At 38.6% G+C, this 119170-nt stretch overlaps 4 protein-coding genes across 8 annotated transcripts; 2 read left to right on the top strand and 2 right to left on the bottom strand.

Annotated features, from left to right (window-relative positions):
- Window positions 1-33528: 33528 nt before the first annotated feature.
- LOC131241170 (uncharacterized) lies at window positions 33529-46575 on the bottom strand. Of its 4 annotated transcripts, none has more exons than XM_058239877.1 (16): window positions 46175-46575; window positions 44949-45177; window positions 41892-41966; window positions 41676-41729; window positions 41342-41416; window positions 40909-41006; window positions 39731-39959; window positions 39293-39363; window positions 38956-39064; window positions 37677-37774; window positions 36870-37005; window positions 36471-36587; window positions 35912-36275; window positions 34693-35009; window positions 34479-34537; window positions 33529-33873 (listed from the first exon to the last, which is right to left on the bottom strand). In XM_058239877.1, the coding sequence occupies exons 1-16, from the start codon at window positions 46277-46279 to the stop codon at window positions 33676-33678; spliced, it is 2334 nt and encodes a 777-aa protein (XP_058095860.1). In that variant the 5' UTR covers window positions 46280-46575; the 3' UTR covers window positions 33529-33675. The 4 variants fall into 4 exon arrangements, with proteins under 4 accessions (XP_058095860.1, XP_058095861.1, XP_058095862.1 ...); XM_058239878.1 differs by having other exon boundaries at window positions 38956-39007; window positions 46175-46573; XM_058239879.1 differs by lacking the exon at window positions 41892-41966 and having other exon boundaries at window positions 46175-46574.
- A 4316-nt stretch (window positions 46576-50891) lies between these two features.
- LOC131241173 (uncharacterized) lies at window positions 50892-61315 on the top strand. Its single transcript, XM_058239886.1, has 5 exons — window positions 50892-51068; window positions 51174-51219; window positions 51320-51426; window positions 59791-59825; window positions 61005-61315. Exons 2-5 carry the CDS (start codon window positions 51217-51219, stop codon window positions 61070-61072), a joined length of 213 nt encoding a protein of 70 aa, XP_058095869.1. The 5' UTR covers window positions 50892-51068; window positions 51174-51216; the 3' UTR covers window positions 61073-61315.
- A 5060-nt stretch (window positions 61316-66375) lies between these two features.
- On the top strand, window positions 66376-86972 carry LOC131241169 (protein NLP3-like). Of its 2 annotated transcripts, XR_009168970.1 has the most exons (6): window positions 66376-66732; window positions 67593-68164; window positions 82585-82632; window positions 82921-83899; window positions 85686-86165; window positions 86307-86972. XR_009168970.1 is itself a non-coding variant. In XM_058239876.1 (5 exons), exons 1-5 carry the CDS (start codon window positions 66453-66455, stop codon window positions 85970-85972), a joined length of 2166 nt encoding a protein of 721 aa, XP_058095859.1. In that variant the 5' UTR covers window positions 66376-66452; the 3' UTR covers window positions 85973-86972. The 2 variants fall into 2 exon arrangements, 1 of the variants encoding a protein (XP_058095859.1); XM_058239876.1 differs by having other exon boundaries at window positions 85686-86972.
- Window positions 86973-103741: 16769 nt separating this feature from the next.
- LOC131238755 (LOB domain-containing protein 1-like) lies at window positions 103742-105181 on the bottom strand. The gene is made up of 2 exons (XM_058236363.1): window positions 104890-105181; window positions 103742-104301 (listed from the first exon to the last, which is right to left on the bottom strand). The coding sequence occupies exons 1-2, from the start codon at window positions 105103-105105 to the stop codon at window positions 103963-103965; spliced, it is 555 nt and encodes a 184-aa protein (XP_058092346.1). The 5' UTR covers window positions 105106-105181; the 3' UTR covers window positions 103742-103962.
- Between the last annotated feature and the right edge of the window lie 13989 nt (window positions 105182-119170).

Genomic DNA, 119170 nt, shown 5'->3' with positions numbered 1-119170 from the left:
ATGTGAGGCCCACATTGGTGTATTTTACTTACATCCAATCCGTCCATCCGTTTTGAAAGATTTTTTTAAAGTTATGGTACTAAAACTGAAACAGATAAAAATCTCAAGTGTACCGCATCACAGAAAACAATAGTGATTGAATACCCACCATTAAAAACTTACTGGTACCAACGGAATGTTTATTTGCCATCCAACCTGTTGAGTGTTGACAATGTTCAAAAAAACATGGATGTACGAACCACATAAATATCCGCTTGATTTAAAACTTTTGTGGTCCACGAAAGGTTTTTAATGGCCATTCTTCCCGTGCTTTAGTCCACCTGAAATTTGGATCTTCTTCTTTTTAGGATCATGACATAAAATGGGCTATAAAACAGATGGATGGCGTGGATGTAAGGCACATAAATCACGGTGGGCCCTACGTTCAGGGATCTATGCACCTCCGGATCCACCGAAGACGCGCCGTATAGACTCGACTCTGCACGCTACATGATGTATCAATCGCTGCCGTCCGTCCAGTGATGCCAGTAAAGTATGGGTTTTATTTATTTTTTTCCTTTTAATCAAACCTTTTAGGCAATCCTATCCTTCAATTTTCTTCACGTTCCCACAATGAATGACGACCGTTTAAACAATTCTTGTTTTCTATTGTGAGTTTGAATGATATGATCAGTCCGATGGCTAGGATCATCCGATCGATGTGTGCTTTAAATATTTTCTATCCGGAGTAGGACGACGGTATGGACGTTCGATATGACAAGTCAGCCTGCCACGTATACTGTGACTATAGTGTTCCGGTACAACCTACTGTTTCATCCCCCGAGTCCCGACTGCCATTTCTGACATCGTTCCATTGATTTAGATTTACGTGGGCCACATGGCCAGCCGTAGGACATGTATGCGCGGCTGAACAACCATTGTAACAGGTACTTTTTTTCTTTTTTCTTTTTTATTTCCGTTTGCTAGTGTGTGTGGCTAACTTGAGTTTTGAATTAGCCTCATTTTTTACCTTATATTCTCTCGTAGTCAAGCTCAAAAGATAAATGAAGTAAATTTATATCATCATTAGTTGAACCCATCGTATTTAAATAAAAATTAAAATAAAATAAAATAAAAATTTTTATCTTCCACACGTCACCACCGCCTAACCCACCTTCTCAATTATTCTTTCCTTTTCGTACGGTAATGGACGCTGAACTCTCCCACGAAATGAAATTACCTACATTCCTCACTCTTCTTGTTCGTTCCTCATATCCATTAAAAATGAAAGAAAGATATAAACAAAGATTCAATCATATCGAAAAGGAAGAAAGGAAGAGAGAGAGGGAGAGAGGGAGCTCTGTACATTAAGAAAGAGAAATTAGAGCGGTGCCGGATTATAAGACTTTTAAAATAGGTGATCTTATCTTGAAGTTTATCATTTTATGTTAATTATTATGAAATTTATTTCTAAAATTTTAATAGGAATATTATTTCAGGTGATTATTAGGTGGGTAGTCATACTCATTTATGAATTTTCTATTTTTATATATTTCTGAGATTTAATATTGAAATAATTTTCTTATAAATAGTATTATCAAATTCATTTATACATGATGTTATATTTTTTAAATTTTAATATTAATTAAATTTTATTGATTTATAAAGTTCAATTTTATTCTAACATCAATTCTGAAATATAGTTTTTGGTATATTGAATTAAATTCACTAAATTTAAATTTTAATTCTTAGTTAGACTATCCGATTTAAATTTTGTTTAATTAGAGTAAATATTAATTATTTTATTTCTGTCTTGAGAGAGAGAGATAATATATATATATATATATATATATATATATATATATATATATATATATATATATATATATATATATATATATATATATATATATATATATATATAAAAATAAATAATTTATCTAAGTTTATATTTTAATTTAGAAATTCTATATATAAAAATATTTGTTAATATAAAAATTAAAATGAGTTATTATTAAATTTTAAAATTTATTTATATAAAGGTAAATTATTAAAAATATAATTTATTCAAATTTAATTTATAAATTATTTAAGTCGGTGTAATATAGTATATGTTATTTATTTATTTTATATCGTAATTGTTTGCCTTACACTCCATATTTTTTAGTTAAAAAATATAATTAATAACTTAAATTAACTTGTAAATTTTAAGCCTTGTTTAATATATGTATTTAATTTCATAAGTAATAATTAATTTAATTAAATTAATCTAAATCGAGTGAAATTTTAAATATTAAAATAATTGATTAATTTAATTTAAAGTAAAGTGGTTACAATTAAATTGTTAACAAGCGGTTAAATTAAAATTTTAATTTTTAGAGTTTGAAAATTAATATTAATTATACTAATTGGGAATTAAAATTTATTTTTTTTTGTTGTAAGAATTAAATTGATGTAAATTTAAATTTAAGGTAACTTTGAAGGCTTTAAAAATAATTAATTATAATTCAAAATTTTAGTTATTTGGTAAGTATTATGAACTCTGACTTGTATAATTTCTTAAATTAATTAAGTCAAAATTTAATATGATATTAATTCAAACTTCTAATTATTATTCTAATTTAACTTTAGTTTAAGTTATAAAATTAAAATAATAATAATAATAATTAAAATATAAGGTACAACTAAACTTTTATAAATTAATAAATAGGAATTTAAATTTTGAATAAAATAAATTATTTACATTGTAAATAAGTAAATTTTAAGAAAAATTGGTATTCCAACATTTTCTGGAGTTTCTTGTAAATTTTCCAGCACTATTATAGAAAACAATTTAATATTTTAACAAATTTCAGAAACTAAATTTTAATAACATCGAATCTATGCACCTCGTATAAAACCTGCATTATAGTGTAGAAATTTTATTTATTAAATTATTATTTATTTATTTTTGTTGCTTTTAGAATTGTTCATGTTATTCATGCTTCTCTATTGATTATTTAATTATGAGAAATATATATATATATATATATTATATACATATATATACTTGTATCAACAAGTAGGACGATCGTATCCCTTTGGTGAAAGGCCCTAAAGCTAGAAAGTAGGACAATTGTGTCCCTTAGGTGAGAGACCCTGAAGCCAGCAAGTAGGCAATCATGTCCCTTGGGTGAAAGACTCTACAACCCGTTGGATCCTTTGAAGTCTCATTTGTATATGGTGTATGAGTACAATTGTGTACGCGTTAGAGGTACAACTCGAGCATTAGTCTGACCAGCTAAAATATAAATGAGTCCATCACCATGAGGTACCAGTGTGTGGGCGTTAATGCAACATAACCATCCACTTGGGTACGGTGTTGTAAGAAATGATATAATTGTTATAAAAATTCATGGAAAACATCACATGCATCGCATTTTCACATTTCTGTTACTTAAATTCATTGTCTGTATTCTATTTTCCTCCATTGTTATAAAAAATTAATATTATCTGAACATGTTAAATTTTGGGTAAGAAATGACCATACTGGGCTGTTGTGCTTATCCTACTAAAAAAATGCACAGATGCAGAGTTAGAATACTACGAGCAAGCGGGCCTCTATTATTAATTTTATTTTTCTAGAAAATTAGATTTAGTTGAAATTCAATTTAGTTTTTGTTATTTAGGTTTAATTTATATTCCCAATTTCGATGTAGAAGAAAAATATATTAAGAGAGTTGAATTTAATAAACATTTTAGCAGTATTTTCTTTTAGATAACGTTGAATATTTATTGAATTTGATTGATTCACATGAATTGTAATAAATATCATTATGTTATAACTCACGAACCTTAGGATTTGGGTCCCGAATACCTTATTCGGGTACCCGAATTTAGGGGCGTGACAACCATAGGATATGTATGTGTCGCTGAAGTAGGGAGGACAGGATGAGGTCCAATCAAAGTCTTCCTCTAATAATAAGTGCCTTAAATCGACGATAGCTTTCTCGAATTCAAGAAAATTTTTAAAGAATTGATTTATTTAGCGGTTTTTTTTTTTTTGTAAAAATAAGTTTAACTCCTTCAAACAATTCTAAATAAATTTTAAAAATATAATCAAATAGTTCTAATCAAACTAAGAAACAAATTCAAAACATTATGCAAATTTTTTTATGTCTGCCGATTTGTCATCAACCGGTTAAGTTGACATGTCGAAACAATCAAAAAGTGTCCAAAGATTTAAACTGGGAACTTTGTAATTTTCAACCTATCGACCTGATCTATTGACCCGTCGAATTGGATTTCGACTTGTCGACAAATCTATTGACCTGTCCAAACTAATAAAAATCAGCCAGCAAGTAATATGGAATTTCAAGCAAAATTTCGATTTGTGGATCGATCAAACTATGTTAAGTGCGTTCGATCCTTCTTGACTTCTTTTCTTCAATACATCTTAGCCAAGAACAAGTCTGTGGCCCGTTCTACATCAAGGGCCCGCCTGATAAGCATCCTAGCCTCATTTTCATATATGAAAATCTATATGTGGTGAATCGCTCTGTCTGGCACACGTCTACCACGATTGACACGTGTGGCATGAAGAAAGGGAATGGATTAGGTGTGCCCCGGCCACTATGGGGCCACCTTGATGTATGTGTAGTTTATCCATGCTCTGATCCATTTCAATATCATTTTTAGGCATGAGACCAAAAATGAAAGAGATCCAAATCTTGGGGGAACATATATTGAAGGAGACTGGTGATTGGCTATTAAAAACTTCCTGAAAGCTAATCTTTGTTTTTCATTTATTTTTAAATGGAAAATAATCATCACAATAAGTCCTATAAAAATTTTAATGGTGCCGTTATTACTCTTATAGTATGGTCCACATGAGATTATTATATATTTATTTTTTAGCTCGGGTCCTAAATTAATTTAGAGAAATAGATGAACAGCAGAGGTATATGCAAATGCATCAAGGTGGGCTCAACCATCGGGGTTGCATCTAGTTGGTTGAGGCTGGTCCATGCAGTCATGATGGGCTACTGGGAAGAAGATTGTGTTTTGAAGAAATTTTTCGGCTTAATTCTTTAGAAATTAAAATTTTACTAAATATGCTTGGAAGTGCTTTTTAAATAGTAGAATTACCACGACCCCCTATACACTTTTTTTCTATAGAAAATGGTAGGGTTTATAATTATGAGGCCCACTTGATATTTGTATGATACCTAACCTCCATCCCATCCAATAAATGTAATCTGCCATGATACTCCAACTTCTAACCTGTTCAATAAATGCAATTCCCACTCTGTTTCAAATAATTAAAAAGTTGGTTCATTAAAAATAAAATAAAATAAAATTTACTACAAAATTCATGTGAACTTAAGATTTTATCAAATAAGACTTTTAATAATTAAGGGTGATAAAATTATCATAATGCTTATTCTATACTCTTTTATTTTAAAAGTAATGAAGTGAAAATTTATAAAAGTCACGTTATATTTTTATGATATCCAACTCATTTAATAGATATGATCCCTTGTGATCTCAAAACAACGAAAGAAATTTGTTAATCTAAATATAAGGCAAGGTAAACCATAAAGAATAATATAAACCACTTAAAAACATTAAGATGCACATGCGACTTACTTAGTGATTCAACGAGAAAAAAAAAATGTCAATGTGATTAGTATACTTGCATGCATGTGTTTGACCAATTGGATACCATACACATAGCTGCGCTTTAGAATTTTATGACTCTATTTACTTTGGGCGGAAAGCAAAATGTGAAGATACTTTGACAACCTCACTTCTTGGTTTAGCTATTGACTTGCTGGTAGCCAAGTGTGATGTGGGCTCAATTATTATGTATGTCGTTTTTTGAAATTATTTTAGGGCTTGATTTAAAAAATGAGGTAGATATAAATATTATGTGCACCACCTCATGGGAAAACAACAATGATTGAATATCCACCATTAAAAACATTCTAAAGGCTATTGTAATGTTCATTTGACATCCAACTTGTTGATTAGGTAGGAAAAATAAATATCAGTTTGATATAAAACTTTTGCGGTCCTACGAAGTTTTTTAACGGCGAGTGTTCAATCAACATGGTTTCCTATAATGTGGTTCACATGAGATTTGGATCCACTTCATTTTTTGGACTCATACCATAAAATGATTTGAAATTATGGATGAACGACATGGATGAAACACATACATCACGGTGGCCCCATAGAGCACCGACCATTAGCCAGCTGCATCTCCTAGTAAAATAGTACCTTGGAATTTTGATGGTTGGGGGACTTTTGGTAATGTGAGAATCACGAGGAATTTTTTCATAAAAATATATTTAATATAGATCACCAAAAAGCATTCAAATAAATGCACATTCCATCATGGTTGAGTGCATGTTTGACCGGTTGGATATCATATACATACCATGTGGGCCTTAAAAAATAAAATCCAACTCTATTACTTTTGAAAGAATTACAACATGAAAGTACTTTGGTAACTTCCTCAAAAAGCACTGCCCACGGATTTTGATTGGCGGTGGACACTTTTGGTAAAACTGGAATTTAGTGAAAGAGAACATTCCTACTTTCAAAACTAGCGCATGGTCCGCTAGGATCTCATCTCATGCTCGATGAGAAAGTATCCAGTACTTGCAGGGTAATTTTAAGTTATAGTGCACTGAGTTACATCAGAACACTTAAACTGTCCAATCCGACAATCTAGACCGTCCATTAGGTTTGGCAGACCAATCAAGGACATAGCACAAAAATCACACTGAAAGGATGGTCCTATCTTCTTTTTGATAGTCATGAATGGGATGCTTTTGATTTTCAAGCAAACACAATTGTTTAAAATCATAAGAAATCCATGATCAGGCACAACAAACGGATGGCTCGACTTTTTGCTCAAGCCTGTTTTTCATAAATAATATTAACCTTCTATTTTATAGGATATTGATCGGGTTTTTTAATCTTTAAATTTATGCAAGTTTTACTTGGTGGGCCTTTAAATGTATGCTTTTTTCTTTTTTTCTTTTACACACGCACACACGCACGGCGTGGGATTTCACCATGGTTGGTACTCGATCCCTTGACCTGGTGTTGAAACTCCAGAGAGTCTACCTTTAAACGCATGCTTGACTTAATGAACAACTTGGATTGATCCGTTAGGGTCCGAGTGTCTTGATGTAATTATGAGATCTCTAACCATGTTGTGGAAATACTTGATTATTTCTATGTATTCTTGATGTAATTAGTAGATCTCTAACTTATCATGTTGTGGAAATACTTGATTATTTCTATATATTCAGAACGAGGACAAAGTATGTTACGTTTGTATTGTGGAATCGATGGATCATATATGTATTAATAATGGAGATTTAATACAGTAATCTTATGGCGTATTTTGTTGGGGAGAAATTCCCAATGTCTTAATGTCGTTAATAGATGCTGGGCCTTCCATGCCTCACACTTCTAACAAAACCTCTCAATGTGACTAGGGTTTTATTTTATTTTTATTTTTTGTCTTATTTGAGTTAGGGTACTAAGACATTTATTTATAGAAAAACCAGGTTAGAAAAACTTACCCATCATACTTCTTTCATATAAATTTCTACAAATTAGGTTTCAATATCAGACTTAATAATTGTGTATAGAAATTATGTTTCAAGCGTCTCACCCCAAACCTATTCACAATTATCACAGTGCTAATGAGGCCTACTAAATTGCTCGATCTAAATAATCCAACGATCAAATCTAAATAATAATCAAGTATGGCCCACTTGATGAGAATACTACATCCCAAAACCAATTTGACTGGAACCTCTAGAGATGGCCTCTCATGCAACCCATGGTTGAAAGTTGCTTGGTCAAATATGTAGTTAACCATGGGCCATTTTTGATAATGACACATGGGTCGATCAAATTGCACTACGTCAATGAACCACCCAGGGGTGGCTTAACATTTTTGGAGGCCTTAGGCAAGTCATAAAAATGAAGCTTTTCATGACTTGCTAATTATTTGAGAAGTTGTTTTGCAGATATTGTTTAGCAAAAAAGTAAGAAATACTTTGAGATTGAGAAGCTGCTTTGTTTAGCAAAAAAGTCAATTGCGTTGTACGATTGTTTTGCTGTTTAGCAAAAAGAACAATCCACTACTGATAATTTAATTAGACATTGGTATGTCACTGTATCATTAGAAAAATGAAGTTAGAATTTAATTTAGAAAAATGACATTAGAATTTAATTTTTTGAGAACTTAATGAACAATAAAGTAGGTAATTGTGATCCTAGGTTTTAGGAAAAGAATTTATTAAAAATAATGCTATTATTTTGAAAAGATAGAATAGAGTTAAACTATTATTATTGATAGTGTTAGTTTCTAGGATTTATTTTTTATTTTTAATTTTAAATTTGTAAACTAATTTTTAGATATTCCTATTTTACAGGTCTTCCATTAAATTTTATTTCAAAAATTTTAAGCTTTTTTTCTTCTCTTCTTCTTAATTTTAAATTTGCTATAATATAAGACCTTCATAATTAAAATTTTTTTATTTTGTCATAATATAGAGCCTTCATAATTACGGTGCCTTCAAAACGATTGCCTAACCTGCCTACCCATTAGAGCCGCCCCTGGAACCACCCACAGGATTCATCAAATCTGCGTTCGAGATTGATGCATTCTTAAAGTAAGAAAACGACAGTGGTCCACCTACCTCTATTGGAAACAACGACTCCGAACGAATCACTTCGGACTCCGAACTAACACAACTGTGGGTGGGCCATAGACTAAGAATCTTACCTATCAAATAATCCTGACTCATCTATAGTTTCCACAATCACTTTTGCATTGATTGGATGGTAAAGAAAATTCGGTTGATGAAATTTCACGCCATGGCCCATTCGAGTGGCCAAAAGATATCAGCTAACAAAATGATCCTAACCGTCTAAATAAAATCTAGGGCTCCAACGATTAGTTACATCAATTGGCGTGGATTTTAGGCTATAGCCCATCACTAGGATGGTCTGGATCAAAGTAGGCTCGTCCACCAACCACTTAAGGATACTCCGGTCTTTAAAACAAAATCCATGGGCATGGAAAAGTAAAACATTGGTGTGATTTAGGCTTTTGGGATATTTGGTCCGGGACTTTGACAGCTTATAAAACGACGGGCGCGAGGCCGGGAATGGTACGTTAGAGCCTGAAGGAGAGGAATGTGGTGGTGCCATCCATCTGCAGCATAGGTGTCTGGGTGATGGATAAATCTATACCGTCCATCTATTTTATCCTACTCTGGATGAGAAATTTATTTAAAATAGATACCCATAAGATGATCACAGTGATCTAAAATGTGCCTTCTATAAGGACGGTTGTAAACAAAAATAGTTAACGGTCAATGGTCACTGTAGGATAGCTAATAAAGTGGAGGGTAGGATTGTCTAATTAGTATGATTTTGTAATTATAGGCCATCTATTATAGTTCTCACTAATTGAACGGCTCCAATCAATGCATCATTTTGCTGGGTGTAAGAAGGAGAGATGGTGCTACGATGCCCCGGTTCTCCTGTTTTACCTTATCATCTTTGGCGCGGAGAATGGGACGACGTGGTTCAGGGGCGGCTATAAGGAGTAGGCAGGTGGGGGCAATCGCCTAAGGCTCTCATATTACAGCAAAATTAAAATTAAGAAGAAATAAAAAAGTTTAAATTTTATGAAATAAGACTTATTAAAAGGCCTACAGGATAGAATATGAATATTTAAAAATTAGTTTACAAATTTAAAATTAAAAATAAAAGATAAATCTTAAAAACTGGGACTATCAATAATAACAGCCTAACTCTATCGTCTCTTTTTTAAATAGTAACATTATTTCCAATAAATTCTTCTCTTGAAACCTAAGACCACAATTACCCACTTAATTTTGAATTTATTATTTTTTAAAACTAAAAAGTCTCCTTTTTATGACATGCATATGTCCCCCGAAAATGTTGATTCGCCCCTGTGTGGGTTATGGATAGGTATTGGGGCCACATGTCACGTGTTGATGGATTGAGAAGCCAACGATGCCAAGATGGCTCAGAGCTAGACGGCAGCCTACTTTCAACGTGAGAAAAACATTTGTACTCTGGCAGAAGGTGAATATCCATACACATGAGCGAAGACACTGCAGGTGTAGCATATATTCACTTTAATCGAGCGGTAGTAATGGAGGGCCCACATGACATGGGTCATAAGAAAGATCGTTCTAAAGTATGACCATAACCGTCCGTTGGTGGCAATCAAGACAGAGTCATGGAGACCATTTGGCGGTTAAAATCCAACGAACGAACGTCCGTTGTTAAGAGATTAGAAATCCCAGATCAATCTCGTTTCATGTATTTTCCATGTCAGCTTTTTTTTATTATACATAATTTGGAAAATCCCAACGGCCAATATTAGAACATCACTTTGAAGGTGGGCCATTGTGACATCTTCTCAACTGTCCATGTTTAGGCCACAAATTGAAAGTTTAGGTATCTTTGTTTCACCAAGACAAGACCTGAATTTAAGAATTTTACCGCTGATTCTTGTGTTTGGTGTATCAGAATGCAACCATAACAATGACATTTTTATATTATTATGTTAAATTATCAACAAACTATATTAATATTATTGCTTGAATTTAAATTTTTTATGATAATAATATGATAAGTGAAATTATTATAAATACTTTTATTTGTCTTCTGAACGCATTTGTATTCGTATTTTATCAACTATTTCCTTAGTTTAGGGGGTGATAAAATTACAATGATGATAAATTTCTTTTAAATTAATGAATTAATTGAGGAAATAAATAAGACCTTAAAGTCTGTATGGAAACATGGAATTGAAATCCCAATTTTATAATTTTAAATTTGAAATCTTGAATTTAACATTTTAGCGTATTTTAGGGTATGTTTGATTTTTCATGTTAATTGTAATTATATTGTAAATAGGTAATTATTATTATTATTAGTCAGTTTGATAATCCAGGTGTATTTTCGATTTGAAAATCTTAATGTATGTGACATATCCGTATCATCAAAATTTCAGGCCATGACCTGAATAAAAGGCAGATCCAATGCTTAGGTAGCCCACAGCAAAGTAAATAAAGTCCTTAACAAGAACAGTTGAAAAATGTTTCCTTTATTGGGCCTATATTGATGTTTATTTGTCATCTAACCTATTCACAAGGTCGCACAAACCTACGAGGAGAAAACACAAATATCAGCTTGATCTAAATCTTCCGGTGGGCTAAGAAGTATTCAGCGATATATGTTCAATTTATCATAGTTTTATGTGGTGTGATCGGCTTGAGCTTTGGATCTACCTCATTTTTAGGCTCATGCCCTAAATTCAGCTGGCATAATGGATGAACGATGTTGATGAGTCACATACATTATAGTGTACTCCACATTAATTTCACATCCATCCTCAACTTTAGCTTTTAAAAGTTAGGCTATCAACTTTGCATTACAAGCAATGTGATATTTATTATCTATTTATAAATTATTTACATGTGACATGAAAAACTAAATAGGCCCTTAGTTACAATCAGTAGTATAGATTTTCAAAATGCTAAATTTAAAATAATTCTGATAATTATTTTGAGATATATTTGTACAATCATAAACCCTTCAAATATTTTAAATATGAATGTATGATATCATAAATGCTCTCAAATATTCTAAATATGAATGTATGATATTTAATATAATTATTGCACTGAGCCCATCATTAGACAGCTTTTGCCTAAAAATAACACAATTTCAAACTTTCAATGGCCTATAACAATGAGTCCATTATTTTCTTAATTGAAATAAAATATTTTATTTTATTTTAAGGTGTTTGTTAATTTTTTTATATTTATAATGTAGCCTATTTTATAATTGATCAACCTTAACTTTTGATAATATCCTATCATTGTGATGTTAATGTAACTAAAATAAAAAAATCCAATGGTGAAATAAATGTGAATACCTTAATGAGACGAAATATTGGTTATCCAAAAATCTAAATTTCAGAATTTCACAAATTAGGTAAATCCCTTTAAATTGAAAAGAGGATTTTGAATCAATCTGGAATTGATATATGAGTTTTTTAGGAGTGCCAAATGATTCTATTTTTACAAATTATGAATATTAAATCCCAACGGCTCAAAATTCAAGATTCTGTGGGAGGCTACCAAACAACCCCTGAGATTATCCCTTAAAGGAGTCATCATAGTCATCAATAATGGGATGAAATAGACTAATGGTCTAGATCACTCTGAAATATGGCTTATTGGTCATTTTTAAAAGACCAATGTATACTATGTAAAGATGGGGCTACATGTCACGTAAGTCCTCTTTTCGGATGCACCTGTCATCAAAAGTAGCTGCCTAGGCTCCATACCGGGGGCATGTTCCCAGTGGACCCCAAATAAAAGAAAGGGTTAGGTCAGGCCCAGCAGCCAACCTTTACATATGTATTCGGCATCCATAAAGTCCATCTTAAATATAATTTTGGAGCATGAACCAAAAAAATGAAACCTATTTAATTCTTAGGTGGACTGTACTACAGGAAACAATAGTGATTGAATGACATGCCATTATAAACTTTATAAGGCTTATAATAATATTTATGTAACGTTTAATTTTTATCCAGACATGTAAATAAGGTGACATAAATTTGGATGAAGAGAAAAAACAAATATCTGTTGGGTTTTGGACCGCGGAACCACACAGAGATAGATCCAGGATAGCAATCAAAGAGCACCAAGTAAACACGAGAATGCAAAAATTTAATGCGGAAAACCCTTTCAGGAAAAAACCACGGCACAAAGTGACAGATCTTCACTATAAAAGCAGAAATTACAAAGAGGAAGAACTTACCAGACTTGAACAATCCTCAAATCTCTCTTTTGCGTCACCCTTTTAGAAAGCCTTAGAATCCCTCAAAATTCCTCCCAATCCCATTTACACCCATATTTATAGTTTTAGAAAGAATATCAAACAAAATCAGAAAGAATCATAAACGAAATCGGAAACAAATCCCACACTTTCGCAATTACGAGAAAAATCTGTGCAAAATCTGATTAGATTTAAGACATCAAATACAACAATCTCCACAATGTCTTCAATATTCAAACGTGTAGCTACTTATTCTCTTCTTTATTCTATCTCGCATCATAGCTTCATTAATATTTCTCGTGTACACTCCGTCTTCCTTTTACATCATTGCCAAGCCTATAAAAGTTGTACAGAATTTGAACTTCTCTGTAGGAATAACCTTGGTCAGCATAGCCGCTGGATTGACGCTGGTGTGAATCTTCTCCAGAGTCATGCCTCTTTCAAGCATCAATCGGATAAAATGGTGACGAACATCAATGCGTTTAGTACGAGAGTAATAAATAAAATTTTTAGCCAAATTAATAACACTCTCACTATCACAATTAACCGGCACGGCCTCCTGCTGAAGCCTCAACTGATTTATCATGCCTCTTAACCAGACACATTCTTTAAATGCTTCTGTCACTACCATATATTCTGCTTCGGTCATGGAAAGAGCCACCATGGACTGAAGCTTTGACATCCAACTAATTGTTTCACCCACTAGTATAAACGAGTAACCTGAAGTTGACTTTCTGGAATCCACACTACTCGCGTGGTCTGAATCCATATACCCTACCAACTTTGCTCTTGTCTTCTCAAAAGTTAAGACGTAATCTTATGTACCTCGAATGTATCGAAGTAGCCATTTCACTACTTCTCAATGTTGTTTGTTAGGGTTTGACACATATATACTCACAACACTGACTGCCTGTGAAATATCTGGTCTTATACAGAACATAATATACATTAAATTGCTAATCACATTCGAATAAGGCACATGAGACATAACTTACTTTTCCTCATTTGATTTAGGACATTGTTCTGAGGAAAACTTAAAATGAGTCGCGTGGGGAACGCTCACCGGCTTTGCCTGGTCTATCTCATACTTGATCAGTACTTTTTTAAGGTATTCTGCCTATGATAACCAAAGCCTGCTCTACTTCCCGTCTCTATGAATATCTATGCCGATGACCTTCTTTGCAGCCACTTAGATCTTTCATCTCGAATGTACCTGATAATTGAGTCTTTAGTACGTTGATTTCAGACATATCATGACCGGCAATCAACATACCATCAACATACGATATTAGGATGATGAATTTTTCATCACTCAATGTCTTGTAATAGACACAGTGATCGTATTCAATCTGAGTAAATTTCTGACTCAACATGAAAGAATCAAATTTTTTATACCACAGCTTAAGTGACTGTTTCAGGCCATAAACGACCTCATTAACCTGCAAACATTTTTTTCTTGCCCCTTTAACTTCGTAGCCCTCTGGTTGCTTCATGAAGATATGTTCTTCCAACTCTCCGTGCAAGAATGCTGTCTTGACATCCATCTGTTCCAACTCGAGATTGTATTGGGCAACCAGTGCCAACATGAATCTGATGGATACTTGCTTAACCACCGGTGCAAATATCTCTGTGAAGTCAATTCCTTCTCTCTGAGTATACCTCTTCGTTACCAACCTCGTTTTGTATTTGTCTTATTTCCTTTTGAATAATTACTTGCATCCAATCACTTTTCGACCCACTGGAAGCTCCACCAGCTTCCATGTATTGTTTTTGTACAACGAGTTCATCTCATCGTTCATAAAGTGCCTTCCACTTTTCTCTATCAGGCTCATCAAGAGCCTCCTGAATAGTTGACGGGTCTCCCTCATCTTTAATGAGGGCATATGCGATATTATAGTCTTTCCTGTATCATGCCGGTAACCTGTGATCACGTGGTAGGTTTTTTCTCACAAGTGACTTCTTTACCTTCTCCTGTACCTCTATCTGCGCATCTGTCTTTGCCTGAGTATCATTTGTATCAATCTGGACGTCTACGATCAATCTTTCTGGTTCCTCTTACTCCTTTTGATCATTCTTGTGAAATAGGGAGCTTTCATCAAATCTGATGTCATAGTTAGTAATAACCTTACGTGTGACCTTGTGGAATAATCTGTAACATTTCACATCAACACCATAGCCAACAAAGATGTACCTTTTGGTTCTATGATATAGCTTATCTCTCTCAACTGATAGTACATGAGAGTAAGCCTCACAACCAAATATGCGTAAATTTGAGTAGTTCATCTTATGACCACTCCATACTTCATCTGAGATTTTACATTCAATTGTCATAAAAGAAGACCGGTTCACCAAATAGCAAGCCGTATTAACGGCCTCTTTCCATAGGTCCTTGTCGAACGAAGCATTACTTAACATACATCGAGCCCTCTCCAAGAGAGTTCAATCCATCCGCTCAACTACATTGTTTTGTTCGGGTGTGTGACATACCATGTTGTGCCTAATGATCCATTCATCCTTGTAATATTCATTAAACTCAGTTAAAGTAAATTCTCCACCATTGTCAATCCTTAAAACCTTTATTTTTCACTTTGACTGTTTTTCTACCATTGTCTTCCATTATTTGAATATGGTGAAAACTTCGGATTTACGTTTCATGAAGTAAACCCGAACTTTCCGAGAGTAGTGGTCAATGAATGAAACAAACCATGACGACCCCCCAACGGAAACTGGCGATGACCCCCATACGTCAAAGTGCACATAATTAAGCACTCTTTTACATACATGTTTTCCAGATTTAAAGATAATTCAGTTTGTTTACCATATATATATATATATATATATATATATATATATATCGGAATTCTTAAAAGTTGGAATCAAACAACGATCAGATAGTACCTTCATGCCCCGCTCACTTATGTGGTCCAGACGAGCATGCCACATATGTACAGACATGGAATCTGTAATAGCTGTTGCTGCTCCACCTGCTGAAGTGTTCCCGATCAACCTGTAAAGTTTTTCGTGTCTTTACACTCTCATAACCACGAGTGCCCTTTTTCAAAGTTTAAGGACACCATCGATACCAGTGAACTTGCACCCTATAGCCTTGAGTGCACCGAGAGAAATCAGACTTTTATTCATATCAGGAACGTGCTTGACATCAGTCACGATGCGCTGCATCCCATCAAATATCTTGATGCTCACCGTACCAATAACCACAACATTACATGCATTATCATTGCCCATAAAGACCTGTCCACCATCGCGTTCTTTATAACTGACAAACCAATTCCGATGATGAGTCATGTGATATGATACTCATGTGTCAAAGATCCATTCATCTTTATGATTGTCGTGCAAGTGACCAATCATGGACACAGATAGAATTTACCACCACTTGTCTCTTCATCAGATGTGACAACATTGGCCTCATTGGAAGAAGACTTTCAGTTTTCTTTATTCGTTTTTGAATTGGTACAATCATTTTTTATGTGTTCAGACATCCCACAGTTCCAACACTTTAATTTTCTTTTGCCCTTGCCCTTGAATTTGAATTTAGGTCTTGAGAATCTTGTACCTCGATCAGTATTCCTGCCCCTCGTAATCAGTGCATCGGAAGATGTCCTCATGCTACCGTTTAGCTTTCTCATGGCCTTCCCTTGAAGGGCTGAGATAACGGTGTCGACACTAAGGGTTTTATTTGCGGTGTACATTGTATCCCTGAATGACTCCTACGATGCCGGAAGAGAATTCAATAACATATATGCTTGTTCCTCATCTTTGATCACTTCCTCCATATTCAACAGTTTACAAACTAATTTATTAAAGTTGCTGATGTAGGCCTCCAGATCTCCACCCTCTATCATCTTGAAGGTGTACCACTGTAACTTCGAGTGTAGGCGATTTTCAGATGATTTTTTCACAGATATTCTTTAACTTCGCCCATAAACTATCCGCGGTTTTCTTCCTCAAAACATTGTAGAGAACCTCATTCATGAGACATAAACGGATGGAACCTAAAGCATTTATGTCAAGAGTGTTCTAGTCTTCGTCATTCATATTCGATTTTCGCTCCTCAAGAGCCTTAACTTCGCCTTGCTTAGTTAATAAATTAATCATTTTGATTTTCAATAACTCAAAATTATTTTTGCTTGAGTACTTCTCAATATCAAATTTGGTGTTTTCCATTGATACTAATCTTGCAAATACAGATCTGTGCCTCAATGATTACTTTGATACCACTTGTTGGGTTTTGGACTACTGAATCACATAGTGATGGATCTAGGATAGTAATCCAAGAGCACTAAGCAAACATAAGAAAACACAATGAAAGCAAAAATTACAAAGAGGAAGGACTTATTAGACTTAAACAATCTTCAAATCTCTCCCTTACTCCACCATTTTAGAAACCCTATAACCCTTTTAGAGAGGTTTAGAATCCCTTAAAATTCCTCCCAATCTCGTTTACACCCATATATACAATTTTAGAAAGAATCCCAAACAAAATCAGAAAGAATCATAAACGAAATCGAAAACAAATCTCACACTTTTGTAGTTGCGTAAAAAATTTGCGCAGAATCTGATTAGCTTCAAGACATCAAATACAACATATCATCTCCAAAATTTTGTGGCCCATTAATGAATAATCATTACTATTTCCTATAATATGGTCCACTTGAGAATTGAAATTGCTTCATTTTTTAAGCTCATGCTAAAAAATTATCTAAAAACCACATAATAGATAGAGTTGTACAAGTTGAACCGAGTCGAGCCACTCGACTCAGCTCGGCCATTAGTTGACCCAGCTCAAACTTAGCTTTACTCAGTGATCGAGCCTGACTGGCCAGCTTAGCACAGTTCGATTAGCAGCTTGGGGCAGTTTGAGCCAAGTTCGAGCCAGTGCGGCATTTTCTCAAATGCATGGAGTGCACCTTCAGTTTCTCACGGTATGCAAAACAACAAAAGCAGTGTACACATATTTCATCAAACACTTAGTAGTTAGCATCAAAATCAGGATCCAAAGGTAATTTTATCAGGTAATGTTTTTCTTTTGGCAGTGATTTGTTTCATATCCATACCTCCCTCGCCGCTAGCCGATCCCACGGAAAATATATGCACCCGAAACAACACTTCGTTGAGTCATTTCATCAAACATTTGGTGAGCAACATCAATATCAAAATAACTGAGTCACCAAACTAGTCCGATTCTAGTTGATTAGAGCTCGGCCAAGCTTGAACTTAGGCTCAAAATTTGTTCGAGTTCAAGCCGAGTCAAGCTTTTTTGAGTCGAGTCAAGCGAGTTAACAGAGCAAACTCAGTTCGTGTACAGCTCTAATAATAGACAATGTAGATGTAAACTACATACATAAGGGTTGGCCAGTAAGGGCGGCACCTAATCCATTCCTCTCCCCCAAATAAATGGTCCGTGCAACAAAAGGTCCTGGGGCCCACCATGAAAGGCATGCCACACCCAGGATGGACAGACCGTATGTCATACACATCACTGTGGGCCCCACATGGCCTTTTTTCCACCATTTCCCCACCAACTTGCGTAGAAAATTTGCTTCCCAGTTTTGCAATGGCACCAATCGCAAGTGATAACGTTAGTGTAGAAAATTGGAGTCTGAGCTGCATGATGCATCCAATTCTCTCTCTATCAAGACAAGTAATCTGAAGTTCTTGAATATTCTGACAGTTTGTATGCTTCCACACGGAAATTGTGCACGTGTCATGAACGATATTTCGAATTAAACTACCACCCAAATGATTTTACCCACACCGTATAGGGAGAATCGGCCCAACATCGGAATGATCAGATGGCCCTGTCATCTTTCTTTTTTTTCTTTTCTTTTTTTGGGTTAGGTTGTTAGTACACACCCATGTCAGTACACACACTCCATCTGCACTGCCGATTTGTCCATCGAATTTGGACCGTTGAATGTTTCCATTCTAACAACAGCCCAGTAAATTTCATCATTCATAAGCTACGGGCCATCGATTGTGGGGCCAGGATGGACGGTCATGCTTGGTACACGTGTGCCGATAGTACAATTACACGGAAGCGGATTGCGTACTGAGTTACTCGGTACCCTTAACGTACTGAGGAAACTCTGTGTGGTCCACCGTTGTTTATTTATTTTATCCACTCCGTTCATCCATTTTAAAAGATAATTTTAGGTCTTGATTACAAAACGTAAGTATATCCAAAGGTAAAGTGGACCACACCACAGGAAACATTGTGATTGAACTTATACCATTGAAAAGTTCTTGGAGGCCACAGAAGTTTTGGATAAATCTAATGTTTTTTCTTTCTCTTCATCCCTGTCTTTGTGATATTATGAACAGGTTGGATGACAAATAAACATCACTGTGGGCCCTAAGAAGGTTTCAACGGTGGAAATCATTATTCCACATTGTTTCCTGTGGTATGGCCCACTTGAGCTTTGGATATACTTCAATTTTGGGATCAACCCATAAAATTAATAGGAAAAATGGATGGACGGTGTGGATAAATCACTTACGTTCACAGTGGGCCCAACTGAGTTTACTAAGCACGATAAATGCGTCCTGAGTAACTCGGTACGCAATCCGCTTTCCAATGGCACAGCGTAGTACTGCTAGACGATCGAAGTTCTTCTGGACGGGAATTGCATCTGCACCCCCGCCACACAGGAAGGAAATTCCTTTGGTCGGAAGCTATATAGGGCCCAAATAGATGCCAGTGAGAAATCCACTCTATCCATCAGTTTGCAAAGTTCAAAATAGATTATAAAACCAAAAATAAAATAGATCTAAAATTCAGGTGGACCACGCCACACGGAACAGCCGATATGAAACGTCCACATTTGGAAACGTTTTAGCGAACACAGAAGTTTTGAATCAGAATAATATTTGTGCTTACAGTTTATACCAGCGGTAATTAACTTATGAACGGTCTGGATGTCATATAAGAATCATATTCGGCTTCAGAAAGGTTTCAACGGTGGAGGTCTCCATTCTCACTGTTTCCTGTCGTTTATGCCACCTAAGTTTCTGATCTACCTAATTTTTCCATTCCTGTACTTTTTTGAGTTGAAAAACTGATGGACGGAGTAGATTTCTCACTGATATCTATGTGGGCTCCACATAACTTCCTACGACAGGAACTTTCTGTGGGAGGGGGGGGCACACAGGCAATTCGCGTCCCCAGTTCTTATCATGTTAAAAAATCAGATCCATGTTCCGAAGCTCTTTCATCATTTCCCGACGAAAAAAGATGTGGGCCCGGACCTTGCTGTCGACTTTGGAGAAAAGACTCTAATGCCCCTCCATGCTTAGGTGGCAATTGGCAACTGCCGACTATCTTATTTGGTAGACTTTGTAATCGCATGTATTTTGTATGTGTCGCGACTCGCGATTCAAGAAGGGGACTGAACACGTCACACTAAGACATCAAAGGCAGACTGCCACGTGGTAGAGATTTCAGCCGTTCATCAGGGACAGCCGACAACAAACACACAATAACTGTGGGGTCCACCTTGTTGTATCCGTAAAAAATCCACTCCGTGCATCAGGTGAGAACGAATATTTTGACGGTACATGTATATGATAAGCTCAGTTAAAAACTGACGTGGGCCACACCAATGTAAAATTACTCTCGAAACCAGTATGTTCACAGGGTTTGAACCCTTTTTGGCTGATTTTTGTATCTTCTCTTCATCTAGGTGAGCCACACCTGACTCACGGGTTTGACGAAAGATACACATCACGTTGGCCCTACACGAACCTAATCTTCGCATCTCAAGCCCTTTATACCATGAGATGTGGCCCATCTAAGTCGTGGGTCTAGCTAATTTTTACTTTTTGGGCGTAACATGGAGAATATAACTTAATAGATGGAGTGGATTGTACAGATACAACATTGTGGACCCCATAAACTTATTATGATTTGTTTATGGTTAAACTCAAACTTGCATAAGAGAAGTGGACGGTTAAAAAGATAGAAAAAATAAATCCAACCGTCCAAATTTCAACATCAAGGAGTGTAACTGGCACATGACACGTTCAGGGTGCAAATGAATGGCTCAAATCTGGGACATGCATTTGGACCCTTCACATCAGAGCCCCTGTCGAGTCTCCTGCATCCCGTGTGGTGTCTTTTCCTTTTGGCTTCTTGTCGTGCGTATGAAAAGAAAAGGGACGTGAGTTGGGGCTGATTAGGAGCCCACACAGCATGTAATCTGGGCTCTTAAAAAAGGACTTGATATCATTAAAATACACTTTGATATCATCACTTAGCTAATGCAACAAACTGATATTAGGGTATCATTGGTTAAAGAAAGGACCATCATGTTTTTAAGATTCTTCTTGCATAGTCATGAATTTGTTGTTGCGGCTTGTTTTATATGGGGCGGACGTTTTAGAATCACTATAACAACTGGATCTAAATTGATCAACTTTGATCCTAAGCACCAAAATAAGCATATATATCTAATATGAATGTATATAACTATGTTATAAGAAGATCAATCACTTAGTCACTTGCAGAAGTTTATAAAGATTAGGCGACAATCAAAGGGTGAAATTCTTCCGAAAAGAAGTTACTTTGTGCATTCCACAATAAAAGACTTTCAGAATATCAATGAAATTCAAACAAAAAGAGAATTTTATAATCCGTCACTAAGAGCAATTACAAGAATGCATTTATTGAAAGAATTGCTTGATATTTTATAAATAAAAAATTTAACATATGAGCATAAACTTAGATTACAATAAAGATTATTATTAAGAATTACTGTTACTCTTATGATAAGCTGGGATAAAAGATAAATTAATAGATTTGATGGATTGATATTGATTGGTTGTATTTTTTAGATTGGTTGGTTTTTGTCGGTTGGATTCCTTTGTTATTTATAGAGTTCTACTGTAACTTATTTTTCTACATGCTTCTTTCATTACTGCAACTATTATGGTAGTCGAATAGTATTTCTAGATCTTTCTCTTATTTAGATTTTCCTTTTGTTATGTTTCTTTTCACAATGGTTTCTCTTCTAAGGGCCAAGGCTTGTTTCTCTCGATCATTACTCACTATTCGACCACACATCGGTCACATTTATTTTGTTGGTTGCTCACTTGCGCTCCACTCAACCATTCTCTAAATCTTTTCATTTCGACCGCTTAACCGAATTTCTTAGCCGCATTCTGTTTTCTAATTTTTTCGACTCACTCGGTTTGCTTTTGGACACTTCTCAGCCGCACCTCCTGAATGCCCCTCGACTTAATTTGCCTTTGAATATCTCTCAATTGCTCAATATCTTATCATTCTATTTATTTATTTTATAAAAAGCATTCCAAATATTTTTGAAGATACTTAGTATGTTATGTCTTTTCCTTGTTATAACTACGGTTGTACATGAGCAGAGTTAGCTTGCTCTACTCGACTTAAAAAACTCGATTCGACTCAGTTCTAAACTGAGTTCGAGCTAATCGAACTGATTTTTTTAGCTCAAAAAAATTTCGTACTGAGTTCGAGCTTGACTCGACTCGAATCGAACCCAATTCGAATCGAACCAGTTCGTGACTTGGTTACTTTAATATTGTTGTTGCTTACCAAGTGTTTAATGAAATGACTCGATGAAGTGTGGCTGGTGGCAAGAAAGGTACATATATGAAAAAATACCCTTTTTAAAAAAAAAAAAATTTACGTTGCTTACTAGGTATTTGATAAAATACATGTAAAACCACTGTTGCTATTTTACATATAATGAGGTTTTGAAGGTACAGGCTAGGTGTTTGTGAAAATGCTGCACCGACGAACTCGGCTCAAACTAGCCCGAGCTGCTGACCGAACCGAGCTGAGTTGTCCAGTCAGGGTTGAGGACCGAGCTGAGCCGAGTTCAAGCTCGGGTTAGCAAGTGGCCGTGTACACCTCTAGTTATAACACGTGTCTTTTTCAATCGAATTTCTCAAAAATAATTATGTGCTTTCCAATTAGGTTTCCTAATAACAATAAAAAAAATAGAGGATAACAAAATCATGATTAGGAATAACCAGCATTTGGTTCCCCGTTGGGCCCACATGCTAAGATGGTCCCACAATCATACTTCATGGATGATCTTGACATTTGATCTTGGACTCGAATGTGATCCACCGAACAATTTCTTTTCCATGTCTTAATTATTCCACGCATATCAGGCCACCTTAGAATCAAGAAGATGGACAACTCTGATCATCTGACCATATCAACATGTGGGCCCGAGTAGAGCGACACATACTAGCATCCCGGCTCGCGACAGAGGCAAAATGAATTCAAGTGCTAGTTAGCCAGCCGTTGGATCTTGTCTTCATATCTTGTCTTCATCTCATCCACTCATCAAATTGGTTGGCCGCACTATGAAGATGACTTGCCATCGACTCAAAACTGGGCCACACCATAAAAGGAGAAAAAACATTTGATAACCGTCTGGTCTTGCCTGCCTGATGAATGGATTAACCTGATTCTTGCTTAACATGAATGGTGGGTGCAGTTTATTAGCCTCTTGATCAGGGTCCTTTAAAATAATCTACGGTCATTTTCAATGACCAAACGGTTTATATGATGCGCCCCAACATGAATGGGGTTGGCATTAAAGAACTCTCAGATTCAAATTATAATTCTTTGATTGCTCAAAGGCCAAGGAAAGCATTCATATCCACGGCAAAAGAGTCAAATTATGAAGGTATTTTAATACTTTGGTATAAGAATCCCTATTACGTGTTTTATACCATATTCGAGGGAAGGCCCACTCAACAAGGGCTCTCTGATAGCGCGGAAGATCCGGGCCATTCATCTGGAAGTACGAACTCTGAACATGCCGTTTATAAAACTTCACAGTAGTGCACTTATCAAGTAGGCCACGCATATATACATTTTAACACACCGGCTGCTAGACTATTATTTTAGTCCATGACATACGTTCATAGCACAACCTACCTGATGAATTGCCTTGGATCTCTGACTCTTGTGACATCTCATGTGAGTCATGTTATTAGATGTTTTTAATTTGTCCCTAATCGAGTCTGTTAATGACATTGATAGATCACTTAAATTCGTAGAGCAATTGGTGATCCAATCAACAACCCACTTGATCTCATCATGAAAATCTCAATTTTTGGACTTTATTTGAAGGACATTTTTTGAGCCCAAATTGATTTGGTTGAAGTTGGCTTTGATACCATTAAGGGGTCTTGGATGGCACTTGATATGACCAAGGCTCCCATCGATCGATTTGTGTAGTTTTACAAAATTATGAGTTTTGTTTATTAATTTAATTTTAATCATTTTATAGATTTTGTAATAAGAAATTAGGTTATTAAAAATGTAATTAGAATTTTTGGTAAGCAAATGGAGATCAAAGTTATAATTTTTTATTTTTTATATTTTTATTTTTTAATTATGATTTTCGAAGTGTATCAAATCAATAGGCTTATTCATCTATTGTAATACTGATTATTATAATAGATTTGTTGGGATCCTTACTCTTGCTCGGGTGGTAGACTCTCAGGAGTTTCAACACTCAGTTCGAGTATCATAGGTGGGGAAATTCCTCTAGCTTGAGTGTGCAGGGTGTGTGAAAAAAAGAAAAACGAATAATATAAAAAAGAGATTTGTTGGTCAATTTATGATATGATTCTCTCCCGTGAGAATTTTTTCACGTAAAATTTTATGCTTTCTGTCGGCTTAGTTTATTTAATTTTGTATTATTTGATTCTAACCTGAAATTATTTATGCACATCTTCCAAACAAGCCCTGAAGTGGAACCATGACCCTGCGCGTGTCCCATTGAAAAGGTAAATAATCAGGTCCAGCTGCAACTAACATGACCAGCTTGCAAATTTTCACATTTAGAGTGAATCTGAACCGTTCAAATGGTCAGACCCATCGTGGAGATCATCTATAGTCAAAATCAGACACATTGACTCATTACATGGACTACATCGTCAAAATCCATGGAAGTCCGTACAGTTTTTTCCCCAGCTTACGATTGACTCACATGTTTAGTGGATCGGCCTGATTTTCACTCCACATGATCTTCATCAATGTTCCAACCTTTTGCACGGTTAAGATTTCCTATACGTTTGACGCCTACATTATCAACGTTACGAGGGGTATGTTTCAACCACAAAGATCACATGGTACTGGCACACGTACCTGATAATTCTGAAAAGAAAATGAAAAGAAAATATCAAACTCATAAGGTGTATGTTTCAAGGGAGGGGTATGTTTCACCCTGATGATGCGTTGTGTATCCTAAAAATTAAGAAGATCCAAATCTCAGGTGGCCCACACCGCAGGAAACAGTGGTGTTTGAGTGCGTCACCATTAAAAATTCCAAAGGGCTCATCATAAGGCTTTCGTAATGTTGTTTGCCATCCAACCTTTCGCTAATGTTAAGAAGACCTGGATGAAGGGAAAATAGAAATATCAGCTTAATCCAAAACTTTCGTGGCCCACAAAAAGTTTTGATGGCCATTAGTCACTGTTTCTAGTGGCGTGTTCTACCTGAGATTTGGATCTTCTTAAAGTTTTGGTATCACATACTAAAATAAGATGTAAAAACAAATGGACGGCATGGATATGAAACATATATATCAAGGTAGGCCTCATATGATTAGGGTAACACTGCCCAGTAACGGCTAATCCGCTCCCTGCGCAGAGCGTATGACTGTTAGCTGTACCTGTAATTTCTGAACAGAAAAGAAAATAGAGAAATGCTCCAGTGCTCTAGGAGCACTGTAAGTTAGAATGCTACTGGTTGCATTGGTCCACTTGAACAGTCTAATTCAATGATCTATATTGTTCATTATGTCCAAGCCATCTTTCATGGGCTTCCACGAAAACACTGCACCAATCTAACAAATATCAACCATTGATCATTAGTCTTTTAATATGGATGATCAAGATTGTTTACACAAAAACAGGTCCAATTAACATCTGATTCATCTATTTGTAAGGGCATGTCATGGATTGATTATTATTCTACCTATGAAAAGGCTTAATAGATGGTTCAGATTGATTGATTGGAGTATTCAAATGGACTGATCATACAAGGAGCAGTGGAGTATTTTTACAGAAAATAAAGGATTGTTTGGATGGGAATAAATGACATGAATTAGAGTAAACGGTGTGTTTGGATGGAAGTAAATGTCAATAAATAAATCAAACTGAAATAAATAAGGTTGATTTAAATCACCGTGAATAGAAAATATTTGAGTGTAATTCTTTGAAATGGCTGTTTTTTTGGCTCCCTTAGTTGCATGAGTGAACAAAAGTATCATTGTGCTCTTAATTTGGTCATACACATGACACAGTAATGATATTCCAAAACAATTCAATTGTACCTGCACCACTAACCACTCGAATGTTGGCCATCTAAATGATAAAAGAACATTAGTATGTTGCTCGTTTATAATTCTTATGCTTGGTGTCTACTCAAGGTTTAGAATTTCTTTACTTTTGGCTAAAAAAATATTTCTATGTACTTATTACAATTACTCTATTAAATATCACATGCATAGACTAATTTAGAATGTTAAAGTTGATTGAGAATATTACATATGTTTCTATGAATATATTGTAGAATTCTAATACATTCAAATTCTTTCCATTTACTCTTTCAAATAAAATATTTAGATTGGATTTTACTTACAAGCCAACAAATACAACTAAGGATTCTGTTTACATAATTTACATAATCGAATATAATTGTAAAATAGATTTCGCCTTCCTCATTTTACAAGCTCTCACATAATACCTAAAAGAAAACTAAAATGAAAGGGTAGCTAAGCTAAGCTTAGAAAAACTTTGTTACTCTTGGTCATCTATATGCAGGCAAGCAGGTCAAGGGTTCGAGTACCAGTAGGTGGTGAAATCCCACTAAGGCGTGAGTGGGTGGGGGTGTGTGTGCCCTAAAATACATCCACACATGTTACAGTAGGACACTTGGATCAGAGTCCTTTCCTCAAACCGTTAATATGATGCGCCTCACTGTGAATGGGTGATACCCAATTTCCTCAAACCGTTAATATGATGCGCCTCACTGTGAATTGGTGATACCCAAAATAAATTTCAGAATAAAATATTTCAACCACCTGACCAATCTGAAGTTAAAGAGACCATCAATATTCAAATGAAAAGAATCAACTGATGAAAGAGTTGAAATATTCCAACATAATAATGTTATTATTATTATTTTTTGGATATCTCCCATCCAAGATGACGACCCACATCACCCTATAGTAATACATGGAGATGTATTGTAGCAAACCTCTAGGATACGTTGCTGCGCATTACTACAGCGTATGGTGGGAATTTGCCCTTTAATATATATTATATTTAGACAATCCAAACCATATATATGAAGGCCTTGGCTTTGGTATGACCGTACAATAAAAGCTCATAGATTGGAATATTCAAACTCATTTATCATCCCACTCAATTTTCCTTTGAATATGAGTGGCGTCCTTAACTTTTAAATAATCAGCGGTCGAAACATTTTAATTTGAGATTTATTTTGGTATATTCTCTTATCTACGGTGAACCTTATTATACAAACGGTTTGGGTCATTGAAAAACCCCATTATATTCTTTGATCCTGTTACACCATGTATTCTAGCAATTCGTATGCTTCTCTTGATTTCAAGGAAATGGAAGCGGATTGCATCCTGCCCTGCCTGGCCCCAAATCAATCCAGGGAGGGCTTCTGTGGGGTCCACCATGTTATTTAGGCTTTATCCATACCGTTCATCCATTTTTCCAGATCATCTTAGTATATCAGACCAAAAATGAGATACATCCAATGCTCAAATGAATCACACCACAGCAGCAATGATGATGATGATGCCTACCGTTGAAACTTATGTATAGCTCACCATGACGTGTATTTATCATCCAACCTGTTCATGAGGTCACATAGACATGGATGAAGGCGAAAAATACAATTATTAACTTGATCCAAAACTTCTACGGCTCCCAATAAGTTTTTAACGGCGGGCGTTCAATCCCCACTCGATGGTCCACTTGAGCCTACCTCATTTTGGAGTTCATACTCTAATATGATCTTTCAAAATGGATGGATGGATGGATGGCATGAGTAGCACCGATAAATCACGGTGGGCCTTGCCTGAAAGGATCACCGTGCAAGCGAGCGCACTACGCACTCTGCTTCCCTTATTACCGGCATATTACTTGTATGGTAGTTCCAAGTAGAGCTGTACATGAGCAGAGTAGGCTCGAATACTCGCTCGACTTAGCTTGACTCGGCATGAGTTTGAGCCGAACACGAGCATGAATTTGATACTTGTTTTGACTACGAGTAGAGTACGAGTTGGGTAATACTCGACTTGGTACTTGACTCATGTGCTCGACTCGTACTCGAGGGTATTATTATTATTTTTTGTATAAATTGTTAATATAAAAAAAAAATTAATATTATATATTGCTAATATATGTCAGAAATTGTTAATAAATGTTAATATAGCTAATATATGTTAAAATCATTAAAATATGTTAATATAGCTAATATATGTTAAAATGTTAATATATGTTAATATAGAAATTGTTAATATGTTAATATAGAAATTGGGCTCAAATTTGGACTCGAACTCGAACTTGACTCAAAAACTCGGATTCGACTTGGTTCAATTTTGCTCGTACTCGGACGAGTAGAGCACGAGCAAAGAATCCATGTTCGATGCCTGAGTAAAGCCAAGTACAAGTCCTACTCGGGCAGTGCGAGCCGAGCATGAGCTGGGCAATACTCGGCTCGGCTCGGCTCGGCGCATGTACAGCTCTAGTTCCAAGCCATGGAAAGGTGGGCCTCAGCATGAAAATCACGTTGGGTGAAAGTACGGCTGGTTAACTGATAGGGTGGGCCACATTGTTGAAATCAATGGACAATGACGGGCTGACTCATGTACAGCTACGCACGTCTAAAGATAATCTGCATGGATTCGGTAGTAACACCTCCATCGGTGCCGGTGAGTGCTGGAAAAGCTATGTGGGATCCACCATGATGGATGCGTTTTATCCACACTGTCCATCAATTTTTAGAGCTCATTTTAAGGTATTAGCCCAAAATTGAAGCAGATTCAAATCTCAGGTGGACCATACCACAGGAAACAGTGGTGATTGAACTTCCACCATTAAAAAGTTCCTAGGGCCAACTGCATTGTTTATTTGCCATCCAACCCGTTATCAGGTCACAATAGACCTGGATGAAGGGACAAGATAAATATCAGCTTGATCCAAAACTTGCAAGTCCCAATAAGTTTTTAATGGTAGGTGTTTAATGACCACTGTTTCCTGTGATGTGGTCCACCTGAGATTTGGATCTGTCTCATTTTTGGGTAGTGCCCTAAAATGAACTGGGAAAAATGGATGAACAGCATGGATAAAACACTTACATCATTGTGGGGTCCACCGCACATAAAAAAGGAGAGAATGAGAGGGCATGCGGGCTTGATAAGCTAACGTGCAATCGTCTTTCGAACTAAAAGATTGCGTGTCCGAACGTCCAAGCTATAAAAGTGTGGAAGCGGATTGCGTACTGAGTAATTAAGGGCCCGGTTGGGGGCGTGGATTTGGAATCCTTCCCGTGTGTTTAGCACCCTGAATTTAGAATGCCCAGTAATCCAAAAGTATAGTATATTTACAATGGTTTGAATTTAATTACTAAATCAACTTTAATATATTTAATTATTGTATACATGTAATGTTTGATACAATGGTTGTAATAAGCCTGTTGAAATATATACTATGCCTAAAAACAATGAAATTCTAAATCTCAGATGCACCACAAGCACATGATCACATCTGAGTGACCAACCAATGATTTTTAACCATTGATTTACATGGACAATATTTAAACTGCACAAATTATCTCATTAAAGTAATTATAACAATGCAGTTGATAATATGATTGTTTTGAGATATCATCAGTGAACCATGTGCCGAATAGATTAATAGCCTAGTGACATGTTACACATGCAACTTTTTCTAAGGATTTTAGATGTAATCCAAGCTTCCACCTTGGATTTTACTTATGGTGCCAAACATAAAAGGGGATTTGAAATTCCCCCAAATCCATGATGCCAAATGACCCCTAAGAACACTTAAACTTATTGAGTAAACTTTGCGGGGCTTACCATGGAAGGAAGCATTTTATCCATGCCATCCATTCATTTTCACGGATCATTTTAAGGCATGAGCCCAAAATTGAAGCATATCCAAAGCTCAAGCGGACAACACCACAGTAGGAATAATGATGTCCACTATTGAAACATTCCTAGTGCTCACAGTGATGTTTATTTGTCATCCAACCTGTTCATAAGATCACATAGGCATGAATGAAATAAAAAAAACACAAATATCAGCTTGAGCCAAAAATTGACCCCTAATAAATTTTCAACGGTAGTCATTCAATTCACACTATTTCCTGTGGTACGGTCGACTTGAACTTTGGATATGATTTAATTTTCAGCTCATGCCCTAAAATTATCTAGCAAAATGGATGGACAAAGTGGATAAAAGACATAAATCACAGCGGGCACCAGAGTTTTCTGGTACCCTTAGCATACTAAGTAGGCAATCCACTTCCTAGAAGTGTCCAGCACCATGGCATGCTTCAACTCAATCAACCTTCCAAGTTATGGGGTGCACCATTCACTTTAGATATGTCATCATCCAAAATTTAAATTGATTTAACAATCCTAACCATTTATTAACAAGAATTTGGCTGTTGAATTTGGACAGTTAACTATTTACATTTTTTTTATAATCCACTAAATATCCACTAATTAGGCAATTCCAAAACAAATTAATGAACATTTTGGTTTACAAGCGATCTAAATTAGCTCACAATTTTAAGCTTTAGTTTGAGTTTATTATATATCAACCATCAGCTGACCAAGTGCTGAAATGTTGTCCAAACTTTTTCACTTATTTACCTATTAGTCTAATACCCTTATTTTCAGTTTAAAATCCTTATCATGCTCTCTAGTGTTATATATTGTAGAGATAAAATCAATAGTTATCTCAATTCAAATATTTATTTGCATCGTCAAAGAGAAATGCCAAAAAGATTAGTAAAAAAGTAGTAAGTCTACATTTAATGCTTATGGTTATCTTTACACTAGATTAAAGATTAGAATGTGAGAAAGGTCTTTAAACTTGGAAAATGAGAGAATGTACCAGAACTTCAATCATGTTAGATACATTAAGAGCAATAACTTAAGGGTATTGGTAAAAGATGATAAGATCAATGAAAAGTTGAGAAGCTGTTTTCAGAAATTTTGAGGCCGCATTTGGATACACATTAATGAGCTATAGATTTGGCTGACAACAACAAATCAGTAGCTTATGTAAGTTGGTTTGATAACATGCCATTTAAGAGGTGTTGAACACCTTAAGATGGCTTATACACTAAAGCAAAAAAAGATTGCTTTTCTATTATAGTTGAAAAGAAGACCTCTTTCGCCGTTGTGACCTAGGTCTCTGTGTGTGTCTCTTCCTCCCTTCTTCCCTTTGTTCAATGATTTTTTCATTTTTTTCAATGGTTTTGATCAGATAAAGTGGATGATTGAACGGCTACTATTACTCTAGTTTAGGGCTTTTTGACAACAAAAGAGGGAGAAATTTTGAAATTGAAGAAGAAACCTCTCTTTCTTCATTCTAGAGCTAGGGTTTCAATTTGGAGAAATTTTTTTATTACATTGGATGGGGTTTTTTCAAGAGGGATTTTTTTGAAAGGGTTTTCTGCTTTTTGGCTGATAAGTACGTTATTTACCAAAATTTTATTCGTGGCCTTAATAATGGAGATCAACTACTGGAAGCATAAGCAGTTGAAACAAAATGACTTTCGATCCAAACTAGGCCTAAATGACAACCACTCTCAAAGCATAAGGATATAAGGAAGCATAAACTCAAATGATGTCGAAGACCATAAATACTTCTGTAAGATTAGGATATCTGAAGTGAAAAAAGCTTTAAGATGGATGAAAACAGGAAAGGCCCTCAAACCAAATGGGGTACCAAAAAAGGTTTGGAAGTGTATGGAAGATAATAGTTATTTTGATTGACAAAGTTGTTCAATAAGATTGCAAGATCAAAGAAAATGCCAAACAAATGGAGGAAAAGAACCTTCTTTCTATAAAAATAAAGGAGAACTACAAAGTGCACTAACTATTATTGAATTAAACGTATGAGCTATACTATAAAACTTTATGAGCGTGATTGAGCAAAACTATGGCATGGGACAATATTAGAAAATTGATTAGTTTCATGATAGGGAGGTCCACCACTAAAGCTATTTTCCTACTTAAAAAATTGATGGAGAAATATAGAGAGAGGTGAAAGGATCTCCATGTGGTCTATATTGACTTATAGAAAGCTTAAGATAGGATCCCTAGACAAGTAAGTTGCATGACACTAGGAAAGAAATGAGTTTGAAGAGGATATATTGATATGATTTAGGGTATGTATAAGGGAGCATGTATGAGAGAGCAGTAACAAATGTGAAGAGCACTAGTAAAGAGACAGGTGAGTTCCTAATTATTGTAGGCTTGTACCAAGGGTTGGCATTGAACCCTCACCTTTTCACATTGGATATGGATGAGTTAACAAGGCATTTGCAAGAAGAGATCCCATGGCATATATTATTTGCATATGACATAGTTTTGATTAACCAGACAAGGAGGGCATAAACACAGCTCGATTCAAGAAAAGGTACTATAGAAAATAAAGGATTTAATAATAGTTTGACTAAAACAAAGTATATGGTGTGCAATTTTAGTAACAACAAGAGTGGGAACAAAGAATTTGTTAAGATTATAGATCAGAAGTTTTCCAAAATAACCACTTTTGATACCTTGGGTCAATAATTCATGAGAGTGGAGAGATTGAGAAATATGTTGCCTATAAAATTTATGCTGAGTGGAATAATTGGAGATGTGCATTTGGAGTTTTATGTGATCGTCATGTACCATTCAAACTAAAGGAGACATTTTATAGGATAGCTATAAGATTGGCCATGCTTTTTGGAACAAAATGTTAGATAGTTACGGAACAACATGCTTATACGATGAGTGTAGCTGAAATGAGGATGTTGAGATGGATGAGTGGCAAGATGAAGGATAGAATTAGAAATGAATGCATTTAGGAAATTTAGGCGTAGCACCAATAGATAATAAGATGAGGGAAAATAGACTTAAAATCGTTTGGTTATATATGGAGACCAAGAATCACAACGCTTATGAGTTAGTTGATATAGACTATAGCACAAGTTGAAGATTCTAAAAGGGCAAGGGGAAGGCCCAAAAGGGTGTAAATGAAAGTGGTAAGAAAAGACTTAATGACCTATGGTCTAACTAAAGGTTTGGCCATTAATAGAGTGGAATGGTAGAACAAGATTCATAGAGCTAACCCAATTAGTTGCGATAAGGCTTAGATGATGGCAATGATGATGATTGCATTATAGGAGTTTCCCAAGTAATTTTGCAAGTTGGATCCTATCCTTGCAAGTTGCATCCTTGTATCCTGCCCACTAAAGCATGGGGCTGGATATCAGCCATCATCATCATCATTGTTGTCGCTACCATCATTATCTCCTTTTACAGCACCTGTAGGCACAATGCAAGCAAAGATATGTCTTAGCTAAACATCATAGAAAAGTATTCCCAGCTCCACAAATGGCCTTTCTTTAGTGTGACCAATATGCTCCTTTCCACCTTAGCCATACAACAAAGGCATGACATCAGCTCTGAAGCTGGGCCCCATGTTCATATTCCCAGATCAAAACTTGGGAAGTCATCCATGTCCATGCTTTTCTCAGATAAGGTCTTGAACTCCTCAGATCTCTCCTTTTCTGTATTGGTTGCATCGTGAGTGGATGGGCCACTAAAACTCAATGAGGAACCTGAAAGGAACGAAGCTTCATCCAATCTCTGATAGTCTGGCTCCATATTGCCCACGCAAACCTGCAATAAAACAATGCCCGATATGAAACAAAGTCAATGAACTGAGATGATCTTTTAAGATTGCAGAAATGGGAATCAAACAGATTGAAATTGAAGTTTTTATTCTAGAGAAGATGTTCAACATAGGTTCGACAAATGGGAGAAGTGTGATAATGGAGCAAGTGGGTTTGCACAGGATATTAAACATAATTGAAAACCAGTGAGAAAGATACAAGCAGAAAGGCATCTAATCAAGGTAGGGAGCATAGTAATGAAATTCTTCGACTTTTTGAAAAATTCTCCAATTTCTGCAGAAGTTAGGAAGAAAAAAAATAAATAAAAGAGAAACAAAAGACTTGCTTGAATAACTCATGAAGTGAAAAATGCAAAAGAAGAAAGAGCACTCCAAAATATAGTAACAATGTAGAACTTGTTTTTACCCCATTCCACCACCCAATACTACATAGGATGGGAGCACAACAATAAGGAAGAAAGATGGAATAATAAGCCGAGAGATTTTTATTTTTATTTTATTTGCTGGATTTTCATGATTCACGAATAATTCCTCGCTCATTTTTCCTAAATTCGAATTTTGCAACTATGATAGAGAGTGCTGAGCCTTGAACCTGGTTGGGGATTTCATCTTTCACATCCTCGATAATCTGCACTGCACCGCCACAGGATTCTGTTGAAACATCCCTTTATGTCAGCTGCTCGTTAAAGGTTCATAAAAAGCTACCACATTCCACATGATGCTCAACAAGCTTTAGAAGGAAATCAGACATGTATAAAAGGCTCACAGGACTGTAAATGGAACCCACGAAGACTAGAACTACTTACCAGGAATCTCACTACTTGAATCAGCACTAATACTTTCATCATTGAGGTGATGCTTGCTTTCTGAGCTAGTTAATCCAAGATTTTTCTGGACTTGCACATTCTCATTGGAGCAATCAGGTAGTTCTCTAGAGGCGCTATTCCCTATACTGTTTGGTGTCGTAGATGGTTTCATGCGATGTATTTGATCATCTTCAGGTGAATCACAAGTAATAATAACTGAAACCTGAGATGAGTCGATAGGCATATCTTGGTGAGTGGTGCTTTTGTCAATATACTCCCCATCTAATTTGGTTTTTGAAATGCCTGATGCTGCTGCACTGAAGTAAAAACGCCATTGTAATCAATACTTGCAGGTGAGGACCCCAATACATAAATACACATGTATTTAAGCATTTCTCTGACAATAGAGGAATTAAAAAGAAAATTATCAAATTGGAGCTTCAACATTGTTGTGTACCACCCAAACTGAGAGGGAAATTTTATTGGATAGCTATAAGACCAGCCATGCTTTTATGGGCAGCATGTTGGGCAGTTAAAGAACAACACGTTCATAGGACGTGTACCTGAAATGAGGATGTTGAGATGGATGAGTGGCAAGCCAATGAAGGAAAGATTTAAAAATGGCTGCATTCGAGGGAACATAGGAGCAGCACCAATAGGTAATAAGATGAGAGGAAAGTAGACTTAGATGATTTGGTCATGTGCAACAGAAACCAAGAACTGCCCCAGTCAGAATAAGTGAGTTGGTACAAGTTGAAGGCTCTATAAGAGCAAGAAGAAGGCCCAAAAAGACAAGGATGGAGGTAGCAAGAAAAGACTTGATGATCCTATACTAACTGAAGGTATGGTCCTTGATAGGGTGGGATGGCGAAACAGGATTCATGTAGCCGAGCCCAATTAATTAGGATAAGGCTTAGATGATGATGATGATGATTATGATGATGGTAATCGAATTGGAGCTTCAATGTATACTATAAGAGTTGGACCTTAACAGTGTAAAGCTCTGTAGACAAATGCAGTCAAATGAGGTGCTCAAGGGATTCAAATCATTTCCAAAAACCAAACTCAAATGCCTGATTTGGATAAAATACAATTATATGCCTGTATGTATGTCTTCCACATTCTTTAGATTTTAAATTTGTTCTTCGAAATGCGTGTTTGCATGGTGACTGATAGGATACCCAGTTCATATCTTGGAGATATTGCATTATGTACATACCCAGGAAATGCATTGGATGAAGCAGAACAACTATCTGGCGGTAGTTCCTCTCTATATTCAGGATCCATCAAGTTGGTAAAGTCCGAAGATAGGATCACCTGAGCAGCTCTGAATTGCAAGAGATCACTCCTCATTTTAGTAGTACTTTCTTCTTCATTATTTTGAAAATCATCCCCACGGTTGTCTTCTGCATTTCTCTTTGGATCTTTTATCCCTGGCGATTTGTGTCCTGGAAGCGTACCCTGAAGACTAGATTGAAGCAAATCTGAAGATTGGGAAGGATAGGCCTGCTCCATTCGCAATTTTCTGGGGCAAAGACTCTCTTGAGCAATTGGTTTTTTAAGAATGGACAGGATCTGGCAGGCTGAAAAAGGGGGAAACTAGAATTAGAAACACATCATGGTAGTATGGTACTCGGAAAAACAAAATTAACATTATCCAATCTCGATAACATGGTAAAATCTTCAATCACAGCAAAGGAAACTCAAGTTTATCTAAATGTATGTGATTTGAAGATTTGTTGCTGATGTCAATAACATGCACTGAGAAACAGACGAACCATCACGTAACAGCTTGTTTCTAGGAGCCTTCCCACCACTGGTGAACTTGCGGAAATTTGAGCTGCTAGAATTTGAACCCTCAACTGGCCCCGAAGAAGTATCATTTTTGAGGTTTCCTGCACATTCAAGCAATATATTCATCATATTTTTGTGAACGTTAAAAGCCAATAAATTTTTTTGTTGTGCAATAAGTTAAAAACAGAGATAACATTATTAAGTTTAATGCCTTTTTTCCTATTTCAAACGTGGATCATCTTCTGAAAAAAATATTCATCATCGATAATGGAATGTGTGAAATACCCAACAGAGATGCCTCAGAGAGTAGTAGTATCTCAGGTATTATAAATAAAAGGAGACCATGAAACTTTGGTTCCTTAAGCTGGCTTATACGGTTATACCTCCCCGAGAAGTCCGTGGCTCGCCAATGTCAACCAGATAACTTGGTAACTCATATGTACTTCCAGTTCGCACATGTTCAGATGATATGATGTATTTACTGCTCAGGATATTTCCATCTCCACTTAACAAAATAACCTGAAATTCTTCAAGCAGTTGGAAAATTAGAATGCATGCTAGAAAAATGGCTCCTTCACATTACCCTCCTTATGCCATGTTTGGATACATGTATTTCAAGGGGAAAGAAAAGAAAAGGTAATGATTAGGCAATGATTATTTCCATGAGGACTATTGGAACATGAATTCCATTTTCTGGGGGTCCTATTGGGATAGGAAGTGGAAACTTCATATTTGTGCAATAAAGGTAACCCGGTGTCTAATCCAAACTATGTTAAAGTGCAACGATTGCTTTGTAGAATCCTCCCTTTTCTTGAAAACCTTTTTTTTTTCATTCCATTTCCATGATTTCCATGGAATTGGTCATATCCAAACATGCTTAAGTATGACCATGTATTTGTTACAGGCATTTCAATGGACTAACATCATCAGAAAACACACTGAGATGTTATACTTATTCGTGTAAACATTAACCGTTTCTGATCCCTCGAGATATGCTGAATTGCATTTTGGGGGCATTTAGAGTCCTAAAGCTACATTCACAAACTTTTAGAAATCCAAGTAAGTTTCTCAAAACCTCCAACACTTCTCTCATTATCAAACTAGAAGGAAGACCAGAGGGTCAGATGGGTCTTACCAGAGGATAATATAAGAACTCAATTGCAAGGAGAATAAAACTCAGGTGCGCTAACCTGTTTTCCATGGGAACCACAACATGAAAGTTGCAGGATGCCATCATGATATTTCTTGGCCTTCTGAGTAATTTGTGTGGTGTACAAGGCATGCCATTCTGCATAGGATGGAAGAAAGTGCATAAACAACAATAAAGAGAGAACATGTGCATGGTAAAAACGCACACGAAGCTTGAATCTTCAAAGACCATCAACAGGAGTATTAAACATCCAGGTGGTTGGCTGTTTCTTTGTTTAGGTTACAGTAACGTCAAAGCTTACTAACCAGGAGTAAGGCAGGAGCCAAAATGTGGGATTGGCAGTGGCAAAGGCTAGGAGTGCAAAGGAAGTGTCAGTGAATGTATTAATAATTCAGACTAGGGCTAGTCTACAGTGTCAAATGTATATATCTATTAAGCAATCTATCTCTACACATGTGGCATATTTTCACCTGATCCAGACAGTTCATCTCTACCAGGATAGGCCACACCCAAAAAATCAGTGGTCAAATGATTGTAACTTCCAATTAGAGGACATTGCTCATTGAATATCAGCTACCTGTTTGACTTTCCTAGCCATCGATCATCCAGTGGTCTGACTTTCAGCGTATGCCCCAGAGAGATAAATTCGAGCTACGAATTATAATAGTACTGGCCCAAATCGGGAAACTAGTTTGAATTATAAAATCGGGAAAAGCCCGCATAATTTTCTTATAGAAGTTCTTAACCTTATTACTTATAATCTTAGTTGGCTTGTATTGAGTGTGAGTAAAACAGAAATTACCATCAAATATTTGGAAAATTTTCTAGAAGACTCCCAAAATTTGAGCTACAAGAGAATTAGCTGCCTGAATCTCAAGGTTAAATATTAGTTATAGGAACCGGTGCCACTCATGCTTCAGGGTTGAGCTACCTCTCCTGCTTCCAAGCCATTTATTTTATATTTGGCAACATTTTAAAAGACACTTCCCCACTCACACACACATATCTCCTGCCTTTTCCCCTCAAACTCTGTGCAACCACAAGTGAAACCAATCTACAAAAGAAGGAAGAGGAAAAGAGGGTCATTAATTGGTGTAGCGAGTTAACACGGGACAAATAAGACACCTTACTAATATGCAAAGCAATAATCAACTCAGTAAGATGGAAGGTGTTTGTGGATATTGCCAATGAAATGATGCATGCAACAGATGCCTATTGGTTTTTGTTTGTTTTGTGTTTTTTGCTGGCTAACAAATTTTTTATTATCTATAAAAAAAAAAAAAAAATTGTCGGCACAGATAAAATGTTCAGAGACAAACCTTTTACACTGGTGTCCGTTATGTTCAGATGACTGTTTGGTGCTCCATAGTTCTGTAATTCATTTTTGTGCTCAGAATTGCAAGAAGTCTTTGTACAATTAATAAGAATCTATATAGGATTTTTTTTTAAAAATAAAAACAAAAATATCATCGACCACAATGTGAGACTAACCAAACAAGGTCTAAAGTATCCTTAACCACTTAACTACAAAAGAACAAACACATTCTTTCCCATTGATATAACCAGTTCATGAATATACAATCCAAAATAAGAATGTATAAGAATTTAACTACATGCAACAGATCTAGCATGAGAGACAATGGACTATTTTCTTACATGGTTCTGCGTTGCATCCGGACAACTCTGTGATGAGACAATGCGTTGTTGCAATTCAATCCTTTTGTTCTCTGAAGAGGAGGAAATTCAAGTTCATATAAACAATCATTAAAAAAAAAAAAAAAGTAAATGAAATTTGAAATTTTGGAAAGAAATGCACAAAACATCTGTCAGAAAGCATCAAGCAGATACCAACATAACTTCAAGAATAAAGGGAAGACTAGTAATCAGAGTCAAATGCTGCATGCAAGCCTGACTTCTTCCACTGATTTGTGCAGTGTTTGAATGATTTTGCTGTACCCCATTGTTTAGCCATTCGGCCCTTTTGTTCTCTTAAGAGAAGGAACTCCATGTGAATGTAAACAACATAAAATGCCACATGAGTTGTGCATAACAAAGTATGAACCGAATACCAATACAAGTTTTAAGAATAAGTACCAGCAGAAAAACTGTTTCTTGCCTTTTGTCCTTCCATCCCATTCTTTTCAATTGTTTTGGACTCTCTTACTTGAGGATCTACATCCTTTAAAGGCTTACAAAGTTCCTTAGGTTCTCCAATTTCAACAAGATGAGCCACGAATGCCAGTGTTAGTCCGGATTCAACCATCTCATCTTTCTTCAGAAACCTGCTGTCTAAGAGTTTCCCACAGTCATCATAAAGAAAAACCTGGATATATACAGAAAACATTAGAAAGATGGCAGAATAGAAGCACAATGCATTTCTGAAACCATACAATAACATTAATTAATACATGAAAAAACCAGGTACTATGGTTCACGGATTTCCTTCAATATTTACAAATATTCGTCGGATTTAAGACAGAAAAAACAAGTCAGAAGTCAAATTCATTAGTATTCTCGAAAATCCTTTTTTTTTTTTCTTTTTTTTCTTTTTTTTGAGCTATAGATTCTTTAGAATCATTGGAATAAGTTTGTGGCATACCATGGTTACGGATACATTCTCAATTAACTAATGATGTCAGAAGCAATTATCTGACTTGAGGAACTTTTGCTGGCTCCCAATTCCATACAAGAGTGAGGAATGATTTTGGTGATACAGAACAAATGAGATTCACTCTGGACGGAAAATGTCCCAAAAAGACCAGAAAAATGGATGTATGGCCTCTTCTGATTGAATGTGGACCATTGTTTTTTTTTTTTTTTTTGGTCTGTATACCACCAATCTAAGGGTTAGAATCATCCAATCAGGGGTTGTTTGGAGCATTTCCCATTCACACTCACAGTGAAGCCATCTGATTAACAGGCTGGAACACCAAACCTTGGGTCCCACATGTATCGAATTGGGAGCAACAGCAGAGTATAAACATGCTATTCCACACTTGCAATTGTTTTAGACATGTCAATAAAATAGTTCAAGAAATGATATTACCAAGAATGCCTTGAGGGTGACATTTATCAATTGGACATTAACTAGTTCTGATCATTACAGCACCATATGGGCGAATTCATACTCATAAAGCTAAATCCACAAGCATTTAGCAATCAGTACTAATCACATTTTCAAATTAGCTGGATGATCAGATCTGCAATTAGGTCTCACAAAGGACATTACAAGAGCTTTATTGGCAGGGAATGTAAAAGTAACATAAACTGACCTGTTTCCCATGTGAACCACAGAACGAGAGTCGCAGGATGCCATCGTGATACTTCTTGGCCTTTTGAGTTATTTGCGTGGTGTACAAGGAATGCCATTCTGCACAAGATGGGAAAACGTACAAAAAAAAAGGATAGAGAGAATGCACCTACAGCTAACTAGGAATGGAGTTTATGGCTTCAAAGGCCACGGAAAAGAAGTTAGAAGCATATAAGCCATTGGATGTTCCTTTGTTTGGCTGCACCTAGTCCAAAGGAATGGCTTGACAAGTTGAATCTCCTCAAGCCATTACAACTACCATTAATCATCACTTACTCCGGGGACATACAAAATGGAATGTAATAAGCCAAGAACCATAAACCAAACCTTCTAAAAGAACAGGTTTTGGATTCATGATAGCTTAGTGGAGAATGCAACAATTTTTCACTGTCTACCTCGTACAGTTGTCTGTGTAGCATTTGGATGATTCTGCAGCACTCCACTGTTTTGCAATTTGGTCTGTTTGTTCCCTGAAGGTGAAATAGTATTACAGATGACAGAAGAGAAATGCTTCCTTCATGATAACACAAGCTAAACATAAGAAAGGACTAAACTGCTTTAAACACTTGATTGCACAATTTGCCACACTACCATATATGTATGACAAGTGAGATAAAAGGGCTGTGCTAGGAATAAATATACAAAATATATAGATAAAGAGAGGGGCATCAGTGATCAGAAGCTGAATGCACCAAAATCCAAGTGCAAATAGTACATTCACATACCAACCTCTTACAGTGGTCTGAGTTGCTCCAAAACTATGCAATTCGCCCTTTTTGTGCACTGAAATGAAGAAATACATTAAATAAAAACTAGCGAGCATATAGCTGAAATAAATGTATCCTTTGCAATAAAATAAGACTAACCAGACACAGAAGGGCCTTAGAGAGATCCAAATGTTGCATGCATTAAATGCAGAGAGAAATAGATTTCCAACAGATTAACCTCTAATAGTGTTATGTGTCACATTTGGGTGATTCTGTGATGCTCCAATGTTTTGCGATACCATCGTTTTGCTCTCTTAAAAGAAAAGGAAGTTCAGCAGATGTAATGACCATAGAAAAATGCAAGTGAAAGAAGTGCATGTGTTCACAGGATGTGTAACAGAAATGACGATATTGAAATGGATGAAAGAAAAAAAGGATAGAACTAAAAATGAATGCAGTGGAGGGAACTATAGCACCAATATGTAATAAGCAGAGAGAAAGTATTCTTAGATGGTTTGGTCATGTGTAACATAATGCAGGGGCATTTTCACACCGGGCTTGAGTGGGGTGGCCTGTGGATGCAGGGGCACACTCGGGGTGGGCGGCCCATGTGAGATAGGCCCCACCTCGTGTGAAGCAGAACCCATGTGAAGTGGGGCCCACCAGGGGGGATGTGGGGCCTGGGCTATGAGAAGGGATTGTTCGCCATGATCTATCAGTTTGAGCTTTTAGAGCAAGTGATTAATTGTCCTGCATCAAATTGGTATCAGAGCGGGATGTCTCGTGTTCGAGACTCCTCACCGGGGATGATTAATATAGGGGTACTTTCACACTGTGCTTGAGTGGGTTGGCCTGTGGGATGTAGGGGCACACTCGGGGTGGGAGGGATTGATTTGCCATACTCTATCAGTTCGAGCTTTTAGAGCAAGTGGTTAATTTTCCTACATCACAACAGAGACGAAGACCTATTGGTTAAGGAGTGAGTTGGTGCAAGTTGAAGGCTCTAAAAGGGCAAGGGGACGGCCCAAAAGGACATGGGAGTGGGCAGTAAGAAAAAACTTGATCACCTATGGTCTAATTGCAGCTATAGCCCTTGATAGAGTGGAACGGCAGAAAAGAATTCATGTAGGCAGCCCCAGTTAGTTGGGATCAGTGTTCGAGTTGTCGGTATCGCTACAAGTTTCGCTGGCCGGAGATAAAGATATTATATCGTTATCGCCGTTAATATCGCTGATAACCAAAAATGAAGGAAAACGTGGGGGAAACATGGAGAAAATAGTGAAATTTTTCAGTGAAACTCCAAGACATGCCTAAATGCACATATTTGCATATTTAGGAATAAAAAAAATTACAAAAAGAATGCATTACATAATAAGTTTTCATTTAATGGAGCCCATTTTAATGTGTTGTATATCCATGTCCGTCCATCTATTTTTCTGGATCATTTTAATGCACAATCCCACAAATGAAGTTGGTCCCAATCTTATGTGGACCATACCATAGGAAACAGTGGTGATTGACCATTGAAAACTTATGGTGGGTCACATAAGTTTTGGTTCAAATTGAATTTTTTTTTATTTTTTTTATTTTTATTTTTTTATTTTTTTTAAAAGATTTCTCTAAGTTTATGACACCTCGTTGACAGTTTGAAGGGTCAACAAAACAATACAGTGGACCCTAGCAAGTTTTTCAAGGATAGGGATGTGGGTGGGACCCTAACTATGGGCCCATTTCAATGTATGCGTTATATATGTATATAGTCCATCCTTTTAGCCAACTCATTTGAGTGCACGGCCAATAATGAAGTAGTTCCAAATCTCAAGTGGACCACACCATGAGAAAAACATACACATGACCTTGATCCAAAACTTTTGTGGCCCGAGAGGTTTTCAGCGTTAGGCAATCGGTGCCCACTGTTTCCTATGGTGTGGTTCATGTGGGCATTCAATCTGTCCCATTTTTGGCTCATCACATAAAATGATTTTTCAAAATGGATGGACAGCGTGGATAAAAATTTTACATTACGGTGGGCCCCATAGCTAGGTGTTACCGGGGCCGTACCCAATCCGCTTCCCTTTGGCAATTCGTGGGGATGCAGATTGTACCGACGCTGCCAGTAAAGAGGTGGCTATTGGTCAATGCTCCCTGGGCCCACCATGATATATGTATTATATCCAAACCGTACATCCATTTGGCGATATCGTCTTAAGGCTTGAGACAAAAAATAAGACAGATCCAACTATCAAGTGGACCACACAGAAAAAACCAGTGGGGGATTGAACGTCTACCATTATAACCCTTTTGCGGTCACAGAAGTTTTGGAACAAGAAATTTGTTTTTCCTCTTCATTCAGGTATTTGTGACCTTATGAACGGATTGGATGTAAAATAAATGTTACGGTGGGCTCTAAAAATTGTTTAACGGTGAAAATCATTATCTACGCTGCTATTTATGGTGTGGTATAGATGATCTTTGGATATGATTCATCTTTTGCATAATGCTCTAAAATGATATCTAAAAATAGATGAACGGTGTAGATATAATAAACACATCACTGTGGGGCTCATGTAACTTTGATCTCCTTTGAACCGTTCGTACAACTTGGAGCTCGAGGAGCGTCAGTGCTCGTCTTCGCACGACACGTACCTACAGCAGCTACAGCTAGGTACACCAGCCATTTCGCTTCCCTCGGTACACAACCGCTTCTGCTTCCGAGGCTCGAATTTTTTTTTTTTTAATTTTTTTTTTAAACACAAAAATATCAGAGCGAGAGGATTTCTCGCCAAGGGGTTTTTGACTGAGGGTTTCAAAACCCTAAACTAGACCCAAATCGAGGTGAAATCCGGCAAAATTTCATATTTTTCGCCGAAATTGCGACATCGATATTCCAATCGGAAAAAAGGGGGGAATTTGTAGGTTTTTCTTACCTAACAGGGCTTTTGTTCTTCCGAGTTCCAATCAGGTACGAAAATCGTGAAATTGAAGTTTTTTTTTTTCCTTTATTTCAGCCACACCATGCCGATATTCTCGGCGAGAACCCATTTTTATCGATGATATCGCCGAAAAATGGGTTTTCGCCAAAAATTTCGCCGATATTCTGTAGAGAAACGAAAACTTGGGGTTTCGGTGTCGCCAGTGCAGCGACACCGATATTATCGGCGATAATATCGACAAATCGTCGACAACACGAACACTGGTTGGGATAAGGCTTAGATGATGATGATGATGATGATGTGCATACATTATGCAAGTGACGGCACATCAAATTAATACAGTTACAAGTTTGAGAAGCTACCAATAGAAGATCTGCTCCTAGCCTCCTGTCCTAGCACCCCGGCCTTATCAACTGATTTCCTATCTCTTCCTTGAGCATTTAAATCTGTTAAAGGCTTATAGTTTCGTTCAGTTTCTCCAATGTCAACAAGATGATTATCAAACTCCAATGTTCCTCCAGATTCAACCACCTCATCCTTATTCAAGAACCTGCTCTCTAAGAGTTTCCCCAAATCGTCGTAAAGCATAAGCTGAATATAGAAAGCAAAAAATTTAAAAGCCAGAAAAGGCCAAAGAAAAAGCAGAAATAAAATAGCATAGGGAACATAAGGAAACACAAAGCCAAACCAAATTGCATGAATATTAGGATGCAACAGGGGTTGGCTTAGTTTGGGATGGATTCAACCCGAACCCAACCTGAACTTATCAACCCGAGCCTGACCGATTTTCATACAACCCAATCGAAAACCAGACCCAACCCAAGTCTTTGGATTTGGGTAATGAGACTTGACCCAACCACTGACATAAAGATCCCCACCACGAATGGCCCAAAATTGATGTTTTGGGTGCGTTTGGGACCTCCATTACAAGTGCCATTTGGGGACCAAAAACGAAATCAATTTGCCTGAATTGTTTATTTATTTATTTATTTTTTTTTTTATGATGACAAGGTGTCCCCGCCCCCTTTTGAGGTGAGACTATTCCCTGCAGATGCACACAATCATCCGCCAACCATGTACATCGGGTAATCCACGGGGAGGGGACTCAAACTCATGTCTGTGAGGAGCAAACCCACAACCCAAATCGTTCGCCCAAACTGTGACGGGTGATTTTTCTGAATTGTGGACATCCAAAACACAGCCTACATTATTATCATGGACCTGAAAGCGACTAACCCACTTACTCAGACATATGACAATGCTGCAACAATGAGGAATTATACAATTGCCAATCCAAGGATATGTACAGTATCAAACGGGGCCAGTGGCTGGATGATCCAGAATATTCGTTTGATGGGATCAGCAGTAGGATATCTAAACCTTCGATCAGTGGCTTGCAAAGAGGCAGTTGAGCAAAGAACTACCGCTATGGTCCACATTTAACTAAGGGAAGGCCAGAGATTGGAGGGGTAGGACCTTGGAATCTGAGAGATTTTTGGGATGTAGCCCATCCATGTTGTGGCCCGGCAACTGGACGATCTGGATCATCCATATATGGGCCCTGCTTGTATAAAAAAGTGAAACTAACCTTGCCGCATGTGACATGGAGCTCTATTGCGCCGTCCTGGTAGACTTTCCTTTTCTGCTTAAGGTGCCTGGTGTAGGTTACGGCCCATCTTTTCGCATCGCCCATTTTGTTCTCGTTGTCGTCGTCGTTGTGGTTGTGGTTGTTACACCATGCAAGCTTGTTCTCTATTCATAAATGGGAATCCTCATCAGATGAGGTTGTCTTTGGCGAGTGGACTAAAATGGGCGGATGTGCGTATTTTAATAGGCTGCGCATAGTGGTGACGTATCTTCTACTGTTGCGGCTGCGTCGTCGTCCGGCGTGGAAGAAGAGCGCGGGACGATTCGAATTAGACGGAGAATGAAATGGCGGGAGAATAAAGGAAATGGAAGGCTATGCGAGGGAGAGGGACAACTTAACGTGCGCCGTGTGGGAAGTGCAAGTTCTCTAAAAACGGAAGCGGATTGCTTACTGAGTAATTCTGTGAGGTACACAATGATTTATGTATTTTATCCGCTCCGTCCATCCATTTTCCCATATAATTTTAGGGCTTGAGAGTAATAATAAAGCATATAAAATATTAAAATGGGCCACACCAGGGGAAACAATTGACTTGAACTTCTACCGTTGAAAATTTCTTGGGGCCACATAAGTTTTGGATCAAGCTTATATTTGTGTTTTCCGTTCATTCGTATATTTATGATCCTATGAACAGGTTGGATGACAAATAAACATCAATGTGGGGCCTATAAAGGTTTCAATGGTGGAAATCATTATCCCCACTTTTCCTGTGGTATGATCCACTTGATGTTTTAATATGCTTCAATTTTGGGCTCAATCACTTAAATTAAATGGAAAAACGGATGGACAGTGTGGATAGACCGCATACATTGAAGGTGGGCCCCACTGAGTTTACTCAGTAAGCAATCCAATTTCCTCTAAAACATGAAGAAAAAAATGGCTTGAGTGACTCGCGCGAGGAGGGATGAAGAGATTGATTAGGCGATTCGTAGAAAACGTACAAACAGTGGCACATGTACTATGAATCCGGTCCATCCATGGGGTGGTGGAAGCCAACGTAAAGTGTTCAAAGGTCTAACCCAGCCCCGGCGTTACGTGGCCACGTAACTCGCCCCAGCCTATTGCCACCCCTACTCCAAGCTGTTGAGAATATGACCAGAACCTGTCGGAACTTGGCCTGGGTAGTCTTATTCGGGTTTACCCCAACGCAAGTTGTAGGCTAGTCCCTGTAGGAAGCTAAGTACAATGTTACTGTGGCATCACTCGAACAGGAGGAAAACGAGGCTGATCCAAAACTCGAGTAGAAATAGACCGTGGTGAATAATAACTCTGTAGTTGAAACCTTTAAGAAGGTACGAGAAGTTTTGAATCAGAATACCATTTGTGTTTTTCGTTCATGCCGGTGGGAATAACCATATGAACCGTCCGGTGGTATATAAACATAAGTGGTCTCCACCAAAATTTCAATGGTGGGAGTTCCATCGTCACGGTTTCCCTTGGTGTGGTTTACTTTAGTTTTAAATCTGCCCTTTTCTTTTAGTTCGTACTTGAATTGACGAAACTGATGTGTGGAGTGAATTATCCAGAGACATTGTAATAGGTCGCGCAAAGCGGATTGGCCCCACTTGGGGCTATAATCCGGCCAGACAAGATTCTGTGGAAGCTACTGTGATGTAAGGGTTTATACACGCTGTACATCCATTTTTATAAGTTATTTTGGGGCATGGACCCAAGTAGAGGCAAATTGAAGGCTTAGGGCCTCTTTGATTGCTCGGCTCAAGTGTAATTAGCGTGTAAATGGGTAATAACTATTCACATACGTAATTATCCATCTTTCTCAATAGGGATGTGGCAAGTAGAGCTGGGCATTTCATACCCGAACAGGTGGATCCAGCCCGATCAGACCCGATCCAACCTGATTCGAACAGAACCGATGGTCAAGATTGGTCGGGATCGGATAGTGTAATCTATATCCGAATTATTTTCGGGTCGAATTCGGATAATCCCTGTTCCGAACCGACCCGATCCGATTGGATCCAATTCGGACCGACCCGATCCGGACCGCATATATTAGAGTGTATGTGTGTGTGTGTGTGTGTTTCGTTTTTACTTTTACTGCCTAAGCTTTCGCCTCGGCGCCAAAAAATTCTGCCCAATGTACACTTAAGCTCGTCCCTATCACTCTATCTCTCTCCATCTTTCTATATCATAGATTTTCTCTTTATATTTGCTTCTCTATTTCGGTTGAAGAAGAAGGCGAGAAGGAGGTTTCGGAGCCTGGACTTTGCTGCTGGAGAGAGATAAACTGAGAAAGTTAGCAAGAATAAGGCGAGAAGCGGACGGACTCAAGTAACGTTAGCAAGTTTTATGGACTTGATCACGAGGTATGTGTTATATCCAAACCGTCCATCCAGTTGGCGAGCTCATTTTAATGCTTGAGACAAAAAATAAGACAAACCTAACCATCAACTAGACCACCCTGCAAACACTAGAGGGAGATTGAACGTCTGCCATTAAAACCCTTTTTAGGGTTATAGGAATATGAAATTTGTTTTTTCTCTTCAAGCATGTGCTTGTGCCCTTATGAAATATGTTTTTTCAGGTACTTGAGACCTCATAAACAGATTGGATGTAAAATAAACGTTATGGTGGGCCTTACAAATTTTTTAACGGTGAAAATCATGATATCTGCTACTATTTATGGTGTGGTCCACGTGATCTTTGGATATGATTCATTTTTTGGATAATGCTCCGAAATGATCTCTAAAAATAGATGAACGGTGAAGATATAGTAAACACGTCATTGTGGCCCATGTAACGTGTATCTCCTTTGAACCGTTCGTACAACTTGGAGCTCAAGGCACGTCAGTGCTTGTTTCGCAAGACACGTACTTAGATCAGCTAGGTAGGCTAGCTGGTGCTAGCTACAGAGCAAACAAGGTACACCCGCCTGTGGCTGATGGTCGGTGCTCTGTGGCCCCCACCATGATGTATGTGTTTCATCCATTTTTACAACTCATTTTAGGGCTTGATAAAAAAAAAGTATAAGGATATAAATCTTACATGGCCCACACCACAACAAAACAATAATTAATGGATATTCACCATTAAAAGCCTCCAAAGGCCCACTGTACTGTTTATTTGAAATCCAATCGGTTAATTTGGTCATAAAGACCCAGATGAAGGGAAACAATAAATATAAGCTTGATCCAAAACTTTTATTACCCCTAAAAAGTTTTTAACGGTCAAAATTTACTCAACACTGTTTCCTATAATGTGGTCCGCTTAAGATTGAGATATAGTTTTTTTTTTTTTTTTTTCATATCATAAAATGATATATAAAAATAGATGGACGGCATGGATGACACACATACATCATGTTGGGCCCCACAGAACATTGAACACTATACTTTGGAGTTATGAAACTTCTCTAAGAAGCCTCTGTAACGTAAAGCTGCTTCAAGAAGCTATCTGGTGTAAAGCTTCTTCGAGAAGCTAAGCGTCTGTTTTATCCTACTGAGTTAATTATGTGGGGCTCATTTTGAGCTTTTTTTGGTTTATCCACATCATCCATCAATTCTTTATTCAAACGTTACTCAATCCGATCCGACTCAGTTTTCCTAACCGAGTCGGAGTCGGATCGATTCAAACCAGCAATGATTAGGATCTGTTCGAGTTAAATGACTCGGATCCAGTCCCGAATTTGATCGAGTTCAGGTCAAGATCTACAGATTTCGAACCTGATCGGGTTGGACCAAATCCGATCCTACTCGGGCCGACGCCCCGCTCTAGTGGCAAGTTACTTTTTTAACACTTTAAGTCGAAAAATTTACAACATCAATGTGGGGCTCATTGTGATGTATGTTACATATCCACGCTGCTCATTTGTTATGCCAATTGAATGTATGGCATGAGCAAAAAAATGAGACAGATCCAAAGCTCAAGTGGACCACACCACAGGAAACAACGGGAATCGAATACCCACCATTAAAAACTTCTCAGGGCCTTTAAAAGTTATAGATTAAGCTGATATTTGTGTCTTCCCCTTATCCATGTATGTGTGACCTTATGAACGGGTTAGATGATGAAAAAATCTTCATGTGGGCCTAGTGAAGAAAACAACTTTCAATGGTGGATGAATTAAGGCTACCGTTTCCTTTCGTGTGGGCCATTTGAGTGTTGGATCTGCTTGGTTTTTTGTTTCATCATTCAAAATGTTACAATAAAATAGATGGACGGTGTGGATATATCATATACATTACGGTAGGGTCCAAATATTTAAGTCAACACTTTTATTTTGATTTTATAGGTAAAATCACTCTCATATTTTCAAACCTGGTGAAAAAGAATAACTTATTTAGCACGTATCATGGAAAATCAAACCGGTCCTCAATTGAACCACACCGCAGCAAGCAGTGGGGATTGAATTCCTACCGTTGAAACTTCTTAGGGCCTACCATGATTTTTACTTTCCATCCAATAATAAGGTCACATAGACCTTTACCATGGGAAAACATAAATACTAACTTGATCCAAAACTTTCGTGCCTCCGTGGTGTTTTCAACGGTAAGCTTTCGATGCCCACCAATTTCCTGTGGTGTAGCCCACTCGAGCATTCAATATGCCTCCAAATTTGGGTCCATGCCATACATCACAGTGGCCCCACAGATCCGCCGACAGGACCGCCATCTCTCCCGGCTAGGTCCTGGTGCGGGTAGTAGCCCACTCGCGCCCCTGCTCAATGGAACAACCATCAGACGCCTCAGGCGCAAGTTAGCAAAACCCTCCGGAAAGATTCTTTCATTCGCTTTTTCCCCAGCGTTCAAAAACAGCGAAACGAGAAAAAGAAAATAACAAATCTCAGAAACCCTAGCTCAAAAATCACTTCCACAAGGTATTCGTTTCATCTCAATACGTTTTCTGCCCTTTCTCCATGTAAATCTCTCTAGATCGTGCAGCAGCAGAATCCGACTCTTGTATTTTGTTTTTTCTGTCACAGGTCCAAAGGAAGAAGGAAACGCTTGCAGCAGCAGAATCGGATCATGGTAAGAGATAGAATTTCCATTGGAAAGAAATCTCCATGAATTCACACAACAGAACGTAATTTTCTCACATCACATCTCGTTCTTGCCTGAATTTCTGCAGTCTGCGCTTTTCAATTTCCATTCATTTCTGACGGTGGTGCTGCTAGTAATCTGCACCTGCACCTATGTCAAGATGCAGTTTCCGACCATCCTCGAACAGAAGACTGGGTATCCCCTCCCTCTATCTCTGTCTACCCATATGTCTCCTGCAGTAGCGATCTTAGCTTCTCTTTCTAGAATTTAGAATCAGTTGGTGATCTAACTGTTCGTTAAAGTGTCAGATGATTCCTCTGTTGAGATCTTGTACAAATCTAGTTGTTCTTAGTAAATTGTGATTGGACATATCTATATTGTTGCTTTCTTAGTCATACCCGTGATCAAGGCAGCAGTGTTTTTAGTATCTTGCGATATCACTGATATATACCATGATATATTAGTTATCGCAGCTGAGCAATATGAAACCCAACTTCAATATCCTTTTTTCGTAGTATTGTGCAATATATTGGATGGTATCATCCTTTTTTCGTAGTATTGTGCAATATATTGGAAGGGATCATGATATACCGCGATATCGTGTGATATATCCACACTCCCCCTTTATAAATTCTTAATTTATCATGTGATGTATCTATACCGAGTTCGATATCAAAATGGGTTAAAATAAACCAGTGCTGTTTTGTTTGGAAAATCCTAAAAAATTCACAAAAATCAATTTCTTTTGCCAAAAAAGGAAAAAAGAAAAAAATCCCTCTTCTTTGTACATTGTAAGGTGATTTCGACTGGTCCACTCTAGTTTGTTGGAAGAAAATTTTTGAAATTTCTCCAAAATTGTGATCGGAAGCTTCTTGGGGCCTGATTTAAAAGGTGCGTATTTTTTAGTTTTGATTCTTTTTTTTTTTTCTTTTCATTTTTATATGTTGTAAGTAGTGTCAAATGGTAAGAAATCCATGATTTTTCATGTTTTTGCATGAAAAATTATGGATTTGGAGCTTCAATTTTGAGATTTGGGAGAGATGGGTCGAGTTGCGGAAAATTGAGGAAATTTTTTATTTTCCAATTTTTTCTCAAATTGGTTGCAATCTTAGTGTCCAAAAATTAATTCGGGGATCTTTTTTAGAAAAAAATAAAATTTTAATTAAAAATAATTAAAAATATAATATATTTTTTTTCAAAATCCACAGGTATATTTCTAGTTTTCTACTCTTCTGCTTTTGAATGTAATGATTGTGTTTCTATATGTGTCTTCTTATAGTTATAAATTATATGAATTGACTTTGAATATAGTTGCATCAGTTCAATCAGATAGAACATAGATTAGGACCTTATGCAAAGGAAACCTATTATGTGCACTTGTTTTTTTGTGAATTTATTTATTTCTAAGTGTGATTGGCCTTTTTTTTTATTTTTATTTTTAATAGTCCCTAAAGTTCCAATGAAAAATTTGACCAATTTTCCAATGTTTTCCCATGTTTCCCAACAACAACTATAAATTACGCGATACAACCAATATATCCCGTGCGATAATTGTTATGCATCCGTATCCCAAGGGTGCGATACATTACACAATAACGATGTGGAAAACATTGCAAGGTGGTGTTTGAAAGTCCAGACTTTTGGGGCAATGGGATCTTTTTTTCTTACATTACAAGGTAGGGCAATGCCCGAGTTTAGTGGAGAGCTGAGATTTAAAAATAAAATAATAAAAAAATCAAGGATTCACAAGGCAAGACCTTCACCTTTTTTTTTTTGTTTTTTGAAGATTAACATGTCAATTTATTAAGAAGGTGCCAAAACGGCACAAAGAATTACAACCTAAGAAAAATGCCTCAAGGGACCTTCACCAAAATTTTCACTTGAAAAGTTGGCAAAATGCCTCAAGGATTCACCTTAGTATCTTTATCTTGATTATTTACTTGAAAAGTGGGCAAAATGCCTCTAGTATAGGCATTTAAGTACCCTAAACTAGATTTTTTAACCTGAAAAGTGAGAAAAATGTCTTAAGATTGGAATTTAGGTGGCCTTCACTAAGAGTTTTATCTTGAATAGTGGGCAAAATGCTTCAAGGATAGGCATTTATGTGCCTTCACCAAGATTTTCACTCGAAAGGTTGGCAAAATGCCTTAGCAAATTGATTTTATTTTTATTTTTATTTTTTAAAAAAATTATCTTACCCAAAACTTTACTTGAAATTTTGTGAAAATGACTCGAGAATTGGCATTTTGGTGCCCTTACCTAAATTTTTAACTAGAAAAGTGGGCAAAGGACCTCAATGATGGATATTGAGATACCCTTGAATTTTATCTTGGGAAGTGGGGAAAATGACTCAAGGTTGGGCATTAGGTGCCCTTACTTAGTTTTTTTTTTTTTTAATTTGTTTATTTATTTATTTATTATTTATTTTTTTAAAGATGAAAATTGTATTGGGCTATAGCCAAAGAAAAAACAAAAATAGAAGGCCTACTAGCTTCATAGCTGGAAAAAGCCTTAAATGGTTATAGAACTATACTTAAAAAAAAATAAAATAAACATAAAAATTTAAGATGGAATTTTTATTGGGCTGCAGCTGAAGAAAAAACAAGAAAAGAAGGCCTACCAGTTTCATAGCTGGAAAAAGCCCCAAAAGGTCATAGAAATAGAAAACAACAATTAAGGGTCCCAATCCCTGAAATAAAGAAGAATTGTATTGAAGACCCCAGTAACCAACACACTCTTATTGCAAAAGCATCAATTATTCATTTCTCTCCATATAGCCCATAGAGAAGCTACCATGGATAGCCTCAATTTCTTTCTTCCTAATCTCCCACTGTCCGATGCATGCCAAAATACCTCAAAGATAGGCATTTAAGTGCCCTTACCCAAATTATTAACTAAAAAGTTTGGAAAATGCCATTAGTTTAGGCATTTAAGTACCTACCAAGATTTTTCAACTTGAAAATCGGGCAAAAAGACTTAAGGATTGGCATTTAGGTGCCCTTACCCAAAATTTTAACTCGAGGCATTTTCCCCTTTTTCCAAGATGAAATTCAGAGTAAGGGGTTGAAAATGCCAATCCATGAGGGTTTTTCCGGACTAGGTTTGCAGTTTGCTGAAGGCCTGGCATGGAGTTAAGTGTGGTAAACAAAGGTCTAAACTCTGGAAGATGTCCATCTTGGCTGTTTGGTGGGCTGTGTGGGAAGAAAGAAATGGGAGGTGTTTTAATGACATGTCGAAGTCAATAGAGGAAACGATTAGTAGGGTTATTCGCTTTATAGTTGAATGGGCTTTTGCTGTTGAAAAGCTTAAAGGTTGTAATTTGCTTTTTTTAGGGTGCAACTGACCGGCTATCTTGCTTTGCCTGATATACGTGGTTGTGGGTGGTTGCGTGTATCCGCAGGGATTAGCCTCACTTCAAAAAAGAGTTGGGGACACCTTGTGTCTTCAAAAAAAAAAACAAAAAACTGACCGGCTATCTTAGCTGGTCAGTCCCCTTTTTGTTTCTCTGTTTTTTCCTCTCTATAAAATTTCTCGTTATCTGTCAAATTTTTTTTTTTTAAAAATGAGGCATTTTGCCCACTTTTCTTGTTAAAAATATTGGTAAGGGTGACTAAATTCCTATCCTTGATGTATTTTGCCCACCTTTTAAGTTAAAAACATATAGGTATGGCCATGAAAATGCCAATGCTTGATGTATTTTGCCTACTTTCCAAGTTAAAAAACTTGGTAATAGCACTAAAATAGCAATCGTTTAGGCATTTTGCCCACGTTTTATGTTAGAATGTAAGTAATGTTACCTAAATTCCAATCCTTGGGTCATTTTTTTTTTCTCACTTTTCAAGTTAAAAATCCAAGGCACCTAAATGCTTATTCTTGGGGCATTTTATGCACTTTCCAAGTTATAAATCTAGGTAAGGCACCTAAAAATGCCCATTCTTGCAGCATATAGTCCACTTTCTAAGTTAAAATATGGATGCCGTTACTAAATGCTAATCTATAAGGCATTTTCCCCACTTTTTGGGTTAAAAATCTAGGTAAGGCTCCTAAATTCCCATCCTTAAGGCATTTTGTCAGCTCTCCAAAATAAAATCAACATAAAGGCACCTTAATGCCTATCTTTGTGGCATTTGCTTACTTTCTAAGTTAAAAATCTAGGCAAGGGTACCTAAATGTCGACTTGAGGCACTTTGCCCGCATTCCAGGTTAAAAATCATGGTGAGGGTGCCTAAAGGCCTATACTTGAGGCATTTGGCTGGCTTTTCAAGTTAAAAATCTGGGTAAGGACAACTAAATACATATCCTTGAGATTTTGTCTACTTTTAAGGTTGCAAATCTGGGTAAAGGCGCCAAAATGCCAATCTTTTAGGCATTTCCCCCACTTTTCAAGATAAAATTTTTGGTAAGGGCACCTAAATTCCTATCATTATGGCATTTTGCCCACATTCCAAGTTAAAAGTCTAGGTAAGAATGCCTAAATGCCTATCCTTGAGGCATTTTACTCAGACTCCGAGTTAAAAAAATCAAGTTAAGGGCGCCTAAATGCCTATTCTTGAGGCATTTTCCCACACTCCCAAGTTCAAAATCAAGTTAAGGGTGCCTAAATGCCTATCCTTGAGGCATTTGGCCCACCTATTCAAGTTAAAAATCTTGGCAAGTGCCTGTAAATGCTTGTCCTTTAGGCATTTTTGCATATTTTTCAAGTTAAAAGTTTGGGTGACGGATCTATGATTCAATCCTTGAGGCATTTTGCTCACATCTTCTCCTCATCTTGAAGATTGAGACTTATCTTTCAATCACTCTGCATGTTATCAGGCTGCCTGCTGTTGGTGCTTTGGTGATTAAAATTGGACATGGTTGCTCGGGCTAGATTTATATAGGCTTTTGAAAGTTGTCCGTGACAGCTTTTTTATTCTTCTTGGAGTTCTAATCCTTGGCAGCTTCGAGTGTGATGATTTCTCATTATTGCCCCCCCTTGTTTCCTCTTCCTCTCTCTCTCTCTCTCTCTCTCTCTCTCTCTCTCTCAAAAAAGGCTTTTTAGGTCCCATATGTAGTATGCCATGTCTGTTCCAACTTCCAACTAAACATGCATTTGAAGTAAACACGTGCACAAGCTTTTCATCTCCACACAAAATTGCCAATTCATGAGAGTTATGCTTATATTAGATGGTATTTGCAATTTTGCATTCTCACGGTTTTTAATAATTTCTAGTTCTAGATTGTTTTCATTGCAATACTTGCCAGGTTTCAAGAAACTCTTTCGACCATCGGATCCTTTTATCGTGTATTATGGATCTTGTAGACCATATGGGCCACTGTCTTAGTCATTTTGATGCATTTCATATTGACCAAGCTTTCTTTTTCACCACTTGGCCCAACTTGGGATGCCCTTTTTATCCAATACTCTCTCAGGTGCAAATCAGAAGAGAAAAATGACAAGCTTTTTAGGCATTTAGGTGGCCACCTGTAGCTTGCATTATGAGTTACTTTTAAGGGCTGTGTAAGGAGGCAAATAAGGTTATGGGCATGGTCTTGTGGTTGTTATGCAAACTTGGAGGTTGGAACAGCAAGCTTGTGCTCTATCTGTTCTGAGTTGTACCCGTGATACATCACCATACATGCCAGCCAAAGGAAATGTCCAGCTCTGTACCATTCACAAAAGGATTTGGCTCGAGGAGGCAAGACAGGATATGAAGGCCTTGACACTTTACTGAGTATAGGGCCATAGAGGACTGGTGAAACAAGATTGGCAAAGATCACCCCTAGTAGCTGGGACAAAGGCTATAATTCAAAATGAATAAAGAAACAAATAAAATGAGAAGATGGGGCAAGGTATGATGGCAGTGATACTGCCATTATATCTACCATACACACTTCTAGGGAACCAAAGGCCAATATGTAGTTTTTGATGTACGCCCGAGGCCCACTGTTTGGTCCAACATGTGCCGATTTTGGGCTCATTGTTGCAAGATTTGGGGCCTAAACGATTGAGATCACATTTACCATTTTTGAAAGAAAAGGGGCTGATTGGGAAGATGTGATTAAAGATTTTGGGGTATTTAGTATATTTGTTTTTGTTATTTTAGGATTAGATGATGATGATGATGATGTTTTTGCTATTTTAGTCAAATCTTTGTTAGTGGTATTTAAAAAATAAATAAATTATACATGATTTGAAATCAATCTATTGTGGGATCTTCAGTAGGGATTCTCGGGGATTGTCTTTTGGGTTTTTCAAGTTTGTTGGTTTTCTTAAATTTTTAAAGAGAAGAAGTTTGAAGATAAATAGAGTTTTTCTCCCTCTAAACTCCAATATTCTTGGTGAGTATACACTTCATTTCTTTGCGATTCAGGCGTTGAGATCTCATTGACTTGATGACCAAGTTGCACCATTTAAGTGTTAGAGCGGGTGATCGTTTGAAAATTTTCAACTCCGCATCATCTCTTAATGACTTCGAAGGGGGTGACATAAGAAGAGTTTGTGCAAGTAACCCAATTGATCTACACACATATGGAGCAAGTAGATCAACTCATGCATACGGTAGGAAATCTCACTAATCAAGTGGAAGAGGTCTAGTGTGGAGGGAATTCGAAGATTGAAGTTGCAGCACATAGACACATAAAGGTTCCTGCCAAGGTCCTAACCAACAATGGGCAGCCCGGGCCAATGAAGACACCAATAATTGAATCATTTGATTGTTGGAATGTGATAGAGAGCCTGAAATTAAAGTGAAAATTTTGGAATTCCATGTTGTTTGCATGTGTTGACGATTCCATTGGTTGGCTAAGTAGAGTGGAAAAGTGTTTCAAGGAAATCACAAAAAATCGGAATGTTAAATTAGTAGCAATGAAGTTTTTCAGTTACACGACGTCTATGAGATCGTGTTGCCAAATGACTTGGATATCTCATTGACTATCAGTGTGGTAGATTTGTTTGAGTACCGTGATGAGGTTTCTGGTGTGCAAAATGAAGTTATTGTTGATATGGATAACTCCCGTAGAAAAAGGATTAATTTTTTTTTTTTTTTTTTGAAAGATAAGCAAGTTTATTGAGAGGGAAAGAACTTGCCAAAATGAGGAGTGAAAGCTCTACAAAAAAGAAGGAAAGAGAACAGGGGGGAAAAAACCAACAAAAAAGAAAAGAGGGAGAGAGAACAAAGGCCACACCCCTTGCCACACCCCAAATAACCTAAAAAACCAGCAAATTACTTACACTTGATGAGGCTAATATAAGCAATACTTGTTGAAATGGAAGAACATGCTCTATTTTGAATGCATATGGATCACGAGCAACAAATTGAAAAGATCGAATTCGGACCTTTACTACTTGTATGATGTGTCAAACCTGCTGGAGTCGAGTTCTTTCCAACTTGGGGTAAATGATGTAGGCCCACGGCACACCATAAGGCCCAACATGTGTTGATTTTGGGTTGTTTGTTGCAAGATTTGGAACCTAAATGTTAGAGATTACATTTACCATTTTTGGAGTGGAAGATATGATTGAAGATTGGGGGTATTTAGTAGATTTATTTATGCTATTTTAGGCAAAATTTTGTTTGTGGGATTTTTATTATCTTAAGTAAATTATAGATTAATTTGAAGTCAATCTCATATTTGGAGGATCTTCATCAAAAGATTCATAGGGATTTTCTTTAGGGTATTTGAAAAGGTTGGTGGTGTAGGTGGTAGGGCATTCCACATTTTTTGAATTTGTGAGTTTTCTTTTAAGTATTGTAATAGAAGGAAAGAAAAAAAGAAGAAGAAGGAAGTTTGAATATCAATATCTTGAAAAATAAAAAAGGAAGTTTGAATATCAATAAAGTTATTTATCCCTCTTTATTCCAATATTTCTTGTGAGTATACACTTATTCACTTCTTTGCAATTCGGGCATCGAGATCTCATTGACTCGATAATTGAGTTGCACCGGTTTTCCTGGTTGGTCATTTTCAAGGTCTCTTTGTTATCTATTGGTTCAAATTAGTACATAAACATATTATTTTCATTGCAAAAATAACATGTTTCCAATTAGGGTGCAACTCGAGCAGGTTGGGTTGAGGGTCAACCTGACTCAACCAGAAATCAAGAGGACCCAACCAGCAACCTGACCCGACCTGAATTCCAACCTGAGTTGCCCAACCTGGATTCTTTTATATACTCAACCCGACCCAACCCAACCCAAGTACATGTAATTATTCCCAACCTGACCCAAATTTGCACAACCTGAATTCAACCTGATTTCAAATCAGGCTGGGTTCTTCTGACCAGAACCCTACCCAAGGACCTTGAGAACCTGACCCAACCCACCTGAACTCACACTGGGTAAATTGGGTTCAGTTTGACCCAAACCCAAGTTGCGGACCCATTTCCAGTGATGGGTGCATACGGTATCTGTTGCATTGATATATCAAAATGGAGAATGGCGAAGTTCTCAACATGCATGTGTTCTTGTCTAATGCTTCATTGGAATATCATATTCGCATTGTGTTTGTGTTCTAATCAAATTTAAATTTGTTGAAGTGTGCATAAAGTTTTTTGTCCTTAAGAAGTTTAATCTCTGGCAGGTTTCGAGGTTTCTTTTGGAAAGCAGCCAGAATAGGTATGCTTTGAGACCCTCAAGTTTCTTGAATAATATATGGCACCATAAGAGTCATGCTTAATGCTGACTTTATTGCACGCAGCACTGCACATGTAAACCTCAGATGCAGCAACCTGGTACACCCTGTTTCTGCTTGAACTCGCACTTCAAACTCCCCACTCCTGCCGCCACTTTGTAGGATTACACATCATCACCATCTAAGCCTTATCCCAACTAATAGGGGTTGGCTACATGAATCCTATTCCACCATTCCACCCTACTGATTGACAGGATTCATGATAAAAGCGGGCATTATGCATGCGAACATTTTAAAAATATTCTCTTCCCTGGTCCTGCACCCAAATCTACTGCCACTTTCCTGCATGTTTTGTATCACCACCAAGTTTTGAAATACATGTGTTGCATAATGTATCGTTTCACCACTGATATGTATGCATTGCCCCATATTGCCTCGCATTGGGCTGTTTTGGGCCGATTCATAGCGGATACACCTGTATTGGTCATGGGCGATTTCCTGAATGTATCAGGCAATACGTACTGGTTTTGGATGATACTTTAAACCTTGATAATCACAATATTAAGTCTAGATGACATTTTTATAAATACAGCCTCAGATAACATGTTAGGGCCCGTTTGGCCGGGTGGAATGGAAGGGATTGAATGGTATTAGGGTGGATGGCTTGGATTTCTAGGTAATGATGGGGTTGTCAGTGGATTGTCTTGAGATCCATGGGATTGCTATATCCCTGGATTCCTATATCCAGTCTGTTTGGCACGCCTGGCCAATCCCGGGATTAAACCTTGCCATCCCTTCGAATCCCTCAACCAAACAAGTCACAGGCAAATTTGAACGGATTAGGGTGGATTGGATGGGATTTAAAGGTAAGGATGGTGTTGTCAGTGGATTGTCTTGCGATCCATGGGATTGGGATCAGATCACCGACTCTGTTTGGCACGCCCGGCCAATCCCGGGATTTAACTTCCAATCCCTTCCAATACCATCCAGTCCCTTCCAATCCGACCGGCCAAACGGGCCCTTAAGGTACATACAGTCTTAAATCAGGATCTCTTTGCGAAGGAAGCATACAACTGTCTGAAAGTGCTGTGTAATCCATTTTCTTAGTAATGGTTTATTCATGCGTGTATATATGTTGAGAAATCCTTGCATTGCTGAATCAGGTGAGCGGTTGAGTCCCTGGGTGGCCATGGGGTGCTTTGCAATGGGCATATCTATCATTGTCTTTTGAGAACTGAAGGTGTTTGTTTAGTTCAATCATTTCTCGATCGGTGGCACAGCAAGCAATTTACACCTTCAAGGTCTTAGGCTCAACGTTCTCCCATGTCTTGTGTGATATAAGGATATGATAATTGTCAGTTCGGGTCCGGTGATAGAGGATGGATGTTGTGTGGTCGCCTTGTATCCAGTGGCTTCTCTTTATTGCTGATGACAGCTGCTAACGATTTTTTAAAAATCTTTTTTGGATTGTAAACTGCTAACACTACTAACTAGGGGTGGTTTCTATTTTTTTAACCAGAGATATTTTGGAGTGAATAATTCCTTTGTGGCCCCATAAGTAGGGCTGTTAATGGTTATCTGGACCCATGGGTACCCAATGGACCTGACCCGATTTTAACTTGTTGCAGTCCCCTTTTTTGCATCTGCCAAGAAATCTGGTCAGGTTTGTGACTCACCTTTTGGACCCGGTTAAAAATTGGGTCTAGTCAGATTTGGCTTGGGACCCCGTTAAAGTTGGGTGTGGTCCAGTTAGTTTTAATAGTAAAATTATATATATTTAACATATATTGATTATTCTAGCAAAAGAAATGAGGCTTTGGAGCCACTCACATGTAAGGGAGCCCTTTTACACACCATGCACGTCAAAGTGGCACAACTGTGTGTGATCTATTGCACCCATTGGGTTGGCCCAACCATGTAAAAGCTTTTATTTGTCCGGAACCCAACTCAGAACCTAGATCCAAAGTCCTGATGAGTACCCAGCAGAACCCACTCAGAACTGGGTCTGGGTCTACAAGAACTGGACCAAGCATCCAAAATGACTCGGATCTGGCAAGATCTGAAACCCAGTTAGCCTAGGTACGGGTACTATAGGACCTGACCCGATCCCCTGACCCGTTGACAGCCCTTCCCACTAGGTAGGGGACAAAGGGTCAATTAGGAAGATTTCATGAAGGTGAGGAGGGCTGAGCGCTTCACCCTCCATTAACAATCCTACAGCCTATGTTGAAGATACATCACTTGGAAGGGCAAAAGAGGGCAATACACTGGCTCCATGGATTTTCCTTTTACTTCTTTTAACAGTAAGAACTGTGTTAGCCTGCCTATGTGTAGTCACACGGGGTTGCTTACAATTAACTGAGCACCACGTGGGGGAGAATGTGCATGAGATGCATGCTGTCTATCAGGTGAACTGCCTCATGGTCAAAGACCAAAAATTGGATTGGTCCATAACTCAGGTAGGCCATAAAGTAAGAGTTGGGATGGGACTCCCCCATTAGTTGTGTATGGGGCCACTATTTGCCATCCAATACAATCCAAATCGTATGAATCTTCTCACCAAGATGAACCTACTAGCTAGAAATCATATTATTCTAAAACTCAGGTGGACCACACCATATAAAATTCACTTTAATATGGTGACGTCCACCTGAGTTTTCGATCAATCCAATGTTCCGGATCAAGGCCTAACGTGGGGTGGTGCACCTGATTGATGGGGGTGAATCTCATCCACATGAAGTCATCCATCCACTGCTAATAGTCAATGCCCCCTGTATGACTGTGTGCAGTCACGCCAGCGCTTCTCTTTTTCAAGTGTCTTGAATTGCCATTATTTGCTAAATCGTGGCACCTCTTCTTGGCAGAGCTTTTCTAGTGAGGTCCCACCGCCTGATCATCCAGACCATTACTAGAAGGTTTCCTGTATATAGCCTATGTCAAGAAAATCTCAGTGATCGAGGATCCTCACTGTCCGATGATAAGGTGATTTAGAAACTGCTATTGTTTGACGGTTGGTTCGAACTTGCATTGTATGGACAGTTACATCTTGAGTGAGAGATTTTTTCTAATGTTGCCCATTAACATTGGGACCTTATGTACAAAAGGTTTGTAGCATAATACAGTGAGGCTGGAGGGGTGAGCACTAAGCTGCTTGGGCAATCCCTGTTAGCATTCCTCTACGGGTGTGTAAATCCAGGCTGTCCAAATCACGGGCCTATTAGGGACTGATTACCTTCAGACAATCACAATAATCAAACTGTCTTGAACCGTCTGATTTTGCTCACTGATTTTGAACTGTTGACCACTGCCTTTTTTAAAACCGTGCATAGATGGCCACAATTAGATTATTCGGAATCTTTGGATTTTATGTTGTTTGATTTCTGGTCACTCCATGGAGATACGATTTGGATTTATATACAAATATGGGACGTGCATGGTGAAGGAGTTGCCACCATTTACTAACCTTTGGCCAAAGAGATTGTGACGGATTCGTTTTATCAAGGCGAGTTTATATTGTGTTTCGGGCGCTGCGCTGATATAGATTGGCTTGAGCATGTGATAGTGGTCCATGGATTGGGTGGACCCGATTTTGAAGCTTGATTAAAAGATGGGGCTGGGCGTGGGAATTTTAATTTTGTTTTTCTTTTTATTTATTAAGGCCTGATCCAAGGACTCGCACAGACCCATTTGTGATCTTAATGGGCAGGCTTGGACATTTCTGTATGGAACGAAGATAGCTTTCAGAAAATTCCTGAAGAAAAGGAATGTGTCTATTGATCCAAATTAGAATTTGATACTCATGTAATCAACCACAGTATAATGCATCTAAGAATCTAACTCAGTTAGACATGGCATGTCAAAGTCCTGCTTATTGCATGGAGTGGGCGTGGGCCCTACTTTTTTTTGGCCCAATTGATGATCTGGTTTCAGTTGGGCTTGTGCTGATCCTCGTCCTACCAGACTGGACGTTGCCGATAGTTTTGATTATATATTTGTAGATGCAAAAATTCCTTTGCCCTCTGTAGCTTTGCATGGAGCGTGAATTGCACAATCGCCAATTGATGAAAATTGCCATTGAACGGTCGTTCCTTGAGCAAGTGGCAGGCCCCACTCAACTCATTGTCACCATCTGATCATGAGAGGGTGGTGAATTATCCATTTAATTACATCTGTTAGTTGGTAAAATGCAAGACCACCTCGTCTTGAGCGGGCATTCTAGGCAATGTATCACCATACAATTATGAGGAAAACTTTGATACTCTGTCTGAGTGTGTTGGTTGATACGCAGGCAATAGGAAATTGTACATGTGACCACATATATGTTAATTAAATTAAACTCATTTGTGAATATAAACTGGCAATGATTTGATTCCCTGTCTGATTGGTGGGAATTCGTGATGGTCAAGATGAAATAGTCGCAGTTGTAATTCAATAAAATAAAATAAAATAATTAAATGGAGGTTAGGATCCTTCAATCAATCTGAATTTTAGACTACAGCCCATTTCCATTGTGTCTTGCAATTTGGACTGTTTAATGCCATTTATATTTGCCACATGAACAATTTGAGAGTCTATCTTGTCCTGCTATTTGGACAGCTTAATTTGAGTTAAGGTTTGCAACCATTAAACACATCCAATTGTGACCATCATTTAGTGGACCATTAAACTAAAACATTGCATTAATTTGATTATTTGAAGAGTATGTCTAAGGATGGTTTAGTGAAAAATATCTTATGATATGAATTTGCCAAAAAATACACCTCCCAACCACAGGTTAGGATTTCGCGGACAAATATAATATTTTATATTGACCCATCTATAATGGATTTTTCATTTTGGAGGGGTTAAACCGACGAAAAAAAAAACTTGTTTTACAACTGCCATGCCCCACCTATTATCAATTTGATAATAAGTCCTCTCTTGTCATTTTCAGAGGACACCAACCATACCTGCAAATGCATTACATCACATGGAGGTTGCAAAAAGGCATATCAACTCACGACAATTAACAAAGGCGGGTGCTTTAATCATTAAAATATGTTAACATCACAGACTCTTACATGAAACTAAAAGGCCGTGCAAGATCTAATTCGTTCATCAGGTTGCCCCACCATATTTTGGGGCAGAACATGATCCCATGTTGGTCAAACTAATAAAATAAAGAGGAAAGCACACGCCCCATGTGGCACATGTATAAGATTTTGGTCATTTATAGGGGATACCATAACAGGGTAGCCTACTTGAGTTTTGTACTGGGATTTTATTTTTTTTGAATTTTTAATTTTGGCAGGATAGATATGAGGCAATGCGATGGACGGGGTGGATGTTATTTTCCTTATCTCTCATTAGCTGCTCAGCCGTGGCATGTATACCTCCATGTAACTAACTGCCTTTGGACGTTTTTGCCTTTAAAGAATATAAGCCACTTAGCAAGGAATATTAGAGATTTTAAAGTTTTATTGGATTCTTTTAATGCATAGCCTATGTACTATTTATAAAAGATCATGCCAAGCTCACAGGATTCATCTGCTTTATATCTCAAATCAAATCCGATGTAGAGAAATATTATTTAAACCATGAAAAGTGATACACTTGATTAAAAACCAACATGAGCCACGCTAATGGAAATGAGGTAAAATTGCTCCTAAAACCGTTAAGTTTACATAGCATGGATCAAGTGAGTTTGATATCAAGCTGATTTTAAACTTCTCTCATCTTGGCTGCATGTGGCCCACAAACTCCCATTCTCACTGTTCCATGTGGTGTGACCCATCTGAAGTATGTATGTGGCTGATTTTTTACCTCAGTACCTAATATTGAGGATGGAATGCGATGGACGGAGTGTTATTCACATTCAAAACATGGTGAACCCATAGGCTCCGTTTGTTTGACGCGTGGGTGAAATAGTGGTTACAGAGGACTACGGTAACTCTACTCACCCATTTTCTCTCTGCACGTGAAACGCACGTGTCCCCAGGAAATAGCTATAGATTCTGGGACGCGGTTTGGCTAGTGACGCTGCCATCAGCCGGGTGGCTAATGGTCGGTGGTATGTGGACCCCATGATCTATGTGTTTTATCCAGGCCGTCCATACATTTTACAAGATAATTTTATTATATCATACAAAAAATTAGTTAAATCTAAATCTCAGGTTGACCACACCATGGGAAAACAGTAGGTATTAAATGTCCATCATTAAAAACCTCCTAGGGCTCACCGTAATGGTTATTTGAAATCTAACATGTTGATTATGTCATACAGACTTGGATGAAGGGAAAAAATATATATCAGCTTGATCCAAAACTTTCGTGGCCCCCAAGAAGTTTTTAATGGTGGGCGTTCAATCAACACTGTGCGGTCCACTTGAGATTTGGATCAACCTAATGTTTGCTCTCATACGATAAAATGATATGAAAGAATGGGTGGACGGAATGGATGAAATACATACATCATGGTGGGGCTCACAGAGCACCGACCATCAGCCATTGGCTAGTGACAGGATCAGTAGCCAATCCGTTTCCCAGATTCCGTGGCATTCAATGGCAGTTTTATCTACTCTCTTCTGTCTCGGTTTGAGAGAAATTAGCAAATTGAAAACAAGAGGGCAGAAATGATTGAACACGAAGAAGGAGAAAATCCGACCGTCCTTCCGAACCCTCCCGCGAAAGACTTGTCGATCGAACAGGAGCTGGACTTGGACCTGGAACTGGACCTCGATGCTTCCTGGCCGTTCGATCCAAACCCCTTCACTTCATACCCTTTCCCTCCCTTCTCCTCATCTCCTCCTCAAAACCCTAATAACCACCATAATCCTCCGCTATCCTCCTCCGAGCAGCCGTCTTTGCCGCTATGGGTTTTCTCTGACACTGAATGCTCGCAATTTCTTCCATGTGAGTTCTCATCGCAGATTTGATTTCAGTTCGATCGTTTTTTTATTTCGAAGTCTGCTCCTTTCTTCTTAATTCGCTTGAATTTTTGTGAATCTCAATATGTTGTTTGCTTCGACTTCTATGGAATTTGGTTCCTCTTTTATTTTTTATATTATTATTTAGGAGGTTAGAATTTGCTTTCTCGCTGTTTGAATTTTCCGAAAAATCCATTTTAGGGCTCTTTTGGCAACGTGGATTTGAACTCCCAAGGAATCAAGTGGATTTTAATCCTAACAGAATCGAGTGGATTTGAAATCAGATCTTTGAGGTGGGATTTCAAAAAGAGCTCTTTTGGAGGATTTGGATACCTCGTAAATCCAAATCTCTCCAATTCCTAGCTACCAAATGCCCCCAAAACAGCAAATCCCCACATATCCCTCCCATTCCATGCTGCCAAATGCCTCCTGCGGTAATTCATTGTAGTTCAGCTTATATTTTGCTTCTGGGTGGTTACAGGTTTGATAGTTTTGTGCCTATCCGTTGTTGTTTTTTTATGATGGCTACTAAAAAGAAATATTGGGGTGCGTTTGGATGCTCAGTTGAACCAAATTGCAAACCATTCATTTCATTGTGGAGGAAATTTCCAAAGTGGAGGTGGCACTGCTTTATTCATATGGTCAACCAAACCTCCGAGTGCAGTTTGGTGCATTTCAATTTGGATTTGAAATGACAGTTATTTCAATTTGTCAGAACAGAGTGGGGCCTACAAGTTACCTTAATTTGGTCATTCACTCTTTCTTGTATTGAAATATTGAAATTGTTAGTAAAAATTAATTGGACTCAATTGAATTTATTTTGACGTGAATCTTTCTTACATCCAGATAATTTGGATTCGATAGTTGAGATTCCGTCAGAAGATGATGGCAGAAGAGAGCAGCTGCCAGCATCTACGGCAGAAGCGGTGGTGGAGATTTCAGATGGTTCGTTTGTGATCAAGGAGAGAATGATGAAAGCACTTCGATATTTCAAGGAGCAGACGGAACAGCATGTTCTGGTTCAAGTTTGGGCTCCTGTGAAGAATGGTGATCGTTATGTTCTCACAACTTCTGGGCAACCATTCATTCTCGGGCTTCACAGTAGTGGTCTTTCTCAGTATAGATCGGTTTCTCGGATGTATATGTTTTCTGTGGATGGAGAAGGTGGAGGAGATTTCGGACTCCCTGGCCGCGTTTTCCAGCAGAAATTGCCAGAATGGACACCTAACGTGAAATATTACAGTAGTAAGGAGTACCCACGCCTTAACCATGCTCTCCATTATAATGTCCGAGGTACCTTGGCATTGCCAGTTTTTGAACCTTCTGGGCAGTCCTGTGTTGGTGTAGTGGAGCTTATAATGACTGCGCAGAAGATAAACTATGCTTTGGAGATTGATAGAGTTTGCAAAGCTCTCGAGGTCGGTTAGCTTGAAATTTGGGCATTTGTTGTCATGATTTTCTTTTTTTGACTCCTTGAAATATGATGAGGCTTGGTTTCGGGTTTTCTATGATATTGTGTTCTTCATTGGGTTGTTTTGGTCTGGCTTGTAGTTTATTTGTGATAAGAGTGCCTGGAAGCTAATGTTTTAATGGGATTATTTCGGTCTGGTTTTATATGCACTTAATTTAATGTTCCCCAACTATTACTATGTTTGCTTGTCCTTTTGGAGTCTTAATTGTAGTAAATTTGTTGTAAATTGTAAGGCATTTGCCCATACTGTCATGCTGATACAATTAAGCAATCTGTTTTGGTGTGACTAGCATTTGTTGTTACTCTGTATCTGATGAGCTTCTCCGAACTCATCACTGTGGTCATGGTGCTCTGCCTGTGGGGATGTTTTGTACATGTAGACCGCATGGTAGCTCTTCTAGGGGTGCCTCAGTATGGTGTGTGGTTGTGTTCTTGCAAGAAGCTTATCACTATAGTGCTCCCATCAGATGTGTGTGTCCGCAAGATGTTGACACCAATTGCTAGGCTTGAGGCAACATGATCAAGAATATCTGCTGGTCCTGAGTGTTGTGGTGTAGGTATCAATAGTGCACCGCATGATCCTGATTGTTTGTTGCTTGTTGCTGCCAAGCAGGCACCCAAGACACCATGCTTAGTGTTGTTGGCGTCCATCACAGAGATGAGTTGTCACTATGTTGTAAAGCTTGGATTATGCAATTGACATCTGCTGGGCTTGCAAGTTGCATCTATTTATCACTCTGGTTTGGTTTATCTTGTGGCTTTGCTAGTGCTGTCCTTGAAACCTATCTGCATCTAGGTAGGATTTAGCTACCTGCATCTGAAACTCATGCAAGTGAGAGTCGTATCAAAATGACATTTTTATCTGTTTTAGGAGTTCATCACGGGAGTATAGCCATCACTATGTTCTGAGCATGCTATTGTGTAATGTACAATATTGATCAGCCCAGTGTTGTCTATGTCATGGTTTTGTCAAGTTTAGTGTAGTTCCTAGTCACTCTTGATGGGGACATCACGCGCATACGCGCGCGCACGCCACCCCAGGGAGGGCCCCACCGTCGATTTGGCTCGATGATGACATCTAGGGAGGGTCTCCTACTTAGAAGACGGAGTTTTGGTTCATTAGAATGAGCTCGATAATCAAGTAAAACACATTATGGGATCTCATAATCGGGGCCCACTAGTCGGATTGATTTCATATTTTAGGTTTTGATTATTTATATTATTTAGAACATCATGAACGCTTTAGATTTCTTTGTTTGATTTTTATTTTAGTTTACTTCATCACCAAGTAATAGGTTGTGCACATGGCGCGAGTTTTGGGGTATAGGGTTTTCTTATAAATAGGCATCCCTTGTAGTTCTTTTGATTCATTGAAGTTGAATAAAAATTCCTGCGTGGTTTTTCTGCTCTCTGAGTTTCTGAGTTGTGGAAAAATTAAAGTGGGTGCGAAGCCCTCCTTTTTCGAAGGGCTGCGATTAAAGTGGGTGCGAAGCCCTCCCTTTTCGAAGGGTTACCGTGGTGCGAAGCCACGTTTATCTTCATCCGCCCCTTCATCTTATTTCATCCTTCCCACAACCATCTTCGTGTCCAATCCGTTTGTTTTGGAGCTGTTCATCTCTCCACAACCAGTTTTCAGAATCTGGCCCTGCAGGAGGGTTGAAACTTTGACGGAGCATCACGCCCAGACCACAGCCCGGATCGATGTGAAATTTGAAAGTCTTGCAGCCCCAACTTGGCCGACCAGGGCCAAAAAGTTGGGTAGGCGGGCCTTCATTGCATGTGCAGCTAGCCCATCTGCGCATGGGCGTTAGCCCCGGGGCACCGTTTGCACACGGGAGCTATTTCTGGGTCAGGTTTTTCTCTTGTTTTTCTCTTTTCATCCCTAATTTTATAAACCTTAACCCTAGATTGACCTAAATCCCCAATTTCTATCTCTTTTCTCACCCGAGGGTTCCTTGATTTGGAATTCGTGAATTCCTTGGATTATGGATTGATTGTCATGCATGTGTGGATGATTTCTATTTCCCTTTGAGTATTGTTTGGTTCATAATTTTTATTGATCCAGCCCTAACGTGTGTAGGCCTGGACCCACATAGATTCCCCTTAATTGAATATTTGGACTTTTGTGTGGGATGTGGAATTTGTGTAATTGTTTATGAACTACATGATCTTAAATATGAAATCTTGTATATCATATCTGAATTTCATGTCCTGCATCAACTCTACTCATTGTCAACTTAAAGGATGCCATATTTGCCACAATCCAACCAGAGGCTGTTTTATTTCCTACTATTCTGAATGAGCAACTAGCATGGTCTTTGCACATACAAAAACATCATGCATGCATGCATGCTTTGATGCTTATGATCATCATAGTCTTGTCCTGGCTACTTGTGGTTGGATCCTATCCTTGATAAGTCAGGAAGGTTTCATATCCCTTCCTTCCACGATCCAAGTCCACTTCACCCCCATCCTCCTTTTTAGCCTTTCATCCCTATTTGAATTCCCTCTCCTTAACAGGGACATTTTCTGGTTTTTGTAACATGCTTAAGCATTTCAATATTCGCTCCACCTTTTTCTCCTGTCAGGGCTGAAATTGCGGTTTATACGGTTGATACTAAAGAAAGAATCTGAGTTAAGGTCCTAGCGGGGAGTGAATAGGACTTTCAATTATTTTTGCCTATTTAAAGTCCTAATTGCCTAACTTAAATAATCATTCAATTTAAAGCAAGTCGATATATCTCTAATAACTTCCAAGCCAGTTAGAGGTTCCAATCACAAAGGCTAATAAAAATATGTAGATACAACAAGTAGCCTATTATTGTGAGCTTGTGTGTGGAATGTGCTTCTTATCAATTCATAGCATTCATTCAATCATGTATGAGAAGTTAAAACATTCAAGTATATATAAGCATGATTAAATAGATGTGCAATTGACAATTCCAAACACAAGTATTTATAGTGGTTCAGCTACATGCCTACTCCACTCCCAGCATCTACACTCAATCCCAGAGTGCACTGGATTTCACTATCAATGGTTTTAAACCAGGTTCACCAATAACCTTTATAATCCTGCACTAAGGACACCAACTTACGCTCTCTGCAAGAGCAAAGGTCCTACACCTAGAACCCACATTTAGGCCCACCGGCCAAGGTCCCATACTAGGCACCTACTGTTTAAGCCCACCGGGCAAGGTCCCACACAAGGCACTTACGTTTAGGCCCACCGGCTAAGGTCTTACACAAGGTACCTATGTTTAGGCCCACCGGGCAAGGTCCCACACAAGGCATCTACATGAGTTTGTTGATAGCAAACTCTTAGTCTCAATCCTACACGAGGAAAGAGACTATACTTTGAACTCTTTATAATGACACTTACTTGTCGGATAGAGTTCTCTTTTGTAGCTCGTCTTGGGTTGCTCGATCTTTGCACTTTCGTGCTTGAATCAGCTCCCCGATGCTCCCCCGATCGTGTAGCTTGAATTTACCTGTTAGGTTCGGTTTCACGATTAAAAACCTTGCATAAGATGTACTTATAAAGGTGACCAAGGTAAAGGGAGTTGGTTGAATCTTTTATCTAGGATGATGAGTGGATTTCTTAAGGGATTCAACTTATGGATGCTCTAGAGTATCAAAAGACAAAGGGTTTTCCTATTAGTTTGGCTTTTGAACTCTAGAGAAGGCACGAGTTCATGCTCTTCATTAATAGGAGCTTTGAATGCTCATAGGAGTGAAGGATCATAATGAAGAGAGCATGAAACTTGTATGGATAGAGTCTACAGGGGCTAGGATAAGCTTGAGATACACTAGAGACTCTATGGTGTCTATTTCCACTAATTTTGCAAGTTTCTACAAGCTGCTTTTATAAACAAAAAGTTTTAACGGATAGAAAACGGCTAGTTTACAGTGCTACTGAAGCCAACTTCGATATCACCTTCAGTAGCACTGAACTTGCTTTGGTGGTACCGAATAAATTCCCCAAGTTGCTGATTGAAAACAACCTCTTTTGTTAGTACCGAATTTTGTTCGTTGATGGTAGTCGGTGTCACCGAAATATCCAGTCAGTGACACCGAATTAACGTTGTAAGCGTGCTGGACTGTTTTGAGCCCCTTCGGTAACACCGAAGGTATCTTCTGTGGTACTGAATGTGCTATTCGGTGACACCTTCGTCCTACTGGCAGTGGACATATTTTCCTGTTTTATCCAATAAATCATTCACCAACTTGGGATTTGCTAAAGCTAAGACTAAAGGATAAAAATTATGAACTTGGAATTGACTTTGAATAGATGACCTAAGTAGGTTTTCCTATTTGGGTTGGGATCATCTATTTGCAAGGTTAAGGTCGTAGAAGCAGTCATTTGTCTTTAATATGGCTTCGACACTTCTGATCCAGTTGCATCGTCGATCTTCATTTGCCAAGAACTCATCCGACTACTCGATACAACTAGTCACGTGATTGACAAACATGGGTGCAAATAAGTGCACTAACAATCTCCCCCTTTGTCAATTACGTGACAAAAACAACCTAACTTACGACCGTGTCATGGTCCATACCAATGACATATTAAAACAATAAGAATTACATATCAAACATATAAATTAACAACTCAAGACTTGACATGTAACACAAAATCATGCTGCTCCCCCTTAGTGTTTACCAAGAATGACCTGCAACAAGGAAAAAAGTAATTTTTGCAGGAAACAAACATTGTTTTGGTGGGTAGGTTTCTTCTCCCCCTTTTTGTCAGTTATTGGCAAAGGATTTACCAGGAAATAAACCAATAACATAGAGAGAATAATCCAGAGGGTAAACAAGATAGATCATATAATGATATAAGCATAAAGATCATCATCCAGACAAAGAAATATATCATCATAAGCAGTCAAATCATATGTTAGATAGAAAGATGACCATAAAGAGAGTCTCTAACATGAGCAGAAAAGATACTCCCATAAATTCATCAAAATTACAATAAACCATCATCTAAAAACCAACAAGCCCCTAAGGGCATAATTATCCAAAAAGAAATGCACTATGATTCAGCAATAACACAGTAAAGATCATCGGGACGATCCACCCTCATACGGAGGGATATAAGAACGACGAGTTAGAAGCAATTCAGTGATGTGCTTCCCAATATGTTGAAGAGCGTCAAGACGCAGTTCAATCCTGGAGAGTCGATTTTCGCACTGCTGGAGGTGAGCTTCTATATTTGACTGCCCTTCAAGAAGTTGACTAGCTGGATTTTTCTGGCAAAGGAGGCGCCCAGTGCTGATAGATAATGGACTTGGTGCAGGTACTGGGGTGCGACAAGAGTCCCAGCCAGTGGCCATGGGAGTGTCTTGAACTTCTTCCTTACCCTTGCATTCATGATTATCTTTAAGTGCTTTTAGTAGTGTTTTCTTGGTAAGGTATATTGTAGGATATATTGTATCACAAGTAGGTGGCATAGCAAGAAACTTTGAAAGTTTGCAGATGACGCTTGGAGAGGGAATACTTGTGTGGTGATTTAACAACTTGAATTGATTGTTTCAAAATTAAAGTGGGTAGACATAATTTAGTTCTCTGATAGATATCACATAGGGTATTTAGAACAATTGGTGGGAGAATATCTCCAAAAACTTCATAAGGATATGCATTGGTACTCAGTATTTCGTGAAGCACTTTTGTGGTAGATTCCAGATGTAATGAAGACAGGTAGTTTCCTTTGTTTTTGGGTATCATTGAGTCACCACATAGTGTTCTGGTCACTTCTTTCCAGATACTTGGATCATTTAAACAATGATCAGTTGGTGAGGTATTTGTGACCGGAAGATTCAGAAGTTGTCTTTATATCAAAGGAGTGATCTCCTTGGTTTGATTCATGTAGTTGATGCGATTGATGGAGGATCATCTTGAACATTATGACAAGAATTCAGGAGTTGATAAACAAGGTCATATTGTATTTCTCCCCCTAAATACAGAACGTTATCCCACCCCATTGATCCCAGATAAATGTCTATCTTGTATGACTCTATGAGACTGGATTTAACAAATCGTTCAAAGGTAAATTCGTTTGCCCTGGCAGTAGAATGCGGATAAGGAGTATGGGTTTTGATTTTTCTAGATGTGGTTTCTCCTTTCGCATCTTCCTTTCCCTTGTTCTTGACCATGTTGTGCTAAAATCATAAGTTAAAACAATAAGTACAAAAATAATAACTAATCTGAAAAGATGCTTGTATCCCCTGACTGAAACAGGTTACAATCACAGATTTTCCAATTAAGTACATATAGATCATATAGTGAGTTTCTTTCAAAACAAACCCTTTTGATTCCGTGTCTTTGTAATTCAGTAGGTTGTTTTGGAACACAATGGTATCCTTGTAAGAGTTGGTATGCGGTATGGAGTGATTTAACTATTCCACCATCACAGTCCAACTCAAACCCTCCCTGGATAGTGTGTAATGGGACGAAATTAATAAGGCCAAGATTTCATTTATTGGTTCCAAAGTATAGGCATCTTTGGAGAGAGGAAATCTCTTGAACCTTGAATTTTTCAAGACAGCTTTCATCCATAATTTTTGCACACATAATAAAAAATTGCAGTAATGTGCCTAGAGGGATTAGGGTTTTAGGAAGACGAGGGTCTATAGGTTTAGCTAGATGATCGTCCTTGTTTTGGAATGCTGAGTTTGTGCTTAGATGTGATTGATTCTTTAATGTCATGTTTCTTCTAGGATCGGTTTTTCTCAAGGTAAAGATGACTCCATTTTATGGAAAATGAAGTGGAATGATAAGGACCTATCAAGAGAAGATAAACCTAAGTCAAATGATCCTAGTTTTTTTGAGATATAAAGAGAAAGCACTAGGAGATACCTTAGATTTTGCTGATTTTGGCTCCATAATCCTTCAACCGAACTTTGGAAGAAATAAGAGATAGTCTAAGTAGAACTGAGCAATGAAGGATTTAAATAACTTGACGCGGCTCGATTTCGGTAGTACCGAAAGTAAGTTCGGTGTTGCCGAAGTGTTCCTGGAACTCAAAAAAGATCTTTAAAACTAACTTTCCTACTACGTATAATTTAAAATAGGATTCCATGGTATGGTTGAGTATGAAATCCTTCCATGGAATATTCAAAATGTTCAGGGGCCAAGAATCCTTAGATTTATCTTTTTAGATCAAAATGAACCAATAACCATTCATTGGAGATGGTTGATCAATAGGTAATAAACATTTAATTGCAGTATGTGTATCAACTTTTACTGGTTCAAGATAAGTATCGTAATATTCATGAGTATTTCAAAAGTTATGAATTATACTTGATATGTATGGAGTTTTAAAAGCAGTTTTTATCAAACTCCATAAAGAAATTATTAGTCAAGAATTTTTGTGAATTGATTCAAAAGTAATATGCTTTTGAGAGCTTTAGAATCAATTTTAACCAAACGAGATTTATTTCTTGACCAATCATTTTTTATTTTATTTTATTTTATTTATTTTTAAAAATTTATGGCTCACCTTTACTTGACCCATTATCAAATATATCAAAAGATGGGTTGAGGTAACTTGTTGATTTACATGGACCAGATGTTACAAGGGCCCGAGTCATTTCCAGGGCACTTGTGTTTGTTTTGCGTTATCCATTTGGTAACCATTTTCTTTGAGCCTGAAGAATATTTCTCTGAGTGACTTTCAAATGATTTGGATGTGACTTTGTGGTTTGTCTTGGAAGTAACATCAGATTTCTTTACCATAGGACATTCCCATTTGTAGTGTCCTATCCTTCCACAGTGATGACATTCAACTGGATCTTTCTGATTTGGAGTAGTTGAATTTGTCATCATTGATGAGGTAGAGGAAGATTCCGATTCATGTCCTCGGCCTGTCATATTTTTGGATTTTCTTCCCATGCCTATAAGTTTCTCAAAATTTTCATTGCTTTGAGTAAATTTTCGGGTTAGTTCTGCTGTTTGATCAGAATGTTTTACTTCCATTTTTAGTTTCTTGTTTTTTCTTTTTAATTTTTCAACTTTTAATTCTAGAAATTCAATTTTCTTGATCAGATTATCAAAAGTTATGCTTTTAACTCTAGTTCCTCTCCCTTTTTTAATTTCCTCAAGACCAAGTTCATCTTCTCCATCCAAATTTTTGGGAATGACTGTAGTGGTGGAGGCCATGAGAATCTTTAGTGATTGTGTCTCCATCACTACTTGACTCATCTGAATCTAAATTTGAGTTGTCAGTGTCATCCCAAGTGGCTGCCATAACTTTTCCTTTGGACTTCTTTGTAGGGCATTCCGTAGAGATGTGACCAAACTTTTTACGGTTGTAGCATTGAAGCTCTTTGGACTTGTTGAATTTGCTAGTTTTGCACTTGTGGTCCGGTTGAGCTCCCTTGTTGTGTATGGTTTTCCACGGTTCCTATTAAAGAATCTTTTAAAAATTTTAGCTAAGAGGGCAACTTCCTCATTTCCATCTTCATTCTTGCTATCTTCTTCCTCTATTGTATTCATGGTGTTAGAGGTTTTGAGAACAATATTTTTGGATTTTATGGGTGGTTCAAAGTGTAGTTCAAAAGTCTGCAGGGAACCTACTAGTTCTTCTATTTTCATTTCTTCTATATTCTTACACTCTTCAATGGTGGTGACCTTGGAGTCAAAACGTTCCGGTAGGGATCTCAGAATTTTTCTACATATTTTAGGTACCGGAATTCTTTCTTCAAGTCTACCCATGGAGTTACATATACCATTTACTCTTGTGAAAAACTTCATGAACGTCTCATCTTCTTCCATCTTTATATGTTCAAACTGAGATGTTAGGAGTTGAAGCCTTGACATTTTTATCATGTTTGTTCTTTCATGGGTAGTTTCCAATAACTCCCATGCTGCCTTAGAGTTTGCACACATGCTTATTTGATGAAATACCTCCTGTGAAACTCCGCAGCAAATTGCATTCATGGCTTTGGCTTCACACATCCTCATCTCTTTGTCATGTTGGGTCCATTTGGCCTTTCGTTTTGATTTGGTGATTGTTGTGCCATCCTCAAGAACAATTGGTTAGGTGCACTATAACCATTTTCGACAATCTCCCATACATCATCATCTAAGGCCTGAAGAAAATATATCATTCTAGTCTTCCAGTATGCATAGTTTGTACCATTAAAGATGGGTGGTTATGAGACGGATGGTCCCTCTCCTTTGCCCATAATTCTATCTTCAGTCAATTTCTTCCTCTAGGTTGTTAGACCTTTTTCAGAGGAACATTGCTTTGATACCAATTGAAATTACTATTTATACCATTGATACTAAAGAAAGAATCTGAGTTAAGGTCCCACCTTGCTTTGATACCAATTGAAATTGTGGTTTATATCGTTGATACTGAAGAAAGAATCTGAGTTAAGGTCCTAGAGGGGGGTGAATAGGACTTGTCAATTATTTTTGCCTATTTAAAGTCCCGATTGCCTAACTTAAATAATCATTCAATTTAAAACAAGGCAATATACCTCTAACGGCTTCCAAGCCAGTTAGAGGTTCCAATCACAAAGGCTATAAAAAATATGCAGATACAACATGTATCCTAGTATTGCGAGCTTGTGTGTGGAATGTGCTTCCTATCAATTCATAGCATTCATTCAATCATGTACGAGAAGTTAAAACGTTCAAGTATATATAAGCATGATCAAACAGATGCGCAATTGACAGTTCCAAACACAAGCATTTATAGTGGTTCAGCTACGTGCCTACCCCACTCCCGGCATTCACACTCAATCCCAGAGTGCACTGGACTTCATTATCAATGGTTTTAAAACAGGTTCACCAATAACCTTTACAGTCCTACACTAAAGGCGTGTTTGGCTCGACGCCCTGGATGGTTTTACACGATATTAGGAGGGTAATGATGGACGGTTCCATCCCATCTATTGTTTGGGATGGCGCTTGTACTTCAGCCCTCTCGCCATCGTAAATGCCGCCAGCTGCCCGACGGATTCGGCAAATCCCACCATGAGATTTCGCCCATCCCTCGAAAGATCATGTGATATGGGATTGCTCTGTTTCTGCAGCAATACAAAGCTCTGTTGAAGAAGAACCTCCTCCTTTCATGGCGGCACAAGAGATCGACCTTCCTCCAGCTCCTCTTCTCTCTTCTTCATCTTCCTCATCTTCTGTATCAGTAAATTCATCGAATCCCGTTTCTATTCCACTTCCTTCAAGAACGTCCTCGATCCTTGGCCATTGATCTCTCCTACTATCCCTCCTTGCGAGGACAAGTTCCTCGTCAAGGTCCCCTGCTTCGATTTCGTCTGGAGCGGGAACACCAGCGCCCGTATCCGATCCATCGTCCGCAGCATCATGACCAATAATCTTGGCCGTTCAATCCCTTCCAGTAGGGTTAGTGTTTTGAATTTTGGGAAATGACAAGTTGGGAAGAATGGGTCTTGGTTTCAGATTCATCACCACTTAAAAATTGTCGGATGGATCATGAACTAAAAACCGCAGTAAGCAGACAATTATAACCGTTTGATTTTGCTTGTTGGATTTGAGCCACTCGCCAAACACGTCAAACTCGGGATTACACCGAATCCCACCTCCTGGCCAAACACGTAGTCAAGTTGATCGTGAACTATTGCAATTCCATGGTATCATTGGACAACCACTGACAGGGCATTAATTACCTTAAACGATATCCCATCCCGTCTACTTCCATCTAATGCGCCCGGCCAAACACACCCTAAGGACACCAATTTATTCTCTCCGCAAGAGCAAAAGTCCTATACCTAAAACCCACCGGCCAAGGTCCCACAGTAGGCACCTACCGTTTAGGCCCACCGGCCAAGGTCCCACACAAGACACTTACACGAGTTTGTTGATAGCATACTCTTAGTCTCAATCCTACACGAGGAAAGAGACTATACTTTGAACTCTTTATAATGACACTTGTCGGATAGAGTTATCTTTTGTAGCTTGTCTTGGGTTGCTTGATCTTTATGCTTCTGTGCTTGAATCAGCTCGCCGATGCTCCCCCGATCATGTAGCTTGAATTTACCTGTTAGGTTCGGCTTCACGATCAAAAACCTTGCATGAGATGTACCTATAAAGGTGACCAAGGTAAAGGGAGTTGGTTGAATCTCTTATCTAGGATAATGAGTGGATTTCCTAAGGGATTCAACCTATGGATGCTCTAGAGTATCAAAAGACAGAGTTTTCCTATTGGTTTGGCTTTTGAACTCTAGAGAAGGCACGAGTTTATGATCTTCATTAATAGGAGCTTTGAATGCTCATAGGAGTGAAGGATCGCAATGAAGAGAGCATGAAACTCATATGGATAGAGTCTACAGGGGCTAGGATAAGCTTGGGAAACATAGAGACTCTATAGTGCCTGTTTTCACTAATTTTATAAGTTTCTACAAGCCGCTTTTATAGATAAAAAGTTCCAACGGATAGAAAACGGGTAGTTTACGGTGCTACTGAAGCCAACTTTGGTATCACCGAACCTGCTTCGGTGGTACCGAAATATCGAATTAATTTCCCAAGTTGTTGATTAAAAACACTCTTTTGGTGGCATCGAACTTTGTTCACCAGTGGCAGTCGGTGATACCGAATTAACATTGTAAGCTTGCTGGACTATTTTGAGCCCCTTCGGTAACACCGAAGGTATCTTTGGTGGTACCGAATGTGCTATTCAGTGACACCTTCGTCCTACCGACAGTGGACAGATTTTCTTGTTTTTTCCAATAAATCATTCACCAACTTAGGACTTGCTAAAGCCAAGGCTAAAGGATAAAAGCTATGAACTTGGAATTGGCTTTGAATAGATGACTTAAGTAAGTTTTCCTATTTGGGTTGGGATCATCTATTTGCAAGGTTAAGATCATAGAAGCAGTCCTTTGTCTTCAATAGGGCTTCGATGCTTCTGATCCAGTTGCGTCGTCGATCTTCATTTGCCAAGAACTCATTTGACTACTCGACACTAGTCACGTGATTGACAAATTTGGGTGCAAATAAGTGCACTAACAAGGGCTACTGTTACTTTGAATGTCTTCATTTGTGATTTTGTCCTTCCTAGCGTTTCCACATATCCCATCTCAACACCCTTATCTCTGTAATGCTCATCCTCTACTCATGTTGCTTCTTAAATTGCCCAATACACCACTCCATATAGTGTGGCTGGTTAAATAGTAGTCTTAAATGAAAATTTACTTGACTTTCATTGGCAATGGAGGCACGTTTCCTTGTCTCTAATTTTATTGGAAAAATCCTCATTGACATCCCCATCCTTGTTAATTATAGAGCTAAGGTAACCGAACATTTTTCTTTAAAGAATCTCCTGGCCTTTGATTTCAAAGTCTCGCTTCTACAACTATGCCTACTAAGTTTCTGTTCCAAATACCTTGTCTTGGATATGCTGAGTTTTAAACCTTCAGATTCTAGAGCCATCTAAACCTCCAGTCTTGCACTCATACCTCTTTAGTCTCATCAATAGGTGACCCAACTTCACACCACATACACCATGAGCATGTACAGCCCTGATCATGGGAGAATGCACCTGGTTGTATTGAGACAGCTTACCAGTACCTATCGTCAGCGTTTCCTGGGCAGTTGGCATGGGTGTCAAGTGTCAAAGTGTTAGGCATGAGAAACTCCAAAAATAAGCACCCGACACTTCCATCCACAAATAAATAATTTATAATAGTAATAAAAAAAAATAATAATAATAAAGAAAACTATGAAAACATTTAAAAAGAATATTTTTGTAGTTCTAATTAAAAACATTTAATATCTAAACTAACAAATAATCAATTAAAAAGCATGAAAAAACATAAGCAGTACTCATCTCAAATAATAGTAGCTTCTATGAACACTAAAATGAACACCTCTTGCTCTTTTAAAAGATTTAGAGAACCCAGCAAATGAACCAAACAGAAAAAAAGAATTTAAAAAAAGAAAAGAAAAAGAAAAGAGAGTAAAAGAAGTATTGTGATTTTTTTTTCTTTGTTATGTGGGAATTTACTTATTATGAAAATGAACTAAAGTCTAGAGTCTGAGATAAGTATTCTTTACGACTTGTTTCTTCCACACCAGGAGAATGGAGGTGAGCTTGAGGAAAGGTGTGAATGAACTTCCACTTGACAAAAGAGGACGGAAAACTTTATGGAGAATATGTCTGAACACCTCACAGAATCCAACACACGTTGGCACTTTTTGATGACATTTCTGGGATGCCTTGCCTGTGCAATATTTTGTTAAGAAGTGCCCAAGTGCTCCTAGTGTCTGTACATAATTTCTAACCAGTGATAAGGTAGCTCAGTTTTATATAACCATCTGCTTATTGAGATAGGGTGATTGTTGTTGTCTGACCAAAGTGACCCATAAGAACCATAAGCAGTCCAAGGTAGACCCACCAAATGGATGATTGAGATGGACGATTAGAGCTTTTATTTGGGTTAGTTCAGCTACCTCCTGTCAGATATATGACAATTACACATCCTCTCTTCTGTTTGGCATTATTGTAGATATCTGCCCTCTACAAATTCATTGCAGATTCCTCCATACAAGAAACAACTGTCTTTTAGCATGGTTATCTTTGAGCAAATGACTATTTTAACCCCATCTCACAGGAAACTGGTTGAAGATGTGTACAGGGCCCATTGTGTTGTGTGTATATCATCCACCTATCCAACTGGGTCACCCTACCGTGAAAATGGGATGCCCCAAAAATCAGGCCAATCCAACCATCAAGTGGGCAATTATGTGAATTTGAGGTTTTTTTGGGTGGTTGTCCATTGTTTTCTGTGGTGTGACCCACCTGATGATTGGATCAGCTTGATTTTTTGGGTGTACAATTTTTATGGTGGAGCAGCCCTGATGGACGACTTGGATGGCCATACATACACCAGGGTGGGCTCTACACTATCAAATGTCTTTGTAACTGATGGAGGGTATTTTGGTCATTAGGTACATTTTCCTCTAATGCCTTCTCGCAAAGGGTAATGGAGGGGAGTTATTTGCCACAATAAAGAATAAATGGACGGTTAGAATTATCTGATAGTTGTGATTTTTCGAAGTGGCCTATGAAGAGTGGTTTGGGCCAAATGAATGGTCCGGATAGATGGTATGAACAGTCCACATGTCCAGATGCAACTAAGCACATAGGAAGGCTCCCTTACACTTCTAACATTGGATGGTTATTCCAAGCGTGTGGTTCATATCTGTTTTCAAGACGCAAACAAGCTCAGCCATGGGTTCATTTCTGTTTTTGAGATTACCTTATTCTGCAAAGTGTGATATTCTACGTTTATGATGCTTAATGGTTATAGTACCTGTGATATTGCTTGTGTTCAAATCTTCTACTCTCCTGTCGCTAAACTATTTTTAATTCCTTTGCAGGCTGTGAATCTGAAAAGCTCTGAAATTTTGGATCATCCAAATATGCAGGTGAATTACCTTTGTTTTTGAAGGGAAATGATCTTATGCAACTGATCGTCCATTTCTGCAAGTTATTGCTCAGATAGTTAGGATTGTCCAATTTGTGTAAATCTTGCATTGTCGCTTGCCAAGAGTCGGTTGTAAGACTGTCCACATTGATAATTGGACTGTCCCACCTGTCCAATGCAAATAGTTGTACCGTATGATAAGCTAGTATTTAAATCTCAGTTTCATCGTTTTCTACCACTGTTCTCAATTTCTCATAAATTTATGTACTCCACAAAATCTCTAAATCAGATATCAATATGTAATGAAGGCCATCTAGTTGCCCTGATGGAAATTTTGGAGACAATAACTGTGGTCTGTGAGAAACACAAACTGCCTTTGGCTCAGACATGGGTTCCATGCAGGCATCACAGTGTTCTAGCTTATGGTGGTGGTTTGAAGAAGAGCTGCACAAGCATTGATGGAAGTTACATGGGACAAGTCTGCATGTCAACAACTGATGTAGCATGCTATGTGGTAGATGCTCGCATGTGGGGGTTTCGGGATGCTTGTACCGAGCATCATTTGCAAAAGGGACAGGGTGTGGCTGGAAGGGCATTTGCATCACAGGGGTCATGCTTCTCCAGCGATATTACCCAATTCTGCAAGACAGAGTATCCACTGGTACACTACGCACGCATGTTTCAATTAAAGAGCTGTCTTGCTATATGTTTACGGAGCACACATACAGGAAGCGATGATTATGTTGTAGAGTTCTTCCTGCCACCTCATTGCAGGGATATTAGAGAACAGCATGACCTATTGGACTCTCTTTCAACCACGATGAAGCAGTGCTTTCGGAGTTTAAAAATTGCCAGTGGAAAAGAACTTCAGGAAGAAGGATCTCTTGAAATTGTCGGAACATCTAACAACAAGAAGCTCGATGCAGATAGTGAACACGTTCAGAATCAAAGCTGTGGAATTCATCTTCAAACAGCCCCCGAAACTGAAATTCCACCAGGACATGATGATTTAGGAATTGACAGATTGCAGGAAGGAGGAATAATTCTTGATTTGTTGGAGAAGCATGCTATGATAGAAGATGATGGTCAAAAGAATGCCAACAAGCTTATTTATTCAGATGCAAATCCAATGCCTGTTTCTTCCTCTAATACTAAAAGCTCACGGACAGGCCAAAGAAAGCGAGGCAAGACTGAGAAGTCTATAAGTTTAGAGGTTCTCCAGCAATATTTTGCAGAAAGTCTTAAAGATGCTTCGAAGAGCCTTGGTGGTAAGATCATACACTATGCATGTGTTGGGATGCACTTTGGAGTTGTGTCACAATCATTAGTCTCATAGAGTGGAAATACACATTGTAAATTACCAAGCTTGGCATTCATCTGTGGGAGACGTGCTCTCATTGCCAGTCCCAAGCCTAGATAAAGGAGGTGGGTCACATCAGGTCGGCAGCCGGCGTGAAACTTTTGCCACAACCTTTATCATGAATCCTGATGGAATGGTGGAACAGGATTCATGTAGCTGACGCCAGTTAGCTGGGATGAGGCTTTGATGATGATGATGATGATACCCTTGTGGCCTCCTAATGGCAATTGTGTTACTTTCAATTTGGACTGGGAAGGAGCACACTGCAATGTGAGGCCTATTTCCACATTATGAATTATAGGAAGCATTGATAATTTTTGTTATTTCCTCTTGATTGAAATGGATCTTTGCAAATCAATTCAATTGTGCATCTAAATGCAGCCTAAAGTTGTTGTGTTTTTGTAAATATGTTTATACCCATTTCTGTACAAGTTGTAGTCTTGCAACTTCTAGAAAATGGTTGATTTGATTCATCTGTTGTTTTCTCAAGTACTCATGCATACTTCTTGATAGTGTTTTTATCCCATGTCCATTTATTTGTGTTAGTTGTTTGGTGCTCCATTCTCATTGTAAAGCATAATTTGCTATTACCCTACATGTGGAAGCACACTCTTATTCTACGTACATCACTTGGACTCGTTGGATGCCTATAAAATTTTAAGTTGTAAACAGTATACACTGAAGAGTTCCACAGGTAAACTGCTTCCATTCTGTCATGTTTGACTTTAAGTGATGAAGTATTTACAGGTAAATAGTTTAGTTTGTTTGGCTAACCTGTGAAGCGTTTACACTATTCAAGGTGGGTATTCACACCACAATGTTTGGAGCAACCAATCTTGCCAAATCTTCAAATCACATAAAAAGGGCTTGATTTTTTGATTTTTTTTGGGACACTAGAGAGTATCAATGGGCACACATGATGGACAGATTGGAGGTCTTGCATCCATCATGATGGGCCCTGCACAATCTGGAAGTATTTTAATGGTGGGTGTCCCATCCCAACTGTTCCTTGTCGTATGGCCCACCTATGAATCAATAAACCTGTTTTTTGGGCATCCAAGGAGAGCATCAAGGGACGCATGTGATGGATGGATTGGATTATCCGTACAGATCACAGTGGGCCCCACAAACAGTATGTGCGTATCAACCATAGTGCTCTGCTATGTGTGTGTGTGTGTGTGTGTGTGTGCAGGTATAATCAGAAACATGGGGTTTTTGCCTGTAAAAGAAAAGGGGGTGTTTACCTGTAAATTGTTTACAACGTATAAACACTTCACAGGTAGATTTTCCCATCCGAACACTAATTGTAGACACTTTACCTGTAAACCCTTTATATACAAGGGATTTTACAGGCATCCAAACCACCCCTTAAGAGTTACTTTGTATGATCTTTTCACGGAACTTTGTCTTGAACCTTTGGTTATTGAATGGAATCTCATATTATTTTTTTAGTGCTTCATTTTTTTAATGCACACACCCACACCCGGAACACTCACACCCCCACTCACACCACATGGGCACTCGATCTCTGGACTCAGTGCTTCATTTTCATTAATGAAAAAGCCAGTAAATTTCTTGTGTAGCAGCATGATTCTCTCTCTCTCTCTCTTCTGTTTTTGCCCGTCTTTTAAGGATTTTACCAATTGGATTATGAACTAGATATCCATTTAACGTTTTGATTCATGGTTTGATAGTTTGCCCAACTACCATGAAGCGCATCTGTAGGCGGCATGGAATCTCCCGTTGGCCATCTCGCAAGCTCAAGAAGGTGAATCGGTCACTCTCCAAGCTGAAACAAGAGATAGAATCTGTTCAAGGCGCAGAGGCTGCTTTCGATCTTGCTTCTCTTGCAATGAGTCAACTTCCTGTGGTTGTCAGTTCCATTCCTTCTCCTATTCATTTAAAAGGACCCAAACAAAAATCATTGTTCACCAAACCTTCTGATATCCAGGTAGAAGGAGAGAGAATTGCTGATCTGTGAACCACCACAGAGTAATGATCATGGCAGCAAGGAGAACGTCATACTTGAAGGAAGCAGATTGTCAGCCTGTCAGGAACTCTGTGATCAGAAGGTTCTCAGATTGACCTCAGGAAGGACTCCTGTGGACTGAAAACGAGAGGCAGTTCGGGTGGAGAGAGCACGGAGGCCCTATTTTCTCAAAATTAATGTCTAGGTCAAACTACGAACGAGATCCATTTCAATAATCCATTTGCTACTTCCATTCGTGAACTGAGAGTAAATTGCAGTGGTTGGTTGGGTGCAACATTTGAACCCGCCTGCTAACTAACTCCATCCGCTGTTTACTCGATACCAGATCTTATAACGATGCAACCACAGATGCTTCTGGATGTACTGCTAACCGAGGACTCATGAAGCTGTAAAGATTTCAGAGATATTTGTAATGCAGCTGCTGTGGCTGTCAGGATGAGTGGATACCTGAATCTAGTTGGGTGAATCCTCCATGTCCAGAACCTTCCAATCATCATCCTGGATTTTTCCTATTCGAACTCTGCTACGTACAACAGGTTTGCAAGAGGTGAGGACCATCACCAGAAAGGCGACTTACAAAGAAGACATCATTAGGTTCCAGCTTGCTTTTGCATGCCAGTGCGGTTGAGTTGGCATTGAAGAGATTGAAGTTGGAGGTGGGTACTTTCGATATCTAGCATTTGGACGACGATCAGGAGTGGGTCTCGATGGCCTGTGTCAGGCAGGCATTTGATCAGGCTGCTGATTCAGGACATTGTTGCCGACTTTGGGAGCTTTTGTGAGAGTACAAGAAGAGCCCCAAAGATGGTTTATCATATTGTTAATGTAAATGTCTTTGCTCCCAGACAGGTGAAATTGTAGAGTTTGGTTTTGGTTGGCTGCTCTCCTGTTGTAAGATAATAGAATTGGATTGTAGAAATCCAGTTTATTTCCATTCGTTGATTTCCTAGACATAATATCTTATTATCTTGAGTTATTATTTGTTGGAGTATATTTGTAAGATACCTATTGAGAGAGAGAGAGAGAGAGAGAGAGAGAGAGAGAGAGCTTTAATAGGGCTGTGACTCAGGTGGGTTTGGACCTTTGGGGTCAACCTGCGCCCAACCCAACCTCACCAACCCCTATTCCAACCAGAGGTGCCTAACCTGAATTACTCTATGCTCAAACCCTAATCCAACCTAATTCAACCTGAATTTACACAACCTGACCCCAACCCAATTTCAGATAGGGTTGGGGTTATCAAATCCTAACCCGACCTGAGGACCCTGACAGCTCGATCCAACTTGGGTCGGGTCGTCGGGATCCACAACCCAAACCCAAGTCGCAGCCCTACTCTCTAACCCAATTTTATTATGATAACCCGATACAGTGGTTTCTTGAGGGAGCACCGAAAATAGATACAAACACAATTTTCTCTAACAAATTTCAATAAGGGTTTTTTTTTTTAAATTAAAAATATATCACACGCACACACGCCTCACACACTCACGCCGTAGTGGGATTTCACTACCCATAGGTACTCGAACCCTGACCAGGCGTTGAAACTCCGGAGCAAGAGTAAAGACCCAAATTTCAATGAGGTTGCTAGATATGCTTATCTAGATTCAGATATACTTCTTTACGTCTGCAAGAACGGAGCTTTCGCCTTTTTGGGTAATTTATAAAAAACTACCCTACTTAGTACGGAATTTACATCCAGGTACCATTTTCAAAAAGTTTTTCAATATTCCGGTACCCATTTTCAAAAAGGTTTTCACTAAGCCAGCTTATTATTTAAATAACTATCATTGGAGGACGCTTGCGTTTCAACTGAAGCTGGGGTTGGCTAATGCCAGTAAGGTGGTTTGCCGCTCGGGTGGGCCCCACAGTAATGTTTATGTAAAATCTAGCCCGACCACCAGTTGCATCAACTCATCTATGCGCTTCAGGTGGACGAGACTAGATCTGCGTGGGGCTGATTTTTGGGCCCAAAGCCTGACATGAGGTGACACACTTAGTTGTTGGGGGTGGATTTCACGTAGACAGCACCGTCAGAACCACTTGAACAGGCAACCGCCTTTGCTCGCATGGCTAACTTCCGTTAACAATTATAGAAGGAGGTAAATTAATAAGGTAGCCTATTGAAACCTTTTTGAAAAGGGCAGTGGAATGTAAATTATATACTAGGTAGGTAACGACGGATTTGGTAGTATGTGAGAACGAGTTGATTTTTCAACTTTCGCCCACCTATTGGCTGCTGGAGCTTTGCTAAGTCCACACGCCCCACATATGCCAGCCTAGCAGTTTTCTACAATCTAATCCATTCATAAAAATGCATTTCCCTATTTAGATGCTCTCACCCAAGAATCAGGCCGGTCCAATTGTCAGGTAGGCCACAGTTTACAAAACAAATTTACGGCCGAAAAATACTTTGCTGAAGTTTTCTTAACCATCCAACTATTTCTTACATTTTGGCCCACTTAGTGGGTGGATCAGATATTTTTTGGGTAGAGGGCATCGAGGTGGTGAGACAACCTTATGGATGACTTAGATATTATACCGTCAGCCACAACTAACACGTGGTGGCGTGTTCATTAGCAGTCCTGTACACGTGCGATAGAACATACATGTACGTATCTGTACATGTGTATAGAGCTGATGTTCGGTTAAGTTATCTCAAACAAACATGAGGGCCCATTGGATTTTTCCGGTGGGTCCCATGCCTGTTTGCAGACAGATGATGAGGACTATTGTTCTTCCCCGCTCCCATCTTTTTCTTCTTGAGAGGATGTTTTTCTTTCATGTTTGGAAAGAAAGGCAATGACTTTAGTCTTTTCATCTTTTAGATAGCATGCACCGTCTGAAGTCTTAAAGGTACAGTCAGATTGTAGGCGCTCCTTTGCCATACGGATATCTTTAGGTCCCGCTTTGATCTTGTTGGGATAGCCCACTAGGCGCGTGCATGGGTGATTGTTAAAGCAGAGGTTTGAGTACTGGCCGTGTTTGAGGGAAGCAGATTGTGTATGTGGACCCTACCATGATGTATGTTTTTCATTCATGCCGTCCCTCCATTTTTTCAGCTCACTTTAGGGCATGAACCAATACATGATGCATATCCATATCTCAGGTGGACCACACCACAGGAAAAATGTGGCGATTGAATGCCCGCCACCATTAAAAAACTTCTCTAGGGCTACAAAACTTTTGTATTAACCTGATCTTTGTGCTTTCCCTTCATCCAGGTCTGTGTGCCATAATCACCATTAATGGTGGGTGTTCAGTCACCACTGTTTTCCTATGCTGTGGTCCTCATTTTTGGGTTCATCGTCTAAAATGAGCTGACAGAATGGATGGATGGCATGGATAAAACATATACATCATGTTGGGGCCCACAGATTACCGTCCAGTAGCAACTGTTAGTGTCAGTATGCAATCCAATCCGCATTCATGTTTAAGGCATTGGACTCGCAACAAGGATTAGGAACAAGATAGGCATGGCCCATCTTTTGGACTGTCCATTTAGTGGGCCAGATCCTGGATGGGTTATGCCTAAAAACTAAATGCAAAAGGGTGGTTCCAATGTTGGCAAAGTCATGGCAGACACAAGCTATTTAGATTATATTTGGTTTGAATAGGCTCTTCGAATCATTTGTTCATGGCCTAATTATTTGTTATTCGATGCTGATCAAATATCTAAAATAAAAAAGTAAAGATGGAATTTGGCACAATTGTAGAATGTAAGAAGGTAGGTCACCCAATTTAATATTAGAGAAATGTTATTTTAACTATTATCTAATAAATCATGTATACGCTGTGTAATAAATCATGTAGAATTTAAGGTGGTTCTCTACTCATATGGCTTACTGGTAGACTCACAAGAGTTAGGGTTGTACACGAATGAAGTTAGCTCGGTTAGCTCGCTTGACTCGAAAAAGCTCAATTTGACTCGGTTTGAAACTGAGTTTGAGTCAAGTCAAGCTAATTTTTTGAGGTCAAAAAAATTTCGAACCAAGTTCTAGCTTGCCCGAGCTCGACTTGACTCGGATCGGACCAGTTAAGTGACTTGGTTACTTTGATATTGATGTTGCTCACCAAGTGTTTGATGAAATGACACAAGAAGTGTCGGCTAGTGGCAATGAAGGTACATATATGAAATAAAAACTATTTTTGTTTCTTAATTTAGATGTTGCCTATAAGGTGTTTGATGAAATATCTGCAAACAGCAGCTGCTGTTTTACATATAATAAGAAATTGAAAGTACACTCCATGTGTTTGTGAAAATACTGCACAGGCTTGAATTCGGCTTAAACTGACACGAGTTGCTGACTGAACCGAGCCGAGCTGGTCAGTCAGGACCAAGCGAAGCCGAGTTCGAGTTGGGGTCAGCTAGCGGCCGAACCGATTTGACTGGTGTACACATATAACAAGAGTTCCAATAGAGTACGGCATGGGAAAACAGAGGTGACTGACCGGCCACCATTAAAAGCTTCCTACTTCCTGGGGCCTACTGTAATATTGATTTTCCATCCAACTTTGTTGATTAAATAGTATCTCCGTGGATGAAGGGAAAACACAAATATCAGCGTCATCTAAAACTTTTATGGCCCCATAAAATTTTCAATGGTGGACGGTCAATCACCACGGTTTCTTATAACGTGGTCCACGTAGGATTTGGATCTGCTTAATTTTGGGGCTCATTTCCTACGTGAGCCCCCAAAATGGACCCAAATCCTTTTGTTCCTGGGCCCTGTACCCTAAAATGAGGTGGATAGATATTGAAGTGAGGTGATAGATTACAAAAATCATGGTGGCCCCATAGGATCTATGATTACAGGAAAGTCAGGGCAGTGTCTGTCCCATCATGAACATTCAACCGGCGAAAAGACGTGTACATCCAGTCATCAGGTGAGAGAGAGAGAGAAAATGGATAGCCGTGTAAAAATTTTCAAATTCACATTGTGGCCCACACCATATGATGATTTATCATACTGATTTTCAGAAGTTGTGTTTTCACGGTGGTTTTTGTTTGACTCAGGTGGACACGTTAGACGCCATACACAGCCATATGAGTGGGCCCCACAGGCAACAACCATACGATTGTTTGGAGTAAAAACAGTTTAGTGGTCAGAAACATCCCATGTTCGCTTGATTGACAAACTAAGCTATAAGAATTCTCGACACGAGGATGTGGACAGTATCCTCTGGTTTTCAGTTTGTACAAGTGGGCCTTTGGTTCTGTGATCTAGACCGTTGGTCTCATGTCCATCTCCCTGGCAGTAAGATCTGGAGGAATTATATGATAGTTGGTCTGCATCATTTGAATAGTATTCACAGTTTTTCATTATGAAAAGTGAGCCCCATGGGTTGATCATCTAGACCATTGGTCTATTGTGTCCCACTAGGATGGCCAACGACTCAAAATTTCGGCAATAGATCAATCTCGAACTTTCTATGTATGGCCTGAAAAAGGTCCTAATGTTGGTCCCTACTTGCTAGAATTCTCCGGTGTGTTACATTTTCCAGGCATTCTCCATCTATGGAACTCAACACACGGATGGTCTGGATCACCCAATCGTGTAGTCCACTCGTTAGAATTGAAAACTCGTGTAAACTGTGCGGGTTACGTATAATATAGTTTCTCACCAATGTAGGCTTTTTGTGACTATCCATCAGTGGGCCTCGGATTGTAGCTTAGAACGTCACATGTAGAAGCTGTTCGCTGCTCTGTTTGTTTTTAAGTATGCGGGTATGCCATAATTGATACATCACATGTACAAGCTGTTCGCTGCTCTGTTTGTTTTTAAGTATGCGGGCCATACTTGATACAGCAGTTCAATACAAATTGATTAACTTTGACCCCAAATGTGAAAATAAGCAAATACGTCTAATTTATGTGATTAAATTTAAAAAAAATCAGTTACTCAACCATTTGTAGAAGTTTATGACGATCAGGCAATAATTAGAGAGTATGATTCTTCTTTCGAAGTAGGTTACTTTATGCCTTTCACAAGAAATGACTTTCAAAATGCAAAAGCAAATCAAATAAAAGAAAAAATGCACAATCATACACTAAGAGCTACTATAGGAATGCATCTTTTGAAAGAATTGTTCTCTATTGGATAGAGAATAAATCCAACCTATAAGTGTAGGCTTGGATTATAACTAAAGATTATAGTTAAGAATTAGCGCTACTCTTGGGATAAGCTGAGATAAAGGAAATTGATAAATAAGTTTGATTGATAATTTGTTGGTTTTTAAAAATTTGATTATGATATCCCGATTTGTTAATTTCTTCTGTTATTTATAGAGTTTTATTACAGTTTGTTCTTTCATATCATACTTATTCCATTATTGCAACGGTTACAATAGTCAAAAAACATATCTCTAGATCATTTTTTTGTTTTGTTTCTTTTTCTTGATTGTTTATCTTCTCTCGACCAAGCTATGCTTTTGGTTACTAATCGATCATGGGCTATACATTGGTTGAATCTCTTTTGTCGATCGCTCTTCCATGCTCCACTCAACTACTCTCCATATCTTTTCATTTTGACTGCTCGACCAAACTTCTCAACCACATTCCATTTCCTAGTTCCCTCGATCGCTCTTTCCGCTTTCATACGCCTCTCGGCCGCTTACTTCACTTTGTTGACCAAGGTTTTGTTTTGGTTGCCTTCTCGGCTATCTTTTATATCTTAAATAGCTTGACTGTCCTTTATGTATATCAACCGCAACACTCCATTGACCATCCACTAATGTGTAGAATTAAACTTACAACGGTTGTAAGCCCGTAAAAAATACTCTAAATACCTTTGTTATAACACGTGTCCTTTTCAATTATATTTTTCAAGAACGGTCAGAAATAAAGTACAACAGAAACTTCCTTCCCGTAAATGTTCATCCAAGATAGGCGGGCCCATCTGATAAATGGTTTGGATCAAAGAAATCTATGCCCACATGTACAAAATGAAATCATAAGCATGCCTTTTATATCCTAGGGTTGATCGAGGATATGCTATTCTCGTGAGTCATTGTGACCCTACCCCCCCACAAACTAGTTCGACTTTGATCCATTGTGTTGAATCAGTAAGAAACATTCATTCTAAGGTGCTATTTGGTAAACTGAAAAATAAGGTCGTAAAATTAATTTAGCTACTGAAAGCTTAATTTATGTACTTAAAAGTATTGAAAAATCCATTTGATAATTTGGTTGAAAAAAATCCTAATATTTGAAAAGAAGTATTTTTTTACACAAAAACATATTTGGTAAAATCAATCCATAAATGTCTATAATTTAGCAATTTGCATATTTGCCCTTGTTGCCTCAATTTCTATCTTTTGAAGAATATGAAACAACACATGCTATTGCTTTACCACCACATTTAGCACACCTAAGCCCCATCTACATACATCTCTCAAACATGACCCCTTAATTAATGGACCATGTGATATACTATTCGTGATAGAATAATTATAACCCTTCGATAATGACCATTGAATTAAATAAATATATGAAATAAATAAAAATTATCCACCATCTTTAAAAAATGAAACACTTTTTTTTTCATATCTTAATTGTTCTCCAAAGTGGCATATTTATAAGAATGGAAGTGTTGAATGCAAAGTTCATAGGCATATTGGTAACAGCCCGGTCACACAAACACTTCTGATCAATAGATCTTGAGTCCCGCTTGTACAAATGGCACTATTATCTCAGCCCAACATTATTTGTTACCTCTTAATACGTGTAGGCCACCATAGGAAACAATGGTTATTGACTATTAAAAACTTTTCGTAGGCCACAAAAGTTTCGAATCAAATGAATTATTTAATAGCATGAGCCTAAGGAGGTAGATTGAAGGCTCAATAGGCCACGCTAGAGGAAGTAGTGGAGATTAAATTCCTATGGTTGAAAATTTCCTAAGTCTTCTGCGATGATTATTTTCCATCCAACCTATTCTTAGAGCCACGTAGACATGTATAAAGGGAAAAAATAAATATAAGCGTGATCCAAAACTTTTGAGCCCCTCAAGAAGTTTTCAATGGCAAGTGTTCAATCCCAACTACTTCCTATGTGTAGTCCACCTGAGCCTTCAATCTATCTCTTTTTTGGCTCATGCCCTGAAATTATTTATCAAAATGGATGAAGGTTGTGGATAAAACATATACATCACCGTTGGGCCACGGGAGATCTATATGTCAACACTTCTGATTTTCTTCTCTTGACTTGGAATGTGCCTACCTTGATGTGTGTATTCAGTATTCACCTTGTTCATCCATATTTCTAGGTCATTTTAGGGCATTATCCAAAAAAAAGAAGGTAGATCCAATTATCAGGTGGACCATGCCATAGGAAACAATGGTGATTGACCATTAGCAGGCCACAAAAGCTTTGGATTGAGCTGATAATTGTTTCTACCCTTCATTCAGACTTTTTGCGAACTTATCAACAGATTGGATGGCAAATAAAATATATAAGAAAACCACTCAGGTGCACCCTATGAATTTTTAAATGGTATGGTATTCAATCACTACAGTTTCTGGAGTATAGTCCACTTGATAATTGGTTCTTCTTAATACTTGGGATTGTGCTCTAAAATGATTTGAAAGAAAATGGACGGGTAGAGTGGATACATAAAATACACATCAAGTTGGGCCTCACGGTAAGGGTTTGATGGTCTTGGGTGAGGCTGTGTTTTACCTAATCCATTCCTAGCACCACACAGCAAAAAATAAAATTTCTTGACATGTGAAATTTACATGGGCCCCATGATAATGTATTTCTTATATCACACCGTCCGTCCATTTTTTCATATCATTCTAAGATAGGAGACTAAAAACAATGCAAATTCAAAGCTAACGTAGATCACAATGGAGAAAATAGTACGAATTAATGCGATGGTTGAAAACTTCTTGGGGCCATAGAAGGCTATGATTGAGCTGATATTTGTATTTTAACTTCATCTAGGTATGTGTGATCTTATGAACAAGTCAGATGAATAATAAGCCACGCAGTTGGCCATAAGAAAGTTTCAATAGTAGTTTGTTCAATCCTCAATTGCTTTCGTTGGTGTGGTCCACTTGATCTTTGAATGTGCCTCATTTTTGGGCTCATGCTCTGGAATGATTCGTAAAAATTGATGGATGGTGTGGATCTAAAACATAAATCATTGTGGGGTTCTGAAAACTTCCACACATTAAAAGTCGTGTTGTGTATCATGCATTCTATTTGGGAGAGAAATTTGGCGTATCTTATTAACTTGAGTCGTCATTTACCAATGAGAAGCCACGGTGTTGGAATTTCGTGTTCCTTCGACACGATCCGCGCTCAATCCTCCTACTTGACGGTGATCCATGGGCCCCACCATAATGCATGTGTTTTATTCACACTACCATCAAATTGGTGAGATTATTTTAGGGGATGAGTCCAAAAATGAGGCAAATCCAAAGGTAAGTGGACCACACCACATAGAGCAATGGAATTGGATGTCTACTTTTTGAACATTTTGGGGGCTATAGAAGTTGTAGACCAACCTGATATATATGTTTTCCCTTCATCCAGGTCCATGTAACCTTATGAGCAATACATATATGGCAAATAAACATCATGGTGGCTCTAGAAAGGGTTAAAAAGAAAAGAGAAGGATCAAAATTTCACCTTCGAATCAAAGATTAACCATAAGAAATGAGTGATTTGAGAAGGATTTGACTTCCGGATAGAGATTTTTTTCTCAAGTGGGAGAATACATAAGGACTTGGTGCGAGAATCCTACCACGTTTTAAATATCTAAAAGGGTAATCTTGCCATTTTTATATGTTGACAGGGATGTTTTAATCAAAATTCAACCAAAAATTTAAAGAGAAATGACTCACCGCATTTCCCTTTGAGCCAAATTGCGGTGGCTGAAAAAAAAATCCTTAAAATTTAAGTGATTTTTCTAATTAAGCTTTGAATGTCTTTTGGTTACGTACCAAATGATGTGAAATATCAAAATCACTGAAAATAACAAATTTCAGTGATAAATCATGAAATTAAGTTTTACCAATCGCACCCTAAGTTGAGTTACAACATTTATAGGAGATTGTATCATCATGACTTGTATTCGGTAGCGCCCACTCTAATAAGGACGTTGGTGCTCTGTGGGCCCGACCATGACATGTGTTTTATTCATGTTGTCCATCCATTTTGTCATGATCCAAAAATTGAGGCAGATCCAAATCTCTGGTGGACCACATAAAAGGAAACAATGGTGATTGAATTATCAACATTAATAACTTACTAAGACTTATTGTAATGTTTATTTGCCATCCAACCTATTGACCAGGTCACATGGACTCAAATAAAGGAAAAACACAAATATCAACTTAATCCAAAACTTAACTTGTGTGGCCCCCAAAAAGTTTTATTGGTGAGCATTCAATGACCACTTTTTCTGTAGTGTGGTCCAACTGAGATTTGGATCTGCATCATTTTTTGGGCTCAGTATAAGCTTGCGAAATGGGTGGATGGTATGGATAGATTAAACAAATACATTGCGGTAGGACCCATAGAGCATTAATTTCTAGCAACAAACAACACGTCCCTGTTAGAGGGTCACTACCAATCCGAGTCCTATTCACTGTGATACTCAATTGAAAGCCACCGATTGAGCAACTTGCACTATGCAGTGACACCTCCAATGCCGACATAGTACTAGTGGGTGGATTGTGAGCTCCACCTCCATGTAAGTATTTTATTGACATCATTCATTCATTTTTACAGCTCATTTTAAGGCACGAGTCAAAAAAATGAGGTTGATTCAAATCTCACGTGGAACAAAAAAAAAAACAAAAACAAAAACAAAAACAAAAACAAAACAAAACAATGGCTCACCTAGTATTAAAAATTTCCCAAGGCTACTATAGTGATTATGCGACGTCCAGCTTGTTCATTAGGTCACCTAGACTCGAATAAAGAGAAAATATAAATATTAGCTTGATCCAAAACTTTTGTAGCCCCCAATAAGTTTTTGCCGGTGGCCATTCTATCACCACCTTTTCCCGTGGTGTGGTCCATATGAAATTTGGATCAATCTCAATTTTTTGGGCTCATGTCCAAAAATGAGTTGGCAAAATGGTTGGACAGCATGTATAAAACACATACATTATGGTGGGACCCGCATAGCTTTTCTAACACCGACAAGAACCAGTGTCGGCACTTGAGGGGTCAGTATGGAATCTGGTCCTATTAATCCTGAATCTCAATTAAAAGCCATCGATGGATAAACTTTGATTAGGTGGTGATATCTTTTAGTGCTGACTTGGTACTAGTCGGTGCTGTATGAGCCCCACCTTGACCATACCTCTGCTCATTTTTTTCAACTTATTTTGAAGCATGAGCTTAAAAATGAGGCAACTTCAAATCGTCCACACAATAAGAAGTAATGGTGATTGAATGTTTAACACAAAAATTTTCCAAACCCGGTTGTAATGTTTGTTTGCTATCCAACTTATTGATTAGCTCACACATGCCTAGATGAATGGAAAACACAAATATTAACTTGATCCAAAACTTTCATGGCCCTCAAGAAATTTTTGTTTGGTGGCCATTCAATCACCACTTTTTCTTATGGTGTGGTCCACTTGAGATTTGGATTTACTTTAATTTTGGGCTTATGCCCTAAAATGAACTGGAAAAATAGATGCATGTGGATAAAACACATATATTATGGTGGGGCTTACAAAGCTAATTTTCTAGCACTGACGGGCACCTACATTAGTACTCAAGAGGTTACTATCGAATCCAGGTCCTATTCATTGTTATTCTCAGTTGAAAGCCATCAAGTGAGCAGCTTGAATTTTGCGGTAAATGTCACTGTCGCTACTGTAGAAATAGATGAAGTGAAAACAAAAATATCAAAGCTTAATCGTAGACTTCTGTGGCTCCTGAGAAGTTTTGAACGGTAAATGTCACTGTCCCTACTGTTTTCTATGGTGGGGTCCACTTAAACTTTAGATCTATCTCATTTCTTTTCTCATACCATAAAAAGATCCCTCCAAATGGATGAACGGTGGGATACAACACATGCATCGTGGTAGGGTTCACATAGTTTGGTGACGTCACTTCAGCAGCGATTTAGCTACTTACATTGTCAGTATCTAATCCGCCCCCCTCTCAATTGCAATTTGCAGGCCACCGATTGAGATGAAAAGTCTCGATCCCCTATCACACCATCCACGTCATTCGTTGGGTGACGAACGACCTCTCCTGATTCAGCTCGTCAGAAAGTCCTCATTGCGGCTAGAGGGATTTTCAAGGATTATTCCAAAGGGCAGGCGATTCCCATGCTTGTTGCACTCGCTCGAGCGCACTCAAATCACACGTGTAACATCGGACCGGTTCATAAGATGATCCTCACTGACTGTATTTAAGCTAGATAAAATTCTCTTCAGGTGGCCCACAAATGTATTCAGATGTTGAAATACTTTTTTTCACTTCCTCTCTACCGTTCATTTATGTGGTACAAAAATTTCATCTATCTGATAAAAAAATAACTCTATATTTCTAATATTAGCATTTAAATTGCTAGCATGGCCTGAGGAACGGATCCGATCTTTCACACGTGTGTCTCGAATCCACACGCAATGCGGTGTACTTTCAAAATACAATCGATCAACTGCAAGTACTATTCTTACAAGAGTCCAATAGGTTGGTAAGGCTTCTCTGACCATTTTCTCGGGCTCGAATTTCAAAGATTATACCTGCAAACCCTAGGATTCCAAGATTTGGATATGACGAGCGTATGTCAAAGGGGAGTTGTTTTTATACGCTGCGAGATTATCATAATTAAATGCACACGCACACTACTACTTTAGTGATATAAAATCATCTCAATCTAAACCATCGAAATAGTGGTCCCAGCTTCTGGATGGGAAAATCCCATATATTATTATCAATTGATAATTATACCATCCGATCACATGACCTAAAAGATGCTTAACGGTTCTCAATGAAGAAAAAAACTTTACTAGTTTATTAGGACCGTTGGATTAAGGTACATTCATCTGTTAATGGTATTTTAAATCTATGGGTGCATTTTTCCATATAAATTTCATGGATCAATGCAACATGCAAGAGCATCGTTGTTTGTAAGTCAAGATAACTATTTGCTATAACTTCTCTTTGAAACGGAGGGAGTCGCATGTTACGGGTTTAAGACGGTGTGCGTTTGTAACAGTTTACAATGGCAATGCATGCGCGGCACTTGTCGGATCCATTTACGCTCTGCTCTATCCATACTATCGGCTTATGGCGTACAGGACGAAGCTCAGTTATTTGATACTAGGGCAGAGCATGATGGTTGATTCGCAGATAAATAAATTAGACACTGGTATACGTTATCTCAATGGAACCGATCAAGTTGTGGGACCCATCGTAGATAGTTTATCATATCAAAATCATAGTGATTGAATGTTCCTCAGCTCTGATCAATCGACATTTGTTCATTGAATCGGGACCGTTGTCTGTTTCATACTGACCGTACGTCATTGATGATCCACTGAACAGCCTGTTAGAACAATATATCAGTTAGATTTTGATATTTTATACCATCCATTGAAACTGGGCAACAAAGTAGGATTGTCTAAGTCATTTGTGTGCCATACATACAAATTACTCAGTGACTGTGTATCAACCATCTTACTGTGCCAGAGTAACCAATTTTTTTATTTTTCTTTTTGTGTTCTCTGGAATGAAATTGGCCCAGATGAGTGGCTTGGATCTCAAACGCCCACCGTTGGATACTTCAAGAGAGGGTACATAAGTTTTATATGAGGATGATATTGTGTTTCAGTTCACTGTAAGCCGTAATGAGGTCATTAATGGTTTGGACGGCATATAAATATCATGATGAGCTGTTTGAAGATGTCAACGGTAGGCATTTTCCCATCACGAGGCCGACTTGAGATTCAGATCTTTCTATTTTTATAGACTCTTGTCCTGATGCGAGCATGCAACGGAGTGGATATGATCATTACCGCATTCCGCCACATCTATAGCTTCGGCCTTCAACAGCTTTCAATCCGCATCCTTTTTTCTTTTTCTTTTTTTTATGCGCGTGGCCAGTGAATCTCAACCTTTACCGGAAAGAAGGAAAAAAGTCCACCGTCCAGATTCAGTGGGCAAATCCCGATGGGTGATTATCCAATCAGTGGGTACTGTACTTCTGCTAGTTTGCCAACGCATTTCGGTGCGGTATCATGCAATGCATGACCTTCAGTTTTCAGAAGGAAGTGGACTGGGTGATGACCCCAACACCACCATATTCCTGGTGAAGGGACTCTGTTCGGCCCACCGTGATGTATGTGTTTTATCCCTGGCATTCATCCTTTTTGTCTGTTCATTTTAGATTATGAACTCAAAATTGAAGCATATACAAATCTCAGGTGGACCACACCATATTAAACAGTGGGGGAAAATGACAGCCACCGTTGAAACCTTCCTAGGGCCACCGGCATGTTTTTCTGCCATCCATCATCTTCATAAGGTTACATAGATCTGATGAAGGGAAAATGCAAATATAAGCTTGAACCAAACTTCTGTGGCCCTGAAGAAGTTTTCGAAGTTGGTGTTCAATCCCTACTCTTTCCTTTTGTGTGGTCGGCTTAAGAGTTGGATATGCTTCATTTTTGGGATCAGGTCTTAAAATAGGCTGGAAAAACTGATGGACGGTATGGATAAAACATATACATCTCGTTGGGCTCTACAGAATCCGGTCACTAGGGACGTGTAGTGTTGGGATCAACGCCAAATCCGCTTCCTTTTCAGACTCCATAGGTGTGAGCCACGCTTTCAGCGAGTCAAACAATTGATATGGTGAAACTTCCTATGGATGGATCATTCACAAAACTAACGGAGATGAACGATCCTAACCGTTGGGGACAGAAATTATAATGATTGTCTATATCGAACCAGAAAAAGGTCAAAGATTCAATTGCTAAGATATTCCAATCAGAGAATTCTCTAGTGCATGGGATGTTTACGAGGACGTTGATTCCTTTCGCAGTGACTTCCTGTCGTGGAAAGCTAGATGGGGCCCATCGTGATGTTTGCGGGAAATCCACCACTTCCGTCAGTTTTTCAAGATCATGTTAAGAGATAGGCCCAAAAATGATCCAAATCCAAAACTCAAGTGGGCCGCTCGTCAGGAAAATGTGTGTAGGTAAATTCCTACCGTTGAAACATCCCTGGCATTCGCCATGATGTTTATATACCATCCATACCGTTCACAAGGACGTCATACCTGCTTAGCATGAACTGAAAGCACAAAAAATAGCCTAATTCAAAACTTCTGTGGCTGATCTGAAAAAAAAAAAAACGGATGGAAGGGACGGATTTCTGATGAACTTTACGGTGGGCCTTACCTAGCTTCCGGTCGCAGGAAGTTCCCAAAAATGCTTTTGCAGTACATCTGCGGATGGAATTCTTTAGATCAACGGTATGGATACCATAGGTCCACTAATACAAAATTAAACCCGAGCATACTAAAGTATAGTCAAGTCGAGCACGGTAGAATAACGTTTCTATAACCTAAAAAATAAATAATAAATAAATAAATACATAATAATCCGAGTACATCATTTGTGGACATTTATTGAACGGCTAGAAGGAAAATAGCAATGCTTCTTTTTCAACGAACAAGTCACCACGCATCTGAGGTCAGGATTGTTCATATCAGCCAATTTTATTTTGAGAATATGACATGCTACAGTGGGTTCGGCAATTTGGTTGATTTAATGCCTGCAACGTGTACGACTTTTGAGTGCCCGCGTAGCAAGCAGCATACGTTGCCAGAGTATAGGATTGCGCAGATCCCTACTTGAAACTCCTATATTCATCTCACTGTGCTCTAGGGATGCACATCAAACCGGAATCACCTAAACGGTTTGGTTTGGTCTTGCTCTAAATTTAGCAGGTTTTGATTCCGGTTCCAAAAATTAAATAACTATTTAGCTCGGTGCGGTTCTCAGTTTGAAAGTATGGAAAATTTAATCGAGCCATAAACCCATCCGTAGAACCAATCCGTGGAACCGAACTGTGGAACTAAACATATATATGTATATATATTTTTTAAAAACCTAAATCCTAAGTCCCTAACCCATATTCACGCTGACCCAACCCTGCTGCGGCTACTCCATCTTTCTGTTGCCGGTCCTCTCTCTCTCTCTCTCTCTCTCTCTCTCTCTCTCTCTCTCTCTCTCTCTCTCTCTCTCTCTCTCTGCTCCTCTCTCTCTCTCACTACCGCCGGTCCTCTCTCTCTCTCTCTCTCTCTCTCTCTCTCTCTGCTCCTCTCTCTCTCTCACTACCGCCGGTCCTCTCTCTCTCTCTCTCTCTCTCTCTCTCTCTCTTTGCTCCTCTCTCTCTCTCTCTCTCTCTCTCTCTTTGCTCCTCTCTCTCTCTCACTACCGCCAGTCCTCTCTCTCTCTCTCTCAAAATTGTGGAACTGATCCGAAACCGAACTGATTTTAACGGTCTAGTTCTGGTTCAGTTCTAAGGTCCTAACGGTCCGATTCCGGTTCTGAAAATCCTAAAATTGTTAGGAACAGTTCAGTTCTAATTTTACCACGGAACTAGACTAAACTAACCTGTGTGCACCCCTACTATACTGCACGATGATTTATACCAGTTTCGTGGTTGTTATGGAAGCTGATTAAGGGCAGCGGGGCCTCACTCCAGAGGGTGAGGCCCTCACCGTAGGGCCCACCTTAATGCATGTATTCCATAACCACGCTGTCCATTTATTTTGCAAATTATTTTAAAGTATGAAATTAAAAATAAAATAGATTCAAATATCAGGAGACACGGTGGTAAACTTACAAGAGTTTCATCACAAGGTCACGGGTTCAAATACCATTGTAGTGAAAAACCGGTATACTATGAGTGTGAGTGCATGTGTTATAATAATAATAACAATAATAAACAACCTCATGTGTGCCGTATCATGGGAGTGAGGTGATTAAATGCCCGTTGATAAGGTCATACAGACAAATACCACCTAGATTGAAAACTTATGTGGCCCACAAGAAGTTTTTAGTGGTCAGTCACCACCGTTTTCTGTAGCGTGGCCCACCTAAGATTTGGATCAGCTTTACCATCCTTGCATGCGGCAGTTGGACGATGGATCTAGACCGTCCAGTATGTAGACTCCACTGTGGATGGAAATATGCTGATTGTAAGATCCAGGCCATCGAAGTGGTGGTTTCACAATTGATTGTAGAAAATACAGACGATCAACAGTTGATATTGATCAAGTAAAACCAAAGAAATACGATGGCTCAGATCCTCTGACCAATAACATCTTATAACACTGACGGACATCCACTGTAGGGTCCACCTGGTAGACAATCTTGATTTGCTCGCCTTCCTTCCATATTTTCCAGATGGATGGGCGGCTCTATCATAACACGATAAAGCTGCCTCTATCATAATAACGACCACATAGGTGGGCCATGGACGAGCTTACAGGCCTACGGTTTGAGCACGTGCGGCATTTGAAAAAAAGGATAGTATGGTAGACTGACATCTACCAAAGAGATAAGACTCGGTGGACTTCCATTAGCAATGGGATGGAAAATGGAACCACCCATGTCGTATCAGATGTGAGGTCCAGCACCCTACTGGTCTAATGGGTCGTTAAATCTGGTCAGTTGAAAGTGATGGTCCACATTCGACAACCGTCCCGTCAAGATCCAATAGTTGTTGAATTGGCTTACTATAACACCCAAATTTCTAACATCGAAGAGGAATTTCATTATAAAATTAGTATATTGCTTATAAAAATTGAAAAAAAAAATACGTGGACAGCATTTTCAATTTTCATTACTTCTACTCCTTTTTCTTATATATAAAAACCAAAAAAAGAAGTTAAAATTAAAATTATTGGATTACATTTTCCTTTTAGCTCACCTAATTTTCAATCATCTCTCATTCATCGGGACCGGCTTTTCGGTCCGTCGAGCTGATATTATCACATCGTCCCAAAACAATCCATTGAAATTTGATTTGGGTCACACCAAATCGAGTTATCGCCTAACATGAAACTGAATCTATCAAGAATTGCATTGTCGACAGGTGAGCTCTGATTGACGCTGTGAACATCCATTAGAATTTTCAGCAGCTGATCTCTCTGCCGTTGTGATTCGAGAACTTGCGCTGCCATAGATTGCAATTGCATCTCGAGATCTTTGACGTGCTTCTGTAGGTAGAAAACGGTGCCGGCGCTTCCATAAATTGGGTCTCTTAGCCTCGCTTTCGCCTCATAGACCATACTCTTCACAGCATCTTCCCTTCTGCTCTCTTCCACCATCTAAAACCACACCAAAATCATCGCTTCCTTCAAATTGAGTTATACTACTTTAAATTCAACAAACACCCAACACTTAAATTACAAAATCCTCCATAACCCAAAAAAGATCAACAAAATAAGGGGTTTTTTTAGTCCCTGGAATCTTGAAAGGTGGAGATGAGGTATTCTTTGGGAATGAGATTCTGTCTATTGTGTTTGGGTATGTTTTTGGGCAAGTGATGAATTTGAGGTACTATTGTAGAAGGGAATCAATTCATCATGACTTTGCTCCGAAGCTTTTTATGACAGAATTATAAAATAGCTCTTCAGCTGAAATTAATTCCCCAAAGAGTCCATTTCGATTAGCTTCCCAACAAGAAAAGGCTAGAGATCGCCATTACTAATGAATTCCGCTTCCATATGGGCTACTTTCCAGGTAGCTATTATGCATGGCCCACCATCTCATGGCTGCACCGTTGAGATAGTGGGCCATGTTCCAACTTACAGAGGAAAAGAAGACGTAATTCAGAGTATTGGGTTTATCAATCTTTCTTTTCTAGTTTTTGAGGAAATTGGTAACTGAGAAACAAGGTGGAATAAAGTTGGAACCTGAAGCATCTTAATCACATTGCTTGCTCCAAAGACCTTGTGTACGCGGGCGAAGTTGTCCGATTCCTCGATCGGGAAGTATGGTGCCAAGATGCAATCAGTGGCGCATCTCCGACGAAGCATCCGGCAAGCTGCACAGGGCTGGGTGCTCCTAGTACGTACCTGCACTGGCGAATCCATTAGCAAAATCTTGAGATTTGGGTGCGCTTGGAACATCTATATATATATGTGCACATGCACATCTGCCATGTGATATGTGAGTGAGTATAAGAAGCGAAAGAAGAGATGAAATTACGGGTTTCTGATGTGGACATAGACTGTCGATCGTCTTTTCTCAGGTACATATTTCAAAGAAGTTGGGGGCGGCCACTCAACGACAGATTCGAGCAGTGATAAATGGACCATTTGGTATTTACGTTACAAATCGGGTGGCCCACGTTGTAGATTTTCCTTACCTCAGTCATTTTTTTTAGAAATGATGCATTTATGCATCCATCCATTCATTTTTTTTAGTTACATCGTATTAGGGCTGGCAATTATGTCTGGACCTGCAGTTCATGGGTCAATTCCTCTCTCTCTCTCTCTCACGCGTTAACAAAACTGGTTAGGTTTGGGTCTCTCCTTCTTGGTTTATCAACTGGGATTTGGTTAAAATACAGGGCATTCTGGTTTGGTTGGTTTTTCTTGATACTGTTATATGTATTAAATAATATATGTTGCTTATTCCAGAAACATTGGAAGCGGATTGCATCCTGCTCCTGCTGGACAGAACTGGGCCATGCAGGGGCTTTGTGTGGCCCTCTGTGATGTATGGATTCTATCCAGGCCTTTGGTCTATTTTTTCAGATCATTTTAGAGCATGAGACGAAAAATGAAGTAGATTCAAGTTTCAAGTAGGCCATATGGTAGGGATTGAAGGCTCACCACGGAAAACTTCTTGGGGCTACAATAGTTTTGGTCAATCATCACCCTTTCTTATAAGTATGATCCACTTAGGATTTGAATTTGCTTTAATTTGGGTCCATTCCTTAAAATGATCCGAAAAAAGGATGAATGGCGTGGATGTATAATACATACATTAAGGTGGGTCCCGCCATAAGGCCGCAGATAATCAACCCTTCCATTTGACGGGCTGAGCAGGTAAATGATGTTATTGGTATGGTCAGTGCCCCAACCCAGCGAGTTCGTCTCCGGGTCTTAAAGCACAAAGACTGCGACTCAAAAAGAACTCCTAGGTGCTGTTTGGCATCTCTACTGATGAGAGCTTATTTACTTATTCTAAAAAATAAGTTCTTATTCTAAAGATAGAATTTAGTAAAGCTTTATTTTTACTACTTAATTTTTAAAAAAACTATATATATAAAAAAAACATTTTAAAAATTAAGTAATGATCACATGTTTTTTTAAAGATTATTTACCTTAAGCAGGTACACATTTTTTTTTGCCTATTTTGAAACAAGTTTGTCCTTCAATTTTTTAAATGATCTGTCCCTCTTCTCTTCCCTTTACCATCTTTTTAAGGTGGGCTCACATGATAAGCAACCGATATTGAAGGTGGGGACCATATGATGGATGGTCCATATCAAAGGTGGGCCCCACTTGATGGAAGGCCCACATAATGGACAATCCACTTCAATATGGGTAGTTCATCATGCGGGACCCACATGATAGATGGTGGACATCAAACATGGGATCATGATGAAAGGTTAACATCAAAGTTGGGCCCATATGATGAACGACCCATATTGAAGATTGGGCCTCACATAATGAATGGTCCACATCAAGGTGGCCCCACATAATACATGGTTTATATCAAAGGTGTGTCCCATGTTATGGATGATCCACATCAAACTGTGGCCCCGCACAATGGATTATCCACATGAAGTAGGCCCCACATGATAGATGGTCCACAACAAAAGGTGGGACCCACATGATAGATGGTGGACATCAAAGGTGGACCCACATGATGAATGACCCATATTGAAGGTAGGGCCCCACGTGATGAATGATCCACATCAAAGTGGGCCCACATAATCCACAATTCACATCAAAGGTGAGCCTCACATGATGGATGACCCACATCAAAGAGTGGCCTAGTATGATGGACTATCCACATCAAGTGGGCCCCATTTGATGGATAATCCACATCAAAGATGGGACACACATGGTGGATAGTCGACAACAAAGGTCGGCCCCACACGAAGAATGATCCATATTGAAGGCGGGGTCCCACATAATGAATGATCCATATCAAAGTGGGCTCACATAATGGATGGAGCGTGCCTCACATGATGGATGGCATGCATCAAAGTATGGCCCCTCATGATGGACAATCTATATCCAGCAAGTCCCACCTAATGGATGGTCCACATCCAAGGTCTCGCATGAAGGATGGCCCATATCCAAAGTAGCCCAACATGATGGATGATCTACATAGAAGGTGTGCCTCACATTTGATGGTGGACATCAAAAGAGGGCCCCACATAATGGACAAGTCACTTCAAAGGTTGTGTCCACACAATATGGACATATCAAATGTAGACTCGGTGATGTGATGGGTAGTGGAGATTGAAGGGCCCCACATAAATGACAACTAGCATTGATGGTAAGCCCCACATGATGGACGGTCCACATCAAAGGTGGGCTCCATATGATTGATGATCCACCCATGTCAAAGGTCAACCCCTAATGACGAATGGTCCACGTCCAAGACAAGCTTCACATGATCGACAACCCACTTTGAATGTTTGGTCCACACAATGCACGGTTCACATCAAAGGTGGCTCCATTCGACTGACTATCCATATCCAATATTCCACCTACAAAATGTCTTAAAACATGAAGATTATAGTCATCCATTCTTTTGTCACATGGGGGGCATTTTCAGTTAAGATAAATCCACTAAAAGAAGCAAATGAATTGCTCTTACAATAGAGTATCTATAATTTTTTTCAAAAATGACATCAAATGTCATAAGAAAAACTCTTATTTAAATATTTTACTAAATATGCATATTTTAAATAGAAATTTTTTAATTTGAAAATTTAATTTTCAATACCAAACGAACTTATTTAAAAAGTAGAAAAAAGAATTGATTAGATTAGCTATTATTGAATTAGAGTAGGGATGACAGCCCCATCTGAGGTGCCCACATTATGGGCCCAGTGTGTATGCACCGTAGCCTGAAAATCACACGGTATGTACCATCAAACGAGCGGCTGTCAAATGGACGGTGAGCATAATGCCATGAAATGGCAGGATGAGATGGTTGGGATCATCTCGATCACGTGGTGCGGAGAATTTGGACTCGCGTTTGGCTCCGCGTGTACGGTGGATGTGCGATGGACCATTTTGAAAATCGTGATGAACTTTGACCGAATTGTCGCCTTCTAGAAGACTAACTCTCATTATTCACACCGACTAGTTTCCATTATATATGGAGTGTTTGGATTATAAGAAAGACCGTTAGCAGATCCAAACCGATCATCAGCTGGGGTTTGTGTAGGATGAATGATATCTCCAAAAATGGCAACCACCATATGTCCAGTGTTTCTTTAACCGTCCATATTTTCCTAGAAGATAAATCCTCAAATCCAAGGTTTAGGATTGTCCAATCAGTGTCATTTTGAGTATATGGCCCATCCAAGGCAGATGCTACCTGATGATTGGTCTAGATCTCGTGAAATTTATGAGGTAGTTGGACATTAATTAATGCTTCCTGAATCAATATCAGCACTTCCTCACATGGTTAAAACACTCGGCCATTTGGATAGACTATTACAGTATCAAGACGACTCGAGAATAGCCCGAGTCCTGGGTTACTCATGGCGTTGAACCTGTTTGGATCCTTCTGAGTCCGGCCGAGTCGACTCGGGCAAGTAGCATGGGACAAGCTAAAAAACTATGCTTCCACACACAGAAACCTATTGTTACAAGAGAAGGATTATTGGATATGAGATACCAGGTAAAGGTGTACACGAGTCGAACCGAGTCTAGCGTGGCACAACTCGACTTGGCTCGGCCACTAGCTGACCCCAGCTCGAACTTAGCTCGGCTCAGTCCTCGAGCCAGTCTGGCTAGCTCGGCTCGGTTCGGTCAGCAGCTTGGGTTAGTTCGAGCCAAGAACAAGCCCGTGCGGCATTTTCACAAACACATGGAGTGCACTTTCAATTTTTAACTATACGTAAAACAACAGATACTATTTACAGATGTTTCATCAAACACATTGCAAGCAACATCAAAATCAAGAAAAAAAAAGGTATTTGTTTCATATACATACCTTCCTTGCCACCAGCCAACACTTTGTTGAGTCATTTCAACAAACACTTGTTGAGTAACATCAATATCAAAGTAACCGAGTCACCGAACTGTTCAATCCGAGTTCGATTCGAGCTACGGTTCGATCTGAGTCGAGTCGAACTCAGGCAAACTCAAACTCGATTTGAAATTTTTTCGAGATAAAAAAACAGCTCAACTCGGCTCGAACTCAGTTTTGAATCCAGTCGAATCGAGCCTTTTCGAGTCGAGTCAAGCGAGCTAACTAAGCTAATTTGGTTTGTGTACAGCCCTAATCCCAGGGCCTACAAGTATACGAGGGCTCTAAATATCACTAGTGGGGGCCATGCTTCAGTAATCTAGATCATTGATCTGTTGAGTCTTACTGTGGATGGATCATGGCCGAAAGCCACTAACATTGGAAGATCCAAGCTTCAAATCTTTTAACCTTTTAAGTTCCATATAGACCGTTGTAGTATTTCTCTTTTTAGCGGCTGTCGGCCTAAGTCAGACGGTTCCTATTGTCTATTTGGCTCAAATTTGATCATACGTTCGTGTCAAGTGTGCCGGAGCCAGATACGATTTGATTCAAACTAAACTCCTTTTGATCTTAAAGATATACAGTAAAGATTGAGTCTAAGCTCTAGAGGATTGTGGAGATTAAGTTCATCTTCAATATTGGGGTTAGAATTCTCATTAGAGTATTAAAGCTCAAAAAGATTAATAAAATCTCATGGTATATGAGACTTAGGATGTGGGATATAATTAAAAATTCATCTAAACTTCATTTGCACCAAAAAAATTCTCTAAAATGCCTAAAGACCTAATATCATATATAAAGAAATTGAGTTTCAATAGTAAAAAAATGGGTAGTCTTAAATTGGTCGCACCGAATTAGAGAGGAAAGCTGTTAGATAGACTTGAGCACTTTTAGTCACACCAAATGTAGTATTCAGTCGCATTGAAGCCAACCAAAGGATTTTAGCTAGAGCCGAATTACTCAAAAATTTGTTCCAGCCTATTGTACTATTTTAGTTGTTTTCAGTTGGACTGAAGGTGGGTTCAGTGTAGTTTTTCCATCAACACAGGACCTTTAAAGCTAATCTAAGGATAAACAATTTAGGCTCGTATGACTTAAGGGTTTATTAATAAAAAGTTTATATATTAGGTTTAAGATCATATAGAGGTTTACGTTGTTTTGTGTCAAGGATTTGGGTCACCAAGACACCGCATTTACTTGTTCTTTACTCCTTGATGCTCTACTTTCACTTGTGTCTTCAATCTTCAGCTTCCAAAGGCCCAACTGACTAAATGACACAAAGACTTACATGATTGAAAAAAAGGTGCATAAATCAGCATATTAACAAATTAAAGTAAAACTTTAAACTATTCCTAATAAATAAAAGAGAAACTACTACTAATGTCCAATTTGTTCGAAATACTTCAATCTACACTTGTAAAACTATCTAAAGGAGTATGAGCACAATGGCTTATAGGATCATATCCAACCAACTACTGAAAATTGTTGAATTCATAAAAATAACAAAAATAAAATTTAAATAAAACAACCAGTAATAAGAAAATGAACCACAACATAGGAGATATAATGCACAATAAAATACTTTTCATATATCATGGTATAAACTTAAACAATCACTTATCTATATAGGGAATCGTCCAAGGCAGTGTACCGACCAAGGCAGTCTTATGACGATCCCAGGTCATCCAAGGCAGTGCACCGACCAATACCGTTTTAAGAGCTCGGACAACACGCATTTGTGAACGTTGGAAAGCAGCACCCACGCTCTTATCTTAGATTTTGAGGTGTATGGCTTAATTCGGATTGATGATGTAGTAGACTTGGAGTCACCACTAGCCAATTAGCTTAAAATTTCACACTCAGTTAAAACCTATAAAATTTGTAAGAGCTAGAGAATCTGAAGACTCTTTTGCTTTAAGTTAATTCTAATCTGTGATATAAGATTTTGAGTAAGGAACTTCAGTTACAGAGAGTGAATGTGTTAGGCACTCTCTCTACCTGTACGGGTGTACTGTCTCTACTTTGTGTGGTAAGCTGATCTTAGGAGATAAAATGATAGGATGTAAAGTATTAAAATATGACTATACAGCTAGCTTGGATTTCTTATGTGATAGAGTCCCATAATTCCGACAAATCACAGAGCATACATCTAGAGAATGTCTAGAGGAGAAAGGAAATTAAGAGGATATGTGATATGAGTTTTTGATGTGACAGAATTCGGAGTTCCAGTAAATCACAAATCATACATTCAATGACAACTTAGAAAAGCAAGGGGTTGAAAATGGAAGTGGTGATGCGAACAATAAAGTATGCATGTAAGTATATGGGATGATCTTTGGCTTGTACTTGGATGTGGCTTGGATAGAATATGTGTACTATGGTTTAGAAGGGTTGACTTAAGTGGGTGTAAGAGGCTAAGAGAGGCTTGGAGGAAGCTAAATGGGGTTGAAAAAGGTGAGAGCTTGAGGACTCAAGAGCTCTCTCTCTCTCTCTCTCTCTCTCTCTCTCATTCTCAAGCTCAAGAGCTCTCTCTCTCTCTCTCTCATTCTCTTACTAAGAGTTGTTTGGTGTGAAATGAAGAGGAGGGGGTACTTATAGCTCTCTTGAATGGTTCTTTGGTAATTTTAGGGATTATAATGATAAAAAATGATGTGGTAGCCTAAGATGCTATATATCACTTTTGTATGTGTTAAAGGGCTTAATAAAAAGATAAATAGTAAGAACTCTAGGGATAAGCCCAAAATGGCATAACCAAATGATTGTTTAGATAATTATGCATTCCGCACCACGGAATGGATCGAGGAACTAAGGGCGTTTCCAATACCGACAACATCTCTCGTTGAAGCAATTGTAGCTGCTTCGACACCTATTGATTTTGAACGTTCTAACATCTTAAGTCGAGAATTCTTGTCATACTTTTTCTTAGCTCTTTCCTAGATTCCTTATCAATTCCTGTTCCCCACGTTTTTATCTCAGGCATATATCGACGATAATGGTTCCAATATAGTTGTCACTCCAGGAGAGCAACGACTGTAGCTCAGGGCACATATTCCGAGAGGAGGCGATAATGGAATTATCTCCATTTACTGTTCACCTCTGCAATTTAGCTAATTGGCTCATTTGTGCTTGAAGTACTGCTATTTAAGGCTTAGGTTTAAGGATTTTGCTTGGAAATGGCTTGGGTATGGTTCGGCTTAGGTAATGGCTTGGGTACGGTAATGGTTTGGATATGGCTAAGGCTTGATAATGACTTGGGTTTAGTTAGGGTTTACCTTAGGCCTGAAAATGGTTGAAGTTTTAGGTATGATCTAGGTTTGGTTCCTAAGTATCATCCATGTTTCATCAGGTTCTTAGCCTAGGTGGGATGTCTACAATATCAATGATATTCCATGGTAATGCACCGACCAAGACAATTTTAGGGAATCTAACAATCACAAGGAGATCCTAAGATAGTATATTGACCAAGACAGTTTTAGGGAATCCAACAATAACCACATCAATATTGTGAATCCAAGGGTCTAAGTGTGTGTACGAGGTGAAAAATCCAAGTGTCATTCTCTAAAGACACATGTCCAATGGGAATGTATGCGTGTCTAAGTACCCATGTACATACACAAGTGCAAAAAAGAAAAAGAAAAATAAAAATGGAGGTATTACACATTGTCTAGTGTGAACTAAACTTCATATCAAAATGACCGACGAAGCTACCTAGCATGCAACATGAAAGCACCACAAACTTCCATTCGAAACTCAGTCATCTTATTTGCGATCTAGTGGGACACCATAGGGAATGGTATAAAGATAAAATAAGAATAAAAACAATTACTTCATACGAATAAATAAGTGTTAATGAGGGATGGATAGATAAATGATATTGTGTCATGTTTTGCTGTGTTGGTGTGTGGTTTGGAGCTTTTTATTCTGCACTCTATATATAAACTCGTGAGGTAGTGGCTGAGCAGTCCTTGGAAGCATGAGAATTTGAATTAGTTGGCCGTGCAAATTTTCTTAAACTTCCACGCCAGTAGAGCCTGTTGCAATAAATCACAAAGATTAAAAAAAATAATAATAAAATTACATTTTCAATAAGCAACATGATCTCCTATTAACTTATACTTGTTATTTCGTCGTTATAAACTTAGCCGGAGATCTTTATGGGTCTGAACTCTTACTTTGATAAAAAAGTTACTTTTATTGTTTCGGAGATCTTTATGGGTCTGAACTCTTACTTTGATAAAAAAGTTACTTTTATTGTTTTCCAGCCGTTGATGTTTACCAAAGCAATACTTTTATAAAATTTTAACATTTAATGTGTCCCGTGTACATGTATCTAACATGTCATATAGCCACCTCGTGGCAATTTTTTGAGTTGTCAGCTAGGTGTAAACACTCTCGTGTGGAGGAGATTTTTAGCATGGTCCATCACAGACCAGACGCAACAGGCCAACGGTCTGAATTTCTGACACGTGAGTGATTCCCAGTCGTCAGAATAGTACTACAACGAGAATATTGTAGGAAGCCCCCAAGATCCGTAACCTATAATTCATCATTTCCTGATAAACCATACCGGATCCACTGGAACGGAATCCCTCTTTTTATCAGCCCGTAAAGCAGCCTAGTCTAGTCTACGTGGTTTACCATGCTTTATATGTAAGATCTGTTCCGTCCACTAATCTCATTTTTGAGTTTATATCCTAGCATGAGATGGAAAAGTGAATGGACGGAGTAGATTTCTTACAGATATCATAGTAGGCCCCACCTAACCTCCATGACAGGAACAGCTGAAGGTGGTTGGAAGCTAGATTGGTTCACCTTCATGCTTGTGAGAAATTCAACCGTCCATTTATTTTTATAGTACATATCAAGATATGAGTCAAAAAAATGAGGTAGATCCAAAACTCAAGTGGGCCAATATCCCACAACAGAAACACCTGTGGAGGCACATAAATTTTTGGATGAGGCTAATATTTTGTGGTTTCCGTTCATTCAATGGGAATGACCTTATAAACCGTTTGGATGGTGGATAGTGGATGTGAAGAAGGTTTCAACGGTAGGTACTTCTCTCCCCACTTTTTTTCCTGTCACGTAGATCCTTAAGCTTTTGAACTACCTCATTTTTTTTTTCTGACTCATGTCCTTAATATGATAGGGCAAAATTCTACCTTCCGACGAAGGAGCCTGCTGCAGTCCGCATCCCACGTGGAGGGAAGTGGATTGGGTGGTGACGCTGTTAGGATAACCTCTGTCTGGACGTGGATTGCGTACTGACAGCATCAGTAGCAAGGTGTCTACTGACAGTGCTCTGTGGGTCCCATAATAATGTATATGTCCTATCCATTCCATTCATCTATTTTTTCAGACTATTTTATTACATAAGACCGTAAATTATACGGATCAAAATCTCATATGGACCACACCATAGAAAAGAGTGGGGAATGAACACTTACCATTAAAAAATTCTTAAAGGACACAAAAGTTTTAGATTAAGCTTTTATATATATATATATATATATATATATTCTCTTCTACCAGGTGTGCGTGACCTAACCAACTGGTTGGATGACAAATAAACATTACAGTGAGCCCTAGAAATTTTTTAATGGTGATCATTCAATATCCACTGTTTTCTTGTGGTGTGGTACAGAGGATATATTAATATCTCTCATTTTTCGTATAATGGCCCATAATGATCTTTAAAAATATATGAACGACTTGATGAAACAAAAATGCACCGTGCAGGGCCTGCGGAGTATTGTCAGTAGCCACATTGCTACTGACGCTGTCAGTACGCAATCCGTGTCCCCTCTATGTTTGTATTTTAGCCATGCCGTCCATCCGTGGACCACACACTATATGAAACAGTGGTGATTGAACACCCACAGGCCACCGTTAAAAACCACGCGTTTTTTCCCTTCATCCAGTTCTGGCTGGCAAATAAACATTAATTACAGTTGTCTTCAGGACACATACAAAAAGGTGGGACCCACAGCGCCCAACACCACCCACCTCACCACGTAATCTGCTTCCCGCCTGGAGGGGATTAATCATCGATTCAATGAGTTTCCTGCGTGAGTTGCCTCCCAAGGGCCCCACATGTTTAGTGGGTCGCTCATCGGAACCGTCCATGTTGTGGAATGTATGCCATAATGGCCACTTGAAGAAACTTACGCTGAACGGATGAATTTTACCATCATTATCAGTAGATGAGTTTAGAACAATGAGAAGAAATTTTTCAATGGATTGCCTTCAACTCTCAAAATGAAAAGTGAGGATCATGAGAGTAGCTTATGGGTAGCGACAGGCATTGGATCCGAACGGTTGAAATCGTCGTACCATATCAGTATGTTTCCAGTAGGTGGCGACACACATTGGATCCTTAGTCGTGAGAGAGACAAAACTAACGCCCTTTTCTAGCAACGGCCGTCCATCTCGCGGGTCCCATCTAACAAAAGATGCCACCAAACAACCAAACAGTAGGTTCTACCAACCCCCTTTTTTCTATTAAATTTTATTTTATTTTTTTTTTACCGTCCGTTTCAAGGGAGCGGATAGCCTGTCACCCGGGAGCTGTGTGGGGTCTACAGCCGTGACAAATCCACTCCGTCCATATGTTTTGAAATAACACAATATGAGAGGATTCTAAAAATCAGGCAGATCCAAAAACTCAGATGGGTCATACCAAATGAAACAGTGGGAATGGAAACGTCCGCCATTGAAACCTTCTTGGAGCTGACCATCATGTCTATATATCATCCAAACCGTTGGCAGAGTTATTACCACTCAGATAAACTTTAGGTACAAATATCATCCTGAGACGAAACTTCTGTCACCCGTACGCCCTCAATACCCACTGTTTCGTGTGGTATGGCTCACATAACTTTTGGATCTGTCTGATTTTTAGAATCCCGTCCTATTGTGGTCCTTAAAAACAGATGGACAGAGTGGATTTGTCATGGACATCTCTTTCGGTCCCACACATCCCTCGGCACACTAATATCCCTGGAACAGGCAATCAGCTTCCCTCAAGGGGGGGAGTGGATTAGCTCTTACCCGTGTAACACGTTAGTGGTGTTACCCAATCTGTAGGGGGCATACCTTGATGATGTTCTGTATATCCATACCGTCCATCCATTTTTCCAGCCCATCTTAGAATGTGTTCCAGAAAAACTAAGTAGATCTATATCTCAAGTGGACCACATCACAGGAAACAGTGTTAATGACCATTTAAATAGTGGTGATTGAATGCCCATCATTGAAAACTTTATAGGGTCCACCTTAATTTTTATTTTCCATCCAACTTGTTGATGAGGTCAAAAAAACCTGGATGAAGGGAAAATACAAGGATCCGCTTAATCGGAAACTTTTCTGGCCCACAAACAGTTTTAATAGTCATTTACCACTGTTTCTAATGGAATGGTCTACCTGAGATTTTAATATGCTTAATTTTTCGTATGACGTCCTAAAATGATCTGAAAAAATGGATGGACGGCGTGGATATACAATATATTCATCTACGTGGGCCCTACACAATCACGGTAACACCCAAGTGGGTGTTGCCCGGGTAACACCTAATCCGCACTGTTCAAATGTCTAGAAATCGTACAGCATGACTTTTCAACCAGCGATTCGCTGTGGGGCCCACTAGAATGACGTCACATTGCACTTGTCAGCGATTGATTTGATGATGATGTCACCCTGACTGAAAATGGTCCTTCGTCCGGTTGGTGGGCCATACATATACCATAAAATAGAACGGCTAAACAATTAGCAGATGATCCTAAGGCTGGCAATGGGCCCAGCGTGGGCCCAGAAAAAAAAAACAAAATTTTGAATGGTTGGGCCCAAGAACCGTCCGACCCATTGCCAGGTCAACATACGTGTTTGGCCAGCTTGACGAGCAGACCAACTTAATTTAGGTAATATGCAAGGTGGGTCCCACTTGATGAATGTTTCCCATGTTGGCATGTGAGACTTTCTGTAGCATCTATAATCAGTAATTTCAAGTCCATCTCCACAGTATACATGCGGGGCCCACCATACACGTGCTCTGTAGACTGAAGAAAACACACTTTTGGGATGGACCAACGAAACACCTGATGGTGAAAACACGCCATGAGGTCTTCTGCACGCACGTGCCGGAACTTATATTATCGGCTACATACAGAAAAAAGATGATGTGATTCTGTGAATCACGACTACTCTTCCGTCTATTTTATCATTCAAATGTGAGACTTTCTGTAGCATCTATAAACAGTAATTTCAAGTCCATCTCCACCGTACACATGCGGGTCCCACCATACACGTGCTCTGTAGGCTGAAGAAAACACAACTTTGCGATGGACCAGCGAAACACCTGATGGTGAAATTACGACATGAGGTCTTCTTCATGCACGTGCCGGAACTTATATTTTAGGCTGCATCCGGAAAACAGATGATGTGATTCTGTGAATATGTAATCTCTTTAAAAAAAAAAAAAAAAAAAACAGGCTGATATGATGATAAGATGGGCTCACGAGGTGATACAAATGAACTGTTAAGATAGATTAACCAATTCAATTATCCGATTTCCATGTGTGCCTATGGCCCACCTAATTATCTGATCCGCCGGAATTTTCATACTCGACGTCTGATTATTACATACGTGTGCCTCGTTTCCGCGTGTAAGGAGAGTGCATTCATTCCGCTCTGGTAGACCATTGGACTATTAAAATCGTGTGATGGGATATTGTGCCATTAAAATCGTCAGCTGGAGGAGATTTTCTACATCGGTGTCCTTTACACGAACAGTTTGGATGAAAGACACCTGGGTCCCGCACTCTGGCCGAGTATCAGTACTCTGGCTGCTGACGACGCTTGATACACAGGCGCTTAGAAAGGGTACACGTATGATATACTAACTCAAATTAACCCTACTAAACTGCGGAGCCCACTGTTGCTAAGTTGCAATTAAAAAAAAAAAAAACTCAGATTAGTTGAACAATCCTAACCTCTGATTGGTGGACACTTGTTTGTGGAGACTAGACCATTGAATATTTGTCATTTTAACCGACCAATAAATGCCCACCAATCTGATAGTCACATGATCAAACAAAAGTAATTATTGGTTTCCGATACATCGAAACTGGAAAAAATAATTTGGACCGTTTAATTTCCGATATACGGACGGTTTTAAAAAATAAATATTCTTTGAAATCATAAACTAACCATTGATAGAAAGTTTCTGATGTAGAGCGGGTCACGGACAGTTTCATGACCAAGATGGATCAGAAAAGGCCCGGTCGACGACAGAAGTGATCCGGACCATCGGACCTTAGATCGGGCATATCTCGCAATCCGGAATGAGTTAGCTGACGTAAAATATATGATTTTGGGGTAGAACGAGCTACTTTACCCAACCAACCCCGCTATGCCGGGTTGCGCCGCCCGGAATTGCGAAAAACCCCTTGATTGACGGTCGTTTCCCTGTTTTAATTTCGTTTTTACTATAAATAGTAAGTTTTAGTTTGATTATAACTCTTCATCCGTTGGGCTTTAGGAGTTGCGCCCAACGTGAAAAGAGCTTAGAATAATTAGGGGAACGGTTTGGTGAAGCCAAATAGGACACTTACTATTTTTGGCCGAAAACCTTGCACACTAGTAGACATCATGACCGTCTATAAATAGTAAGTTTACTATTTATAGTAAGTCGCGGATTCTAGGAGTTTGAGTTGTAGTTTGATTATGATTTCTTTCACATTGCTTGATACCCTTATTTAAAGGGTTGTGAACTCGATTTTAATCATTTATCAATCAATTTCGAATTTATTAGAATTTATTTCTATTTTCTGCTTTCTTTCCTCGTGGATTCAAGAAGTCTCTCTGAGGAGTCCAGAGAAGTTCCGTGGATTCGGAATAGTTATCCTCTTGAGGAAGACGGTGCTTGACCTCACGTCCTCCCCTGCGTCAGTTTCGGTTACCTAACAAAAG

The sequence above is a fragment of the Magnolia sinica genome, chromosome 3 (genome assembly GCF_029962835.1).
Source record: "Magnolia sinica isolate HGM2019 chromosome 3, MsV1, whole genome shotgun sequence".
NCBI classification, from domain to species: domain Eukaryota; kingdom Viridiplantae; phylum Streptophyta; class Magnoliopsida; order Magnoliales; family Magnoliaceae; genus Magnolia; species Magnolia sinica.
The sequence above is the reverse complement of the archived record's forward strand: the minus strand, read 5'-3'. Positions and strand labels throughout refer to the sequence as shown.

Coding starts and splice junctions, on each gene's coding strand:
- LOC131241170 (XM_058239877.1), bottom strand. CDS start 46,279: ATGGGCGATGCGAAAAGATGGGCCGTAACCTACACCAGGCACCTTAAG. Junction 41,417..41,675: donor AACTCAGACCACTGTAAGAG/GTTGGTATGTGA, acceptor TTTCACCTTCAG/GGAACAAACAGACCAAATTG. Junction 34,538..34,692: donor TTCAAGTAGTGAGATTCCTG/GTAAGTAGTTCT, acceptor ATGTTTCAACAG/AATCCTGTGGCGGTGCAGTG.
- LOC131241173 (XM_058239886.1), top strand. Junction 51,427..59,790: donor ATCCTCGAACAGAAGACTGG/GTATCCCCTCCC, acceptor AATCTCTGGCAG/GTTTCGAGGTTTCTTTTGGA. Junction 59,826..61,004: donor TTGGAAAGCAGCCAGAATAG/GTATGCTTTGAG, acceptor TTGCTGAATCAG/GTGAGCGGTTGAGTCCCTGG.
- LOC131241169 (XM_058239876.1), top strand. CDS start 66,453: ATGATTGAACACGAAGAAGGAGAAAATCCGACCGTCCTTCCGAACCCT. Junction 66,733..67,592: donor ATGCTCGCAATTTCTTCCAT/GTGAGTTCTCAT, acceptor TCTTACATCCAG/ATAATTTGGATTCGATAGTT. Junction 82,633..82,920: donor TGGATCATCCAAATATGCAG/GTGAATTACCTT, acceptor TCTCTAAATCAG/ATATCAATATGTAATGAAGG.
- LOC131238755 (XM_058236363.1), bottom strand. CDS start 105,105: ATGTTCCAAGCGCACCCAAATCTCAAGATTTTGCTAATGGATTCGCCA. Junction 104,302..104,889: donor ATGTGATTAAGATGCTTCAG/GTTCCAACTTTA, acceptor GTGTGGTTTTAG/ATGGTGGAAGAGAGCAGAAG.